Here is a 144,179-nt window from a genome sequence, read left to right as displayed (position 1 = left end):
CTGATGTATAGAACAGTCTTATGGACTCTGTGGGAGAGGGAGAGGGTGGGAATATTTGGGAGAATGGCACTGAAGCATGTATAATATCATGTATGAAACGAGTCGCCAGTCCAGGTTCGATGCACGATACTGGATGCTTGGGGCTGGTGCACTGGGACGACCCAGAGGGATGGTATGGGGAGGGAGGAGGGAGGAGGGTTCAGGATGGGGAACACATGTATACCTGTGGTGGATTCATTTAGATATTTGGCAAAACTAACACAATATTGTAAAGTTTAAAAATTAAAAAGAAAAGAAAGCTGTATAAAATATATAAAGAAAAGAAGTAAGGTGAGAGAAAAGATATGCAGGACATGGTAGTGTATTTAAATACATATTCATTGCAAAATAAAATAATAGTGATGACAAGAGAGTGAAACAATTTGAATGCATGTGAGTTCACAAACCATGTAGAAACAAGTAACAGAATCTGAGTTATATGAATTGATGATCAGGAGTCTGGAAAGTTTGGGGGGGAAATTATTACTAATTTTTGTCCTGTTTGGGAAGACAAGAGAGATTATCTATCTATCCATTATTTTCTCTTATCTTTATTATTTTCTTCCTTCTACTAACTTTGAGCTTTGTTTCTTCCCTTTCTAATTCTTTAGGTGGTAGGTTTCATTGCTTGAGATTTTTCTTGTTTTGTAAGGAAAGCCTGTATCAATAACAACTTCTGTCTTAGAATTGCATTTGTCACATTCTGCAGATTTTGGAAAGTTGTGTTTCCATTCTCATTTATCTTGAGGTATTTTCTGATTTCCTCTTTGATTTCATTACTTACCCACTTTGTTTTTTAGTAGCATGTTGTATATTTTCCACATGTACATTCTTTTCCTGTTTTTCTTTCCATGGTTGACTTCTAGCTTTATACTTCTGTAGTAAAAACAAAAGAAGATAATTTCTAGCCTCTTAAATTTGTTGAGGGTTATTTCATGGTCTAGTATGTGATGAATCCTGGAGAACATTCTGTCTGTGCTTGGAAAGAATGTGCTTTTGCTGTTTTTGGATGTAATGTTCTGTAGACATATATTATCCAACTGTTGTATTGTGTCATTTAAGGCCACAGTTGCCTTATTGACTTTCTATTTGGATGATCTGTGATTTCATTAGGGTATTAAAGTCCCCTACTGTTATTGTCTTATTGTCAAGTTCTCTATTTATGTCTGTTAGTATGTGCTTTATGTATTTAGGTGTTCCTCTATGGGGTGTACATGTGTTAATGAGTAATGAGTGTAATATCCTCATCTTATATCGATCTCTTTCTCCGTATGTAATGCTCTTCTTTGTCTTTCTTTATGGCCTTTGTTTTAAAGCCCATTCAGACTCATTTTGTCTGAAATGAGTATTGTTATTCCTGCTTTCTTATTGTTTCCATTTGCATGAAATATCTTTTTCCATCCTCTCACTTTCAGTCTTTGTTCCTCTTTAGCTCTGAAGTCAGCCTTTGGTAGGCAGCATTAATAACTATTAATGCATTATTATTAATAATTATCACATGTCTTTATAATGTATAGTATGCAATTGTATACCTATATAGTATATCCATTTTCTTGAGGACCTTTTATATGAGTTGGGAGGAATATATCTTCATTGTGTACATAAAGAATTTGGAGCTACAGATACAATAATGAAATATAAACCCGTTCCTTGGCTGGCACATTTTGAACATGGTTTGTACATTTCTTGTTTAAAATTTAACATGTATTTTTCCACAACAAAAATGTTAGAAAAGTGGTTGGGTTCCCAAGCTAACTCAAAGGCACTAATTAAATTATGAAGTTTTGGGGACTAAAGACTCATTAAATCAGACTAGAATGGACTATAGAACTGAAAGTACTAACAAACTGAATTACTGTTCACAACAGTGTTTTAAATTACTGCGGGTACCAGAAATTCATTTCTACTGACACATCTTCCTTTTTATTGGTCCCTGATGAAACTCAGAGAAGATCCTTTGGGGTGGATTTTCTTACTTTGAAAGGAAAGAACAAGACATTCTCAATGTGGCAGAGGGTTGGAACTCTGGCTGCAGGGCTAAGAAAGAAGTACATCTCATGGTCCGTGTGGTAATTTCTCATAACAGGAGTGACCAAGTGGAAAAAAGCTGTTGTGAGAATGGTGAAATAGGAAACACCAAAAGAATTAAAAAGCAGTGAAGTGGCTTAAAATATGAAGTGTGAGCAGTAAAAGATATGGAGGGAGTATCTGGAAGCAACCACTCATTTCCTTATGCAGTGGTAGAAATTGAAATAGAAAAGCTGCAGTAACACAGAGTAATAAGAACTCAGCTGGTAAAGAATCTGCTTGCAATGCAGGAGACCCCGGTTAGATTCCTGGGTTGGGAAGATCCGCTGGAGCAGGGTGTGTGCCCCAGAGTTTCCTAGTCTGTTCAACAGAATATCGTAATCACATCGCCATTTCTATTTTAGAATGCACAACTTGTAGAGTCATTAAATCTTATTAAATCAGTTTAAGACTCTCGGGAGTTGTAATTGTCAGTTTTTATGCACTGTGTAAAGTCTTATTAAACCATAGGCTTCTATAATTGTATTTGAGATGCTTTCTTCCAGAGCACACACAAATAATTACCAATACTAAGGTGCTCAGAGACTCCACTTCTTTTATGTTTAGGTCTTATAGGACCAAACATATGGCTGATTTAACCCTCCAGCAAAGTAATGAAGTGAATTAATTTCTGGATGATTAGCAACTTTTTATGGTAACTATGCTGGCTTAATAATACAAGAAGCCATATGTCTATGAGCTTTTGCATGGTTATAGATTAAGAAAACAGGGGAAAGCAAATGCTTTGTTATGAGACCAGAATGCTGAGTTTGTATTATCTTCATTCTACTCCAAGCAAGAGACTGGAGTTTGAATAACTCAGCTAATCAGCTTAGGTAATAAATGTCGTGAGTATTTATCTTGCATCTCATTTTTCCCAAACAGAAGTAAACAGCAACACTGCACCATATTATAATTGTCCACAAGAGCCTGAGAATCTGATAAAAATGAAAATGATGGGGAACACATGTACACCCGTGGCGGATTCATGTTGATGTATGGCAAAACCAACACAACATTGTAAAGTAATTAGCCTCCAATTAAAATAAATAAATTTAAATTAAAAAATGAAAATGAATTACTGAATTGAATAACAACATAATTTTCTATTTTCAGCTGACAGGTGGGGAAGACAGTGAGGTAAATTTTCTTACAAGTTTCTAGAATTATAAATGTTTTATTGACTCTTGACAAAGCCTGTTGTTACAGACCTTCCATCCTTCTGCTGTGCTGGCTACTTGTTTATTTATTGCCATGTTTTGCTGTGTGTATATCTCTTGTTTAATCTCATGAGCAGATGGGGAGTTAATTATAATTTAGTAATCTCTAAGATCTTAGAATGGAGTCGCTGGTGTTATATCTTTTCTTTCTTCTTTTTCCTTTTTTTTTTTAAATTGAGGTATAATTGACATGTAATGTTATGTAGGTTTAAAAAGTAAAATTATTATTGGTTACATTAATAAAAAAAATAAAGTACAACGCACTGATTTGATTCAATTATATACTGCAATATGACTGTCCTCTTAGTGTGAGCTGACACCTGTATAGGATCACGTAACTGTTAATTATTTGTTGTGAGCACAGTTACTATCTAGTCTTTCAGCAACTTTGAATCTATAATACAGTGTTGTTGCCTGTAGTCACGATGCTATGTTTTAGCTCTTGGGGGCTTATTTTCAAGAAACTTGCAACTAATAGATAATCAAGTCCTGTTTGTTTATCAAATACTACTTCTAGTTCTTTTTTTAAATAGTCTTTCTCCTAAACATTCTTATTTTGACATTTTTTGTGAGATAGACACTTGAAAGGAAACAGTAATTTAGTCAATGCTAAATACAGAATCTGCCTTCTGTTAACCTAAGAATTTTCTTAGAGTTTCTTCTGTATTTGAGTTCCCTTCTTGTTTAACGGGGCTCTAATTGTGCCAAAGCTTTAGAGGAAGCAAATTCTTCTGGTACGGATGGAAGAGTGTGTGTTTGTGTCAGGGCTGTGTCCCTAACTGGGCATTGATCTGTGTGTGTCCTGTCACACCCATGATGAAAGATTTATTTTTAATCTGTTAAATTGCCACCACATTTCTTTGTGACATATTGAATATTTTATATATATTTTGGGTTAAAATTTAAACTGTGGCCTGAGTTAGAATTAGATACACATTTCGGTAGGGGTAGGAATACACACAATCAGGTCAAGAAATATCTCCAGCCACCTACCTCGCACTATGGGCTTTTTACTAATCACCATACCTACTGACCCCTCTAGAGGTAACACTATCCTGAATTTCATGGTTATCTTTCCTTGCTTTTGCTTTTTTGAAAAAAATTATTTATTTATTTTATTTTTGGCTGTGCAGGGTCTTTGTTGTTGCATGGGCTTTCTATAATAGCTGCAGAGAGCAGGGGCTATTCTTTATTGTGGTGTATGGGCTTCTCACTGTGGTGACTTCTCTTGCTGTGGAGCATGGGCTCTGGGGCACATGAGCTTCAGGAGTTGTGGCTTGCAGGCTCTTGAGCACAGGCTCAGTATTGTGGATCACTGGTTTAGCTGCTCTGCAGCATGTGGAATCTTCCTGGACCAGAGATTAAACCTGAGTCTCCTGCATTGACAGGCGGATTCTTTACCACTGGGCCATCAGGAAAGTCCTTGCTTTTGCTTTTAACTGGATGAACTATATATAAACTTTAAACAGTTTATTTTGGAATTTTCTATAAGCAGACTCATGCTAGATGTATCTTGTGTATCTTGCTCCTTTTAATCGAAGTTTTATTTGCAAGTTTCATCTATTATTGCATAATTGTATTGCATGTAGCTGTGGCTCATTAACTTGTACTATTAGATAGAGTCCCATTCTGTGCCTTTACTGCAACTCAGTGGTCCTTTTGTGGGTGGGCATGGCCTTGTTCCCAGCTTTTGGCCTTTGTGAGCCCTGCAGCTGCGGACATTCCTGCTCAGCACTGGCCCTGGCTCCTCTCGGGTTGAAGAATTGACTCCTATGCATGCGTGCTTAGTCAGTTGTGTCCAACTTTTTGCAACCCCATGGGCTGTAGCCTGCTAGGCTCCTCTATCCGTAGGATTTCTCAGGCAAGAATATTGGAGTGGGTTGCCATTTCCTTCTCCAGGGAATTTTCCTGGCCCAGGGATAGAACTCACATCTCTTGTGTCTCCTGCACTGCGGGCGAGTTCTTTACCATTTGAGCCACAAGGGGAAGCCCTTGGCTCCAGTGACAACCACAGTTTTGAACCTTTGATTTCCCTCAGAGTTTTACCTTCAGTGTCTGCATTTCTAAAATAATATCTCACTACATTTTGAATATATTTCAGCTCTATCAGTGATGTGATATGTGTGTTTACCTCTGCTGCTTCTGTTTTCCTCTCACCTTTATGTTTGGGGGGTCATCTACGGTGTGTGCAGCTGTAGTTGTTTCCTTTCACTGAAATAAACTCTTCTGTGCAGATCCCATTTTTATGACTACATCAAAATTTTATTCTCCTGTCCGGGGGCATCTGAGTTATTTGCAGTATAATTTTACAAATAATTTTACTATGAACACTCCTGTACATGAAAACTTTGGCACCCGGGCATGGGTCCCTCACCATATAACTAAGAGAATGACAGTTTATTAATGATCTGCTTTGGGCTTCCCTGGTGGCTCAGAAGGTAAAGAATCTGCCTGCAATGCAGGAGACTCGGGTTCAGTCCCTGGGTTGGGAAGATCCCCTGGAGAAGGGAATGGCAACCCACTCCAGTATTCTTGCCTGGAGAATTCCATGGACAGAGGAACCTGGTGGGCTACAGTCCATGGGATTGAAAAGAGTTAGACACGACTGAGTGACTAACACTCTGGCATCAGCACAGGGTGAGTGTTTTCATTCCTCAATATCCTTTCTAATCCAGGTAGGAATAAAGTTGTATGTTATGTGGTTTTAATTTCTATTTCCTATTAATAAAGTCAAGCATCTTTTTACATATTTTTCTCTACTGATGGATCCTTTACTGTGAAGTGCCTGTTGAAGGATTTTTTTTCCATTTTTTCTATTGAATTTCTTCTTTGTTTACTGATATTTAGAAGTTCTTTTTATTTTTATTGGAGTACAGTTTCTTTACAATGTTATGTTAGTTTTTGCTGTACAACAAAGTGAATCAGCCACATGTATACATATGTCCCCTCCCCTTTGGACCTCCCTACATCCCACTCACCCCCATCTCACCCTGTAGGTCATCACAGAGCATCAAGCTGAGCTCCCTCTGCCGTATAGCAGCTTCCTACTAGCTAGCTATTTTACACGTGATAGTGTATATATGTCATCTATGTCAATGCTACTCTCTAGGTTCACGCCACCTTCCCCTTCCCCCTGAACTCCATGTTACATGTCAGTTCTCTTTGTCTGCATCTCTATTCCTGTCCTGAAAATAGGTTCATCTGTATAAGAACATTATGCTATGTCATCTTCTAAAATTTGACACATTTGCTTTACATGATTAATCTTTGCTCCACATGGAACTGATTTTTGTAATTGCTGTGAGATTTGAACTCAGTTTTATTTTTTCTCACGCCTTACAACCATACCTACTCTTCTAATTGATCCTTTTTCTCCAGTGACCTGCCTTTTATTTCTCTAGTTTCTAGATCCAGGCAAGTTTGTTTCCATTTTCTGTTATGTGGTGCTGATCCATTGTTCTGTCTCTAGGCTGACATGACACTGTTTTAACTATCACTTTAATAAATCTCGGTATTTGGCAAGTTCTCTGCTCTTGTTCTGTCTTTGGGTATGAGGGAGGATACAGCGTATTTTGCAGCTTATTACAACTGCTAGGATTCAGCTGAGGAATTGCATGCAGACCCCTCTGTGCTGCATCTTTCAGCGTGGACACACCTGACAGCAATTTGGGGTAGCTGGTACTGACTTGTACTGACGTGACCTCCTGAGAGGATGGTGCTCTGTGATCCACCAACCTCCAGCATTGCCCCATCCATGTGGCAGGCAAGATCTTAGTTCCCTGGCCAGGGATTGAACCTGTGTCTCCTGCAGGGGACGCTTGGAGTCTTAACCACCAGGCACCAGAGAAGTCCCAAAACTAAGGTTTAAAAAAAGTAAACCAGTCATAGGAAAGTAAAATAATGAGGCCTCAAAGCACAAATTTTACATACCCTTGGGTTTGGGGTGCCCCACATGGAGTGTGTGTCAATTTTCCTGCAGTTCAAAGAGCTTGTGTGAAACTGTTGAGTTTATTATTACAATAAATAATGGTTTTTTATTTTGTATTTCAGTTTGTATTTATAAAAAAACAATAATTGAGTTTTACTTCCTTTTTTCATATTAATACATTAATAAGGATAACCACTCTCAAAACAATTAATAGGTCGAAATTGCTTGCATTAATGGAAGCTATTAAGTGTTCTGAGTAATTAACTCTTATACACACACACACACACACACACATATATATACAGTAATTCTGCTTGCAATGCAAGTCACTACTATCTGACAATTTAATTTTGCACTTCAATTTTTCAAAAGTACGACCACTTAAAATTGCTGTTTATTATATAACAAATTAGAAAAAACACATAAAATGCGTCATATGATATGTCAAATGTGTTTTATGATTACTTATTGACTATATAAAAGGCAGAAGAACCAGAGATCAAATCGCCAACATCCATTGGATCATCGAAAAAGCAAGAGAGTTCTAGAAAAACATCTATTTCTGCTTTATTGACTTTGCCAAAGCCTTTGTGTGGATCACAACAAACTGTGGAAAATTCTTAGAGAGATGGGAATATCAGACCACCTGACCTGCCTCTTGAGAAACCTATATGCAGGTCAGGAAGAAACAGTTAGAACTGGACATGGAACAACAGACTGGTTCCAATTTGGGAAAGGAGTACGTCAAGGCTGTGTATTGTCACCCTGCTTATTTAACTTATATACAGAATACATCATGAGAAATGCTGGACTGGATGAAGCACAAACTGGAATCAAGATTGCTGGGAGAAATATCAATTATGTCAGATATGCAGATGACACCACCCTTGTGGCAGAAAGCAAAGAACTAAAGAGTCTCTTGATGAAAGTGAAAGAGGAGAGAGAAAAAGCTGACTTAAAACTCAACATTCAGAAAACTAAGATCATGGCATCTGGTCCCACCTGCTGCTGCTGCTAAGTTGCTTCAGTCACGTCCTACTCTGTGCGACCCCATAGACGGCAGCCCACCAGGCTCCCCTGTCCCTGGGATTCTCCAGGCAAGAACACTGGAGTGGGTTGCCATTTCCTTCTCCAATGCATGAAAGTGAAAAGTGAAAGAGAAGTCACTCAGTTGTGTCCGACTCTTAGCGACCCCATGGACTGCAGCCCACCAGGCTCCTTCGTCCATGGGATTTTCCAGGCAAGAGTGCTGGAGTGGGGTGCCATTGCCTTCTCCAACCACTTCATGGCAAATTTTTGGGGAAATAGTAAAAACAGTGACAGACTTTATCTTTTTGGGCTCCAAAATCACTGCAGATGGTGAGTGCAGCCATGAAATTAAAAGACACTTACTCCTTGGAAGGCAAGTTATGACCAACCTAGACAGCATATTCAAAAGCAGAGACATTACTTTGCCAACAAAGGTCCGTCTAGTCAAAGCTATGGTTTTTCCAGTAGTCATGTATGGATGTGAGAGTTGGACTACAAAGAAAGTTGAGCACTGAAGAATTGATGCTTTTGAACTGTGGTGTCGGAGAAGACTCTTGAGAGTCCCTTGGACTGCAAGGAGATCCAACCAGTTTATCCTAAAGGAAATCAGTCCTGAATATTCATTGAAAGGACTGATGTTGAAGCTGAAACTCCAATACTTTGGCCACCTGATTCGAAGAACTGACTCATTGGAAAAGACCTTGAGGCTGGGAAAGATTGAAGGCAAAGGAGAAAAGGGAGGACAGAGAATGAGATGGCTGGATGGCATCACCGACTCAGTGGACATGAGTTTGAGTAAATTCCAGGAGTTGGTGATGGACAGGGAAGCCTGGCATGCTGCAGTCCATGGGGTCACAAAGAGTCAAACACAACTGAGCGACTGAACTGAACTGATTGAAGGGAATTTACTAGAACAAAGTTTCCCAGAACCAAATAGAGCAAAGAGCTTGTACCCATATGCATTAAATATATTTTGTGCAACTTTTCTAACTTCTTTCAATTCAGTAAATAATTGTTGAGGACACACTCATGGACTTTGTTTGGATCTGTGCTCAGAAAGCTTTTTTAAGGAGGCTCCACACCAGTGATATTTAATAAAATTTCCGGTGATGATGAACATCTTTCTCATCTGTGATGTCCAACACAGTAGTTACATGTTGCTAGAGAACCTTGAAATGTGACCTGCTATGACTCAGATACTGGATTTAAAATTTTTATTTAGTTTTAATTAATCTATACTTAATTTTTGAAAGTTATACATGACCACGGCTGCCATACTGGTAGCGAAGAGTCCGGCACAACTGAGTGGAAGAAACAAAAACAAAAACCCAGAAATGCAAGGGCATTTCTGGTCAATTTGGGCTAACTGGAATAGCTGAGAAAGACATTTAAAATTCTCTGCCATTTCATTCTGCCTGACATAGTAGTTCAAAGTGGCTCAGTGAAGTGGGCCGACAGACCTGGTGCCTGAGATGAAAGCACCTGAATAAAAGACCAACATTTACATGCATTCCAGCTCTCATGCCCAGATATCAAAGCAAATTAGGGACACTTATGGAATCATTTCATGGCAATGGGGAATGAAGATGATGGATTTTGACTACAGAGGAACATCAAGAAACTACCTTTTATATACAGGTTTACAAATGCAGGGTGATTTCTGTTGGCAGTGACTCTTGCCTGTTTGTGCTTTTATTCACAGTGTTTCAACCCGAGCTTTGCAAATTGCATCTGTATGACCTTAGGCAAGAGCATTTGGGGCCTTGGTGAGGGTTTTTGAAACTTTTATTTTTGATTTTTCAACTGTATACAAAAGTACCCTAGCTTCCTAAGCAGAATACTGTGACCTCACAAAGAATAAGCAATAATCCTTCAATATCATTGTATATTCAGTCTGTTTTCACATTTCCCTAATTGGCTTTTTAAATTTTGTTTAAATCAGAATCCAAATGAGATCCCTGTTTTGATTTCTTGAGTTTCTTTTATTTTCCCCTATATTAATTTTGTATAATTTTTTTTTGATGTGGACCATTTTTAAAGCCTTTTTATTGAATTTTTTTAAAGCTTTTTTATTGAATTTTATTGAATATTTCTTCTGTTTTATGTCTTGGGTTTTTGGCCCTGAGGCATGTGGGATCTTGGCTCTCTGAGCAAGTATCAAACCATACCCCCTGCATTGGAAGGTGAAATGTTAACCACTGGACCACTAGAGAAGTCTCCCTTACCTTAATTCTTCTGTTGAAGAAACTGAGTAATTTGTAGAGTTTGCCACAGTCTGGATTTCATTTATTTCAATCTGATAGAATTTTTAACACATTCCTCTGTTCTATGTAGCTCTTATAAATTGGTGAAAAAAAAGTGAAGTTGCACAGTCGTGTCCGACTCTTTGCGACCCAGTGGACTGTAGCCTATCAGGCTCCCCCATCCACGGAATTTTTCAGGCAAGAATACTGGAATAGGTTGCCATTTCCTTCTCTATAAATTGGTAGATAGATCTAAATGTTTGATCAGATTCAGACTTGATTTTTTTTTCCTTTCTTTTCTTTTTCCTTTTTATGGACTGTTGTAGTTGCACAGTTGCTCTGTTGTATCTGACTCTTTGTGACCCCATGGACTGCAGCAAGCCAGGGTTCTCTACCCTTCACCATCTCCTGGAGTTTTTTGGACTAGACCACTTTTATCCATCAAGAAGCTTCTTTTATTGGTGATGTTTATCAGCCATTGATGATCTATGTTTAGATTTATTCATTCATTAATTCATTAGTATTGCAAAAAGTGGCTGTTCTCATTCAGTCATACTTCATTTACTTAAAGCTGGGAAAATTCAAGAAAGAAACTTACCCTCATTAACTATTGGGTTATTCCGGTGCAAGAATTTTATTGGAACTGTTGTTGTTCAGTCCCTAAGTTGTGTCTGACTCTTTGTGACTCCATGGACTGCAGCACTCCAGGCTTCCCTGTCCTTCACCATCTCCATCTCCCTGTGTTTGTTCAAACTCATGTCTGTGCAGTTGGTAATGCCATCCAACCATCTCATCCTCTCAGCTGGCTCCCTAACACATAGCCAAGGTTCGTGAGCTAAGGCCTTTTCCTTTTTTAAACATATTATAAATGTCTAGATATTTACTATCTCAATCCATTGCGGTCGATAATGTTTGTGGATATTTAAATCATTCTGTTTTCAGCCAGCAGAAGCCTATTCAAGTTAGTTCCTGAGTCCACTTGACAAGACCCTGATGGTCTTGACAGCTTCCTTGTTTCTGGTGGGATAAGATGTTCCAGGTTTATCTTTTACATTGGAACCAGCCATTTCTCAAGGAGCCCTACTTAATTTGAAGGCTGTAGTCCGAGATGTCATACTCCTAGCATGGTCTTTGTTTCTAGGCCTTTTCAGTGTATAGAACTAGGAAACATTTTTATTTTATTTTTTAACTTTACAATATTGTATTGGTTTTGCCGATGGGGAATGTAGTCAATTTGTCTTTTTTAAAGAAAAATCGGAAGATAATTGCTTTACAACATTGGTTGGTTTCTGTTGTACAGTTATGGGAATCAGTCATAACTATACTCTCCCTCTTGAGCCTCCCTCCCACCTCTGTATTTTTTTAATAGATAAGTCATGAGTTTACCCTCATATTTCCAACTCACACTGTGCCCTACCAGGCTTTTCCTCTCTCATTAATCTTGCTTCCTTCAGCTGTGCTGAAAATCTCAGCTCACAAACCAAATATTTATCTGATTTATCTGATGTATCTTTCAAAACACAGGACAAGACTGCCACTACCACCATCATGAAAATGTTTTTAGAATTTTTTAGGCTTTTCCTTTTTGTCCTTTAGGAACATCCTTCTATGGATGTATAGTTAAATTTTTGTGTTTTAAAGCTTAGTGTGATTCCCCTTTGAGTCATTATGCTACCAACTAGATGTGCCGGTTTATTTGTTTTATTTGTTTTTGATTTTTAGGGATGGCTTTTGAAAATAGATTTAAATTTATTTAGTAAATAATATAAAATAGTGACATCATCCCAAAGTCAAATATATTTAAAAAATCCAGCTGATATCTGTCAATTCTACCTTATTTTTTCTCTCTGTCAATAGATAATCTTGGGTGGGTAATAAGCTTTAAAAAGGCAATAAAGAGTAGTTATGAATCCACTTTTTAAGCAACACATTCTACCAGGTTTTACCAAGTGACCCCTTAACATGGTTTAGAATCACTTCATTTGGAAATAAAACGTAGAAGCTGATGGCAGGTCATCAAAAAAGGGTATTTTTTTGGATGCTTTCTGTTTTCTTTTTAGAGTAATTTGTGCTAGTTTTAAAATCTGGAAATTAAAATCAATAAAGAAGAAAATAAAGATCATTCATACTTTCATCACTTAGAAATCTCCAGTGCTAAAATTTAGTTTATTTTCTTCTAGCCTTCTTTTCTCTCCAACTGATTTTTTAAAATTGGAATTGCAAATTGCATTATGATTTTGTATTTTGCCTTTTTGTTTGTGTTTGAAATTACATCTTGAGCAATTATCCATGTCTTTTTACATTTGTCTTTTAAATATATATATTAAAAAATTATATATATATATATATATAATTTTTTATGTGAGCCATTTTTTTTTCAGTCTTTACTGAATTTTGTTGTAATAGTGCTTCTGTTTTTTGTTTTGTTGGGTGTGTTACATGACACGTGAGGTCTTAGTTCCCAGACCAGGCATTGAACCCATACCTCCTAAACTGGAAAGTGAAATCTTAACCACTGGACCTCCAGAGAAATCCCTAAATTTGTTTTTAAAGACAGCAAAGTAATCTATTATTTCCATTCATCTATTCAACACATATTTTTGGAACTACTTCTGCATAACAAGCACTAAGAAACCAGCAGGAAATGAAACAAAGCAACCCTGGACCTCATGGAGCTTACATGTCACACACACACATATAGACACACAGAGACAGACACACAGACACACACTTCATTCAGTCTACCCTGAGGTTTGCCTACTTAAATTGTATGTGATTACCTGCTGTTGTAAATATTGTTCTGATAAGCTTCCCAACACATATATCTTTGTACCTGCCAGAATCGGTCCTGGAAATGGAATTATGTGTATAAAACATCATGATATAGGTATTGATTTCTAATATGCTCTACCTAAGAATCTGTCAAATCTCTGATGGTGAATCTCTAAGATACTTTTGTCTCTGTTGGTCTCCACTGTTGGGAGGGTTGATGACCTGATACTTGTGTCTCTGCTGGTCTCCTGTGTTGGGAGGGTTGATGACATGATACTTGTGTCTCTGCTGGTCTCCTGTGTATGGGAGGGTTCAGGACCTGACTCCTCTGATCCTTTTCTCTGTGGTCCATCCTCTTCTGTGCAGGGATGGAGATTCAGATGGGGAGGGACTTGATTGCAGTTTTGGGAAAACCTGTGGAGTTGTAGTGACTCTCAAGGTGCTAGCAGAAGAGTAAGGAGGGAGATGGTTGAGTGCAGGACCTCCAGCTGGTGATCAGGCTGATGAGATACAGGCCCTGGACTTCACAAGTCTGTCTTCATTAAGTCTTTTATGTGAGAAACAATTGCTTAATTGTTGTGGATTTTAATAAATGAATGTTGTTAAGATGTGTGTTTTGTTCCTTCTATTAAATCTTTTTATAAAGAATGAATATGTACTTGTTTCTATCTATGGGTGTCCTTCCCTGATGGCTCAGATGGTAAAGAAAGTAAAAGTGAAAGTTGCTCAGTCGTGTCCAACTCTATACAGTCCATGGAATTCTCCAGGCCAGAATACTGGAGTGGGTAATCTTTCCCTTCTCCAGGGGATCTTCCCAACCCAGAGATCAAAGCCAGGTCTCCCGCATTGCAGGTGGATTCTTTACCAGCTGAGCTACCAGGGAAGCCCATTCCCTAAGGAGCCCCTGGGAACTTGTGGGCATTTTTTGTTACCTTGATGGTTTGGGGCACATACATATGGAGTTGACTGGGACCAGGGATACTGGGTAGGGGTGGGGCCAGGGAGCTGGATGTCAGAGTTTGCATCCATAGTTTCTTAAAAAGGAAAAGGCATGGTTAAGAATTTGCCAGCAATTCAGGAGACTCAGGTTCGATCCCTGGGTCAGGAAGATCCCCTGGAGAAAGAAATGGCTACCCACTCCAGTATTCTTCTTGGAAAATTTCATGGACAGAGGAGCCTGGTGGGCTACAGTCCATGGGGTTGCAAAGAGTCAGATATGACTGAGTGACTAACACTTTCACTTTACATGTGTAAGAAAGAAGAAAAACAAGAACTACAAACAAGCAAGAAACCCAAGAAAAAGATGGTACTGTTCCCTCAAACAGGAAGGAGTAGCTGACTTGTGATCACCTGCAAACAGGTGGCTCTGTGTTCAAAAAGACAGATTCTTTCAGCACCTGAGGAAGAGAGTCCTCCTTCAACCATGAAAGAACCCTCTCTGTGGTCCTCAGTCCAGCTCAGTTCACTTCAGTCCCTCAGTCATGTCTGACTCTTTGTGACCCCATGGACTGCAGCACTCCAGGCTTCCCTGTCCATCACCAACTCCCAGAGCTTGCTCAAACTCGTGTCCATCGAGTTGGTAATGCCATCCAAAGATCTCATCCTCTGTTGTCCCCTTCTCTGCCTGTCTTCAATCTTTCCCAGCATCAGGGTCTTTTCAAATGATTCAGTTCTTTGAATCAGGTGGCCAAAGTATTGGAGTTTCAGCTTCAACATCAGTCATTCCAATGAATATTCAGGACTGATTTCCTTTAGGATGAACTGGTTGGATCTCCTTGCTGTCCAAGGGACTCTCAAGAGTCTTCTCCAACACCACAGTTCAAAAGCATCAATTCTCCGTGGTCCTACTAACAGTAATAAAATACTGATGAGGAATACATGGTTTTTTTTTTTTTTTTTTTTTTTTTTAGTAATTTGAGCAGACTATGGATAGCAATGGGTTTCCCAAGTGGCTCAGTGGTAAAGAATCTGACTGCCAATGCAGAAAACAAAGGAGACTTGAGTTTGATCCCTGGGTTAGGAAGATCCCCTGGAGGAGGAAATATCAACACACTCCAGTATTCTTGCCTGGAGAATCCCATGGACAGAGGAAGCTGGTGGGCTACGATCCAGGGGGTCGCAAAGATTCAGATATGACTGAACACACACACACACACACACACACACACACACACACACACACACACAGATAGCAATGTATCCTAAAGACTGACTCTGGACTGTGTAAGACAGGCCAAGAAATATTTTAGAAGTAGAGTAGTAAGAGGTACAAACCTCCAGCTATAAATTCAGCATCATTAGGGTGTAATGCATACATAGGAAACATGGTCAATAATGTGATGACTTTGTATGGTTGTGGGTAGTAACTGGTTTTATTGCCATGATCATTTCATAATGTTTGATGGTATAAAATCACCACGTCAGACATCTGAAACTAATATAATAATTTTTAAAAGAATAAAAAAGGACTTCTCTGCTATTCCAGTGGTTAAGACTTCACCTTTCAAGGCAGAGGGTGTGGGGTTGATCCCTGGTTGGGGAGCTAAGAGCCCACATGCCTTGAGGCCACAAACCAAAAACATAAAAACAGAAGCAACATTGTAACAAATTCAATAAAGAGTTTAAAAATGATCCACATCAGAAAAAAATTTAAATATACAGAATATAAATAAATTTAAAAAGCACCTTTGTATTAGCTTCCTATGACTGCTGTAACAAACTCAGCACACACTTGGTGTGAAGCAGCAGACACAGGTCCTCTGCAGTGCTCTCAACCAGAAGCCTGAAATCTGGGTGTAGGTGGGCCCTGGTCCCTCTGAGGGTGCCTGGGAAGACTCTAGATCCACTTCTGGAGGCTCCGGGTGACCCTTGGCCGTGGCCACATCACTCCAGTCTCTGCCTCTGTGGTCACATTACCTCCTCCTCTTCTTTTTGTCAAGTATCTTCTGAGTGATGCTTGTAAGACACTTGTTCTCGAATTTAGCCCCCTGCCCCTCTTCCCCTGAATAATCCAGGATGGTCCCTTCATTTCAAGATCCTTAACTGAAAAGGATCTGAAAACACTCCCTTTCCAAATAAGGTCCAGCTCTCAGGTTCCAGGAGAGGAGTGTGGACATACCTTTTGGGGGCCACTGATCCACCTACCGCAAGGAGGAATGTGGCTAGTATTGATAAAAAAGCAAAACAAAAAACACCTAAAACCTAGGGAGAAAGTCTGGGATTGAAAGGTCCCATTGACTAGCCCCTCCTCATGTCCCTGCTTTCCGAGAGGCGTAACTTTCATTTACAAAAGATGAGTAGGTTCTGGAGATAAGCTGTACAGTATTGAGCCCGTAGTCATCAGTTCTGTACTGTATACATAACATTTTGTCAGGAAGGTAACGCATGAATGCATGCGTGCTCAGTCGTTCAGTTGTATCCACACTTTCTCGAACCCACGGACTGTAGTCTTCCAGGCTCCTCTGTCCATGGGATTCTCCAGGCAAGAATACTGGAGTGGTTTGCTATTTCCTACTCCAGGGGATCTTCCCTGACCCAGGGATCAAACCCACGTCTCTTGAGTCTTCCATGTTGAAGGTAGATTCTTTACCACTGAGCCATTGGGGAAGACTGTCATGAAGATAGAGCTCATGTTAAATATCCTTACCGCACACCAAAAGGCTTACTGAAATTTAATTATGCAAAGGTCACACAGGCTGATTTTTCGCAGCTTTTCTGGGGCAAGAAGCTGTGTCTGTTGCCCAGGCACCTTGGCTTCCTGTCCAGAGCTGGCCTGAAAAGGAATTCCTTGTCTCTGGGATCTGGCGGGACCAGTAAGCAATCAAAAATATTACTGCTTAGCCACAGGGAAAATAGCAAAATAAATATATCAGCAGCCTGAGGAATGTATACAAATAGTAACAGAAGTAATAAAGAAATGAAGTAGATCCACAGCATTGACAGTTTAAAATAGTTTTGAGTAGAAGTGAAGAAATAGTCATTTATAGTCACTATATTTATGTTTCTTTTTTCTGATGCTTCAGGCATTTGAGCCTCTGAAATAAACATGCCTTGCTAAATTGGTTATTATCACTTAACATGTTTTTAGACATATAATTAATCAGATTCATAGTCGATGTTGAAGTTCTCAAGAAACTGATTTTCTAAATTTTATCTTAATAAATATATGAATTTATCAAATTGAACACTAAGCAAATAGTAATAAATATTCTACTGCACACACTTCAAAGAATGTATTAATTGTTTGAGTGGCAAGCTGAGACCTTTTTTAAAGGGAGGGCCTGCTTAGTTTTCCCACTTCTTCCCTGGTAGACCCCTCCGTGAGCTGAGGAGGGAGGGCCCCAGCCTCCCTATTCAGTTTCTCTCTGGAAGGATTCAGGACTTCCAATTCTTAGCGCTGGAGGCCAGTGGGATTCTCCTTTTCTGACCTGAGGCTCCCAAGGTTATCCACATCAAATTACAGTTGACTCCAATATACACCAATTTATGATTTTATCAGATGTGCAGTCATATTTAAGAAACACTATTTTAATGAATTGATTTTTATGGAATAGATATTTCATTGCAATGCCTCATTCTCAGTTCATGTTTCTTCAACAAAATTCTATTTTCATGCAGAATAGGAATAAATACCTTTCCCCAGGAACGTGGTATTTGCTTTTGTTAGTAATAAATTTGTAGTTTTTCAGATACAGACTCACAGACTTAGAGAAAAAACTTATGGTTGCCATAGGGGAAGAATGGGATGAAGGGATAGTTAGGGAGTTTGGGACTGACATGTACTCATTGCTATATTTAAAATGGATAACCAACAAGTTCTGCTGTATAGCACAGTGAACTCTGCTCAATGTCATGTGGCAGCCTGGACTGGGGCGAGGGGGGGAAGTTTAATGGAGAATGGATACATCTATATGTATGGCTGAGTGCCTTTGCTGTCCACCTGAAACTATTATAAAATTGTTAACCAACTCTATTCCAATATAAAATAAAAAGTTAAAAAATAAATAAATGAATTTGTTGTTTTTTTTTCCTCTGAGAACTTTTCTAGGTTTTCTACCTAGCTACTTTTGATAAAATGATTACATCTGTGTTTTAAAACTTTACTCTCTGGTCATCTCAACCACCGTTCTGAAATACACCTGGCTTTAGTTGTTGAATGGATACAAAAGATGCTCCATCTGGAAATGGGTACCTGTAAAATGGCAGACCGCGTGATGGGTAGAAATATTTGTTTTCTTCTCCAGGAGGTTGATTCAGAATCTACTGAGAGCAACTTTAGAGAAAAGTTGGGCTCACTTTTTCATTTGTAGATTTTTATTGCTGCGAGAAGGATGAGAAGCGACTCCATGCTGTGTTTGCAACAAAGGGAAATTCAGGATAGAAATAGTGACTCTTTCCAAATTGGGCAGTAATTGGGCTCACGCTCATCAGGGGAGCTTGAGAGATTGCTTAGAGATCCTTGGGGGAAACAGGTCCAGGCCTGAAGTCCTAATGTGCTTTGTAATTGTGTTTCATCTTATTTGACAGCTGAGGAAACATCATGAACATTTTCTTTCGGGCTTTTTGAAATTTCTGAGTGCTGTCCTCCCATTTTATAAAAAGTGATGCATCAAGAAATAAGATGAAACCACTCTTTGGAGAAAAAACTGACTCATTCCTTGTATTTATCAAGCACATTTCATAAGCAGACAGGGGGCTGGGCTCTGGGGTCACAGAGGTGGAGAAGACCGGGAGGCTGACCATGTCCCTGTTAACCAGCGTCTAGACTTGGGAAGGTTGGAGAAGGCAATGGCAACCCCCTCCAGTATTCTTGCCTGGAGAATCCCAGGGACGGGGGAGCCTGGTGGGCTGCTGTCTATGGGGTCGCACAGAGTGGGACACGACTGAATTGACTTAGCAGCAGTAGCAGCAGCAGACTTGGGAAGGAGGCACTGCCTGCACGCACCTCCCTCAGTCCTGACCTTCAGGCTACCTCCCCAGCCCATGATGATCACCATGGAGGACCATTTCAGGACTCAATTTAGCGAGTGGAGTGCAAGACTAACTTTCCAAGGCTCGGTGTCTCAACATTGGATTTCTAGGATCACTGGCACACCTCACGTGATGTCTTTACCATCACATGCTAGTTGCTAACAGACTGATGTCCATATGATGGCTCACGCTGGTCCCAGGTGTGCCCAGGAGAGGGATCCAAGGACCTGAGTGGCTGGGTCATCTCTGGGGTGGATTACACAAAATTACAGCTTGCAGGTGCCTCAGTTTGGAACTGAAATTCACACTGTCAAATTGTTTTCATATTGCAAGGTGGAATCTTAATATTTAGCAAGTATTTACAATATGTACAGCATTTAAGCAAACATGTATATCTTCTCCAAAAAACAAAGTTACTGAAGAAATCAAACCCAGCAAAATCTGAGGCTAAGTCTTTGTGCAGGCCATTATTTACTGATTTGTGTTGTTAGCTGAGTCTCAGTCATTGACTACGACCACATAACTGATGGAGTAAGATCAAGACACTTTAGAGTTGAAATTGGAGATATGATCACCCGTGCAGGAAGCTTCATTTTGATACCTACAGTTCTCGGCTTCACTGTACCACAAAATGCCCTTATTTAAATTTCACCTAGCGTTTTCTCTTATCTAACATAAAATTTAAAATGTCAATGTACAAACATCCCAGTTAAATGTCATTTGTGTTGACTTTTTCTCAAAAATAAGTTTAAAACGAAAATATGAGAGTCAACCAATGTTAATATAAGAATCAGAAGCAATGTGCTTCAAACAAGCCCAGCAAATTCAAATTCAGTCCAGCATGGGAAATGCTAGTAGTTGCCTGTGTGTCATGTACATGGAAATGAGCATGTGTAAATATTTACTACATATTAAAATCCATCCAATCTTTAAGCTTACCTATGTGTGCTCAGTTGCTCAGTCATGTTTGACTTTGCAACCCCATTGAGTATAGCTTGCCAGGCTCCTCTGTCCGTGGGATTCTCCAGGCAAGAATACTGGAGTGAGTTGCTATGCCCTCCTCCAGGGGATCTTCCCAATCCAGGGATCGAATCTGCATCTGTTGTGTCTCCTCCATTGGCAGGTGGATTCTTTATCACTGAGCCACCTGGGAAGCCCTAAGCTTACCTATGTTCAGTTCAGTTCAGTTGCTCAGTTGTGTCTGACTCTTTATGACCTCATGAACCATGGCATGCCAGGCCTCCCTGTCCATCATCAACTCCAGAAGTCCACCCAAACACATGTCCATTGAGTTAGTGATGCCATCTAGCCATCTCATCCTCTGTCATCCCCTTCTCCTCCTGCCCTCAATCTTTCCCAGCATTAGGGTCTTTTCAAATGAGTCAGCTCTTCACATCAGGTGGCCAAAGTATTGGAGTTGCAGCTTCAACATCAGTCCTTCCAATGAATACCCAGGACTGATCTCCTTTAGGATGGACTGGTTGGATCTCCTTGCAGTCCAAGGGACTCTCAAGAGTCTTCTCCAACACCACAGTTCAAAAGCATCAATTCTTTGGTGCTCAGCTTTCTTTATAGTCCAACTCTCACATCCATACATGACCACTGGAAAAACCATAGCCTTGACTAGATGGAGCTTTGATGGCAAAGTAATGTCTCTGCTTTTTAATATGCTGTCTAGATTGGTCATAACTTTCCTTCCAAGGAGTAAGTGTCTTTTAATTTCATGGCTGCAATCACCATGTGCAGAAGTGCGGTGGCTGTGACAATGCAGGAGCGGCCGAGAGGAGCTACTCCACATCCAAAGTTGGGGCAGCGGCTGACAGGAGTTACCCCATGTCCAAGGTAAGGAGCAGCGGCTGTGCTTTGTTGGAGCAGCCGTGAAGAGACACTCCAAGTCCAAGGTAAGAGAAACCCAAGTAAGACAGTAGGCACTGAGGGAGGGCATCAGAGGGCAGACAGACTGAAACCACAATCACAGACAACTAGCCAATCTGATCACACTGACCACAGCCTTGTCTAACTCAATGAAACTAAACCATGCTGTGTGGGGCCACCCAAGACGAAAGGGTCATGGTGGAGAAGTCTGACAGAATGTGGTCCACTGGAGAAGGGTAGGGCAAACCACTTCATTATTCTTGCCTTGAGAACCCCATGAACAGTATGAAAAGGCAAAAGGATAGGATACTGAAAGATGAACTCCACAGGTCGATAGGTGCCCAGTATGCTACTGGATACCAGTGGAGAAATAACTTCAGAAAGAATGAAGGGATGGAGCCAAAGCAAAACCCAGTTGTGGATGGGACTGGTGACAGAAGCAAGGTTTGATGCTGTAAAGAGCAATATTGCATAGGAACCTGCAATGTTAGCTCCATTAATCAAGGCAAATTGGAAGTGGTCAAACAAGAGATGGCAAGAGTGAACATCGACATTCCAGGAATCAGAAAACTAAGATGGACCGGAATGGGTGAATTTAACTCAGATGACCATTATATCTACTACTGTGGGCAGGAATCCCTTAGAAGAAATGGAGTAGCCATCATAGTCAACAAAAGAGTCCAAAATGCAGTACTTGGATGCAGTCTCAAAAATGACAGAATGATTCAATATCATGGCAATCCAAGTCTATGCCCTGACCAGTAACGCTGAAGAAGCTGAATGGTTCTATGAAGACCTACAAGACCTCCTAGAACGAACACCCTCCCCTCCCCCCCACCCCAAAAGCTTACCTATGTAGAGTACATTGAAGTGAAGAAACTGTTTGTCATTGGAAAAGGAGCATAAAATGGCTTCTGAAATATCTATAAGGTTTATGGATCTTTAAAAAGTCTAGTGAAGATGTAAGATGCCAAGAAGGAGTGAAGTATTTTCAAATGCAAATTACTTTAAGTGCACTAATTTGTTTTTCACTTGCACGATTCCTTTGTCACAGTAAGACCTTGCCTGAAAAGCAGCAGAGTTGCAGAGGGGTGATGGGGCTTTCCACTGTCCCTGAGTGAGTGTGGTGAGTGTATAGCGACAGAAGGGCATCGCCCTGGCCTCTCTCCTTTTTATAACCATAGGCAAAATGGATGATTTCCTTTTAGTTACTATTTCTGTGCATTCTAAGCTAGATTTTTTTTTTTTTTTTTTTTTGAGCTGGAGGATATGATTAACCTGTCAATAGCCTTCATATATTTTTTATAAAATTACAGTAGTTGGTGCACATAAAATGATAAGTTGAATATTATACACTCTTTTTCAGAAATCTTCCAATTTGATGTGTGGAGCTGGGCTCTGAAGGTGAGGAGATGCTTCTGTCCTTTCCAGGAGCTCAGCTCTGATAACTGATGTGTGCTTCTTCTTCTTTTTTTTTCTGTTAAAGATTTTTTTTATGTGGACCATTTTTAAAGTCTTTATTGAATTTGTTACAATATTGCTTGTTTTATGCTTTGGTTTTTTGGCCTAAAGGCCTGTGGGATCTTAGCTCTCCGACCATGAATTGAACCCTCACCCCCCTGCATTGAAAGGCCAAGTCTTCACCCCTGGGCCTTCAGGGAAGTCCCCAACCTCTGCTTCTTTAACAGATGTTTTCAAGCATCCTTCCTTGTGGCATTTCTCCCTTAGGTACCAAGTCTTGGAAGTTTTGACTTTTGCAAGTTCAGTAAATTGAATAATTACCCTCCCTAAACCTAACATTCCTGTTTATGATTATTTCCTATTTGTCAGTGTTTTTCTAAAAAAATTTTATTTATTTATTTGATTGTGCCAGGTCTTAGTCGTAGTACATGGGATCTAGTTCCCCAGCCAGGGATCAAATCCTGGCCCCTGCATTGGAAGTATGGAATCTTAGCCACCAGCCTACCAGGGAAGCTCCTGTCAGTGTTTTAAAAATCAATGAAGTAAGTAATCATGCATCATAATGGTGGTGGGTGGGCAGAAGGGCCTTGAAGTGGGAAGTCTGGCTAATGTAAATTTCTCTTGGGTGGTGAAATTAAATTCACATTTTATGAAATTAAACATTTTTCTTTGCCTTTTTGGGTCTCCTCCCTCCCCTTTAGTATGCACTGTGCATCTGCATTCACGTACCTCCTTAGGGAATAGCATTCCTTTATCTCACAAGGGTCAGAACCTTTAAGAGACAATCTTCCTCCTTGAGGGCTTCCCTGTGGGCTCAGTGGTAAAGAATCTGCCTGCCAATGCAGGAGACCTGGGTTCGATCCCTGGTCGGGAAGATCCCCTGGAGAAGGGAATGGCAGCCCACTCCAGTGTTCTTGCCTGGAGAATCCCATGGACAGAGGAGCCTGGTGGGTCACAGTCCATGGGATCACAAGGAGTTGGACAGGACTGAGTGACTTAGCACACACATACAGTCCGTGGGATCACACAGAGTTGGACACAACTGAGCACCTACACACGTGTTACTCAGAATAAGTCCCACAGTTTGGAGACACAGATGTAGATGTTAGAAAAGCTGAGACGTGCGTTTTAATATTTTCTGAAGATTCAAGTACATCTGGCTAGAATATGCAGGAAGAGACTTTCATTTGAGCTATGATTTATCCAGTGATCTCTGGGCCTCTAGTGTTAATAATTGTTTTGAACACTGCTCTTCTCTTTCAAGTTGCCTTTTCAATCAGCATTTGTACAGCTGCATCATCATAGCCATTTGTCTGCTGCTCTTTCAAGTTGGAACATTTCAGACTCTCTCTCTTTTTATTTTGTTTTTTAGAGTCAGCTTTGTGTTTGCAGTGTCAAGATTTACATTTGAAAGAAACAAGCAGTGAAAGAAGACAAGATAAAAATCAGTTTCTCAGAGATCCCCCTCCTCCCTTTTTTTAATTGAAGTACAGTTGATTTACAATGTTGTGTTAATTTCTTTTGCACAGCACAGTGATTCAGTTACATTCAGATAAAGTTTTTTATATTCTTTTCCATTATGGTTTATCTCTGGATATTCAGTAAAGTTTCCTGGACTATACTCTAGGACCTTGTTGCCAAGGGGGAAGTGGTAGGGGAGGGATGGGCTGTGAGTCTGGAGTTAGTAGATGCAAACTATTACATACAGAATGGATAAATGATCTCTCATTTTCTTTGAGTTAAATTTCACATGAAAAGACTCCTTCCTCCCAGTGCAAAGGGCCCAGGCTTGATCCTATATACTGCAACTTAAGATCCCACCTGCCACAACTAAGACCCATGTGTGTGTGCATGCTTAGTCACTCAGTCGTGTCTGACTCTTGGCAGTCCTATGGACTGTAACCCTCCAGGCTTCTCTGTCCATGGGATTGTTAGGTAGTTAGAATAGGGAAAAGGAGTCCAAAATGGCGGTGGCTAAAAGACAAGGAAAGGAAAAGCCCGTGAAAATAGAACAAAGGAACATCTAAGGACCAGAATAAGGACCTCAGGTAGAACAAACAGCACTCCTGGCTAGCCCAATTTACATAGGGCAGGCCCAGCGGGGAGGAAAGAACATATAAAAAGAGGAGCCAAAGGGCCAGGGGTCTCTCTCCTGCGCTTGCATGCACTCTCTGTCTCTCTTTCTCCCTCTCTCTCTCACTTCTCTTTGTGTCTTTTGGGTTGGCATGCCCTCATGCCTCAAGGATGTATTTTCCTTTTATTTTCTAAGTAAAACTGAGCTGTAACACGGAGCTGTAACACAGACTGTCTGAGAGCTGTGATGCGCCGAGGGGTTTAACGTCCGTCGCTTCAAATTTTTGTTGTGACAAACAGAACTGAGGGAATTACATGCTCCCCTGACAGGATTCTCCAGGAAAGAATACTGGAGTAGGTTGCCGTGCCCTCCTCCAGTGGATTTTCCCAGCCCAGGAATCGAACTGGCATCTCTTATATCTCTCATATTGGCAGGCAAGTTCTTTACCACTAGCACCACCTGGGAAGCCCAACTAAGACCTGGGGCAGCCAAGTAAATAAGTAAATACTACTTATTTATTTAGGCTGTGCTGAGAAGTAGTTGCTCTTCAGGCTTTTCTCTAGTTCTGGGGAGTGGGAGATACTCTCTAGTTGCAGTGCCAGGGCTTCTCATTGTGGCAGCTTCTCTTGTTGCAGAGCAAAGGCTCTAGGGCACATGGGCTTCAGTAGTTGTGGCACACGGGCTTAGTTGCTCTGGGATCTTCCTGGACCAGGGATCAAACCCATGTCTTCTGCATTGGCAGGCAGATTCTTTACCACTGAGCCACCAGAAGTCCCAGAATAAAATAAATAATAATAATAAAAAAAGAATGTCAGGCACTCCTCCTGTTTACTTCTGGAAACTTTCAAGGGTATGATTTTAACAATGCTGTTTTTCTTATTTTCTTTTCCTTTTAAGAAAACATGAACATAGCTAATAGTGGGTTGGAGAAGGAAATGGTAACCCACTCTAGTATTCTTGCCTGGAGAATCCCATGGACGGAGATGCCTGGTAAGCTACAGTCCACAAGGTCGAAAAGAGTCAGATACGACTGACATCACTTTCACTTTTCAATTATTTCATTGTATCAAGTAAACATTCAGAACCAATGCCTGGGTGACGTGCTCCAGACGGTTTTAACAGGGAAGGCACCTGTATTTCAGCCCATCAGGGTGACCAGGTGTACTTTAGAGAATGGTGGTGTTACTTCTAAAGGCTGTCATTTATTCCCCTGACAGCACAGATTCCTATTTTTATAATAAGAGTTTCCAGCTGGTGGAGGCATTGTCTTGCCCAGATAAAATTAATGTATCATGAGAAAGTTCCAATGCTGGGAGTAGTGTCTAGTGGAAAGGGCACTTCTTAAATTTTTACAAAGTAGGGGATAACTCTGGTTACCGAGGTGAGGCTCATGATGGGTAGAACTCTTTGGGAAAAGAAAGATCTTGGGTTCCATGTTGATCTGTTAAAATAGTTCAGTGGCATAGTCAGAAGGAATTTAATAGATTCAACTAAAATTAAGTTAGAGATGAAGATAAAGGAAGAACAGCACCTAGACCATGGCAGTGATGTGATGTGGATGGAACCACCCAGGGACAGAGTATAGAGTCGTAGGAGAGGGCCAGCTTTGGAGGAGATCCAGAATTTTATACAGAACAGAGGAGGAGTCAACCAACAGAGTCAGGTTGCAGGTACAACCAGAGTCAGGAAGAAGAGTCCTAGAGGGCTTCATGGAGGAGGTGGGAATTGAGCTTGGTCTAGCGTGTATGTGTGTATAGTTGCTCAGTTGCATCTGACTCTTTGTGACCCCGTGGACTGTAGCCCGCCAGGCTCCTCTGTCCATGGGATTTTCCATGGAGTGAGTCGCCATTTCCTTCTCCAGGGGATCTTCCCAATCCAGGGATTGAACTTGTGTTTCTTATGTCTCCTGTTTGGCAGGTGAGTTCTTCACCCTGTGCCACCTGGGATGCTCTAAGCTTGGTCTTAGTGGATGGTTAGTATCTGAGCACCTGGAGAGGAGAACAGAGGGAAGGCACTGGAGACATGGAATGAGATGAATAAAGCATGGAGGTGAGCAGGGGTCTATGTGCTTGTTTCAGGCAATCCTGATGAACCCAAGTGATGAATTCAGAACTGCTCCCTGTGGAGGAGTCACCTCCACCCTCCAGGAGCCCAGGCCTGGAGGCAGAGGACAGACAACAGAGGAATGAGCTCAGCCCTGTTTCAGAGGAAAGGCTGATCCACAGCAGGAGATGCCGACGGGGAGGGCTCTGTGGATGGAGGGATGTTCAGGTGGGGACCATGCTGGGCAGATGAAGGCAGTGAAGGGTGGGGTATGGGAACAGTGGGATCAGAGGCGTGGAAGCCATCAGAGCTTAGCCCAGTGTGTGCATCACCCAGAGAAAGGCAGCTCTCCCCCAGTCCCTCCCCAGGAGGCAGGTGGGCAGAGGCCAAGCTGGAGACATAGGCTCAGCACTGGGCTCGCACCTATATTTCATTAATCCTTAAATAGGTCAAATCCCTTTCCCACTGTCCATGGGGCTCATCGATTTTTGTGGTACAGAATTTCGCTGTGTTACAAAAAATCCATTTCCAATTTATAAGAGCAAGAGATGAAACAGCTGTTACTCAGCTTTTCTTTATTGACTGAGGAAGTGGAGGAAAAAAAAAAAAAAAAAACGCTTCAGAAAACAGGAGAAGAGGAGGAAATTGCATGAATTCTTCAAACCATAGATCCCACAGACAAAATCCTTTCTCTATCTCCACTTTCCAAGTATTTGGTGGAGGGTCGGGGGGCGAGGTTTTGTCTGCTTCTATTTCATCTTTCCCAAGCCCATTTGACTCTGATGCTAGAGGTGGGCTGAATGGGTAATTTGTGCTTTTGGAAGAACATCAAACAGATGCAAGTAGCTTATTCCATCCATCTCTGAAAGACAGGGAGTTAATTAGGATGGGCCTGCGGCTTTGATGTGAGGCAGAAGAATCATAAGGAGTTCAGAACTTCTCAGTTCAGAGACATTTTCAGAAGGAGAGCTAGCTCACAGTTGTGCTGTGATTCCAAACAGCAAAAAGAGCTGGACCATCCAGTCACCAGATCTGAGAACCATGGCTTTAAGATGTGGGTAACTGCCTGAGTGCCCCTCCCTAAGGAAATGGTAACTCAGGCCAGTATTCTTGCCTGGAGAATCCCATGGACAGAGGAGCCTGGTGGGAGTCAATGGGGTTGCAAAGAGTTTGACATGACTGAAATGACTTAGCCCGCATGCACATAGCTGATTAACAACCTCGTGGTAGTTTCCAGTGAACAGCAAAGGGACTCGGCCACACATGTACAGACACAGGGATTTTTAATGATGTTGCAACTTTGCCATCAGCTTGTAGGTTGAGGAACCTTGATTCTGTAAGCCCATCTTACAGTTAATCCTAGCCCGAGAGGAAAAACCTTCATTATGATCCCTAGAGTCTGGAATGTTGGAGCCTGAAGGCATTTCTTTCCAAGAGCCCACAGTCCTGGAGGAGGGTTTGTCCTTTTTACTCACATACAGGACACCTGGCTGTTTGAGTTTTTCTGATTTCCTAGTTGGAGAAGGCGATGGCACCCCACTCCTGTATGAGTTTGAGTGCTGCCTTCTCCATTTCTACAGAAAAAGGCATTGATATTTCAGTAGAGGTGGCATTGAAGCTGTAGATTGCTTTAAGAAGTGTTATCATCTTGGAATTTTGCTTCTGGAACATGTTTTTTTCAAGGTGTGAATTATTGAATTACTTGAGTTTTAAATTTCATGTTTCCATAAATACAACCTCACACTGATGACTAATCTTTATCTACCAAGCAGCATGTTCAATGACGCGGTCGACGTGTCAAGCACATGTAATAAGCTTCATAAAGTTACTGCCGACATAAGTTATAGGGGAAAATCAACTCTCAAAACCTTCCGATAGAAGCAGAACATATTATGTCTTTAAAAGTAGATGTCTTTTCACAATGGTTCAGAAATTTTCAAATGGAGAGAAGAAACTCAAAAAATTGTTTACTGAGGTGTCAGATGTTCATTAAATGCTATGTAAAATTAGCAGGATGATAAATCTGATTCTGAAGCTCTGGAAAAAGTACAAGGAAATCTGTGTTTGGGAGGAAAGTATACAAGCACACACACACACACATACTTGTATATGTACATGTGTATGTAAATTATATACATAATTTATGTAGTTATTTGTATTGTATATGTAAATTATACTTGTATATGTAATTTATACCTTATCTCATTTCTGATTTTACAATAGCCAAAGTATTTTAGCTTTCCATCAGCCTACTCTGAAATTTTGAAGCAAATTGTAATTTATATTTATAATACTAACTTTAATAAATGTTCTAATTTTTCCATTTAAGTTAATTTCTTACTTACAAAAACTTTTCTAATGAACATGATGTCAAATGATGTTATCAAAATATTTCAATAGCTGTGATTAAAAGTGGTTGCTAGAAAGATACAGAAAAAAATCTTTGCTAGAAAATTGTCTCATTTTTGAGGAGCGCTTTTGATTGCTTGGGATACTAGTCAATCCTTGGTTGCAAGAGATAGAAACAGACTTCGGCAAGTTCATCAGAAGAGGAAGGATGTTGAGCTGTTGATGACAACAGTGAGAGGGCTGAGAATCAGTCTTTTTTTTTAAATTGGAGGATAATTGCTTTACAATGTTGTATCAGTTTCTGCTGTACAACAGAGTGAACCAGCTACATGTGTATGTATGCACCCCCTCCCACCTGGACCTCCCTTGCATCCTCTTCCATCCCACCCTCTAGGTCATCGCAGACCCGAGCTGAGCTCCCTGTGTTTTACAGCGGCTCCCCACTAGCTATCCGTTTTACACATGGTGGTGTATGTATGTCAATGCTACGCTCTTGATTCGTCGCACCTTCCCCTTCCCCTGCTGTGTCCACAAGTTCATTCTCTATACCTGCGTCTCCGTTTCTTCTCTGTAAATAGGTTCATCAGTACTATTTTTCTAGATTCCACATAAACGTATTAATCAATAATTGAAAATGAACCAACTGATGAAGGATTAATCTCCCATATATATGAAGCAGCTCAGAGAGCTCAGTATCAGGGATGTAGTCCTGAGAAGTAGGAGGTGGGGCTGTGGACAGAGCCCAGCTTGGGGCCACTAGTGACCTGGCCAAGATGCTGTCAGGCTCATGTCTCAGTGATCTTCGGGACTTTGTGCCACAAACGCAAACCTCAGAGTCCAGGGGGAGGACACGCAGTTGGTCAGTGCACGGCTGTGTGCCCACCCTCTTGGTCGTAGGCTGGGAGAGGAAGCACGTGGTGTTGCCAGTTTCCCTACTGCTTCCCGTGGAGACTTGTAAGGAGGCATTCCTCCCAACTCGAACGAATGTGTGAATCAGGTGGGCACATCCTCAAAACTGTGAGCTATTTCCTGCACTCACACCTTTGATTACTCAGCTCCTGCCTAAACCTTCCTTCTACCTTCACACTTTTGAAGTGACAGCTTCCACCTGAAATAACATGGCCCTTCTCCACAGGATCCAGTCCAAGCCACCATCATTCAATAAAACAGCTCCAGCCATCTCAGGAGACACAGGGGCTTCTGCAGCAGTTGTAATGCCCTTGAAATATTCTGCAACTTATAGTCACATTTTCAACATGAATATCACTAGGATACCCTTTATGCCAGGGCTCCCCAACCTCCAGAATCTAGTTCCTGATGATCTGAGATGGGGCTGTTGTAATAATAATAGAAATAAAGTGCACAATAAATGCCATGTGCTTGAATCGTCCCGAAACCATCCCTGTCCACGGAAAAATTGTCTTCCATGAAATTTGTCCCAGGGACCTCTGCCTCATACAAGGCGGGGAAGAAGGAAAGGGAAGAGAAAGGAGACCATTAAAATTATGAACAGATGTTCCTCCGGGCAGGGAAGGAAACATGCACAGAGGCCACACTCCCATTCCATTTTCCCGGGGATAACTCAGCTTTTCATTTGCATCTCAGCCTCAGTAAACCGGCCCATGTTCAGGTGTCACACAAGGCATGGCAGCCTAAAGACCAAGGGTTGTCTGGGCTCCATTCTCCTCTTCCTGCCCCCATAGTGTAACAGCTCCCACTGTCTCCTCCATGGCAGGACCATGGTACCCCAGCAGACTCTGCAACCTCTCTTCTCTGCTCACTTTTTTGGCCACATGACCCGAGAACACAAATGGCCAAGATGGTGGTGACATTGCTGTGTTCCCTGCTGGAAGCCTTCCTCTCTTGGTTAGGAAGCCTCCAAACAAGAAAAGCACTGGGACTTCCCTGGCAGGCCAGTTGCTAAGTCTCTGCACTTCCAGTGCAGGGGGCATGGGTATGATCCCTGGTCGAAGAACTAATTCCACATGCCTCATGGTGTGGTCAAAAATAATGAATAAATAAAAATTTTTAAATGAAAGGTTTAAAAAGAAACAAAAGAAAAGCACTGAATTGCAGCGACCAGCAATAAAAATATTTCACTGGGTCTGTCGAGAAGGCCAAGCTTTATCTTGACTGTCTTAGGGGTTCCAATTAGGCTGAGAATTAAGTTGACAAACAGTAGATTTACAGAAGGGTGTGCAGATACTTGGGCTTCCCTTATGGCTCAGACAGTAAAGAATACACCTGCAATGTGGGAGACCTGGGTTTGATCCCTGGGTTGGGAAAGTCCCCTGGAGGAAGGCATGGCAACCCACTCCAGTATTCTTTCCTGGAGAATTCAATGGACAGAGGAGCCTTGTGGGCTACAGTCCATGGGGTCACAAAGAGCTGGACACAACTGAGCAACTAAGCACAGCACACAGCACAGTGCAGATTCTTGCAGGCACGTGGGAGCCTCCGGAGGCCTTGGTGCTCGTATAGCACGTTGAACAGAGTTTCCGTCATAGGGAAGAAACTAAAATACTCAGAGGCTAAAGGAAGGTCAAGGTATTTCATCAGAGTTTGTACAGATTTCTCTCCACCTCGACTCCCCTTCTCAGGGAATGGGAATGCTTCTTTTCTCCTAGAACCGGAGGGTATCATTCATAGCGGAGCTTCATTTCCTGCCTCCAGGAGGAAAATAGGTGATCTGAGCACACTTCTTGCACCTGCTGTCTTTCAGGTGCCTTTAGATCAAAATAATCCTTAAGCCAAAGTGGTCTGTTTGAAATGGCCTATTCTGCTAGCCTCCGACATGAGGCGTGATCATACGATGGGTACCCTCGTTTTGACTTTAGATCTATTTATTTTGGCCAATGATGAGAAAGCACCACATACTGGTGGCTGGTTCACCACATACATCAAAACCCTGGACAGTATCCCAAACTTGTGCCAGCGCGAGTCTGTGCTCCCACACACAGTGAGGCCAAACAAATGGAAACATTGGAGTTTGGAGCAGAGGTTTGTTGCAGGGCCCTACAAGCAGAAGGGTGGTTCATGCCCTAAAAAGCCCCTAGCTCCCCCAAACTGCCTGAAGGGTATCAGCAAAACCCTTTTAAAAGCAGGTAAGGGAGGGTGCCTCAGGGTGTGTGATCAGCTCGCCTACAATCCTCTGATTGGCTGATGGGGAGGCTGCAGGTTGTGTCACAGGGTGAATAGCATCAGTCCTTAGGCTATAGGAGGCCTGGGCTGTGTGTTCAGGGTCTCAAGTCCACCACCTTCCGCTTGGTGGAGAGGGTGGTTTTCTTTATATCTGCAAAACAGCTCAGGAAATGTGCATCAAATACTGCCGTCTATGTATTTCAGAGAGGAGCTGCAGCAGAGAGTGTGGGGGAGGGGTTCTGTCCCCACCCCATCCCCAAGGCCCTATGAGTCCTGCTCAGTAACAGTACCTCCAGTCACTGCCTCTCATGTCCCCTGGACCATACTCAGACCTTAGACCACACACCCCTGCTGGGACACAAAGGGATTGAACCTGGGTCTCCTGCATTGCAGGCAGATTCTTTACCACTGAGTCACCAGGGTGTAAAGGCTCAAAGCAGAAGCTATGTGCTGTTCATCCCACTCTTCAGGTCCATCGGCCGGCTCCTCTGCTGGCTTCTCCTGGGTGGTTCCAGGGCTACATGCAGCCGTGGAGTCACCCAGAATGGATGGTTCACCTTATCCCCACGTCTGATGGATGGTGTCAGGCCAATAGGCCCTGATGTTTCTTGTAGGCCAGCGTGACTGAGCGACTGACACTTCTTCTTTCACTACTTTCAGCTTGCTTTGCAGCACTTGCTCTGCAGATAACTGCTGTACCAATAGTGCACATGTTCAAAGAGAGCGGAAAGCTGTAAAGAAGAGGAAATAAATAGGAACTGAGCTATTGACAACACTTCCCCGTTTGCCGATTTATTCTGTTTAGTGAGAGTTTGTGCAGATTCTGACCAGCATCGCTGAGAGGTGATTAGCTCCTTCCTGGGGGCAATACAATGCAGGCACGGATCCTCTGTAGGCGGGAAAAGGGTCAGAAAGAAGAAAAAAATTTTCTTTCATATTTACCTGGGCTTCCTTATTTCATGCAAGAGGAGGATTCCTGCTGCATTTTGTTTAGAGAGACTTGAAAACAAATCATCCCCACAAAGACATAGTTTCATTTTACTTTAAAATTTAAACGTCTGAAACGTCTGTGAAAAAGCAACCATCTGCTCTGTTTAGCATCCATGAATGTCCTCTTCTATTAATTATTTAGATATATTAGACTGAGGAGATCAAAATATAAAAATAATAACAAGACCAGCAACCATTCATTTTATTAGCTGTCAGACCCTGTGCTAAATAATTTACGCACACTGTGAGTAGGTGCTGTTATGACCTCTTTTTTCGCACATGAAGAAACAAATGTCAGAGAAAATAAATGCTGTACTCAAGGTTGCCTGGCTAGTGAGGAGGTAGGTACTGACCTGGCCTTTCTCATCAATAACATGATCCCGTGCTCTTGGTGGTGACATTACAGGGTGCTGGGTGCTGAACTTACTGTATAGCAGTGAGCATCTGGGGGTTCTGATCCCCACCACATCTGGATCAATTAAATAAATAAAGCAAAGCAGGAGAGGGGTTCTCTTCTCTGACCAGCCACACTGTTGAAACTCATCTCTTCCCACTAGACCACAAGATCTCCTGAATATTGTTAAAATTTGTTTTTTGTTTTTATGTTTATAGATCTTTCAAAAATATGTAAAGTATAAGGATAAGATAAGCTCCTCATTTTCTCACCATGCCGAGATAATCACTAGTTCTAATTATTTGGGCACTTAAAATTATTTTTAAGTCATGTATGTATTTATGTATGATATAAAGGTCTTCCCTAGTGGCTCAAATGGTAAAGAATCTGCTTGACAATGCAGGAGATGTGGTTTCTATCCCTGGGTCAGGAAGATCCCCTGGAGAAGGAAATGGCAACCCACTCCAGTGTTCTTGCCTGGAGAGGCAAGTATACTGAGGAGCCTGGTGGGCTACAGTCATGGGGTCACAAAGAATCGGACATGACTTAGTCACCAAACAATAACAACAGCAGCCGTCAGTGCAGCGGTCTAGCGGGCCTAGTAGCTCAGAGGTGGGTGCGGAGGCCAGTAACACTGAAGCAGCACAGCAAAGTGAACAAAGGCCGAGGGACTGGAAGCTTGGATTAGATCCTGCTCCTGCAGCATACCAGTTTTCTATTTTTTTTTTTAATTGCAGTATAGTTGCTTTACAATGTTGTGTTAGCTCCTGGTGTACAGTAAAGTGAATCAGCTGTACATATACATATATCCCTTCTCTCTTCAGCTTCCCTCTCAGTCCCAGCTTTCTCATTTTTGTTAAGTTATTTTGCCTTCCACTCTCTACAAATTCACCTTATATCCATTGATTTTTCTGTTCCTTTGACTTCTGTGATCATTTCACACGTAGTGTCTCATTCTTCAAAGTGGTTTCTCCAGCACAACACCGAGGAGTTAGGATGGGAGCTGGGTATGTGTTGGGGGGAGTTTATGGGGTGTTGGCTTTCTCTTTGCATATGAGACCTGCTCCTTCCACTGGGCTGTGACAAACACAGAGACGGGCTGCTAATCAGGAAGTAGAAATTGCACTTGACACATGCAGTTCAGGGGTTTAGGGAACAGCTCTCTCCATAAATTTCAAAGCACAATTTCTCAAAATATTCAAGCAAAATGAGGCTCCAGAGTTGAGCCCTCAGGGTATGTGGGGGGTTCGGGGGGTATTTGAGCAGCAGAGTAGTGTCTCAGGGAGAGGAGGCTCTAAAAAGCCTGACACAGGACTTCCCTGGTGGTCCAGTGGCTAAGACTCCGTGCTCCCAGTGCAGGGGGTCCAGTTTTGATCCCTATTCAAGGAACTAGATCCCACATGCCAGTAACTAAGACTTCACATTCTGTGAGCATGCCGCAACCAGGAACCAGGGCAACCAAATAAATATATAAATATTGAAAAGAAAAAGAAAGCCTGACCTAAGAGTTCTAAGCAGAGGCTTTAAGTCAGATGGGGACTGCAAGCTGGACTCCGTCACTTCCTGATTGTAGGGTTGCAGGCTGGTGAATTAACCTCTATAATCCCAATATTCCTGAAGCTAATATTATAACTACTTAGAAGGTCGTTTGGGAGGACCACCTGCCTGCCATTAACACAATGCTTGCCTAAACGAGCTCTTGTATTTTGTATCTGAAATTGAGACTCCACAGATCCTTTCTGTTGGAGAAGGCAATGGCACCCCACTCCAGTACTCTTGCCTGGAAAATCCATGGACGGAGGAGGCTGGTGGGCTGCAGTCCAAGGGGTCGCTAAGAGTTGGACACAACTGAGCAACTTCACTTTCACTTTTCACTTTCATGCATTGGAGAAGGAAATGGCAACCCACTCCAGTGTTCTTGCCTGGAGAATCCCAGGGACGGGGGAGCTAGGTGGGCTGCTGTCTATGGGGTCACACAGAGTTGGAAACGACTGAAGTGACTTAGCAGCAGCAGCAGATCCTTTCTGTAAAGAACCAGATAATACATATTTTAGGATCGGTGGCTATTAGGTCTCTGTAGCAACTACTCGATTCTGTATGGAGTAGCCATGGCTAAGACGTCAACACATGAGTGTGGTTGCAGTCCAATAAAACTTTACTGACAAAAGGAGGCTGTGGGCTGCAGTTTGCCAACCTCTGCTCAGATGAGGGGTCAGCGGAGGTTTGCTGCCAGAGGGCTTCCCTCCTGCCAGATTCTGTATACCTAGGGTTTTGTAAGCACAGCACGGAGCACCCAGGGCTGTCTCCCCTGGCACCTCTAGCCTGAGGCAGGTGGAGTTGGCCTCCTGCTCCCCGCTCTTTGGCCTCATCTTTGTCCCGGGGCCGCCTCATCTCAGCATCCTTGCAGGGCTCCAGCTCTAGTCTTCCCGAATCGGGCCTGCATTTCAATGACCTGGAAGCTGGCATCTTGCACCTTATGGGGAAAGAAAACTGATGGCAAGCTACAGTGTGGGTCCCCTGTGACTCAGCACATCACTCAGAGGGAATTCAGGGCCTCCAGGCTGCTCACGTCAGACCTCACAGTCAACCCTGGACACTTCCCCTCCAGGACTCCTTCACATTCTAACCAGAAAATCTCTGGGAATTTCCTTCCGGGGGCCTAACTAACTGATTTCCCTTCATGAGGAAAGGGCAGAGACACTAAGGATAATGTGACATAGTACTGGGTAAGGTGACTTCAGTGTCTCCAAGCCTCCCTCTAGTCATTCACTTATCGTGTGTGCAGGCATCCGAAGTTGCTTAGTGTGTCTAACTCTTTGCAACCCCATGGACTGTAGCCCACCAGGCTCCTGTGTCCATGGGATTCTCCAGGCAAGAATACTGGAGCGGGTTGCCATGCTCTCCTCCAGGGGATCTTCCCGACCCAGGGATCGAACCTGCGTCTCCTATGTTTCCTGTATTGGCAGACAGGTTCTTTACCACTGAGTCACCTGGGAAACCCTTATTTGTAGTCTCTAAGACTAAAAGCTCTGTCATGCTGGAGACAATAAATTAATCAATGTGCTGGCCTATAGGTAACGTTAGGACCTGTCTGCCTAATTTTGCCTTTTGTGCTGGAGGGCTTCTCTCCTGCCGGATTCTGTGCACTTGGGGTTTCCTGAGCATGGCACGGAGTGCCTAGGGCGGCCACTCCTCTGAATGTCCATGCCCTTTCTCCTGGTCTGGCAGGTAACCCTCTGGTGAGGACCGCTGGCCCCACCTCTGTTTCAGGCCGGCTGTGTCCAGGTTCAGAGTGGGAAGGCCTGCTGTTCTTACTCCTTTTACAATCTTGCAGTTAGATCTCGGCTCTGTGCCATTTTTTTTTTCTTGAGACGCCTCATGATTTTGCCCCTCATTCATTATTTTGTGCAATTTCTACAAATTAAAACAGAGATGCATCTAGACAAATGAAAACATGTTTTATTTACAGGAAAAAAGTCTGTACATTGTGTACACATAAAAATATACAAAACCAAACTAGAAAATATCAAAGTGTTAAACTGTGTACAAACACATTTAAAAGGTGACTCCTGGAAAACCTCAAGCCTTAATTCATGTTGAAGAGTACACATTTCATTTTAAAAAGTATCATACAAAAAAAATCCCCAAAGCTGTTAAAAAAGTTGACTGGTTTCCAAGGATTTTTTTTCCCAAGAAAAATTTCACAAGGATTTTTATATAGAGTCTAACACGATGTGTGGTGTCATAAATGTTAGGTTTTAACAGTTCTGACGCAGTTAATTTGTGTGAAACCTAAGCTAGGAGACTATTTTCCATAGATCCAAATAAGCATTTCTTCCCCTAATCTTGCAAAAACCATGAATTCTAGATCAACTTCTCGTCAAAGGTCAGAGTTCAGTTAGGTTTCTGATGAGGACACAACCTTTAGGTTGTAGTTCTACCCTCAGAGCACCTTGTAAATATTCCTGCCATACTTTTTAATGTAGCCAGAAGGTGTGAAATATGAGCGCATGGGAAAACTGGATTTTTTTATTTCATAGAAAGACATATAACATTTGCTTACTTCTCTTAAAAAACTGGTGCTTGCATAATTAAAAAATTTATTGTCAAGGTTTTAGAAATAAAGTTTGATGAAAAAAAATGTTTAAAAGCAACCATGTACGTAGATATGTATATATACAATTATATAACTATATCTACATGCACACTTGTTATAATAAGAGTCAGAACTATATCAGTGTCTTTCATTCCTTAAATTCCATTAGCCTGAGCTCATAGAGAAATTTTCTGGATTTCTTCTTACTAAAAGGCTTCAGTTACTTAATAAAGCAAGAATCAGAACTTATAATTTCTTCCCTCAACCAATTAATATCTTTCATTTACCAGTTGTATAAATAATGCCTGAGAGACAGATACATGCAGAATAATTTCATGATGGAAGTATCTGGAGTATAACACACAGGTGTGAACTCAGGCACACTTTCCCTAAGCACTGAATTTCAATATACAACTGCCCTCATTGGCTGTGGAACCTCTGGGTAAGAGTCCTAAACGATCAGAAAGTGAGAAGTCGACATACGCAATCTGGTTGAATATATTCAGACACTATGTGGCTTGCACACTCAGCCACGTGTTTCTTGGTCATCACCCTACCTCCTGGCTCTGCCTCTTGCCATAGTTAAGCAGCAGTGAGACTGGGTCACTTTGGCCACCAGCCTCAACCATGCACGGTGCCTTGATCTCTAAGAGAAAGGCTGGTCAGGGTGCTCTCATCATGACGTTATCTGTGCACACGAAATCCTCCATCACCTACCATCCCTCACGTGATCCTGATACCGCCAGACTGGACCTAATTAATTCTGTGGCTGTGAGTATTCCTGCCCCTAAGGGACAGCCCACAACATCAGGAATTAATCTGTTCCACCAGAAGGAACTGGCTCATGGTCATGTAACAGAGTGACCCTGGGTGGCTTTAAACACTTACTTTCATTTCCCAGCTTTGAGAAGGCTGATCATTATTTCAGCATGGCTTTGTCTAGATGCTATAGCTACTGTGATGACGATTACTAGGGAGCCCAGGGTTAATTAAAGGAGGGTGTGGGACATGTTGGGAGGACAGGGCTGGGGTTCCCTGAGCCCTGCATACTGTGGACAATGACAGACCCTGGGACCAAAGTTGAACCAAAGCCCCTCGCCAACCCTAACGGAGGAGGGTACTTATGTAATTCCTCCTGTCCACCTGTGAGCCCTTCGCCCTTAAGGTGATGTACAGGGCCAGCACTGGCATCCCAGGGGACAGCGTGGATGCTCTACCTATTAGACCCTCCCTTCATACCTAGGGAAGGGCTGGAGAGCCTCAAGGGGAGGACCTGAGACCTGGACGCGAGTGAGTTGTCATTTCTGGTCAACATTTCAGTGTGACAACAGCAACAGCAAAAGATGGAGTGAAGTTACCTCAAGAAGTGACGCAGTGTGACCTTCTTCAGTCCCGAGAGAGAAGGACCACCTAACGGCCTCGGTTTACAGAGCATCGCTTTATAGCAAGGGTGGAAGGTCTGGAAGGGGTGAAGCCTGAAAGAAATGCAGCGGGCACCATTTCCTTTAATTCCTTCATGGAAAGGCCGGCTGCTTACTGCAATGTGTGTATTTAGAGGGCTTAATCACTGTCTGCTGACGAGAAGAGTCAACACATCAACTATAACTGCCTAATAGATTCAAGGAGCTAAACTGAAACTCTTAAGCAGAAGAATGCCCAGCCTGCAATGTATGAATACTTGTACCGCGTTGTCTCAGTGTTTTTAACAGACCCTGGTTCCCAAGAGTCTTTAAGGCCATAATAAATCCAAAACCTTTAATTAAATGTTCTGTATCCTCTTCAGTCTTTCTTATAACCTCTGTGAGCTAAAGGTACATTTTAAAAGTGCATGGGTTACAACAAAATGTATTTGGAGGCCTTTGAAGTGTTTTCTGGGGCTTCTGAACTTGAATATCTATGCTGACCCACCAGCAAATTTCCTTCTGCCCAGTATCTCATGCCGGCAGAAGGGGCTGTTCTGGATACAAGGAGGCCCAGAGGGAAACCCAGTAGGAAGGTGAGTAAAGAAACTTCAGTGTCATGGGTATCTGAGGTCAGAGCCTGCACAGTCTGGGGAGGGCCCAGGGTGACTGGACCAGTCACCCTGCACCAGCCACTTCGCAGCGTCAGGACTCACTGAACACCGCACAGGGCTGTATCCCTTCAGGAAACGAGGGAGAAAAGCGGCCTGTTCATGTCTGCTTGGATATTAGTTGGCAGGCTGGACAGAACTATCCATCCCTTACCATAAATCTGGAAGCGAGGCTCTCACAGTAGGCTTGTAGTGGATATTGTCACAATCAAAGATTTTCAATGACCCCAAATTCACTGTGACAATAAGCCATAGGAGATGTCTGCGACTTGGCCCAGTTTCTGCTAAGTATACTGACCAGAGAGGCCAGTTTCTGTCAACCATTCTTGCTCAGGAAAAAAAAAAAAAAAAACAAACAATCCTGGAACAAAAAAACCTTCTGTACTAAACTTTCCTGATGTTCACACTCTTGTGGAGAAGAACACATTTAAAGAAGCTGTGACTGTTCCGGCCAATAAGTTGTAACTGGACCGTGGAGATAGGTGTTGGGTATGGATTGAAATTGTACGTTGAACTAAGGTATTCCATAATGTTTCTGTTTTACTACATTTATGGGAAAAAAATTTTTTTTGATGCTTTTGTGACAAAAATTGAGATTACAACCAAATGAGCTGCTATAGCTAACACACTGGACTGACTCCTCTCTCACTGTCTTTCCCTCTGAATCATATACTTTTATTTTTTATTTGCTAAAAATCAGTGCTTTCACGCAAATGTATTTAATTATATGGCTTTGTTATGTTACTGACGCACAACAGATCTGTGAAGATGATGATGGGATTCCTAAACATCTGACTGTAGGAAGAATCAGCGGAAGTCAGTGTATCACCGTTAGGATCCCAACAGATGATATGAACCTGTGAGGAAAACACATGGAAGAGACAGGTGTGCAGCTCTAGAAGCACAGGGGGACAGCTCTAGGCTGGAAGGACCCCCCCGCACCGCCACCATGGGGAGTCCTAATTGTCAGTGCCTGTAGACACGCAGGTTGTGTGGAGGGCTGGCGGGTGCTGAGGCCAGAAAAGCTGGGGCCTGGGGCCGTGCTGCCCACGGCCGCCTGCTGCCCCATTCTGTGCATACCTGCCGCGATGTTCCCGCGTGCCTGGGGATTCTAGTCAAGCAAGGAAACGCTGCAGGAGGGCAAAGTGCCTCCCCTGGGTGCTGCCTGGGGCTGGCTTCTTCCTGGACTATCCAGGAAGGGGGCTTCATGCTTTTAGAAACGTGTCCTGATACACAAAACTGCAAAGCCTTCGGTGGCAGCTGGGAGCAGAAGTGGAGAAGACACCTCACAGGATATCCTGTGGGGTCTGCTGTTCCTATAAACAGGTCCGGGTGATAATCAGGGTTCATCATCAACCCTGGGCTCTTTCACGACAAATGACATACAAATGACACAGCAGATGTGTCAGGTACTGTCCCGAAGCGAGGCTGCTTCCAGGTACAAACCACATCTCCATCAGGTGTGTCAGCTGAAAGCAAAGACCAACATTCTGGAGCTATTTATCCATTTCTTACACATTTTTTTTCCCCCTAGCTATCTTTGAAAATTTTTCTTTTGTATCTTTCTGGAGTTTCTTTGAATTCCATTTCTATGTTCTGAACGGTCGGACACACTCACTGGCTTAGAAAGGGAAGGATCCCCATGGTCAGCACAAAGTCACAGCTGCAGACACAAGGTCACGCTGCCTCCAGGGTGCCTTCCAGCATCTCCGGGATGCAGAGCCCGGCTGGCCCCTCAGGCACCTGGCGGGCAGCGCACGGCCTGCAACCCGGGCAGCACGACCTTGCCTTTGCGGTGCAGGTCACCATGGGTGCCCACGTTGAGCCGCTGCACCAGCAGCTTCTCGTAGAGCAGCGGGTGGTAGGCGCCCAGTGTGCAGGCCGCGTCATGGTAGGGCTCGTGGTAGTGACACAGGTCTGTCTGCCGCACTGACGGGACGTATTCGTACACGTGCACCTCGCCACACAGGTTCATCATCAGCAGGATGCCTGGTGGGGGAGGGGGAAGCAGAGCCGTGAGCAACTCGGGGAGGGGGAGGCATCAGTCCTCAAGGGTGGCGGATTCCACCGTCGTTTCTTCCTTGTCTACGTGTCTCCCTGTCCTAACCATGTGTCTGCTTACAGTCTCTTTCCCACCAGAGAGCAGAGGATTCGAGGGTGAGGGCTGGGTCACTTATCCATCTTCTTGTCATTAGTGGCATGCACAGTATTGGTGGAGAGTTAAGGATCCATGTTTGTTGAATGACTATATGACCTACTTTCCTTTTTAAAATTTTAAATTTATTTTTTAAATGAAGGATAATTTGCTTTACAGAATTGTGTTGGTTTCTGCTCAACATCAACATGAATCAGCCATAAATATATGTCCCCTCCCTCTTGAACTTCTCTCCCACCTTCCTTCCCATCCCACCCCTCTAGGTTGTCACAGAGTCTTGGTTTGACTTCCCCGAGTCCTATATGACCTACTTTCTTGAGGGGAAGTAATGGGGGGATGGACATCTTTAGATGGGATGGAGGGTCACAATTGGGGCAGGAGATGCCTGCTCTGTGTCCCCTACCTTGTTGGCTTCACCTTGCGACTCTAGCTTCCAGTGAGTGGCATGTGTGAGGTCTGGGGACTGGGGCCGTGCTAAGACACGATGCTATTACACATTCACCCATCCAGCTGACCACTGGGGACCCGGGAATGAGAGAAGAAAAGACCAAGCAGTCAAACTTAAGCAGAGGACAGTTGGGGCCAGATCTGCATCCCCAAGTCTGAATATACTATTTCATTCCACACCCAGGTCCACCTGATTTACAACAGGAGAACTGTGATGTAACAAAGAAATGAGTGTAATGTGAAAAAAAATTTATTATAAAATCGTTAAAAGGAAAGAGATGGAGACACAGAGTTTAAGACAGCAAAAGAGACACTGATGTATAGAACAGTCTTATGGACTCTGTGGGAGAGGGAGAGGGTGGGGAGATTTGGGAGAATGGCATTGAAACATGTTAAATATCATGTATGAAACGAGTTGCCAGTCCAGGTTTGATGCACGATACTGGATGCTTGGGGCTAGTGCACTGGGACGACCCAGAGGGATGGTATGGGGAGGGAGGAGGGAGGAGGGTTCAGGATGGGGAACACATGTATACCTGTGGCGGATTCATTTTGATATTTGGCAAAACTAATACAATTATGTAAAGTTTAAAAATAAAATAAAATTTAAAAAAAAGTGTTTTTCTCACTGAAACTATCCATATTAAAGTTTCTTTGATTTCTTTTTTATTTTTAATATTTCAAATAGCTATAAAACTGCGTCATCATAGAGGAAGTCTCATCTGGATCTGTGCTAAAGAGCGTTATTTTCCGAGCTCTGTTATTTTCCCCATCACCTCTGTTAACACTCTTTACACTTGATCTTAGAAAGGGCGAGAAGCGATGTAGTAACACCTTTTAAACTTAAAATTATGTATGTGTGTGTGCTAAGTCGCTCAGTCGTGTCTGATTCTGTGACCCTATGGACTGCAGCCTGCCAGGCTCCTTGGTCCATGGGATTCTCTAGGCAAGAATACTGGATTAGGTTGCCATTTCCTTCTCCCTTTTAGGAAAGGATAATCCTTGTTATGAAAAAGACATGAAATCACACAGTGAGTTCCTGTTACAGACAAGGCTGGTCTGCAGAGGACAAGCATATTTCTAAGTAATCAACTGTGTTTGCAGCATGAAAATGCTCACAACTGGGTAAAGTCCTGCACAAGGGCCTGGGGGAGTAGTGGGAAGGGCTTGGGGATGCAGAGAAAGGTTCCTGGGGGAGGTGAGGGTTGAATCTGTAGGCACCACCTGGGGGGAGGGGGAGGGGAGACAGGATGACAGAGAGGATCCGGTGTTCTGTTCAGAAGACATCAGGACGTGCCTTGACGGCCACAAAACTGCTTGCGGCTGCGAGTAACGCTGCTCCGTACAAGAGACACGGAGATTCTTCAGGTCAGCTTCTAGGAAGTCAAGCTGTTCCCAAGAGCTATGTGGAAACATCAAGTCCCAGCTCAGTCCCCCTCCTTCCTCCCAGCAGTGCTGGCTCCCTCCTCCTCTCCCCCTTCCATGAGCCCCACAGTGTGACCCAGATCCAGGTAGAGCCAGAGAGAACCAAGGACCAGTGCCTTCATATATAAATATATTTTAAAACAACTATAAGAGCTTCAGAAATTTGCTAGGTATTTCATGGCCATCCCAACTGAAGGCTGACAAAGGTTTAGGAAGTGGGGTCCTTATCTTGAGTTATCTGCATTCTTCCTCCTGGTTTTTGCATCTCATTTTGTGTTCTTGTATGAACTTGCTTCCCTGGTGGCTCAGGTGGTAAACAATCCTCCTCCAATGCAGGAGACCCAGGTTCAATCCCTGGGTCTGGAAGATCCCCTGGAGAAGGGAATAGCAAACCATCGCAGTATTCTTGCCTAAAGAATTCCATGGACAGGGGAGCCTGGCTGTAGTCCATGGGGTCACAAAAGAGTCGGCCATGACTGAACGACTAACACACACACACACACATATGAACTTGTGAGTTCCTGTAACCATGAGCCTTGGTCCAGAGCACTAAAATTTAAGTTAGAGCCGACTCTGCCCCAAGTGTTTAAATGACAGGCAGTTGTAGTGGTGATATCAAATCGTTAGGGCAACACCTTCAAAGGGAGGGAAAAATCAGTTTGCAACTTGTAGGGTACATGTGAAGTGTGGGCAAGATTTAGAAAACCAAGTGGAGAATATTTTTAATTATTCAAAAATTTTTCAGACATCATGGTCATTTCATTTAGCATATGTATACTCTGCTTTTTCATTTACCAACCATATATTACATATAAATTTGAGTTTAAATTTAAACTCTGCCATATAATAAATATTGAACATCATTATTAAATGTGGTTAAATCTGCACATCACTTTTCCTAGGAGTTTAGAGTACTTAGCCACACACAAAATCCTGAAATGAAACTTCTGCATGTGTTGCAAAGAGGAAGTGCATGGACCATGATGTCTGGAGTGTGTGCCAGCCCTGGCACAGCTTGGGGCTAGAGTTGGGAGATGGGGTGTGAGGAGGAAAGACCGCAGGAGGTGGGGTTGGGACCACACTGGGAGGGAGCAGGCTGTTAGGGACTGTTGGAAGCCTCTTCAGTTAAACTCACTCTGTATTCAACTGGGCACAGGCTGAGGACTGGGATTTATAAAACGTTTCTTTACGAAAAAAATGTAGGGTTTACCCTGGTGGTCCAGTGGTTAAGAATCTGCCTGCCAATGTAGGGGACACAGGTTCGATTCCTGGTCCAGGAAGATCCCACATACCGTGGGGCAACTAAGCCCGTGCGCCACAACTATTGAGCCTGTTCTCTAAAGCCTAAGAACTGCAACAAGAGAAGCCACTGCAATGAGAAGCCTGAGTGCCACAACTAGAGACTAGCCCCTGCTCGTTGCAACTAGAAAAAGCCTGAGTGCAGCAATGAAGAACCAACACAGCCAAAAAATAAATACATAAATTAAAAAAAAAGTAAACTAAACTAAAGAACGAATGTTTACATTTAAAAACAGGCGGCAGGCCCATGACCTACCATCCTGAGAATGACTGAAGAGAGTGTCTTCGCTATGGTCTGAGACAAATGCCTGCACTGCCGGCAGCATCTCTTCTGACCTGCGGTGATGCTGCTCTATCACCATGGTGACGTCAACACCAACAACACATGGGCTGCAGACATTTTCTCTGCACTATGCTGACGAGGGACCGGGTCTGAGTTCCCCAGCCTGCCTCTGGGTTTGATGACTTGCCAGAGGGACCTACAGGGCCCAGCAGAGAGTCAGTGATTTATTACAAACCTGGCTCACACTGTCCAGACTCCAGAAGGATGCAGGTGCTGGGAAGAGGCCCCACTGCTGCATGAGCATCTGGGCACAGTGACCCACTCTGTCAGAAGGGAGGGTCTCCCCAAACCCAGGCTCCCAGAAGCCAGCCAAGGGTCAACCCTGCAGGCAGGGGTCCCTGGTGATCAGCAGGCAGGCCAGCGGGGCTGCAGCCTGTCTGCACAGATGCCCTGTACGTATAAACTCACAGCATCACATTGTTCCTCATCATTCCCCCAAGCCAGACCCATATGGGGACTTCACATCTGGCTACACTAAAAATTTTTTTTTTCATTTCCTTTCTTAGGACTGCTCAGGATTACCCCCAGAGCAAAAATGAATACAAATCATCTCATGCTATCTTATTCAGTAAAGAATTTTTAGAAAAATCACTTAAGGAACTTTAATGTTACATAATTTCGTTTATGGACTATCCAAAAGGAACTGCTTTCAGCACTAATAAAATTTTACTGCTCTCAGTGTGCAGCCAGACTTTTTGATAAGTGGATCAATATTTAGACACTTTTTAATGTATTTTTCCAAACCAATCAAATGGGCATGCAGCCAGTTCCTAAAAATCTTTGAACATAATTCATGTTAAGTTTTTTGGCCAAGTTTTACAAATGAGTAGAGATTCATTTGAAGAAAAAAAAGTGCAAATTTTTCTGGGCAATTATGACTCAAGAGCCATTCATTTGCCAAATTACAGGTTTTAAAATATTGTATAATTCAATATAATTATCTAACCAATTAAAAAGCATTTCCACTGGTCTTAATAAAAAGTCAGTCTATGACTCAGCTTAACAAGCAGTATGTACACTTATTTATTTTTCTAAAACCTGGATAAAAAGCAAACTTCCACCTGCATCTTTGCATGTTATGTTCAGACGACCACAAATTCTGAATAAACAAGGTTCTCCTATAAAGACTCTACTTTTGGGGCTCCTCTGGTGTTCAGTGGTTGACAATCTGCCTTCCAATGCAGGTAACGCTGGTTCAGCACCTGTGTGGGGAACTAAGAGCCCACATAAGCAACTAAGCCCACTCGACAACTAGAGAGCGCACACCCTGCAACAAAGACCCAGCCCCGTGCAACCAAAAAAAAAAAAAAAAAGAAACCCAAACCTCTACTTTTCATATACATAGATATGATTGATGTGTTAGAGTCTAACAGAACTTAATCATTTAGATTTTAATTGTGATCACACCAAATTATCTTACTTTGCACCTGGCAAAATATTTAAAATGATACCCCAAATTGTTAACAATAATAGAATTTTCTCCTTGATGAATGTATCTTTTTAACATGGAGCAAAATAAGCTATGGACATAAATAGAACCTAATGCAAGTGATGGGAAAAATACAGGCTCTCATCAATTTCAGGTAATACTTGAACATAATTCAAATAAGGAATTTCTGAGAATATCCAATAAACCCTGCAAAACATGTTTCTGAATGAGGGGTGAGGGTGAAAAGTTAAGGGTATTGAATGTGCTGGTCTAATGGAAATGTAGTAGCTATTCTGTGGTTTCTCCATAAATTCATCATAAGATGGAAAATTATGAAAACTGTACTTAAGATTACTGAAGGAGCAAAAATGACATTTTAAGTGACATTTCCAGAAGATATCTGTAATTAAAATGTGGTTTCTATGGGGATGAGATGAATTGGGAAACTGGAATATATATACTATTGATACTATTTATAAAATAGATAACTAATGAGAACCTATTGTGTAACACAGGGAACTGTGGTGAATGGGAAGGAAATGGGAAGGAAATCCAAAAAAGAGGGGATATATGTATATGTATAGCTGATTCACTTTGTTGTATGGTAGAAACTAACAGGCTGTAAAGCAACTATACTTATATAAAAATTAATTTAAAAAATATCAAAGACAATATTCACAATAGCAGCTCAACAAAATGAGTTACTTAAATTGTAAAAAAAGAAGTGGTTTGGAAATTTGCATTTCATGTAATAAAATAATAATTTAACAAGCATGTACTATATTAAGTAAAATCATGTAATGCATGAATAATACTTGAAAATCAATTTTTTAGCCCATTTATATTGTATTATTTGATGGTAACATACATTCGGGATTCACTGTTTACAGGGAAATATAAAAAGTTGTTCCTCGTCAACATAATAATGATTGGTTTTACACAGTCATGTATGAGATGTTAAGCGGCTTATTATTTTGAGTTAACGTGTTATTATTTTGTGTTACCATCTGAGTTTGGATGATATATTGGAAAATTAGAGTCCTGAATGCAAAATAAAGTGGAAAAGAAATGAAGTCATGACTTGTTTTTAAGCATATTATTCTGCCTGTATATTCAATAGTCTGAAATTACAGCATTTGCATCTGTGAAGTCTAGAAATAGTACTTATGCTATAAACAATTGAGGCTGCCTTTTCAAAAGGTGTGAGCGGGTGCTGGTGGTTTGTACAGTGAAAGCAAGTCTCCTATCAGCGCTGGTCAGGTTGGTGCAGAGGCCAGTCTGCCTGACGATGCTCAGCCCGGAACCCCCTGGGGTGAAGCTGGAGGGCCTCCTACATCAGACGGCAGAACCACCCAGCCAGACTTCAGGACTTCGGATGAACTCACACACCTCCCACAAAACTATCAGTGTGTATGAAGGCAATGTGGAAACCATGGAATTCCTAGGAAATGACTCTCCATTCCCTAGGAAGGCCTCAGTGCTGTCAGAACCACCTCCCAGTACCAGGTAATGAGAGAAGGCCTCCAGCATCCAGACAGGGATGAAAAAGAGAGATGTTCTTGCCATGTGAACAAGTGGCTCCCAGTGGACTGAAGGGTCCTGACACTGTGGGACAAATGTTCCAAAGAAACGGGTCCTGTGGAGCATCCAAATTACCTGGATGTGTGCTGCTGCTGCTGCTGCTGCTAAGTCACTTTAGTCGTGTCCGGACTCTGCGACCCCGGATATGACAGCGCACCAGGCTCCCCCGTCCCTGGGATTCTCCAGGCAAGAACACTGGAGTGGGTTGCCATTTCCTTCTCCAATGCATGAAAGTGAAAAGTGAAACTGAGGTTGCTCAGTCGTGTCCGACTCCTAGCGACACCATGGACTGCAGCCCACCAGGCTCCTCCATCCATGGGATTTTCCAGGCAAGAGTACTGGAGTGGGGTGCCATTGCCTTCTCTGGGATGTATGCTATTTCTTTTTATAAAAAAAGAGTTTTTTTTTAATGTGGACCATTTTTAAAGTCCTTGTTGAATTTGTTACAGTATTGCTTCTGTTTTATGTTTTGTTTTGTTTTGTTTTTGCCACGTGGCATGTGGGATTGAAAGCGTACCCCCTACATTGGGAGGCAAAGTCTTCATCACTGGACCACCAGGGATGTCTTATGTTACTTCTTTTTAATTAAAAAAAATATAAAGCAGAAAAAACTCAGGTTGGTGCTCTGTGATGACCGAGAGCAGTGGGATGGAGAGCAGGTGGGAGGAAGAACCAAGAGGGAGAGGATACGTGTATGTTGTTGTTTTGTCCCTCAGTCGTGTCTGACTCTTTGTTACCCCATGGATTGTAGCCCACCAGGCTCCTCTGTCCATGGGCCACGGACAGGCATACTGGAGTGGGTTGCCATTTCCTTCTCCAGGGGATCTTCCTGACCCGGGGATCGAACCCAGGTCTCCTGCATTGACAGGCAGATTCTTTACCACTGAGCCACCAGGGAAGCCCAGATACACATATCAAATCAGATCAGATCACATCAGTCGCTCAGTCGTGTCCGACTCTTTGTGACCCCATGAATTGCAGCACGCCAGGCCTCTCTGTCCATCACCAACTCCCGGAATTCACTCAGACTCACATCCATCCAGTCAGTGATGCCATTCAGCCATCTCATCCTCTGTCGTCCCCTTCTCCTCTTGCCCCCAATCCCTCCCAGCATCAGAGTCTTTTCCAATGAGTCAACTCTTTGCATGAGGTGGCCAAAGTACTGGAGTTTTAGCTTCAGCATCATTCCTTCCAAAGAAATTCCAGGGCTGATCTCCTTCAGAATGGACTGGTTGGATCTCCTTGCAGTCCAAGGGACTCTCAAGAATCTTCTCCAACACCACAGTTCAAAAGCATCAATTCTTCGGTGCTCAGCCTTCTTCACAGTCCAACTCTCATATCTATACATGACCACAGGAAAAACCATAGCCTTGACTAGACGGACCTTTGTTGGCAAAGTAATGTCTCTGCTTTTGAATATGCTATCTAGGTTGGTCATAACTTTCCTTCCAAGGAGTAAGCATCTTTTAATTTCATGGTTGCAGTCACCATCTGCAGTGATTTTGGAGCCCAGAAAAATAAAGTCTGACACTGTTTCCACTGTTTCCCCATCTATTTCCCATGAAGTGATGGGACCGGATGCCATGATCTTCGTTTTCTGAATGTTGAGCTTTAAGCCAACTTTTTCACTCTCCACTTTCACTTTCATCAACAGGCTTTTTAGTTCCTCTTCACTTTCTGCCATAAGGGTGGTGCCATCTGCATATCTGAGGTTATTGATATTTCTCCCAGCAATCTTGATTCCAGCTTGTGTTTCTTCCAGTCCAGCATTTCTCATGATGTACTCCGCATATAAGTTAAATAAGCAGGGTGACAATATGCAGGCTTGACGTACTCCTTTTCCTATTTGGAACCAGTCTGTTGTTCCATGTCCAGTTCTAACTGTTGCTTCCTGACCTGCATATAAATTTCTTAAGAGGCAGATCAGGTGGTCTGGTATTCCCATCTCTTTCAGAATTTTCCACAGTTTATTGTGATCCACAGTCAAAGGCTTTGGCATAGTCAATAAAGCAGAAATAGATGTTTTTTCTGGAACTCTCTTGCTTTTTTGATGATCCAGCAGATGTTGGCAATTTTATCTCTGGTTCCTCTGCCTTTTCTAAAACCAGCTTGAACATCAGGAAGTTCACGGTTCACATATTGCTGAAGCCTGGCTTGGAGAATTTTGAGCATTACTTTACCAGCATGTGAGATGAGTGCAATTGTGCGGTAGTTTGAGCATTCTTTGGCATTGCCTTTCTTTGGGATTGGAATGAAAACTGACCTTTTCCAGTCCTGTGGCCACCACTGAGTTTTCCAAATTTGCTGGCATATTGAGTACAGCACTTTCACAGCATCATCTTTCAGGATTTGGAATAGCTCAACTGGAATTCTATCACCTCCACTAGCTTTGTTCGTAGTGATGCTTTCTAAGGCCCACTTGACTTCACATTCCAGGATGTCTGGCTCTAGGTCAGTGATCACACCATCGTGATTATCTGGGTTGTGAAGATCTTTTCTGTACAGTTCTTCTGTGTATTCTTGCCATCTCTTCTTAAAATCTTTTGCTTCTGTTAGGTCCATACCATTTCTGTCCTTTATCGAGCCCATCTTTGCATGAAATGTTCCTTAGGTATAGCTAAAACAAAATTCTACTCTTTTTTTAAAATAATACATGTGCCATGCACAAGGGGTAAGCATCTCTTTGCTGCTGCTCTGGACAAGGGGATGGTACACAGAGTACATCTCTGACACACATAAGGATGTCCTTCTGTGACCCGGAAGCACAAATACGGCCTTTGGTCAGAAGTCAGGGAAAAAGCAGTAAGTTGGTGCTTCCAACGTGATCAACATACCACACCCTCTCCTCAGCAGTCATATACACCTGGGAATTTATCTTAAGGAAATAGTTTAAAGGGAAGAAAAGTCTGCATGTTCACGTATAGAATAAATGACAGTATGTATTAGAATTGACATGTGGATATAGTAACAATTCATCAATATGATGGGTAACATCAAATGTCTTCCATCAGAGAGGTCCCTGCCCATAAGGCACAGCGTCCAGTAGGAACTGGTTGCTCCTCCAAAAGTTCCTTTTCTTCCTGCTGTCCTTCGTAACTTTCCCTGTGGTGAAGACGGTCTCCATCTACACCACCCAGGGCCATAGCCACTGGGAACACAGGACTTTAAGAGCCTGAAATGGGGCTCAAGCACCGAGGGAGAGATTTTCCTCCTGTTTAATCTTAATTAACTTACACTTGAGCAGCCACCGGTGTCTAAGAGCTGCCAGCCTGGACAGGACGGAGCTAGAAAATGACCACAAGTGTGAACTGGCCCCACAAAAAGGTGTTGCTATGACTCTCCTTTCTCCCAGGACCATGAGGACATTCACAGGAGCAAGTGACTCGCCTGCAATTGGAAAGCCAGTGACATCAGAGGACTGTCGTTCAGCCCAGCCCCCACTCCTGAAATGACCCCCAGCTGCAATCCCGTTGTCCTGGAAAAGAAACCACACAGGCAAGCAGTGTCCCTGAAAACTCTAAATGCTCAGCACATAGCTGTGAAAGGAAGCTGGCCACAAGTGGCAGGATTTCTTTCAACAGCAAAAACACACAGAAATGTTGTTCCCCAGCTATGACTATGTCAGAGGAAACTTTCAAACTTCATATCGGTAGTAAGTGTGTCTGAGAGCCCCCACTGTGCTCCCAAGCTCTTGCTGTGATCAGATTTCTGCCACAGGAATTCCCAGGGAGACTTGATTGGATGGCCACATCCCATTATGCTGTCTCAGCATCATTCCATCCTGTTCCACGTTCTTCCCTAGGTCAGCAGGATTCCATGACACCACACGAAAGACAAATCATAGTCCACCCTGGTTTTTCTGACCTATTCTAATCCCAGATGTCTGCGCCTAAGACTGACACTTTGTAGTTTGTTCCACTCGTACTGGAGCTCTAGAATCCTTATGTGGTAGCTTGGATTACTGTATCTAACCTGCCATTACTTTGCCAACAAAGGTCAGTCTAGTCAAGGCTATGGTTTTTCCTATGGTCATGTATGGATGTGAGAGTTGGACTGTGAAGAAGGCTGAGCGCCAAAAAATTGATGCTTTTGAACTGTGGTGTTGGAGAAGACTCTTGAGAGTCCCTTGGACTGCAAGGAGATCCAACCAGTCCATTCTGAAGGAGATCAGCCTTGGGATTTCTTTGGAAGGAATGATGCTAAAGTTGAAACTCCAGTACTTTGGCCACCTCATGCGAAGAGTTGACTGATTGGAAAAGACTCTGATGCTGGGAGGGATTGGGGGCAGGAGGAGAAGGGGATGACAGAGGATGAGATAGCTGGATGGCATCACTGACTGGATGGACGTGAGTCTGAGTGAACTCTGGGAGTTGGTGATGGACAGGGAGGCCTGGTGTGCTGCAATTCATGGGGTCACAAAGAGTCAGACACCACTGAGCGACTGAACTGAACTGAACTGAACCTGCCACTTGTGGTTATAATATAATTACGTATCTGTACCCTTTGCTCTGGGAATTTTGCAGTGTCTCCTAGGAGAATACCCAGAGTAATCTTTCACTCACAGAAAAAATAGAACACAACATGGACTTCCCTGGTGGCACAGTGGCTAAGAATCCACCTGCCAGTGCAGGAGACACAGGTTCGATCCCTGGTCCAGGAAGATCCCACATGTCGCAGGGCAACTAAGCCTGTGCGCCACAAGAGAAGCCACCAGAACGAGCAGCTTGCGCACCACAACCAGACAGTATCCCCTCTCTCCACAACTAGAGAAAACCTGCACACAGCAATGAAGACCCAGCTCAGCTAAAAATAAATAAATAAATATTAAAAAAAAAACAACCACCTTAGAATCTGACAAAGTGCCTTGGAAACAAAGTGTTTCAAAGGCATGACATAAAATGGGTGAGGGAGCTCTGCTTAAGGAAAATAACATGCAGTCATGAATTTTGTCTTGAATTCTGCATAAAATATTTCATATTTTTATAATACCTCAAAACTGCTCTAAACCCACAAGCCTCACTTTGCATGCTTCTTGGGCCTGCATCACTGACCAACTCACGTCACTTCCATAAACATTCCTTTAGTCATGGTTATCACCTGTGCAGCCCAGTGCAGGTTGTATATTCATTAATACTAGGGTAGAGACTGCTACAGTGTTTTATGGACAAAATTCCTATCCTGGGTTTCCACTGCAGCTTTCATATGCCAAGGGGAGCTAAGGTCTTTCTTAATATCACCCTATTCAGGTGCCACCAAGACAATAACAGGGCAAGAGGCTGAAACATGGGAAAAGAAATGGGTTAAGACCACATTTGAGGATAAAAACCTGAGTGCAAACAATACACTAGGCCAAGTGTGATGCCCTTGTTACACAAAGTCCACTATCCTGTGGAGAGAGTGGTGCTCAGCCTGAGAATCCTGCTACTCAAAGCCCAGACCCACTGGTGACCTTGCAACCCCTGGGAGGTGGTCCAGTGGCCATGAATTCCCATCCTCGACCTGGCCCCACATCAACAATGTGCATGCGAGTGGTGGTGGTCCTGAGCGGCCCTGAGGTCTCCACCCCTTGAGTCTGGGGGGCCTCTGACGGCTGTGACCCACAGAGTGTCCTCGGGCTTCTGCCCTGAGAAAGCCTGCTTCCACTTCCTGTCACTGGAACACCTGCCAGGAGCCCTGAGCTTCCATCAAGAGTCCAATTACCATGAGGCCACCATCTACAAGCACATGGTCACCAGGCCAGCTGAGCTGCAACCCCCCAGGCATCCAGCAGATGGGCCCAACAGGGGGAGCAAGGTCACCCCATGGGGCAGCTGAATGCCCGCAAGTGACTCCATGAGTCTGGAACAAAGGGGTCACCCAGCTGGGCCCTTCCTGACACACTCCATCATGAGAGAAAATGAAACAGTTCATTTCAGATCTTGGAATGTTGAGGTAGTTTCTTACTCGCCTGCAGAAACTGAAACAGAGTCTTTGCACTCTTTTTAGTGAATCTATCTTCCCTCTAAAGACACCCTCTAGATGCTCTTGTATAGCACGGATGTACAGTCACTTAGCATGAACCTACACCTGCTGCTACTCACCCAACCTGATAGCCACATACCGATAAAGCCAGAGGACGGCGGGTTGGGCTGGATCTTCTCCTTCGTGTTCTCCTGGATGATGTCCCAAAGCTGCCAGATAAACTTGGGGTGAAGAATGTAAAATGGCTGGTTCGGGTTTCTCTGACGATGCTGAACATACGGTGTGAACAGGTTGTAATCTGGCTTCTTGTACCACTAAGAGAAAAAAACACACAGTCAAGGCAGAGGTCCACACTGTGAAAAGGAAACTGGGCAGTGCTGGGGTTGTGGGTAGTTAGAGGCTGAGGACCAGACTGGGAGGGGGGTTAGGATGCCCCTTCTGTAGGCACTTCTACACTGGATGAGGGGTGAGTGAGTATAGGGGCTGAGGTCCAGCCTGGGGGACTGGTGCTTATTCTTTAGTAAAAGGAGGGAGAAGGGCTAGAGCAGAGTCAGCAGACTTTTCTAGAAGGGGCCAGGTAGTAAAAGAGGTTAGGCTTTGGGGCCATGGGGTCTCTGCTGCAACTCCTGGGCTCCACTGTATACTTACATGGAAAGCAGCCACAGATGGTACAATATGTGGCTGTGTTTCAATAAAACTTTATTTACAAAAACAAAGGCAAACAAACAAAAAAGAAGTAAAGAAAAACAAACAAACAAAAAAAAACAAAGGGAAAAAAAACAAAAACAAAAAACAGGGCCAGATGGCCCATGGCCATGGTTTCAATCACTGTATTTCAGAAATATGCTTTCCCAATCTAATCTCTAGTTCAAAAACATGTCAGCTGTTGCCTGGGGTTGGGGCCAGGTCTGGGAGGTGAATGAATGACACAAAGGACTCTGCAATGATGGGGAGATTCTGTTCCTTCATTGTGGTGCTGAATACAGGACTGTATACATTTGCTGCTGCTGCTGCTAAGTCACTTCAGTCATGTTTGACTCTGTGCGACCCCATAGATGGCAGCCCACCAGGCTCCCCCGTCCCTGGGATTCTCCAGGCAAGAACTCTGGAGTGGGTTGCCATTTCCTTCTCTAATGCATGAAAGTGAAAAGGGAAAGTGAAGTCGCTCAGTTGTGTCCGACTCCTAGCGACCCCATGGACTGCAGCCCACTGCCCAGCAACACACACATGTACAAAGATTACACATAAATGATTGCATGAAACCTCTTCATGGAGGGGTTTGATGGAGGGGCTTATGTAACTCAATGAAGCTATGAGCCATGCTGTGCAGGACCACCCAAGACCGATGGGTCATAGTAGAGACTTCTGACAAAACGTCCACTAGAGAAGAGAATGGCAATCTGCCCCAGTATTCCTGCCTCAAGAACCCCATGAAGGGCATGAAAAGTCGAAAAGATAAGACATCAGAAGATGAGCTCGGCCATGCACTCCATTGGGTGGCAATGAGTTGCACACAACTTAGCTATTGAACAACAACAATTATATGAAAACATATACACTAAGGTTGATTTTTAAAAAGTCTTCAGAAGCATCTCAGGTGCCACCAAGAAGTGGGGTTTGGAGAAGGTGTATGGGGAGGGGTTCATCCGGCTGACCGTCCCTTCAAATAGACGCCTCGGGCAAAGATACTGGTGTTTCTGCTCAGTGGTGTCTGACACTTTGCAACGCCATGGACCATGCCTGCCAGGTTCCTCTGTCCATGGGATTCTCTAGGCAAGAATCCTGGAGTGGGTAGCCAACCCCTCCTCCAGCAGATCATCCCAAGCCAGGGATCAAACTTGGGTCTCCTGCATTGCATGCAGATTTTTTATCTTCTGAGCCACCAAGGAAGCCTGGGCTTGTATTACGATCCTACATAACAGTCCCTGGTTGAATGTGGTCTGTGGCTTTAAACATTTTGAGAAGAATAATTTGAACTGTGGCCCCCAAACCCCGGGGGGCAGTTAGAGAGAAGCTCAGGGTCTTCGCCACCTCCTCCAGACCCTCATGGAGCAGAAGCAGAGCCTGGTTTCCCAAGAGTGGCACAGTCACTGCCCATGTCCATTGATCAGACAGCTCATGCCCTGAGCTGGGAAGCTTCTAAATCAGGAGGAAACAAGGCCCACAGCCAGAGACTCTCATGGGTCCAAAACAGCAAGAAAGCTGTCAGAACTTAAAACCACAGACCTCAGACTGGAAGGAAGCTGACAAGTGCAAACACCCACTTGATGCTGGTTCTCAGTAGAAGGTGTGTGTGGGAATTGATTAGAGAGCTCTCTCAAAATCACAGGTGGAGGCTGGATACGGCCGGATTCCTGGGAACAGGGCTTTGGAGATGTGCGGGATAAGCCTTTAGGAGATGCTGATGTGCACTCCTGGGTGAGAATAGTTAGAGTCATGCCAGGTGTGTGTCCAGCCTCTGTCTCAGAATGCATGGTGACAGAATGCTTCTTCCAGAGGGACAGTCCATCATGGGCAGCTCTTTTGGAAAGGTACCCCCCGATAGGGCTGAAATCTGTTCCCATCTTCATCAGAGGAAGCTGGCATCCTCTGGGGTCATGGAAAACAAGTCCACAGCCAGTGGCACAGCTTATAGCATTGCTCATGGGGATAAAGTGCAGCCCAATTTCCTAGCCCCCTTTCAGAACAAGTAGAATGGCTTTTCACGCCAGGCTTCCCCAAAGTACAGAGGTTGTGAATGTAATTCTCTTATATATATATTTTTTCAAATAAAGAGCTGACTCACTGGAAAAGACCCAACTCATTGGAAAAGACCCTGATGCTGGGAAAGACTGAGGGCAGGAGGAGAAGGGTGTGGCAAAGAATGAGATGGTTGGATGGCACCACTGACTCAATAGAAATGAGTCTGAGCAAACTCTGGGAAATGGTGAAGGACAGAGAAGCCTGGCGTGCCGCAGTTCATGGGGAAGCAAAGAGTTGGACGTGACCTAGTGATTGAGCAACAACAACTTACTTTTGGCTGTGCTGGGTCTCTGTTGTTATGCACAGGCTTTCTCTAGTTGCTGGGAGCAGGGGCTACTCTCTAGTTGTGGTGCTCAGGCTTCTCATCCAGGTGGCTTTTCTTGTGGTGGAGCACAGGCTCTAGGTCACTTGGGCTTCAGTAGCTGCAGCACATGGGCTCAGTAGTTGTGGCTCCCAGGCTCTAGAGCGCAAGTTCAGTAGTTGTGGTGCATGGGCGTAGTTGCTCCATGGCATGTGGGATCTTCTGGGATTAGGGATCAAATCCATGTCTTCTGCACTGGCAAGTGGATTCTTTACCCCTGAGCCACCTGGGAAGCCCACTCCCTTATATTTTGCTGGCTGGCAAGAATATTGTTTTTTTGCCTTTTTATACTGCTCATGGGGTTCTCAAGGCAAGAATACTAAAGTGGTTTGCCATTCCTTTCTCCAGTGGACCACATTTTGTCAGAATTCTCCGCCACAACCCGTCCATCTTGGGTGGCCCAACACAGCATGGCTCATAGTTTCATTCAGTTAGACAAGGCTGTGGTCCATGTGATCAGATTGGTTAGTTGACTGTGATTGTGGTTTTCATTCTGTCTGCCCTCTGACAGATAAGGATCAGAGGCTTATGGAAGCTTCCTGATAGGAGAGAAAGTCTGAGGGGGAAACGGGGTCTTGTTCTGATGGGTGGGGCCATGTTCAGTAAATCTTTAATCCAATTTTCTGTTGCTGGGTGGGGCTGTGTTCCCTCCCTGTTGCTTGACCTGAGGCCACACTATGGTGGAGGTAATGAAGATAATGGTGACCTCCTTCCAAAGGTTCCATGCATGCACTGCTGAACTCAGTGCCTCAGACCCTGCAGCAGGCCACTGCTGACCCACGCCTCCCCCGGATATTCATTGGAAGGACTGATGCTGAAGCTGAAACTCCGTTACTTTGGCCACCTGATGAGAAGAACCATCTCATTGGAAAAGACCCTGATGCTGGGACATATTGAAGGCGGGAGGAGAAGGGGACAAGAGAGGATGAGATGTTTGGATGGCATCGCAGACGCGATGGACATGAGTTTGAGTAGGCTCTGGGAGTTGGTGATGGACAGGGAAGCCTGCGTGCCCTAGGGGTCACAAAGGCAGAACTGAGTAACTGAACTGAACTGAATAATCTTGTTTATCCTCTATTCTATAAGATTAAGAAGGTTTGGAGACAGAAGCCAAAGAGCTGCACACTCAAGAAAAACCTGTGACAGGCTCCATTTCAATAATAATGAGTTGTGGAGTCACAAAGCTTAGCCTGTCCCACCAAGAACTTCCCATTTATTTCAAAATATCTTTTAAAAAATGGGAAGGTGATGTAATCATCCTACAATGGAAAAATTCAGCATGTAAGCAGTCCAATTTCCGGTATGACTAGGACTTTCCTAGCATCTAGATGTTGTACGTTTTGTTTTTTTAAGTCCTCCAGAACAAAAACACTTTATCATCAGAGGGTTGATGCTCACCATGGAGCTACTGCAACTGGGAGTCAAACAGTATGAGCATATGTGAATTTAATTAGCGCCTATGATCAGTTTCATTCCGCCTGTCCAAGTTCAGTCCCTGACTTCTTCCTGTTATGTATCAGTCAAAGGCACCATCTGACCTGCAAGGGTCAGGGCACCAAGGAAATACTCACCAGGTTAAGATTTGCAGAATAAGGAGCTGGGTCCCAGGCCACCAAGATGACATCTTTATACAATGCACTGTCCATGAAGTGGTAGCTGGGGTTGGTTAGAATCTGCAAATATATACAAAAATCACTGCAAAGCAAGGGCTTAGGTCTTCAGAATTAGTATTTTTTAAAAGGTGAAAACTTGTTTTTTATAATCTTATTTATTTTTGGCTGTGCTGGGTCTTGGTGTTGGGCAGGCTTTTCTCTAGTTGTGTTGTGCGGGCTTCTCAGTGAAGTGGCTTCTCTTGTTGCAGAGTACAGGCTCTAGGGCATGCAGGCTTCAGTAGTTGCGGCACTTGGGCTTGGTAATTGCAGTTCCCAGGCTCTAGAGCACAGCTCAGTAGTTGTGGCACACGGGCTTAGTTGCTCTGCAGCATGTGGGATCTTCCTGGACCAGGGATCGAACCTGTGTCTCCTGCATTGGCAGGTGGATTCTTTACCACGGAGTCACCACAGAAGCCCAAGAAGTGAAAATTTAAAAGAGGAATTGGAAAAAAATGTTCCTCAGATTTTCTAGGGGAGGGAGAAAGGCAGGCTTTACATACTAGAAATTTAGAAAATATCTGGAGAAAGGAGGGGGGAGCAGTTTCCTTTTTTAAGAAAAGAGCCCTCAATGGACCCATCTAAAGATACCAGCTCTGGATTGAATCCCCTGGCTCCTCGGCTACCCCAAAAGGCTCTTCTTCAGTGGCTTTCACAGGTCATTGAGGGTGAGCTGCAGACCTAGAAAAACCAGAATCTTCAGGTGCCTCCCTGAGACAAACAGCCTCAGGACAAATGGAGCCCAGAGATCTGGAGACTGGGGCCCTCTCTGGCCCTGGGTGAGTCCTTCAATTTCATCTGCCCATCACCTTTTTAAAACTAGAGTTTGGTGGTGGGGTGGGGAGGGGGGAATGATGCATTGATTTGTCTCAGTTTTAAGACACTCTTCTTCACATCTTAGTATTTCTGAAGTTAGGGTGTATCACAGTGACAGGTGTCTTAATTTGCTGGAGCTTATCTTCTCCTCTTTGAAAAGCTGTCGTCAGACAGAAGAGGAATCTTCAATCAGTGGCGTCTCTGCATTCAGGAAGCAGGGCCTGACTCTCACCTCTCTCTCAGGCTGCGAGCCCAGGGCCTGATGCAGAAAGCACACCTTTTGTTCGGTAAGAAACTCACTAAAAATTTCTCATCACTGCATTTTTTACATACAGTTTGAAATGCTAGAAATTGTTGTGGTTTGTTCTGAGAATAATTTTGTTACGAATTTTGGAAAACATTCTTCTTAAGAACATACAGAAAAGAATCTTCCTTTTTAAAATTTTCAAATGACAATGACAAAGTGAAATTTCTGAGGTGTTCTGCTGCCCCTTGAATTCTGTATCTTTGCCTTTCTGCCCTCCACCCCTGATTTATTCTGTTTAACTTCCTTTTTCACAGTTCCCAGAACTCAGTGTGCTACCTATATATATTTCTACCTCGATTCTGATTTTTCCTTTTGATCTTATTTACTTTTTTTCCCCTCTTCACAGCACACATGAATTCCCAAGTCTCTGCATTTTTTCTCAGTAATTTTTTATTATTACAAAACCCTGAGATCATGGTCATGGAAAGCTGGGTGATTTCTCTTCATTCATCCAGTTAAGCTATTTACTTGTAAAACATACATCCATGAAAAGTCTACCCAGCTTACCTGGGAATTAATGATGCGGACGGTGGTTTTATTTCCGACATCTTTCTCGTAGCCACGTGTAGGAGCAGAGTTAAACCTCAAAACCGCATCATGGGAATCTGAGGGACACATGTGACAAAATGACTCTTTTTTTTGCCTCTGCATAAAAATCAGCATTATCTAGGAAAATATCTTAAAGCAAATCTTTCAATACCTGAAACTGGACCCCAGTAAAGTTCAGACACTCCTCCCCCCTCTCCACACACATTGTTCGGTATACTGTTTATTTAGAATGAGATCCTGGCTGGGGGCAAATAAACATGAAACCGTATCAATCCATTACAAGTGGTCCTACAGCATCTAAGTTATATTTAGATGCTTGGTATGCATTCATAGTCTTTAAGGACATGCTTTACGTGTGCAGGAAATGTCAAGATGTGTGTGTGTATCTAGACTGCTCTGTGGAGTCTCATGTGTTTCCTAGAAACAGTGCTGAAACCACAGTTAATCAGCTATAGGGAATTTCTATGGGTTTTCTCCAGTTTCAAAACAGTATGGAAGTTCCTTAAAAAACTAAAGCCAGAGCTACCATATGACCCAGCAATCTCACTCCTGGGCATATGTCAGAGAAAACTCTAATTTGAAACACACGCACCCCAGTGTTCACAGAAGCACTATTTACAACAGCCAAGACATGGAAGCAACCTGAGTGCCCACCAACAGATGAACAGAAGAAGATGCGGTACATCTATACAATGGAACGCTACTCAGCCATAAAAAAGACTGAAAAATGCCATTTGCAGCAACATGGATGGACTGAGAGATCATACCAGGTGAAGAAAGTCAGACAGAAAAAGACAAATCTATGATATTTTTATGCGGAATCTCAAAAAATGGTGACAAATGAACTTATTTATAAAACACAAACAGACTCACAGATATGGAAAACAAGCTTATGGTTACCAAAGGGAAAATGAGTAGGGAAGGGACACATTAGGAGTTTGAGATTAACAGACAGACAGTACTGTATATAAAATAGATAACCAATAAGTACCTACTGCATAGCACAGGGAGCCATACTCAATACCTTGTAATAACCTATAATGGAAATGACTCTGAAAAAGAATATATGTATGTATAACTGAATCACTCTGATGTACACCAGAAACTAACACAAAATTGTACATCAACTATATTTCAAGTTTTAAAAAAAATGACTCACCCATGTATAGTTTGTAACACTGTATAAGGGTCATTTGGAAACTATCAGCTCATTAAGTCATGCAGATCTTTCAAATATCTATGTATTTCATTATAAGGTATCAAATATCATATATATCACCATGGATACCATCACTTTTTAAGTTTGGGAAGCTTCTAAGCTCATGGTTGAAAGCTTTGTCACTGGCAATGAATACCGTTGGTTATGTTTCTAAAAGTGACAGGCTTACTTACTTCCTTTTTGAGAAAATACCTGCCAAATGTCCAAGTCTAAATTAAGTATATCTGTCTATCAGTCGTCTGTCCCAAGTATAACTGTGTTTCGTGATAAAAAAGGGCTCGTTCCACTCACAGCTCAATCACAAGAGTGCTTTTCTACTGGGGGCTGGTTTGCAGAAATGCTTTCATTGTTATTTCCCATTTGGTCTTAAAAACACATGTACTTCAAAGACTGAAATATAATAAAACCAATCATTTTTACTGCTTCATCAAGGGCATCCATATTTGGAACTGGCACCCTTTCCTGTTACTGTTAAGCTTGGCAGCAAAGCATTCCATGAAGGCTAGTAACATTGGGTACCACTGCTTTGATCTGTTTTATCCACTGCTGCTCCTGCATCATCCTATTCAACTGCCAACAGCCAAAAGGACCTGTGAGTGCTATAATGGAAATAGTTCTCACCTTGTGAACCCCTGAAAGGGTCTCGGGGACTCCAAGTGCAAGGTCACACACTCTATGAACTGCTGACCTGGGGCAAAAGTGGGGTGGCCTCCAGGCACTGAGAGGTAATCAGGGTGGGCACCAGGGCCAGAGGTAGGATGCTAGCACTCCTGGACCATTTCTCTCTCTAATCCAAGCCGCCTCAACACAGCCTCCATCTAGAGGTAAGGTGAACAAATGGAGGAGGCCAGGCAGTGGGTGCATTTCTAATTGATTATGTAGAAACTTCAAATTAATCGATCACTGCAGCAAATGCCCCAGGTTTTAAAAGCTGGTGTTCTACACTGAAAGTGTTAGTTGCTCAGTCATGTCTGACTCTTTGCAACCCTATGGACTGTAACCCACCAGGCTTCTCTGTCCATGGGATTCTCCAGGCAAGAATACTGGAGTGGGTAGCCATTTCCTTCTCCAGGGGATTTTTCCCAACCCAGAGATCAAACTCTGGTCTCTTGTACTGTAGGTGGATTCTTTACCATCTAAGCCACCAGGGAAACCCTGTTCTACACTGAGGTGTGTTTTAAGCCTCAGAAGGACTTGACAAGGCACAGGGCACAGAAACGCAATCTAGCTTCACTCTTCTGGAAGTGGTATGAGTTTGAAGAGTTAAGAGGTCAATTTCGTGGAGGACATAGAGAGACAGGGACAGAGACTGAACCTCCTCCAGCTGTCAGGGAGCAGAAGGGACCAGGATGGGAGGGGGAGTGTGCAGAGGACGAGCAGAGTCCATCAGGCAGATCTTGCCTGGCTGTGCCTCTCCCAGATAATCGCCTTAAAAACTGAACTGTCCATTCACATTTAGAGGGAGAGGAACGGATCAGACAGGAGACAGGAGAAGAGAACATAGAGTCAGTCATTTCTGGAGGACACATTTCCAGGCAAGAGCCACTTCACGTTGACCTTGAGAACAGAGCCAGGCTCAGCACATCACTGAGGAAGATGAAAACCCTGCAGGGAGTGGCCGGCCAGAAGGCACAGCAGCATGAAATCCAGACCCAGCCCCGGTCGCTGCATTCCCAGAGCCCCCAACCCTTCCTGAGGGCAGGAATCTGTAGAGGGAGCCCACGCCCCAGTCTCCGGGGAACAGCCTGCCAGAGACAGTTCTTCTTCCTCCCAAACCCGCCACTCAGGTCTTTCTCACCTCACTGTGACTTTCACAATGTGCTCGCTCCAATCTTGGCTCTGGAGCAATCTTTCCCTAATGAGACCCTGATCCATCACTTCTCCGCTTTAAGATTTCAGAGCTTTGCACCAGGAAGCCAGGGATGGAGTTGGAGTTTCTGAGACCCAGACTGGAGTTCAAACCTGGCTCCATCCTCTGTGTCTCTAGGTGCATCAGTTTCCTTTATCTACAAAATGGGAATAATCTTGTCTGTCACTTGGCATCACAAGGCTGGTTAACACAAAAGCATGGAGGATGGGAACTTCCCTGCAGTAACAGGGAAGACCCTACACATTGCTGTTGTTCAGTCACTAAGTCGTGTCCAACTCTTTGTGGCCCCATGGACTGCAGCTCTCCAGGCTTCCCTGTCCTTCACTATCTCTCGGAGTTTGCTCAGACTCATATCCATTAAGCCCAATGATGCCACCCAACTATACGTGGTACCTACTATTATGATCATTATGTGAAGCCTAACTTCTGGAGAATGACATATGAGAGCATGGGGCGGACTTGCCACTAGTCCAGCTTATCTGTTGGCTCTCCACCCCCAGCCTCTTGTGCTCTCCCTCATCACCCACACACTGAACTGTTTTTCTCGTCCACCTGCTCAGCTGGCCTCAGACATCAGCCCTCGAGGGGTGGCCAGATTCCAAGTTCATCTCTTCCCTGTCTGTCTACGTGTCTCTCTGTCCTTCTAATTGTGAAGTGTCTCTTTATAGTCTGTCTTTCCCACCAGACAGCAGAAGATTTGAGGTTAGGGCTGGGCCTCATCCATCTTTCCATCACTAGTGGTGAGCACAGTGGCTTGTGAAGAGTTTGGGACCATGGTTGTTGAATGACTATATGACCTGCTCTCTTGCTTTTTAAAGCAATGGTAACAGGATGCCAAATTCCAAGTTCACCCAGGAAGACGTCCCCTCCCTGCAAGGCTTCTCTCCATCCTCCCATTTCCCACATGCTGGCCGGAATCTGAATTTCAAGGAACAGACTTGATCTCGCATTCCAGGCGATGCCTGTTAGCTTAGGGCAGACGTGTCTTGTCTAGAGCGTGCTTCCCCAGGATGGCTGCTAGTGAGCTCACAAATAATTATTATTTACAGAACAGGTGAAAAAAGATCATCTCATGACTCTAGCAATGAGTGTTCCATGTTTCCAAAACAGTTCACTTTGCTTTTCAGTAACATATTCAAAGTGGAGGTGTTTACAGCTGCTACACTGTTCTCAAAAACAATGACAAGGTATGCCTCAGTGCAACGGAATTGGGGAAACACTGTGGCACCGCAGCAGCCAGAAGAGGGAGCTGCTGAGGCAACCCCGGGGCATCCCTGGTTCCCTTGGGGAGGGGGCCCAGGGAGATTTTCTAGCTCTGCCCTCATAAGACCAGAACCTCCTGCAAGTCTTCTGATCTTCACTTAGCCAATTCACAAGTACAATAGATGCTTAGGGGTTAAGATGAGTTTAGTTAAACAGTACAGCATGCGCTATTGGTGGCTCAGATGGTAGAGAATCTGCCTGCAATGAGGGAGACGCGGGTTCAATCCCTGCGTCAGGAAGCTCCCCTGGAGAAGAGAACGGTTATCCACTCTTATATTCCTGCCTGGCGAATTCCATGGACAAGGAAGCCTGGTGGGCTACAGTCCATGGGGTTGCAGAGAGTCAGACACTACTGAGCCACTAACACAAAGCATGCCCAATTCCAAGCTTCCTGAAGAAACTGGCTCTGTGACTTTGTTCTCATCAAGAGAGGTGCTAACAACTGTGTATTTATAAGTGTGTGTACATTCAGTTCATGTCAGCACCTGGCATCATGAGGGCTGATGCTGAGATGCCAGCTTATGAAAATGAAAGGCTTCTTTCTTGTCTTTACAAATGGAATTGTGCTATATTATATACTCTTAAAAAGGCAGATACAAAACTGGATTCAAAGGAAACGAAGCAAAACAATAGAGAATTTTAAAAAATTTCCAAGTGTTGGTTCTTCACGTACCTTTCTACAATTCTAAACATGAACCTTTGTGTGAGCGCAGATGCTGTCAATTAAATCTGGTTGCCAGAAACTAAGAAAGATATAACTGACACATCGTGTTCCCCAGAAACATGGAATTCCCAGGGCCATTCACACTCTCTTCTGAATTCTGAACAGAAAAGAATTTATAAGACTCTGGTCAAATAGAAGAGAATTTATAAGACTCTGGTTGGGGATATTTACGCCCAAATAAAGAGTGAGGGAATTCTGCCTGATGGATGAAAGCAATGCAAACACACAGGTAGGAGGCAGTGGGGCTTAAAACAAAGCAAAAATAAAAAAAAACAAGAGCAAGTCGGCGCCTGCTTTAAAGCATGCTGGTTAAATTCCTCCTTCCGTGATTAATCATGTCCTGGGAACCAGAGGGAAGTGTGGCTTTACTTCACCCCAGGGGCCCCTGAGCCAGAGCTCCCTCCTAATTGGAAGCAGCCGCTCTGCTCAGCTTTGGCCGCAAGTTTCTGTGACACTCGGACAACGTGATTATGAGCCTGCTTAATGTCAGCACGGGGACACTGGGACTCCAGGCCGCAAGCCCAGGCTTGAGCTTTGTTTTTTTCCAACTTGTTAAGAATTTCAGATTCAGCCTCATTGCCGAGACCCTGTGGGAGTAGGTCTGGGCTGTGCAGCCTGGTGATGGGGCATCAGCCACTCCTAGAGGACATGGAAAATGCCCCGGCCCCAGAGATGGCGATGACTCCTTTCTGTCCAGTGGGCAGTGACCCCTGCAGATTGCGTCCAGGGGGGCTGAGCTAACACCGTCCACCGTGAGGAGTTACAGGGGCGTGGTTTTACATCTGGCCTCGAGGCCAAGGCTGCGTCCAGTAGGCACTTGATTTCTTAGCACCTAGTACAGAAACCTGCCCAGAGGAGGGGCCACGTGTCTGCCTAAGGAGTGGAGGAGCTACCGGATCACCGGTGCTGCAGCTGGCTGGGCTGGTCACAAGGGTGTCGAGGGCCTGAAACTAGACTGCAGTTTCTTGAGAAGGGACTCTGCATCTAGATGTGGGAACCCTCCTCACTTGCCTGCTGCCAGCATGCCCCACAAATCTGGGGCTCCAGGCTGCAACAACAACCCTTACATGTATTTCCAGACAGCCTACCTGCCTGTCCAGTGGCCTTCAGGTTTCCCAGTCCCCATAAGGGCGGGGAGGAGGCCTTAAAATTAACCTTTCTCTCTACAGCAATGCAGGAGACACAGGAGATGCAGTTCGATCCCTGGAGAAGGGAATGACTACCCATTCCAGTATTCCAGTATTCCAGTATTCCAGGAAGAATACCTATTCCAGTATTCTTGCTTGGGGAATCTGCTTGGGGACAGAGGAGCCTGGTGGCCTGCAGTCCATGGGGTCAGAAAGAGTCGGATATGACTTAGCGAATAAATAACAATAAAAGGAGACCTCTGCTGGATCCACCGGGGTTCATTCGGTCCCAGGGAAAGAAGACCCAAGACTCTCCAGAAACACAGTGTCAGACTGGCCGCCCTGGGGGTAGGGGTCGGGTGGCCTCGGGGACCCACCTATCTCCTCGCCCAGAGATGAGTTGAGGATGGCGCCTGCCGACGTGACCACGGCGCAGGTCCGGAGCCTGCGCGGGAGCAGCCGGCTGAGTGGCACCGGAGGGACCAGTGCGCGCCAGCCGAGTGCCGAGAAGGGCGGCTCAGTGCCGTCCAGGGTGCGCACCTGCACGCGGCCCCGCAACGCGCACAGCAGCTCGGTGCGGCTCCGCCCGGATGCGCGGCGCCCCCGGAAGCGCACGCCGTGCTTGTTGGCGCGCAGGTAGGCACCCATGGCCTTCTGCAGACGCGGGTGCAGCATGCGCGCCGACGCATCGCCCTTCCAGAGCCGTCGCAGCAGGGCCCGGGACATGGACGAGTACAGCCGCTCCCCGTCCTCGCCCCGCGCGCTCAGGCTTTGCCTCCGTGGCCCTCGCTTTGCCCGCCGTCCGGGGGCTGCGCGTGGCGGCCGAGCCCCCTCCGGGCCTGGGTCCCCAGGGAAGAGGCGCCCCGACGTGCCCGGAGCGGAGTCCTCCGGGGCAAAAGCGCTTAGGGACGTTCTCCCTGTCTGGACCGAAAGAAACTCTTGTTCACGTTCAAAGCCATCTCCGGCCCATGTCCGCAGGGGGCCAGATGGGAGTCCCCGGGGAGACCCCCGCCGCAAGTCCGCGCCCTCGGGCAGGCCCTCTGAGGCCCCCATAATGGCCCGCTGCCTCCCTTGTGCGGGCAGCAGCCTCCGGGTCTCCAGAAAGGAGAAGGAGCTGGGCGCAGGCTTGGCTGGGCTGCTGTCGGTGAAGTAGAGGAAGATCACCACAAAGAAGAGCCCCCATGCAAACACCCCGCAGAGCATTCCTTGTCTCCATTGCTTCAGGTGCGGTTTCATGGCAGGTCCACGGGGTTAGCGCCTGTGTCCTGAGATGGCGACCTGGACCTGAAAACAGAGGGTGTCACAGTGAGCCACGCACGAAAGCGCTGGGGACAGTCCATCCTAGAGGGTCTCTTGGGGCGGTTGGAAGGAGCATCAGAAACCAGGATGGCCTGGAGCTCCGGCTAAATTCAGCGCTCATACGCCCCCACTCTGAATGCCTACAGAACAAGAAGTCCCATCCCCTCAACCCAGGGTCTTGGGAGAAGGGAGGTGAGCTCGGTGTACCATGGAGAACTACCCAAGGCACCTTGGTGATGTGTCTGCCTGCCCACCATCACGACTGCTTAATTCTCCCCGCTGCCCCCTTCCCCGACCCCTCCCCACAGCTGGTTCCAGATTTCAGTTTAGTGAAGCTGGCAGCAGGGCTCAGTCCGGGTCGCCCTCTCTCGTCACAACACTGGCTCAGAGCTCAGATCCTGTACAACAAAGGGCCAAGCGCTTCTAAGGGAAGCTTCCCCACAGTGCCCCGATGGTCCCTAGTAAGTGATGACCCAGCCACTGAGGCTGCAGGGGAAGGTTATGTTAGGGTGTCTGTGGACCTCAAAACACCCCCAGATGTTCACCCTCACCACCAGCCTCTGATAGAGTAAGATGGACAAATGTCGAAATTTTAAATAAGGGAGCAGATGAGGAGATGGGAGCAGATGAGGTTTTCATGCGAGGGCAAGGGGTTTACTTAGATAAGAACTGAAACCAAGTGGGCGATCCCTAGGTCAGTGTGGTCACCTGAGGAAGCTACACAGAGTCTCTTGTGGAAAAAATGATGTGCTAGGGTGAGAAACCCACACGCCTTATGGCCCTGTAGCTGATTACAGATGGACATGGGTCCTTCGCTCTCTTCCCATGGAGAGGTGGGTCTGGGTCTCTCCCATTTGAGCAGGGGGAGTGCTCTGACCAGTTACCAGTCTCAGGTCCAGCAGCTTCCATGTCCTGCCTTTAAAATGCTCACGAGGGAGGAAGTAGTCACCAGCAGAAGCAGACATCTCTCCACGGACTGAGAGATGCCCAGCTGAGCCCTGGCTGTCCAGTTGTCCCAGCCCACTACCATCCTGGACTCCAGCCCAGTGGAACGTTCAGATGATTCCAGTTCTGTCCAGCCTCTGGCGGCAGCTGCATGTAAGACCCCAAGCGGGAACCCAGTGGAGCCAGTTAACCCTCAGAACCAGGCATGATAAAGACACTGGTTTAAAGTGATAGAGGTTGCTCTTCTGAGCCACAGGTCTGGAGCTGATTCGTTACATCAGAAATGATCATTGGAACAGGCTCTGCTAGAAAAGCCAGATGAGAAGTTCCCCAGATGCCTCAACAGTCATGCACCCTTGAGACAAGTCCAGCCTCTCAGAGGGATTATGTGAAGAGCAACATTCACTGAAGTGTTTTTTAAGTTGTGGCTTCTTAAAAGCTGCTGTCTGCTTGACACATCAAAGCAAGGCTGTAGATTTCCTTCGCAGCCACACATCAAACCCACACACAGAGCATGGTCTCACCAAGCCAGACACACTCATGCCAGCGAACAAATGTACAAGAAATAGTGCCAGCAGTTAACTTGCTCTCTGTCAGACTCTGTGCTCACTTAACATGCTTCCTTCGTTATCTTATTTGGTCTTCCCAGCACCTGGTCAGGCTTCCCAGGTGGCGCTAGTGGTAAAGAATCCACCTGCCAATGAAGGAGACATAAGAGATGCAGGTTCAATCCCTGGGTTGGGAAGAGCCCCTGGAGGAGGAAATGGCAGCCCACTCCAGTATTCTTGCCTGGAAAATTCCATGGACAGAAGAGGCTGGGGGGCTACAGTCCATGGGGTTGCACAGAGTTGGACATGACTGAAACGACTTAGCACAGTGCCTAGTTAAGTAGGAAACACTGCTGTGTCCATTTTATAGAGGAGGGGGTTGAAGCCCAGAGAGGTTAAGTAACTTGCCCAAAGCCACAGAGATAGCACGCAGTAGACAGCACCAAAAAAGCCACCTGCTTACACTTTTAATGCTAAGTTCTGACTCCATCTGATGGTACCAGATGAGGCTGTCTATTCTAAATACGCCAAACTGTGGGACTCTGAATACACATTTCCATTCCTGACCGTCTCGGCAATGTCCTGGTACTGGAAAAGCTTCTCAGGGACTCTTGAGGGACAGCCAACGAGCAGCGTCCCCAGACAGACACTGCCTGGGGACCACACTGAGCAGAAACTGCTAAATGATCTTCCCAAACCTGTCCACTCAGGAGCCCACGCTTCAAACTGTGATGCCCCAGACTGATGATCGAAAAGCTGTTTCCAGGATCTCAACATTTCTATTAGCAATCACAAAATTACCCTTAATAACAGTTATTCTGTGTTTCCTCCAGCTGAGCACCATGCCGCATTGCTCTGACACCAACCACCGCAGCTAGCAGGGCCCCCACGGGGAAAAGACTCAGTCCCACACGATGGCCCCACTTCAGACACCAGCCTGGAGCGGGCTCCCCAGGCCACTTGCACTTCTGGCAGTTTGGCTACTGATCTGGGGGCTCCCTTAAGTTTGAAGATTTGCTAAAGAGACTGGCAGAACTCAGGAAAGCACTAATATTAATACACACCAGTGATCACAGTCTCTGGGAAAGGGATACACAGAGTTTGAGGGGTGGGTGGGGGTAGTCCCAAGGGCAGAGGTTCCAGGCTCTCTATACCTGGGGTCTAGGAATGTCACATGAGCGACATGAATGTGTTGACCAATCACAAAGCTCCACTGAGCCCTGACCCGAGTTTAGTTGGGGTTTCACTAGGTGGACATCACTGACTGAATACTTGGCCATGTGACTGAATTCAAACTCCAGTTGCCTTCCCACCTCCAGAGGTCAGGCTGGCCCCAAACCCCCACCATCTCATCACTGGATTGGTCTTTCTGGTGATTGCCCCCATCCTGGAAGGTTCACCAAGACTGACCTCTTTAGCACAACAAAGACCCTCTTATAACTCAGGAGATTCCAACGGTTTTAGAAGCTCCATTTCTAGACCTGGGACAAAGACCAATTCTTTGTACTGCAGTAAGGCAGTAGTAGCTAATTTAAAAGGTAGTCTTTCTGCTCCTGGCTGGAAATCCTCATTACTGCCGGCTGCACTGGGAATAGCTTTGAGCTAATCCTGGCAGGTCACTAAAGAATAGGAAACAGAGGCTTCTTATTTCAGCATTCGCTTCAGAGTCAAAGTGAGGGGTGTGCACAGGGCTGGGGTTGGCAAAGCCTTGACTTCCTGAGGAGGAGCTGGGGGCCAGCACAACACCCAGCTGCCTCCATTCAGCAGGGTCAGGAGGCCATGGGAACTGAGCTGGCAGGGGACCTGCCACATCCCACGGCACACTCAGGGCATCACATGCACAGCCTGCTTTATATGGATATGCCTGACTCCCAGCAGAAGACTCGAGAAACCCTTTCCCTCATGGGGAGGTGAGAGATGTGAAAGGGAGGGATGTGATGAGAGGATGTCTCGGGACTCGAAAGGAGGAAAGGAGAAGCCCTGCAGGACGGACGGAGCTGCAAGGGGCCAGGACCCTGGGAGATGTGGGGTTCCCTCCACAGGTCTCTGGGAGGTGGAAGGGCAGGTCTGTGAGGCCTCGGACGTGGAGAAACGAACATCATCCCAAGGTACAGGATGACTTCTCATCAGGTGAGACTTCCGCGCCTGATGCTTGGTAATAACCTGAAGGCATGGGTTCGCTGCCTCCGCTCTGGGTGAGGCTTCAGCTGTTAATAAACTGCAGCTGTGCCTGCAGCCTCTGTCACTGCAAATCTCTGCTGCCAGTTAAGGAAACGTCCTCCAAAATGATGAAATCTCAAGGAGGTGCAGATCCTCTGCCAGCAACAGGCTGCAGAAATCATTACGTGTGTCATGGTCCCAGTTATTGGTACTTTTGCAAAGATCCAGGACATAGAGGTGGAGGATGCTGTCAGAGTCAGAGCCCGGATCAGTTTTTGCCTTAAAATAACCATACAGCCTAATAGGGTTTCCCAGGTGGCTCAGTGGTAAACAGTCTGCCTGCCAATGCAGGAGATGTGGGTTCGACCCCCTGGGTCAGGGGTCGAATAGAAAATGGAATAGAAAATGGCAACCCACCCCAATATTCCTGCCTGGAGAAACCCATGGACAGAGAAGCCTGGTGGGCTATAGTCCACAGGGGTCTCAAAGACTTAGACATGACCGAGTAACTGAGCACATGGCCTAATAGGAAGAAATGTTGGATAAATGATAGAAAAAACATTTTTCTCCCGTTAGTATAGTACACCTGAAATGCTATGATGATACAGCTCAAATGGATAGTGTCTGTAACTCACTGATCTATTTCATCAGCAGCAGGGGGACATGAATGGCGCCAGGGACATACAAATAGAGGCTCATCATACAAATCATCGGTCCCCAGGCGGTGATGAAAAGGGGCTCCTTGATGGAGCACATGCAGCCTTTTCTGGGATGGTGTCTTTGACTGAGGCTGTTGAGGTCCTGCTGGCCAGGTGAGAAGCATGGCCTGTGCTGTGTGGATTTCTCTCTTTTCCTTTTAGGATTCCAACATCAGCACCTGGCCGTGCTAGGGCATAAGTTCCAATTGGGTGCTCTCTGCCTATTTCAACCAATTTTCTTCGTTCTCACCTTTTGCCTACTTTCTGTCGCCTTTGTAGCCAAGCTTCTAGGAAACGTAACATACGGACAAGGATTAGAGACAAAACAAAAAAGTGACCCACCGCGAGAAATCATGTTGATGCTTCTACCTGCTATGGAATTCTGATGCCCAAATCTTATATGCTAATTCTCAGAGAAATGAGTCCCATTTCCACATGGATGTTTTTCAAGAGCACAGAGTATTCAAATGCTCCCTCAAGTCATTCAGAAAGAAATCACATTCTCAAAAAGGCACAATTTGTGATAAGTTGTCTGATGAAATTATGCAATGTAAGCACCGGCACAGACCAACACCACGATGCAGCTGAGGACTGCGTACATTTGTGCTCAGTCACTTCAGTCGTGCCCAGCTCTTTGTAACTCTATGGACTGTAGCCCACCAAGCTCCTCTGTCCATGGGATTCTCCAGCAGCTGAGGGAGCTGAGGGTTAATACCATCTTATTAAGGCTAAAGAGAAATTAGGGCTTCCCTGGTGGCTCAGTGGTAAAGAACCCACCTACAAATGTAGGAGATGTGGGTTTGATCCCTGGGTCAGGAAAATCTCCTGGAGAAGGAAATGGCAACTACTCCAGTATTCTTGCCTGGAGAATCCCATGGACAGAGGAGCCTGGCGGGCTACAGTCCATGGGGTTGCAAGAGGAGGACACAACTCAGTGATTAAACAATGACAACAATGAAAGAAAAGTTAGTTCTGGGCTTTGCTTCTTGAATACTGTCCTACCTACCCCCTGAGGTTGACAAGCTTGATTGCTGGTTTTCTTGAATGGAGAGTGTCTTTTCTTTTTCTTTTTTTTTTTAACACACACACTGATGGATGTGTCTGCCCCAACTGCCATTCGGCCAGGTTTTCTCTTGGCTTAAGAAACTCTTGTGCCCTTTTGTGTGTGTGTGTTGTTGTCTAAAACCTAAGTATTTGTTTTAACACTGAGATAATAATAAAGAAGATGTAGTGTATGAGCTACAGTGAGGCACTCGTGCATCTTAACAGCCTTCAGGAGTCATTTTCTTTCAAGAATCATTTTTCTAAAATTAGCTATCATCACATCTTCAAGGAAACACTCAGCCTGCCAAGCACAGGAGGGGGCTGCCCTGGAGGCAGTGCTGCTGTCTCTCCAGCACCTCAGGCCTTCCCTTCACAAAGGACCGCTTTCGTTTTTCATTGTTTATAAATGTGAGGAATCCTCAAGGCCAGTAACTGTCCACTCCTTAGGGCATCCTCTATCCATTTCAGCCCATTCGTAGGCTAATGTCCGAAGAATAGAAAGGAAAAGGTCAGCCAGGTCAAGCAGAACTGGTGGGAGGAGAGCCCCTTCTCTGTCTCCCTCTTAACCAGCAGGAGGGCAATTCATCCTCAGAAGGAAGGGCACCCCACTGCTGGCGGCTTCTGGTCAGTGACCCCAGGCCCTCAAAAGGGTGCGGCAGTCCCGGATGGGAGGAAGGATGCTACTGGGGCTGGACCACGGAGGGCGCTCGCTGGGCAAATGTGTAAGTTACAAACCTTAGCACCAGGCTTCCTCTCAGGGCAAAATGTGGCAGCTGGGGCAATGTCAGAGCGGAAAAGCGTGAGCCATTTGACGTCCTATGAGCAGCTCCCAGCAAAGGAGACCTGTGTTGTGGGGTCACGTTAGGTCAGGCGGGGGCAGGGTGGATTATGAACAGCAGATGTCAGGGGGGTGGACCAGACCAGCATCACTCGCTGCTATCAACAGGTGCCCCCACAAACCACTATATCTATACTGTCTCATTTTAATTCTTCATTCTCAGTTTTACCAACTCCAGTATTCTTACCTGGGAAATCCCACGGACAAAGGAGCCTGGCGGGCTACAGTCCATGGGGCTGCAAAGAATCGGACACAACTGAGTGACTGAACACACACAATGTTTATAACAAACTCCTCTTTGCTAAGTCACTTCAGTTGTGTCCAACTCTGTGCGACCCCATAGATGGCAGCCCACCAGGCTCCCCTGTCCCTGGGATTCTCCAGGCAAGAACGCTGGAGTGGGTTGCCATTTCCTTCTCCAATGTGTGAAAGGGAAGTCACTCAGTTGTGTCTGACCCTCAGTGACCCCATGGACTGCAGCCCACCAGGCTCCTCCATCCGTGGGATTTTCCAGGCAAGAGTACTGGAGTGGTAATGCCATCACCTTCTCCAACAAACTCCTTACAAACATTATTAATCTCATTTGGCTCTGAATGGTTCCCTTTCTCTACACCATTTCAGAGTCCCATCTTTTTCTATTATATCTCAAAGCTGGGGATGGTGCACCTTGCTTAAAATTTTAATGAAATTTTTTCCCCTCTCTGCCACAAATACCATGCTGAATTCTAGCCTAAGTCCCTGCACTGGTGGGATCATGTGGTCCCCTAAAATCCTGTTTCCCCTAACATCCTTTTTTATGTTCACAGAATCCACAGGGCTCTGAGCTGGCAGCCACTGGAGAGTCTCGCCTGGCTGGCCAACCACATGAATTCCGCCCATCAGAAGGGGAGGCCAGCTCTCAACACTTTCGGAGGAGCTCCAGGTGTAGAGGTCCCTGATCCCAGGGGGTTTGCTCTCTCAGTAGGAAGACAAAGTGATGATTCTGACTACCTTCGCTGTCCCAAGATGGGTGAGTGGACAGAGGAGAGACTGGGATTGAAGTCATCCTGGTTGCTTCCAAAAGGAGGGGACCAGAGGTGGACTGTGAGGGACAGAGTGGAGTTGGGGGCGGGGCTCAGTCCCTTCTGGCCAGGGTGGTGAGCCTGGCTGTCTGGTACACACATGGGCGACCAGGAGGGGTGGGATACCCAGATGGACGGGGACATGCCCTCTCATTGGGACCATCTCCCTCAGCAGTTCAAGGTCTGTCCTTTGGCAGCAGAGCAGATGGAAAATGGTTGAAAAGGCAGAGACTTGCTGGATTTAAAATAGATAAGCAACAAGGACCTACTGCACAGCAGAGGGAACTCTGCTCAATGTTATGTGACAGCCTGGATGGGAGGGGAGTTTAGGGGAGAATGGATACATATGTATAGCTGGCTGAATACCTGAAACTATCACAACATTGTTAATCAGTTATACCCAATAGAAAATAAAAAGTTCAAAAAAATAAGTAAGAGACAAAGGTTCACATGGGCAAGTGGCACTGGGCAGCTTTTAGCTCTCAGAACTTTCTGCAAGGGGGGTGGCAGGTGGTGGCAGGGCAGTGGGGTTGGGAAGCCTGTTTCTGGCTGTTCAGAGATGCACAAGCTGACTGCCAGCTGGGGTCTCTGGCTGCCTGAATCTGCTCTGGACAGAGTGGTCTGTTTGTTTTACGATAATCAGCATTCAGATATTTACACTTTATACCAGTAATGTGCCAAGGCTCACAGCTGAAGTAGCTCCAACACTCACGGTGATGGGAAGGATGGGAAGTGGCATACTGCCATGGGGATGTAAGGTTTCTCTCAGATTCGCGGTCAAAGTGTCAGTGGCCGGCAGGTGGTCCTTACGAGGGGGCCTCCAGCCAGCAGGAACCCTGCTTCCTCAAGAAGTGCAGGCCTCCCTTCCTCATCTGAGAGGGTCCGGAACATCACCAGCAGGAGACGGGAGTGGTGGGGGATGCTGGCACCACCCAGGGGCAGCTCAGGGACACCGCCCCCGAGTCCAGACTGCGGGTTGGACAGTGAGACCCACGACTCTACAGTGTGTAGCTGACCAGAAGGCCCTGAGGTCGGACAGCCTGTTCTGAGCCTTCTTGTCATGTTAGAAAAATCTGTTAAGCCTCAGCTTCTTCATTCAACATGCACCATACATGTCCTAACCCTCATTGGTCTACAAGACTCACCACAGTACCTGGCTCACAGTGAGAGTTCAAGACACAGTAGTTTTCAGTTCAGGTTTGGTATTGTGTAAAAGTAAAGAAGTGACACCGTGCAGACAGAGAGAATAGACTTGTGCACACAGTGGGAGGAAGGAGAGTGTGGGACAAACTGAGAGTCACATAGACATATATACGCTATTATGTGTAGATAGCTAGTGGGAAGCTGTTGGGAGCTCAGCTCGTGCTCTGATAACCTAGAAGGGTGGGTGGGGTTGAGAGAGAGATTCAGGAGGGAGGGGTTATATGTATACTGGTGGTTCATGTGATAAAGAATCCACCTGCAATGGGGGAGACCTGAGTTTGATCCCTGGGTTGGGAAGATTCCCCTGAAGAAGGGATTGGCCACCCACTCCAGTATTCTTGCCTGGGTAATCCCAAGGACAGAGGAACCTGGTGGGCTATGGTCCCTGGGGTTGCAAAGAGTCTGACACGACTGAGGATGCACACATTCCCCCAAGAGCCCAAAGAGGGCGCTTCGGAGACCCCTCTCAGGAGTCTTCGAACAACCCACGAGGCGTGTGCACTCCATCAGAGTGGAAGTGGGCAAAAGCCACTTCCTCAAACTCCAAGCTCACGGCTCTAGCTCTGTCTGCACAGAGGAGTGTGGATAAATGTCAGGGAAGCACTGAGGCGAAAAGGAAGCTGCAAAACAAACCCAGCACATCCTACTGTTTATGTAAAACCTGACAACTCCAATATAAATGGCAGATAGAAGCTCCTTTGAGGAGGGAGGGAAGGGCCTGGGTGAGAGGAGGAGGGGTGTTGAGTTTCACCGCTCAAGCGTGTCTGGAGTAAAATGGCAAAATATTCACAACCATGCAATCTGAGTTTGGAAACTCACTATTTCTGTTTTACACAGATTTCAAGTATTTACGATTTCAAACATAACAAAATTTGTCAACATAAAACTTGTCCTGAAAGTTGTAAAAACAAGAATAAGAACTCGTTAATTGTGTTTATATTTATGTTTCTGTTTCCCGATCTCTTTGGGTCATAATTCCTGCCAATACATCAGCACAAAATATAAATCTGACAGTGAATTCCAGCCTTGGTTGAGGACTTTCATGTGACAGCGTTATCAGTCTGGAAGAGAAAAGCTCAAAGCTAAAATGATTTATGGAAGCGTAAAAGAGCTCTGAGCTCACAGCAGGCTGTGAGAAAAACAATTTTTGTTTTAAAACACATATACACACTTATCATGGAGTCAAATAGGAAATCAACTTGAAGATTTAATATAAAACATGAGACTTTAAAGACACTTCTCTGTGTGGAGCTTTCAACTCTGCCCTGAGCTTCAAAGCCAAGTTTTCCATCTGCAGACCTCACCTCAGCAAAGGTGCGAGGGGCTAGGGTGGACTCAGTGGACCTCAGGAAAATCCAACGTGGTCTGGATGTTTTCGGTCTAGCCTGCTTTTCCAGATTTCAGTTTCAGAACCAGTAAAATGTTTCCAGGTTATGAAATAGTTTCTGAAGTTTCTCTGAGTTTCGGCCACCCGTGATAACGTACTCTAGTTCCTACCTGCCTCTGGTCGCTGCCAGTCACTGGGTCACTGTGCCCTGGCTGAGAGCTGCACAATTGTTCTTGCATCTGGTGTGTGTGCACACAAGCACAGTGCTGATTTTCCATTGCTTCATTCATTCCTAAACTCCACAGATACCTGCACACCTGACACATGCTGGATTCCAGGTATGCGATGTTAAACACATCAAACATACCCCCCGCCCCAGGCCTAAAGTAATGTGGGAAAGACAGAACCAAGTTCACAAGTCTGGCAGGATGCTAGGCATCCTGACTGATTTTTTTTTTTTTTTTTCCCTTTTGCTATACCTTCCTGAATTCACGGGGACAAAGAGCAGACCTTCTCTGACCCAGGATGACTGTCACAGAAGAACCAGCAGCCCTTTATGTTAATTCTCAGCTTTGAAGTTCAAAAGCTGCATTTCAAGGACTGTGGAGGGGAGGACACAAATTTGGAAGAATCCTTTTTGAGTCGGTTTTCCCTTGCCCAAAAGGAGGTAAAAACTATCCCTGGTGGCTCAGATGGTAAAGAATCTGCCTGCATGCAGGAAACCCTTTTCGATCCTTGGGTCAGGAAGATCGCCTGGAGAAGGGAATGGCAAAACATTCCAGTATTTTTGCCTGGGAAATCCCATGGACAGAAGAGGCTGGCAGGTACAGCCCATGGGGCCGCAAAGCGTCAGACACGACTGAGTGAGTAACACACAAAGGCTGATGGAAAGGAGAAGGGGAATTGAAATAGGAGAGTGAGACACTCAAAATACAGCTTCTGTGGAGTTTAGATAAAGCTGCATTTCTTGAACCCCGGGGATGTGGGTTGAAGATGCTGCATCAATGGGGGGTTGTGACGGTGGTACTGCCTGTATGATCTCTCTACCCCCACCCCTCACACACTCATCTCCTCAAGCGCTCTTCTTCCCAGTGACCATGGTCATCTGCTCCGGGGCCAACCTCAGACCCATCCTGCAGTGAACAAGGGAGCACCTGAGTTCCCCAAGATACCTTGAGCTCTGCAAGGATGACTCTATATAGACCCATGGTCTAGGGAAATGTGGCACGCTACCTGTGAATACAAAGCTGGATGTGGTCACAGTGAGAACACAGGTCCCAGGGCTGAAGTGCACGCCCTCGTTCTGTCTTCTCCTGTCATTAAGTGATGGAAAGAGATGGAAATATCTAAAAACCCACAAAAATCTCTTCTACTCGCAACACATTCCTTGTCATCTAATGATACTAAATAGATTGAACCATATTTTACATCCACAATCTTATAAAGTCCCACAGCTGAACAGAGTGCTGCAGGAATTAAACAGGAGGAAAATTAAGAATAGAATGACTATGCTGTAAAGTCTATAGAGTCATCCTCGCAGAGCTCAAGGTTTCTTGGGGAACTCAGGTGCAACTTGTTCATTGCAGGATGGGCCTGAGGTTGGCCCTGGAGCAGAAGACCACAAGGTGGCTCCCAGGGCTCACAGACAGGACCCCCAGGGTCCGTGTTCCTGAGAAAAACCCCCGGCAAGTGGAGAGAAGCATGGGTGCCCCACGTGCTACGGTGGGACCTGTGCTCCTCAGTCAACCTCTGCTGTCTTTGTTCTCTTAGCTGGAAAATTAGGAACAGCTGCTCTGAATGTCTCACAAAGTGATTGTGGGGACAGATTGAGACTGGGAGCCAGAGGGACGTGGAGCTGGAAAGAGCCTTATTATTATTGTGCATCGTCTTCTCTTGGTGGTGAAGACACAGAGGTTACAGAACAACACTTCTGTGTGTGGTGCGACACGTATGTGAAAAAAGAGAAATGGAGACAATGGATGACACATTGGAGACAATGAAGACGCATAGAACAATGGATGGACAGCAAGGGGGAAAGGGCCAGGGGGAGGATTAACTGGCAGACTGAGGTTGACATATATACACTATTGATACTAAATAGAAAATAGATAACTAATGAGAACCTACTGTAGAGCACAGGGAACTCTACTCAGTGCTCTCTGGTGACCTCAATGGGAAGGAAATCCCAAACAGCAGGGATCGATGTATACATACAGCTGATTCTCTTTGCTGTCGTTGCTCAGTGGTGTCCTACTCTTTGCAACCCCATGGACTGTGGCCCGCCCGGTTCTTCTGTCTGTGGGATTCTCCAGGCAAGAATACTGGAGTGGGTTGCCATTCCTTCCTCCAAAGGATCTTCCCGACCCAGAGATCAAACTCTAGTCTCCTGTGTTGCAGGCAGATTCTTTACCGTCTGACCCACCAAGGTAGCCCATAAAATAGAAAGCTAATGAGAGCCTACTGCATTGCGCACGAAACTCTACTCAGTGTTCTGTGGTGACCTAAATGGGAAGGAAATCTGAAAAAGACGGAACATATGTATATATATTCGCTTTGCTATACAGCAGAAATTGACACAACAGTGTGAAGCAACCATACTCCAACAAAAATTAATTAAAAAAATGAAACCTCCTGGCATCTGCTCCAGACTTGAACCAAAATCCCAGAGGCAGGGCCCATGTGCCTGCATTGCATGTTGGCCCTTGGATGGCTGCATGAGTGAGTAAAACCTCAGGGCAGGAGAGAGAACAGGTACTGTCCTCCCATGCAGTCAGGAGGTGGTTTGGCAGGAATCCCCAAACCACCCACAGAACCACCCACAGATGCTTGTCTGACCACAGCTTCCTAATCCCCATCACCTCTCCCCAAACCAGCTACACCCACCTTGACCCATATAGCCCTGTGCAGCCCTGGACCCCACAGGCGAGACTGGGCTCCCAGCTGAGTGCCTCTGCGAGGGCCATTTCCTCTGCAGGAAGATGGGGGCTGTCACCTCAGGAACCAGCTGGGGCACCCTTCCCTGGCTGCTTCCTGTGCTACCCAGCCCTGCGTCCGTGCCTGCTTCTCCCACTAGCAAGGGACTTTTAACACCCGAGGCACAGATACATGAATAAAAGAAACAGCAGAGTGTAATTATGCTTACAAAAACTTTCCCATAGCGTTGAACACTACTGCCTTTGCAAATCATACCCAGATTCCCATTTTACAGAAGCAAGATGTTAAGCAGCTGAGTCACAAACACCAGTTCTCTCTCCTCTGAAAGGCTGAGTGCCATCACACAGCTCAGCCAGTCTTCCAGAGGATTTTTATTAGATTCTACACAGTCCATGTGCTTCCAGGCACGGGTGCTCCCAGAATGGTCTCCCCTTCTTCCTTTTTTCCTTTTCCACACTTTCTACTTGATTCTGGAATGGTCTATGATAAACACAGCTTGTAACAAACCTTTCAAAAAGAACTTCTCTAAATGTCATCCCTGCTCAGCAATGTACAGATAAAAGTTTTAAAATTGGCTCTCAGGCAAGGGGAGTGGGGAGGAGACCTGATTTTTAGCATTTGCCTTTCTATGGTGTAAGTATTTCCACCACAGCCAATTTCAATCTACTTATGTGTCCTTATTGAACTCAGAGGTGGGAACAGACACAGAAGCTCATCTCAGTATTTTTACTACACAGATGCAATAGATGCAAAGGACTCCTGAAGGAGAAAAGGCAGAAGATGTGATGAAACTGTTAGGAATCGATGAGTTTTGAGAGCTGACCATCTTTGTTTTTAATATAATTTAATAATTGGCTCACAAAATTCCTGGGGGCTTCTCAGATGGCTCAGTGCTAAAGAACCCGCCTACCAGTGTAGGAGACACAGGACATGTGGATTCAATCCCTGGGTCAGGAAGATCCCCTGGAGGAGGAAACGGCAATCCACTCCAGTATTCTTGCCTGGAAAATCCCATAGACAGAGGAGCTGGGCAGGTACAGTTCATGGGGTCACAAAAGAGTCAGGCATGACTAAGCGACTGAGCACCAATGCACAGAGTTCCTGAACATTGGCAAGGGAGCTGCAGAAACTGGGGCACCTCACCCCTCCCAGAAGAAGTCTATTCTGCAAGGGTATTCATGCCAGGGTTCCTGGTTGTTCAGACACCTGGAGGGCTTCAGGGTCCTTTAAACAGATGCAGAAGCACAAGTTTAGACCTTCGAGGAGGGTGCCATGTGGCTACCAGACAGCAGGTGTCTGTATGGCAGAGACAGGTGCACATGGGTGTCAGTCCTGCTGGTGAAGGCTCGGCTTCGGGGAGAGGGTCTCCAGCGCTGCTGGCTTTCAATGCCCAGATGACAGGATGGTGATGATAAAGCTGGTTTGCTGTTTCTTCCCAGCATGTCCTGTTACACACATTCACATGTCTTGACTTTTATCTTAGGTCCCGCCTTCTTGTAAGACTCTACATCATGATGTCCAAGCTCTGGGATCCATCATCCTCAGAGGCTTTCGCTTCACAGGTGAGGGTGCTGAGGTTCAGGGGCGGGCACGAGCTCTCAGGGGAAAGTGACGGGGGCTGGCAGCCGGGTTTTGTCTTTTTATAAAATCACTTGCTATTCAAAGTGCTGAAGGCACTCTATTTTATTTGCTTGTTCATCTGTACAGGCACTGACTCATTTCCAGAGGGCTAATAAGATTCATCCTCCGTGACTTACGGAAACCTCTGTGCAGCCTGCTCAGTTCTGGAGGTGACACTGAGTGGCCTGGCTGCATCTGACCAGCTGCCTGTGTTTAAGCCTCACCCGGTGGTAGAAGGAGTAGAGCTCACAGGCTGCAAGTGTGCTGCTGTGTCAGTGATAAGCCTAAGAATGACCTGTGAGCTGGGCGCTATGAGTGCCTCAGTTTCATGATGAGAAACCGAGGTTGAGTCCATGGGACATCAGTCGGGCCGGCTTCACAGGCACACAACCGGGAGCCCTAAGGCAGCCCTACAGGAACCCGCGTGCAAAGGGCCAGCCTTGGTTTCCTGCTCCCCTGCTGCTGTCTTGGAGGTCTTCAGAGTTGTGTCTTTGATTCTGTGTATTCTAAGTGAAGCTAGAAGGGAGACCAGGACCATGGAGCGTGTGCTCCAGCAGAACAGAGGTGGAGTATTCTCTGTGCAACCACCAGTCCTTGCTACTCATCCATGTGCGGCAGCTGAGTTTTTGTGTGGACATAAGTTTTCAACTTCCCTGGCAGCTCAGATGCTAAGAAGTCTGCCTGCAGTGAAGGAGACTCATGTTTGATCCCGGGTTGGGAAGATGCCCTGGAGAAGGAAATGGCAATCCACTCCAGGATTCTTGCCTGGAGAATCCCATGGACAGGGGAGCCTGGTGGGCTACAGCCCATGGGGTCAAAAAAGAGTCAGGCACAGTTTAGCAACTACAACAAGAACATCAACAGCATAGAATGTATAAACCCAAGAGTGAACCCAAAGGTTAACTATGGACTTTGGGACATTATGATGCATCAATGTAGGTTCATCAGATTGCAACAAATATACCATTTGGGGGTATGCTGTTAATAGAGGATGCCGTGCATGTGTGAGGCAGGAAGTCTCCATATGTTCTGCTCAATTTTGCTGGGAACCTTAAGCTGCTCTAAAAGTCTGAATTTTTTGTTTTAAAAAAAAGTAGAACAGAAAGAAGAAAAGAAAAAAGAATAATGACCACAAATTCCTCCAAAGTAGAGGCCTGGAATCTGGAACTTAGTCTGTTGGCTCCAGAGTTCATGTCTCTCACAGCGACTGCCCTCTACAGTTTACAAAGGGTCTCCCCATATTGTCAAGTCAGTGCCATATGGGTTTCAAATTAAATGTCCAGTTCTGACCTCCGGTGTGCTGAAAAGAAACTTTTCACAGCTCATAAATCGTTAGCACCTGCTATAATAAAGTAAGCATCAGTGTTCAAGCCTCCAAGCAGAGGTCAGGGGCTGAAATCCCCTGCCACGCCCCCACAGTGCTCGTGTAGGTATGGATGCAATGAGGTGTGTGTCGGAGAAAGAGATGGAGACGGAGGCAGGAGCACGGAATCCAGCACAAGAAACGCCATCCGCCCTCCCTCAGGGGAGAGTCTGGGAGCTGCGGAGACCATGACAAGAAGCCAACTTAGTTCTCTTTTTAAGAAGGAGATGGCTGACCTCAGCACGTTCCTGTTCCCACACTTGTTAACTGTGGCCAAAGAGTGTAAACCAGGGAGCGAGTACAATAACAACCCTGTGAGATGCACGATTCATGGAAGGAGTGTCCTCGGCCCCTCTCCTTGACTCCCCAGCCCTGAGGATAAAGAGGCAGTGGGCGGAACTTCACTGCTTGATGGCAACAAGCCCAAGTCTGCCATGAAAGGAGCGACTTTTACTCAACAAATACCTACAGGATCTACTGGAGGAATGTTCGAGCTGGCGACACAAAGGCAGATTACATAAGTTTCCACGTCTCAGAGTCTTTTTTTTTTTTCAAGTAATTAATTTATTTGATGGGGGATACTTACCTTACAATACTGTGATAATCTTGCTATACATTGACCTGAATCAGCCACGGGTGCACATGTGTCCCCCCATCCTGAACCCCCCTCCCACCTCCCTCCGCACCTCATCCTTCTGGGTTGTCCCAGGGCTTTGGGTGCCCTGCTTCACGCATTGAACTTACACTGGTCATCTGTCTTACATATGGTAATATACATGTTTCAATGCTATTCTCTCAAATTATCCCAAATTATCTCGGCTTCTCCCACAGAGTCCAGTGTTCTTTATGTCTGTGTCTCCTTTGCTGCCCTACATGTAGGATCATTGTTCAGTTCAGTTCAGTTGCTCAGTCATGTCCAACTCTTTGCGACTCCATGGACTGCAGCATGCCAGGCTTCCCTGACCACCACCAACTCCCGGAGCTTGCTCAAACTCATGTCCATCAAGTCGATGGACATGAGTTGGATGGTGATGCCATCCAACCATCTCATCCTCTGTTGTCCTCTTCTCCTCCTGCCTTCATTTTTCCCAGCATCAGGGTCTTTTCCATTGAGTCAATTCTTCACATCAGGTGGCCAAGGTATTGAAGTTACAGCTGCAGCATCAGTCCTTCCGATGAATATTCAGGACTGATTTCCTTTAGGATTGACTGGTTTGATCTCCTTGCAGTCCAAGGGACTCTCAGGAGTCTTCTCCAACATCACAGTTCAAAACTATCAATTCTTTGGTGCCCAGCTTTCTTTATAGTCCAACTTTCACATCCATACATGACCACTAGAAAAACCATAGCTTTGACTAGACGGACCTTTGTTGGCAAAGTAATGTCTCTGCTTTTTAATATGCTGTCTAGGTTGGTCATAGCTTTTCTTCCAAGGAACAGATGTCTTTTAATTTCATGGCTACAGTCAGCATCTGCAGTGATTTTGGAGCCCAAGAAAATAAAGTCTGTCACTGTTTCCACTGTTTCCCCATCTATTTGCCATGAGGTGATGGGACCAGATATCATGATCTTAGTTTTTTGAATGTTGAGTTTTAACCTAGCTTTTTCACTCTCCTCTTTCACTTTCATCAAAAAGCTCTTCAGTTCCTCTTTGCTTCCTGCCTTAAAGGTGGTGTCATCTGCATCTCTCTCCCAGCAATCTTGATTACAGCTTGTGCTTCATCCAGCCTGGCATTTCACATGATGTACTCTGCATAGAAGTTAAATAAGCAAGGTGACAATATACAGCCTTGAGGTACTCCTTTCCCAATTTGGAACCAGTCCATTGTTCCATGTCCGGTTCTAACTGTTGCTTCTTGACCTGCATACAGATTTCTCAGGAGGCAGGTAAGGTGGTCTGGTATTCCCATCTCTTGAAGAATTTTCTACAGTTTGCTGTGATCCACATAGTCAAAGGCTTTGGTGTAGTCAATAAAGCAGAAGTAGATGTTTTTCTGGAACTCTCTTGCTTTTTCTATTATCCTCTCTATGAGGCTGAAGGTAAAGACCCCCCTGAACTCCGAGGGAACCCCCTCCCCTGACAGCTGCCCCTCACCCATCCTGATACACAGCTCAGCTGGACAGAGCAGGTGCCCGGCCTCTACACCTGGGAAACAGATCATCTTTATTTACCTGTTTGTCAGGGTTGCTTGTGTTTCAGACGGTAAGGAATCTGCCTACAGTGCAGGAGACCTGTTCAATCGCTGGGTCAGGAAGATCCCCTGGAGAAGGGAATGGCAACTCACTCCAGAATTCTTGCCTGGAGAATCCCATGGACAGAGGAGCCTGGAGGGCTACAGTTCATGGGGTTGCAAAGAGTCTGACATGACTGAGCACACACACAGCACAAACAAGGGAAAGGCAGGACCTCTTGTAAGATCTGAATTATTCATCATCAGTTTCTAGGAGGCCACAAAATTGTCTTGACTTTGAGGTTCCCTGCCTGAGAGTAAATCTTCTCAAGCAGTCTGAAACAGTTGGAAAGAAGAAAAAGAAACAAGCAAAACACTCAGCCTACTGCGAAGGTCAAGGCTGAGTTCACACTCTCCTGAAATGTTGGGGTCCACTGGAAACCAGCTTCAATAACCCATGGTTCTGAATTCCCAGAAGAACACAGCACCAGTTGGTGAGCTAGTTTGATCACAGGCTTAGGCCTTCCTGACTGGCATCAGGATTTCAGAACCCAGTAAGAGAATTTTCTACCCAGTTTCAGTTTTCAAAGACCTTGTCCAGGACAACAACATAATTAAAAAGTGCAGAGAAACCAACTGGTAATGCAAACCTCATTAAGTTGGCACAGCGTGACTCATGAGGAAAATTAAAAGGGCTCAAGGGTGTGCAGAGAGCTAAGGTCCTACCGTTTTCACAGATTTTCAATTTTAATATATTACCACAAATAGCAGTAGCACTGAATACTGTGGGAATCAACCCAGGCCTGTGACAGTGGATGGTGCAGTGCTAAGTCATATCTGACTCTTTGTGACCCCATGGACTATAGTCTGCCAGGCTCCTCTGTCTATGGGAATCTCCAGGCAAGAATACTGGAGTGATCTGCCATGCCCTCCTCCAGGGGATCTTCCCAAGCCAGGGATTGAACCCACGTCTCCTGCACTGGCAGGTGGGTTCTTTACCACTAGCGCCACCTGGGAAGCCCAACAGTGGATGGAGGTTCCTCCAAAGAGCTTCCTTTGCCAGGTGTGTATGTCCAGAACCGACCTGGGTCTGTGAGACTTCGTGGAGATTCCAAGTGTTGCTGGTGCTGGGGGTTGTCACGGGACAGAACTGCCGCAATGCCACAGGCAGCAACGTGGCGGCTAAGGACCAACACACATGTTGTCATTAAAATCCACTTAACTGGATTATGAAAGTGATTTAAAATGACTTCCTTGGGTGAGAGGAAAGCCACGCTTAGGTACCTCTCTGTTCATTTGCAAGTCATCCCTTGTATCTTAAGCATACTTAAATGGAGCAAGAACAGTTTATTCAAACGCTCCATGTATTTTTTTTTTTTTTAACTCTATGTGCTTTCATTAAACTCCTGCAATGTTCTATTTACTACAGAGAATCACTTGAAGTCCCTAACTTCAACCACTGGTGACAGTCTTTATTTTCATTCTAGTATGGGTTCAGAGTAATGGAAAGAGTTCCTTTAATTAACTGACTCACTCAGGGCTGCCCCGAGCCCTCACTTGACCTTTAGGGAAAGCAATGCAGAGTGCTTAGCACATAGAGGACGTAGTCTGGGAAGATGCTTGGAAAATACAGGAAGCACCATATAAACTCTCATGATTCCAAATGCAGCTGACCCTCTGTCCCTCCTGGGAAGATGCCCTTAGTCTGCATGGCTGTCTCCTGCAGGGAGTGCTGGCAGAACGTGTAATGGCCATGCGTGACATTCAGGCCAGGTGTGACACACCGCTGGGGACACAGCACAGTACCATCTCTGGCTTCCCACCAAAGGTGTGTGTTACCTTCTCCACCTGCACTGGGAGGGCCAGAACTCAAAGCACTGCACTTACAATTCTTTGTGGTCAGCTGAGATTTGATTTTCCTGCCCAGGGACCTTTCCCAAATTTTAATATCTGTTCACAGATGATTCATGGGCAAGCAGGAAAAAACTGCAGCCCAACCACAACCACCACCAGCCCATCCCTGGGGACCAGCCTTATTATCCCACCAGGGGCTGCTAATGTGTGTGGCTCTGATTGTTAGGATTTGATACGTTTATGGATCCGAGATGAGTGCTTTTGTAAACTCTCCCTGGGAAGGTCCTACCCAATTTATTTACTAATTACTGGCCAACTACACATGTCCCTCACTTCTGAATGCTCTGTTAAAGAAAGGAACAAAGATGCCCAACTACATCTGGGATCATTATGAAAAGAGAGGCGCTTTTCAGGTGTTCTCTGTGAGATTCAGGGAGGCATACAAATAATAGAGTTGAATGGTTTAAGTCTGACTTCCTAAAGTAGCTAACAAAATGTGAGAAAGGAAGGCCTGCTCCAGACCCGATATGTTCCATGATGTCACTGCCCTGGCACCTGGAGATCATCAGGTGCTCGAGGTTTTGCTCAATTGGTAAAGAATCATCTGCAATACAGGAGACCCAGCTTCAATCCCTGGGTGGGGAAGATCCCCTGGAGAAGGGAATGGCAACCCACTCCAGTTCTCTGGCCTGGACAATCCCATGGACAGAGGAGCCTGGCGGGCTGCAGTCCATGGGGTCGCAAAGAGTCAGAAAGTGAAATTCACTTTTGTGTATCTTGGTGTGAACTTTACCATCTGTCCTCTGTTCTCCCCACACAAGCAAGGGGGCCTGTGACAGCCCCTGTGTTCTGTTCACCCTACAAACTGCCAGACACTAAAGGAAGGACACTTGGTTTTGAGGTACTTAGGTGACCGGACTGGACTTTAAGCAAAAATGTCCTTGGCAAGCACACAGGATAAACAAGGGCAATGTCGAAATATCTAACTGCAACCCTCAGTCCTGCTTTCATCCACCATGTAAAAACACAGTATAAAGCAAGCACACACCTGTCCTTCCTCCTCTAGTCCTGCTCTGAATCTACCTCCCCCCACAGGGAACTTGAGTTGTGATACCAGGAGTCCAGTCACCTGGCCCAGCCCAGCACCCTAGGGGCACCCTAGATACCCTGCTGGAGATGCCACTGCAGGATCTGGTCCCGAGGATGAAACGCATCCTGCACCTACCCAGGTACCGGGAGATGCTGACGCTGTAAGAACCCTCACGCTGCACACAGAGAGAAAAAAGCGCGTGTTCCCACACGCAGTCTTTGTTGTTGTGCAGTCGCTCAGTCACAGCCAACTCTTCTGTGACCCCCTGGACTGTAGCCCGCCAGGCTCCTCTGTCCATGGGATTCTCCAGGCAAGAATACTGGGGTGAATTGCCATTTCGTTCTCTAACACACGGTCTACTTATAATAAACAAAGAGTGCAGTTTAAACCCTAAACATTTTTGAGATCTTCCTACTCCATTGACAATGTGGAATTCTCCAGAGATCTCTGATACAGGAAGAAGAGTGTTCTCTCGGTCAGAAGGCCAGGGTTCTGATCCTGAGTTTGTTTCTCAGCAGCTGTGAATCCCAGCCAGGAACGTTTACTTGTCACGATTCACATTCTCTCTCATATCTGACATAGAGTCACATCAGTCCCGGGATGTGTTCCTCCCCTATTTAAGTGTGAGTGTGTGTGAGGGTGTGCCAATGTGTGTGTGTGCTTGCGTGATCTTTTAAAAGATAGTCCTCTTTTTTTTTTTTTTTTGTCACTGGGACTTCTCAGGGGTATAGTTTTCCCAATTGTAAAATATAATTTACATAGTAAGACCCTTCTTCTAATAGGAAAAGCAAATTCATTCATTTAATCATGCACCTATAGGATTAACTATATCATTTATAAAACAAATTCCGTATTAATTGCACTTTTTCCTACCCATCTGTGGCCAGAGGTACAAATACAGGTTTTAACACACTGCAAAAGAGCCATCAATAGACTTTCAAGGAAGCTGCTTTTCACATTAATTTCTGATTCATGAAAGCTATTGGGGTATCTACAAGATTTACCTTTTCCCAAATATAATTTAAAGCCAAGCCATTCTACGCTCAGTCACTCAGTCATGGCCAACTCTTTTGTGACCCCATGGACTGTAGCCTTTCAGGCTCCTCTGTGCATAGGATTTCTGTGCAAGAATACCGGAGTGGTTTGCCATTTCCTACTCCAGAAAGTCATTCTAGAAGCCACAATAATTAGCAACATGCAAGAACCTGTACTTGAAAAATTTGTATAATTTGAACGCAGAAAACCAATGGTTCTAAAGTTAATATAGCATTCTTCTCTCAGGCTCAAATCCTAGAAGCAGCCTGGCATAGGACTAAGTATGTGAACTTTAAATTTCTGAAACAAAGGCTTCTGACCAAGACACTGCAGGATTTTTCTTGACGATGTATTCTCTAATGCTTTAGCCAATATATTTCTAAACATCCAAGAGGCTACTTTCTAGGCTTGCACTCTTTGATGACCCAGTAACTCAAAAGTGTGTTAGTTGCTCAGGCGTTTCTGACTCTTTGCGAGCCCGCGGACTGTAGCCTGGCAGGCTCTTCTGCCCATGGGATTTTCCAGGCAAGAATACTGGAGCTTGTTGCCATTCCCTTCTCCAGGAGATCTTTCCAACTCAGGGATCGAACCCAGGTCTCCTGCATTGCAGACAGATTCTTTACTGTCTGAGCCACTAGGGAAGCCTCAAAGCACAGGGGTAATTCTCTTGAATCTTAGCTTATATTTTTCTTTGAAAATGTCACTGCTGTCACACCCCGTGAGCCTGAATTTCACCCTACTACTGCATGACCGGATATCCCAAATGGCCTGGGCCACCTTTCAGCTGCAACTCAGGCTTCTATCTGCCTCCAGGTTCCAAAAGACACATACTCCAGGCCTTGTGCTTGCAGCCTGGACAACCTTCTGGAGCCAGCACGCCTGGGTGGGGCTGGGAGCTCTCAGTCAGTGCGCTTCCTCTTCAGAGTGGTATCTCATGTTGCTGCGTGGCCTTTGGAGACACCCAAGTTCAGTTCAGTTCAGTCACTCAGTCATGTCTGACTCTTTCCCACCCCCATGGACCGCAGCATACCAGACTTCCCTGTCCTTGACCAACTCCCAAAACCTGCTCAAACTCATGTCCATCAAGTCCATGATGCCATCCAACCATCTCATCCTGTCACCCCCTTTTCCTCCTGCCTTCAATCTTGCCCAGCATCAGGGTCTTTTCCAATGAGTCAGTTCTTCGCATCAGGTGGCCAAAGTATTGGAGCTTCAGCTTCAGCATCAGTCCTTCCAATGAATCTTCAGGACCGATTTCCTTTATGATTGACTGGTTTGATCTCCTTGAAGTCCCTTCTCAAGAGCCTTCTTCACCACAGTTCAAAAGCATCACTTCTTTGGTGCTCAGCTTTCTTTATGGTCCAACTCTCACATCCATACATGACTACTGTAAAAACCATAGCTTTGACTAGATGGACCTTTGTTGGCAAAGTAATGTCTCTGCTTTTTAATATGCTGTTTAGGTTGATCATATACAATCTTTTCTTCCAAGGAGCAAGTGTCTTTTAATTTCGTGGCTGCAGTCACCATCTGCAGTGATTTTGGAGCCCAAGAGAATAAACTCTGTCACTGTTTCCATTGTTTCCCCATTTATTTGCCATGAAGTGATGGGACCGGATGCCATGATCTTAGTTTTTTGAATGTTGAGTTTTAAGCCAACTTCTTCACTCTCCTCTTTCACTTTCATCAAGAGGTTCCTCAGTTCCTTTCTGCCATCAGGGTGGTGTCATCTGCATTTGGAGACATCCAAGCCCAAGTTCAGATCCCAGCTCTGTTCTCACTCTTGAGGCAGCCACTTCCTCCTTCTGAGCTCAGTCTCATAGCATGGCCCAGGTTATGGCCAAGGTGCCCCTTGATGCCCTGTGCAGACATAACAGCAGGGTGGGGCATGAAAAGTCTCAAAGCAGAGGCTCTGATTATTCTTGGCGTCACTGCTCTCCCCAGGACTATGGGCTGTTGGAAGGGATGTCCAGTATGGATAACTAAAGGTTCCTTCTCTTCTGAGCAGGGGAATTAGCTTTTCAATACGCCAGAAAACACAATTATCCATTCCATGCAATCCGCATGCTGGAAGACACCTTGGAGAGAGTTTAAGCAGAGTCTTCATCTGGCAGCCCTGAAAACCATGCAGGTCTGTGCAGAACTCGGGACCGAGAGGTCACCCTCCTGCTTCATTCTCTGAGAAAGTCCAGCGCAAAACTGCTACCCCAACCCTCACACTTGTTAGAAACAACATCTGCCTGGAACTGGGGATTCTTTCCTGGAGAAGACCACAGTGGGCAGCGGAAAGTGGGAGGGGTATGGACAGGTCTGTTCAGACAAGTCCCTGAGAGTGGGTGGCGGTGCTCTGATGTCAGTCCATCCAAAGGGCAATTCCATGTCAAAGCAGGAGGGACTTGATGCTGGGAGGCAGACCGGAACCTGCCTACGGCCAAGGGAAGACAGTAGGCAGACCACTGCGGGAAACCCAGCTTTTACCAAGTGGCAGGTCTAGGATGGATGTGAGGGCTGGACCAAACTACTGGCTGAGGACTGCTTGGGCCAGTCTCACACCCTTTACATTAGGGCCAGTCTCACACCCTTTACATTAGGGCCACCACTTCACCCACAGGCCAGGTGTGTTCCATGCATTTTGAATTGCATCTCTTCCCCATCAATTTAGGGGGGCTGGACGGGGCTTAGAATTTAAGATCAGGATGGGATTTTGTAAGAGCCATAATAAATCCATGCTTCTGCCCAAGCCCCATGTTTATACATAAATCGCTCAAAAGTAGAAAAATGGCAGATGTAGTAATCCACAGTCTGATGTTTATGCATAAGAGTAGCTGGTCACATCTTCCAGCACACTCAGGATTTGGACTTGACACCAACCTGTTAAGAACATTGAAAACTGCTGTGTAAATTACACCTGCACAGTCCTGATTCCAAAATTAGTATCTGATTCTATGTAATTATTTCTCTTACTGTCAGTTGTCAATTTAATCCCCTAGTTCTTTTTAAAGGAGTGTCCAATGATTAAAATTGCAAAGCTTGACATACCCCTACCTTGAAGGCACTATCTTTGCTAAGACATTCAAGCAAGAAAAGTAAAGTAGTTCACTTAATTTAAGCAATTACAAATTAAGATGATATAATAGAAGATCCAGGAGGGAGAAAAAACACTGTATACTTAGGTGAATATTAAAACAAAGGCTGTCCCAATTATTAATGCATAAAACATTTTTTATGCAAAAGCATCAAGAATGAGACAACAAATCTAGACATTAATTAAAAGTTTCTCAAAGGTCAAATATCTCCAAGTTTCTGGAAAGGAACTTGTCATTGGCTTACCTAAGTAATAGGTACAAAAGTATAGAAATAAACTGGTATTTATAGAAAGACTTAAGCACTGAGAAACACTTGGATAAACTGTAGACACAGAGGATAAAACTCCAGTTAGTATAAGCATGCACACACTTCATCATCTCAGGAAAAGGAGAATCTCAGAAAAAAAGAGCTCCAGAAACAAACATCTACAGGAATTTCTCAGCAACCACTTCACTGTTCAACTTATCTCACAGGCTGGCCACAAATCCTTCCCCAGACCCAACAGATGTGTTCACCTCATGAGTAAACTTTTCCGTCTTAATTATCCTCATCAGAGACTGAGCAGCGCTGCCTGCTCTTCTCTACATAATAATCCATTCACATATTTTCAGATGTGAAATTATCTCAGCTTTGAATCCTACAGTCTAAATGTCCTCAATTCTTTACTTCTCAGATCGCAGGTACCACTTACTACATTCAGCAAATGCTGGTTTCTGCTGAGCTCTCTCCCACCTTTGGCCCTTCTTGTCTGAACTTTGGGTTCAGAACCCCACTAAGAGCTGAGGTTCATTACACAGTCTCTACAGAGATTTAGCACAAAGCTTCAGAAGCTTCACCTGCACCAAGCAGAAAGGAATACCCCCAGTTTACCTCACTCACAACAAAAATTTTATCAAGAATTCCAACATGTTTGAGTGACTTTTCTTAAACTCAGCGGTAAAATTCAAGGCAATTCTTCCATTAGTTTCCAGCATTCCCCACTCCCTACTGCCAACAGTTTTCCTGATGTATGTGGGAAATGCGAGCCTTCAAGGGTTGGAAAAATTTTGGTTGCCAGTTTCAGAAAAATAGCAGGGTAAAAATAAGCTCAAGGCCACACATCATTTCTCCTTTTAAAAGAAAACGTCAACCCCAAGTTTGCAACAACAGCATTTCAATTTTTGAAAACCACGGGTCATGAATTTTATTTCAATATGGCAAAGTATGTCGACCAAAATTAAAAAAAAAAAAAGTAACTATCGAGTAACCCGCCCGAGGCGTTTAAAATGTGCAGAAAGTACTTAAAATGCTTTTCGAGTCCCCCAGCAATGTCCTCACCAAGCAAACAGCCAACCGAGCTGGGGATCAGCTGGCCCCTTCCCGGTCAGAACGCCAACCGCACACAAAGCAAAGATTCCGACCAAATATGGTTTGCCTCTCCTCAATTTTTCAGCCTGATCACTAAAAATACGTTCACAACCAATCCAGCCAAGCATTACTCTTCTCCCAAAGTGCTTCTCGGATTATAAAACAGCTTTGAAAGTTCAGCCTGACAAAACAAACACGGTACCAGGGGGAGAGACCTGGAAGGCGTTCGCAAAAAGTCTCATTTAAATTCCTGGAAAGCACGGCTTCTCAAACAGCTATTCGGATCGCTTTGGAAGGAGGCAGCAGCCGCTTAGCTCCAGCCAGGAGTTTCACTCCGCTCCATTCCCCTGCATCGCAAAATCCGAAGGAGATGGACGTTGCATTCCATATCCCCGAATGCATCAAATCTCCTTTCGGTACACGGTGGAAAGTGGGACAACTCCGAAGCCGCCCTCCTCGCGCCAGTGCGCAAGAACGAACACCCCACTGCTCAGGATTCACAAGATCCTTCTGCCCCAAACGTTTCAGCTACAGAAAACTAGAGATCAGTGCAACGCACTTTAGACTTTAAGAAGCGCAGTTGTGCCTGCGGGTGGGGTCGAGAAGACAATTAAAGACCTCGAAGCCCCTTCTAGAGCCAAAATTAAAGATCAGTGTCACTGAGGGGCACACTGTGTCCCCCTATCCCCAGAGCGCAAGTCTTCCGGTGGGCTCACCTCTCGAGGAATTTCCTGCTTCTCCCCCCAAAACTGTCCTCAGCGCTCCCCCTACACCCCACCACAGGTCTGGGAGCGGGTCGCCGAGTCTAACTCGGTGCGGAGTTGCGCCCGGCTCCGGCGACCCAGCGGCAGCCGTCTGGCACCGCCCGACCCCGAGCCCTCGGTCGCCCACCTTTTCCGTACGCCGCGCCTCCCTGCGCCCGACCCCGTGGCGTGGAGTCGGGGACGAGCGTGTCACATCTTCTTCTCCCGCGGCCGCTCGGGTGCGCGCCACGCGCTCCCACAATTGCACGGACTGGAGCAGAGAGCCGGGGCCCGGGCGCCAGACGCGCGCGCGGCTCAGCGGCTCCCGCAGCAGCAGCCCGCCTCCGCCGAGCAGCCTCCTGGCGCCGACCCAGAGACCCAGCGACCCGCGCTCGCGTCCCGGGCGGCCGGCGGGGTATTCTCTGGTCCTGTTCGCTCGGTGTTGAGCGGCGAAAACGAGCGCGGGGGACTCGGCCTCCGGGCCGGCGCGATGCGCCTCATTGTTCCAGGCGGCGGCTCCCTGCTCCCAGCCCCCGCGCAGAGCCTGCGCCGCGCCCCGCCCAGCGCTCCCCAGCGCCCACCCCTTGCCCCCCGCCCCTCCGCCTCCGAGGCTTCCTCCGGCCTCCCCTCGCTGCCGTGCTCACCTAGCGGGCGGCAGCTGGCCTCGGGAAGTTCCGCGACCACTCCCCACTGCCTGGCGGCGGCGGCGCAAACGGTACAAGGTGGGCGCTCCCCGGCTGCGAGCCGAGCCCCGCTGCTGGCACAAAGTGATCGTAGACTGGGGCGTCGCGGTAGCCTGTAAAGGCACGCCTGTCCGCGCCGCCGCTGCCAGCCAGCCCCGGTCCTCCGAGGGTCACCTGCACAGGCTCCGCCCGGCACCGCGCGCCGCAGCCGCTGGCACTCGGGCCTGGCCGACGGCGGGGATGCTGTGAGCTGCGGGGCCGGGGTCGGGGCACTAGGCCCCGCGGAAGTGAGTCTTTGTGCGGCCCCGCTGCGACACACCCTACCGCGGCGCCGAAGGCCGGGCTACCTGCGCGCGAGGCAGCGCCCGGGAGCGGGCCGGGTGGGGTGCAGGGGAGCGAGCGCAGCATCCTCCCGGCCCGCAGGCTCCCTTTGTTCCGCCCGCTCGGCCGGCCCCAGGCCGCCGCCCGGCCCTCGCTCCCGGAAACTCCTCGGAGGCGCAGGGGTCGGGGTTGTAGCGGGAGTGGCCACCTGCCCCTGGGAATTCCCTAATGCACCCTCTGCCCGGCCATCCCCGCCGGGCGGGCAAAGTTCTCCGGACCGCGGCCCCCAGGCTGCTGGCCCGGCGCGCGGAGAACAGGCGCTGGAGCCGGGGGTGGGGCGGCAGATCGGATGTCCCTCTGCCAGCGTGCGGAATGTCCATTTGTCGCCGCGGCCCTCGTCCCTTCTGAGGGGACCGCAGCTGGTCCCTGGGACCAAGACCACGACGCGCTTTGTTTGCTGGTAAACACGCGCCTTTGAACTTCAATGCGCTCCCCGCGTGCGCGAAGGAGGCGGTAGGCAGTTCCCCACCCTGTTGTCCTCCGGCGGCCCCAGAGGGCTGTTGGGGTGGGGGTGGGGGAGCCACCTGGTAGTGGTCGTCTCAGAGGGACAGAGGCCCTCCATCCTAGCTCCCAGCAGGAGCTGACAGTTTGGAGATACAAATCCTTCACTAAATACACTATTTTAAAATTCGTATGTACATTCGTTGACCTAATTCAGGATTTTTAGAAGAAAATAATGAATTGGATATCCAATCCATTCAATATTTACTGAGTGACTGCTGTGTTCCGGGACTCCGGGCTGGAGAAGGGGCAGTAGACAAGCAAGCTGAGTAGCACCTCTTTCCTGCCTTCAGGGAGTTTGCGGAAATTTAAACCATCACCAGGTGTTCAACTAAAACCGACTGGGCAAGACGCGCTGCCCTCAATCAACAGTGGGGGCCAAAAACGCTCCCCCTGTGTTTCCCCAGTTGTGGTGATGGTTTCTGACACCTGGAGTTGGGAGGAGCTGCAGTGAAGGGATCGTGTGTCACATGGGCTTAGAGAAGAGTGATAAATGTGAACCACCGACAATATGGCTACAAGAAAGTGACCTGATAGGGTCCTGGGCCTGGTGGGGACGGGAGTAATGCAGAAAAATCCACCCCTTGTTCCCTGACAGAGGGCTTCCCAACCTCCGGGGTCTCATGCCTGAGTATCTGAGGTGGAGCTGGTGTAAAGCAGTATAAATAAAGTGCTCAGTAAATGTAACACACTTGAATCATCATGAACCATCCCCCACTCCAATCCGTAGGAAAATTGCCTTTTAGGAAACCAGGAAACTAGTCCCTGGTGCTAGAAAGATTGGGGACCACTGCTCTGAGGGACCCTGGCAGGTCACAGACTCTATGGGCCTTGATTTTCTCTTCTGCATAATGCACTGGAGGGTACCTACCTTCCAGGTTTATCATTAAGAGTAGAGCTCAGGGACTTCCCTGGTGGCGCAGTGGATAACAATCTGCCTGGCAGTGCAGGGGACACGCTTTGATCCCTGGGCAGGGAAGACCCCACATGCCACAGGGCAACTAAGTGAGCAGAAACTACCTAGCCCGTGTGTGAAACTAAAACTACTGAAGCCTGCGAGACCTAGAGCCAGGAAGTTGCAGTTACTGAAGCCCACCTGCCCTAGAGCCTGTGCTCTGCAACAAGAAAAGCCACTGCAATGAGAAGCCCATGCACCCCAACTAGAGAATAGCCCCTGCTCCCACAACTAGAGGAAGCCCACATGCAGCAACCGAGACACAGACAGCCAAAAAAATAAAAGAGTAGAGATCAGGTATTGAAATGTCTCCCTAGTGCCTGAAATGTTATGTCTAATAATTATAGTAATTAATATATAATAGTAGCCATTATTAAAATCCCTTAACCATGAAATAGAAAATAATTTATATACTCTTCCTATAGTGTATACATATTTAAATGCTGCAGAAGTTAGTGCCTTGATTACCTTAAGGAAATTTTAATGAGAAGTTAAATAAGAGTAACCAAATAACAATTAACTTTATGCTTGTAGAAAAATTACCACCTGCAGGCAAATATGCAAATCATTGTAAAATTTTAAGTGCATTTATTATTTATGGTTGTGTTAATCAATGAAGTGGGGCTAAATTGACTTAATTATTGTTTCCTAAGGAAATCAGAAAGCTAGTTGACAGACATAAAGCTATCAACTGATGATCGTTTCTGTCCAAGTGTATGGTAAATAAAATATTTTGACATCCCTTAATTGCTAAGAGGCATCTCAAGTAGGAACAGATTATTTAGTTTTTTTTTTTTATTAGTCTACAGATTTGCAAAAAATTCACTTGCTCTTCTGGCATTTTAATATTCCATTCCTTAAAAAAATAAACCAGAATAAATTTATTCTTAAGCATCAGAAACCCATTTGGTAATACCCATTTCTTCCTAATAAGCTGAATGTCCTTTTCTGTTTTTAAACTCAGGGTCCCACTATCCTTTTTCTTATCCAGTGTTGTCAGATGACAGATGTGTTCACAGGAAACATTCCTTCCCTCTTTTGAAACTTGTCCTTGATTAGCAGTCACATCCAGAAGTTCCGTAAACTCCCATCTGAGAAGTATCTGGGTTTGGGTAGGAAATGGGTAAACATTTTCTAACTGTATCATTGTTGAATCTGGGGGACTTTTTTCCACTTAACTACTGTTTGTAGAAAAAATTGCGGCCCTATTATTATGCCATTCATTCTCACAATAAACCCACAGATTATTTGACAGATGTGGAAACTGAGGCTGACAGATTTCTTTTTCTTAGGATCATTTTCTTTAAGCATTATGTCTTCAGTTCTGAGATTTTCACTCTGTAAATGAAATTAGTACCTCAGGGAGGAAAATAACTTACAGACGTGTTCTTCATACTCAATCAGTGAGACAAATGTGTGTGGGCCATGCAAAAATGAGTTTTGGATACTCACTTGTTTGGAGTCCATTAAGTAGTGCTAGGACTTCCCAGGTAGCTCAGTGATAAAGAATTCTCCTGCCAATGCAGAAGACGTGGGTTTGATCCCTGGATTGGGACGATCCCCTGGAGAAGAAAATGGCTCCCTACTCCAGTATTCTTGCCTGGAGAATCCCTTGGACAGAGGAGCCTGGCAGGCTATAGTCTATGGGGTCGCAGAGTCAATGACTTAGTGACTACACAAACACTTAGCAAGCGTGCAAACCATGCTAGGATTAGGAACAAACATTCTTTTCCTAGCCAACCTATTTTTTTTGTTTTCTTCTAATTGCCATTTAGTCTTAGAAATATTAATAGGAAGACAACCACCATTAAGAAGAAGCAGGCTTAGGATTTTGGATGGATGTTGTGGTTAGAATCCCGGACATGCAGGCGGTAACATCAGTGACCCTTCCATATTTTCAGATGGGGAGAAAAAGATCTTTCTTTTCATCAGATGTGGGCTTCCCTAGTGGCTCAGATGTAAAGAATCCACCTGCAATGCAGAAGACCTGGATTCAGTCCCTGGGTTGGAAAGATCCCTTGGAGAAGGGAATGGCAACCCACTCCAGTATTCTTGCTTGGAGAATCCCATGGGCAGAGGAGCCTGGCAGACTACAGCCTATGGCGTCATAAAGAGTCAGACACAACTAAGTGACCAACACTTCACTTCAGTAGATAAGAAGCCTGTACCGGAAGACACTGAGGCATGACTATCTCTTGCCGCCATCTAGCTTGCATCTCCCTATCCTGGAACTCCAACTGGAAATGGAGCAGCCTCGGGCAGGGTCAGGGGGTCACAGCCACACCTGCAGAACTGACCTAGGTGAAAACAAGTCAGGCTGTGAAAGAAGTTTCCCTTTGGCAAACTTTTCCGTGTAATCCACGACCTAAATTTAAAAGGACAGGACTCAGAGCCCAGGGTTTGAGTCCCCTGCATCGTATAGCAAATTCCCACTGGCCGTCTATTTTACACGTGGTAACGTATATGTTTCTAGGCTATTCTTTCTATTCACTCCACCCTCTCCTTCCTTTCTCCCGCAACCCCATGTCCACAAGTCTGTTCTCTGTGTCTGCCTCTCCTTACAGATGGGTTCGTCAGTACTATCTTTCTGGATTCCACATATATGCATTTATATACGATATTTGCTTTTTTCGTTCTGTCTTACTTCACTGTGTGTAACAGGCTCTAGGTTCATCCACTGTGTTAGAACTAACTCAGAAGTGACAACTTAGAGTGGGATGGGGTGGGGGGTGGGAGGTGGAGGGAGGTTCAGGAGGGAGGGGACATATGTGTACCTATGGCTTATTCATGCTGATGTATGGCAGAAACCAACACAACATTGTAAAGCAATTATTCTTCAATTAAAAATAAATTTAAAAAAATTTTTTAAAAAGGACAAGACTCATCAGGGAGATCTGGGTTTTCCACCAACCCTGTCACCTTCATGAAGCTGTTTGAACCTTCTGAGCCTCCATGACCGTGTCAGTGATGCCAACTAAACCCACTTCACAATACCTGCAGGAGGGGGAGCTCACTGCACAAGCTCACAGACATCCACAAGTGCACCGCACTTCACAGTTTATGTAAAGGCTTCTCTCCCCTCCACTCTGAAGTAGGAGGTGAAGAAGTGGGGGATTAATAAGGCCATCTAGAGAACTGGGGGACCATAATCATTGCTAACACTGATGTTTTAAGCCCTACATACTAAGCCCTTTATAAATATTGACTCATTTAATATTAATAACAAGGATTTAAAAAAACTTTATTTTGGAATAATTTCAAACTTAAAGAAAAATTAGAGAACTAATACCTTACCCCAGATTCCCCAGACTCTGGCACTTGACTGGGGTTGTCACATCCCCCATCACTTCTGTTTTGTCCTGAAATGTTTTCTCCCTAGAGCAAGTTGCATCCACTGTGTCCTTTCCAACTCCCCCAAATGCAGGTACTCCAAAGTGGCTTTAAGCCACTTTGCTTTTAGAAAAAACCACAAGTATCTGTCTTTGCAAACAGAAAGAAATCCTAGGAGGATTTTTCACTTTTATGAAAAAGGGCAAAAAGTGAAAGTTGTGTCTGGCATGTGCTTTGCATGAGTGGCCTCCCCAGGCTCCTTCCTGGAACCATGCTGAGCATCTCAGCATCTGGTCCCCAGGGCTGTGAACCCTGTCTGGGAACATCTGTGTGCTTCTTCATTTATTTTGAGACCGCTAGCAAGACCCATCGTAAGTGACTTCCTCGCTTTACATTGTTTCCACTTGTGAAAGCGTCCCTGGGGATGAACTACTTTCGCATAGTTGGGGCAAATCTATATTTTATTTTCCTAACAACAGGGACATCGTCTTACATAATTAGGGAAGTGATATTATTATACTATGATCTCATCTCAGACTCTATTCACATTTCACTAATTGTCCTGAGGAAGTCCTTTATAATAATAATAAGCAATATAACAATATATTATTATATAGTATATATTTTATCATAATAAACAAAATAATAATAATGTCTTTTATAATAATAATAAACAACAGGGCCCAGGAACCCATCACGAATCATCTGTTGTATTTCATTGTATCTTTGGTCTCTTTAATCTGAAACAGTTTCCTTAACTTTCCCATTTTTTGTACAGTTCAGATCATTTCTCGTGTTAAGTGCCCTCCAGGTGGGCTTGTCTGATGCTTCCTCACAATCAAATTCAGATTAGCTTCAGATTATGCTTTTTTCCTTTTTGGCCAGAAACACCCCAGTGTGACAGAGCATCCGTTTGGAAACTACATACTGTGCTCATTCGTTCCAGTAACAATGAGCTTAACTTCTGTTACTTGCTTAAGGTGGGGTGTGCCAGTTTTCTCCACAGTGAAGTTACTATTCCTTCCTTTATCATTAAAAGTAATTTGTGTTGAGATGCTTTGAGGATATGTAAATATTCTGTTTCTCCTCAAACTTTTCCTCTCCTGTTTAGGCCTCTGATCTCGATTCTCCCCTGCAAGGACGACGCTTTCCTAATCCCATCCATACTTTACACGGTGTGGTTGGCATTTTGCCACACGGAAGAGCTTTTTCTCTTTTCCCCCATTTCTTGATTTTATAACAAGCTTATTATGCCAGTGTTTTTGTCTCCGTCTTTCGAAAGAGGAAACTGAAACGTCACAGACAGAGAGAGCAGACTGTCCTGGGTCACATGGCCAGTGATCAGCAGCAACTTGGGCAAGATGATAACTTGGAAACCATTTCCTCCTCTGTGAAATGAGAGCAGTTGGCCAAGTCAGAGGGCTGCTCCGTGTGACTTCCAAGTGCCTACTCTAATTGCACGTCCAGCAATTGTTCAATAAATGGCTGCTCTTAGAGGGTGGAAGTGTGCTGGTTTGTAGATATTAAAGCGCAGGTACAGGGAGTGAGAAGGATGCATGTTACAGGGAGCCTTCTGACCACGAGCCCTCTCGTTCAGCCATTGTTGAGTGCCAGCACTCTCCCAGGGTCCTGCAGACACAGATGCCAATGACAGGACAGGGGCTTCTGTATTTCCATGGAAACTGAAAGTACAGACCCACGACATCAGACCGCATCTGACAGTAACCCACCATTCGCAGCAGCTGGGCCACGAAGCCAAACCACAGCCTGTGGACACTCAGGCCCCACAGTCAGTGTTCATAACCACTGGCTTCTCAAGTGTTTGCCCCACTTCTGACACACACTGTCCTTAGGAAGCCAAATACGGTCCCCTAATCAGCCACATGGGCTTCCCTAGTGGCTCAGACGGTAAAGCGTCTGTCTGCAATGCAGGAGACCTGAGTTCAATCCCTGGGTTGGGAAGATCCCCTGGAGAAGGAAATGGTAGCCCACTCCAGTATTTCTTGCCTGGAAAATCCCATGGACCGCGGAGCCTGGTAGGCTACCGTCCATGGGGTCGCAAAGAGTCAGACACGACTGAGCGACTTCAATTTCACTTTCAATCAGCCACATAAGATGCCTGATTACTAGTTAGCCCAGGGTTGCAAGATAAATGGGCTCAGTCGCTCAGTAGTGTCCAACACTTTGCGACCCCATGGACTGTAGCCTACCAGGCTCCACGGTGAAATAGCGGCTGAAATAGCCTACCAGGCTGAAATAGCTGAATAGGCTGAAATAGGCTGAAATAGCCTACCAGGCTCCTCTATCCGTGAAATTTCCCAGGCAAGAATATTGGAGGGGTTTGCCATTTCCTTTTCTGGGGGATCATCCCAACCCATGGATCCATCCCATGTCTCTTGTATCTCCTGCGTTGGCAGGCAGTTTCTTTACTACTGAGCCATCAGGGCAGCCTGATGGTGGCTGACTCCCTTGCTATCACCAGCTCAGAAGAAATAACCTTAGCTGGTCCTCATTTGGGCGGTCTTCATCTGTTTCCACATAGGGAGAGGGGAGACCCATCAGAAAGTTGCGAAGGACATGTAATTCCATCCCCGATCCTTAGAAGTATTTGACAAAGGACTGAAAACTTAGTCAGGAAATTTCCTTTAAAAAAATAGTCCTCAGAGAACAAATGGCCCATATGTGATGTTTCTTTGATTACCTTTTCAGAGACCTTTCCAAACAAGCGAGCAGTATCATTAATTAAAACCTACTTCTGCTGCTGGCTAATTTTCCCATTGATTAGCTCTGCAATTTGTTATCTGTCTTTCACAAAAGACTCATCATTTTAGGTTGAAGCAGGCTGCACCAAACACAATTACCACTGAGTTAAAAACAGCATTCTATTTCAGAAGTCAAAATCCTACATTCATTTTTAACATTTTTTCAGTCAGTGATAGAAATGGTACAAAATAGCTTTAGTTATAGAAACTAATGGGTAATAATTGCATGAATTTAAGAGACAGCAGATGCTGAAAGATGTGGCTCAGATGGTTAAGAATCTGCCTGAGACGCTGGAGACCTGGGTTTGATCCCTGGGTAGGGAAGATCCCCTGGAGGAGGGCATAGTAACCCACTCCAGTATTCTTTCATGGAGAATCCCATGGACAGAGGAGCCTGGTGGGCTACAGTCCATGGGGTCACAAAGAGCCAGACACGACTGAACAACTTACTTTCAGGTTTTCAGGAGACAGAAGAAGCATGAATATGAAGTAGAAACTTTGGACCATTTTTTTTCAATCCAACCGTACTTTTTTAAAGAAGTACTAACTTGTCTGATACTTCTCTTGTCCAATTAAAGCTATTCTTTCCAACATATTTCTAGGTCTCCTTTAACACAGTTTAAGATCAATACTTACATTTATATTCGTCACTGGTATTTGTCTGTAATTTCCTTTTTCGGTGGTGTCTTTGGTTTTAGTATCAGAATGATGTTGGTTTCATAGACTGTCTTTGGGAGTATGGAAAACAATATGAAAAAGAATGCGTAGGTTAGGACTGAATCACTTTGCTTTACAGCAGAAATTAACACAACATTGTAAATCCACTAACTAAATTCCAATTTTGTTGTTGTTCTGTCACTAAGTGGTGTCTGACTCTTTCCCACCCCATGGACTGCAGCACACCAGGCTTCTTTCTCTTCCCAGAGTTTGCTCAAATTCATGTCCATTGAGTCAGTGATGTCATACAACCATCTCATCCTCTGTCACTCCCATCTCCTCCTGCCCTCAATATTTCCCAGCATCTGGGTCTTTTGTAATGAGTCAGCTCTTAGAATCAGGTGTCCAAAATATTGGTGCTTCAGCTTCAGCATCAGTCCTTCCAGTGAGTATTAAGGACTGAGTTCCTTTAGGTTTGCAAGGTTTGTTCTCCTTGCTGTCCAAGGGACTCTCAAGAGTCTTCTCCAGCACCACAATTCGAAAGCATCAATTTTTCAGGGCTCAGCCTTCTTTATGGTTCAACATTCACATCCACACATGACTACAGGCAAAACCATACCTTTTAGTTTTGTCATAGCTTTATGGACATTTAGGAACCAAGTAAAAGAGTTTTTCTCTCCGATTCATAAGTATTGTTTTATAGCTACAGTCAGTTTTCATTATTTGCAGTCGTAATGTCTTGGAGTGTTCTCAGGAACTGTGGATTAGCAATGCTGAATCACAGCTCCAGGTGAAGTACAGGATTAGTTCCTGTAGGCTCTTGATTGTAGCTTTTTCATGAGGTGATTGATAACCTTTTAAATGTGTTTCTCTTTAAAGACATCTGGTTTAATATGTACTGTCGACCCATTAACACTGAATCACAACCGAGTGCATCGGGACATGCCTGAAGGAAACAGTGTCTCACACGTGTGTTTGTAGTTTGCCCATAATATGTCTTAGCGTGTGTTTCTTTGTTTTTTATTCTGTTTGAAGATTGTTCATTGCTTGCTCTGTAGGTTTACACTTTTTGGCAAGTTTAAGAAGTGTTCAGTCTTAATTTTTAAATATTATTTGTTTATTTTTTATTTTTGGTCATGTTTTGGGGCATGCTTCCCTGACCAGGGATGGAACCCATGCCCCCTGAGTCAGGAGCACCAGGTCTTAAACACTGGCCCAGCAGGGAAGTCCCCAGTCTTTTTTTAGGTATCTTTAATTTCCATCCTCTTTTTTGATCTCCTGGGATTCTGACAACATGAAAGTTAAACATTTTGGTATAACCCCACTTGTCCCCGAGACTCTATTCAGTTATTTTTCCATCTATTTTCTGTATCATTTAGATTTGATCATTTTTATTCTTCTATCTTCAAGTTCACTGACTCTTTCTCTTTTCGTCTCCATTCTCTTGTTGATCTCATCACTGATGAGCATTTTATTTTGGCTAGTCTACTTTTCAGTTTTAAACTTTTTACTTGGTTCTTATTTGTATCTTCTCCATCTTTTCTGAGATTTTCTATTTTTAAAATTTGTCTTCCATATTTGGCCAGTGAAGCATGTCTGTGATGGCTGCTTTAAACTCGTGTCAGAGAATTCTAACATCTGAATGTCCTCTTGGTGTTGGTTGATGTCTACTGGCTGTCTTTTCTCATTTAGTTGGAGATATTCCTGATGTTTTGTATGATAAGTGATTTTTAAAATTAAAACCTGGATATTTGGGACAGTATATGATTCAGGGTCTTATTTAAATGTCTTAGTAGGGCTCCTCTGACCCCACACCAGTGGGAGAAAGGGGATGGCCCCTTGTGACTCTCAGGTGGTGGTCTAGAGTCTAGAGTCTCCATGTGACCTCCTTGGGGGCACTTTGGGACTCCTTGGATTTCTAGGTGGAGGTGGAGATTTAGGTAACTCCCTGGCACTCCGCTGGCACCACCTTGGCACCTGTTATATTGTTTTTTCTTAGTGTATTAAAAATAATAGATCTAAAAGGATTTCTCTGTCACCAATAAACTCACAAGCTGGGAGGGGAATGATGTATTTAGACCAAATAGCTATTCTGGCCAATTCTTTTCCTTCGAGAATAAAATAGTGCTATGAACGGAGACAGCCTTTGTGGATGCAGAGCCAGCAGCCATTAGACAGAGGAGAGGTTCTGCTTGCAGAGAACTCTGCCAGCTGTTGTAGTTTGGTTCCCCAGAAGCAGACTTTGAGACAAGTGCAAGTGGAGGTGACCCCAGGAAACATCAGTGCAGAGAGAGCCTGGGGAAGGAAGGCCCGTAACCATAGACAGCCGATAAAAAGAGCATTGTGAAGCAGATAACCAGAGTGGGTCCCCACGATCCATCTTGTGGGGTCCCTGGCAACAGCAGAGCACACTGAGCTCAGAGTGTGATGGAGCTGGGGTATCAGATGTGCCAGTCTCCCTTCAAGGACTGCGTTGGGGGGTGGGTGTGGGTTGGGGGCAGTGTTAGTTCCTTGATGCTGCCCAGAAGGACTCCAGCTGCCAGAGGAAGCCCCCAGGCAGAGATGGAGTGGCAGCAGCTGGAGGTCAGCCTGGCGAGCTGCATGGCCAGGTCTGATGGGGGATGGGCAGAGCACCATCATGATAGCATCAGCACCACCAGCCCAGCAGGCACAGAAAAGCACCTGGGCACATTTAGGCACAACCTGAAATACCCAATGAGAAAACTGGCCCTTTTAACTGGAGCCCTCCCTCCATGACCCTGTATTTGTTGCAAGAACAAATACAACAGGAGGGTTCTTATCTCCCTTAGGTCTCATTTTAGCACCTCCACTGCCCTTGGTGAGAATGCTCCCTGTTCCCATCTTCTTCAAGGACAGGCCCCCATGCTCTCAAGTGACCCAGGTCTCCTCTCTCCGAGGCACCTTCAGACAAAGCCACGATGGGGTGTTAGCACTCCATGCTGAGAGGGGACAGAGCCAGTGTCTGAGGGTGATGCCAGGCACTGGAGCCACTGCCAGGTGGGGTCGGGGTCTCTAGTCATCACAGAGGTCCTCCTCTACGATGAGGGGTCCATCTCCTCCTACGACTGTTCTTGAACTGGTCTCCTGGCTTCAGCTGAAGGACAAGCAGAGCCCCTCTGAAGATTTAACTTGACAAGGGAGAGGATTTGACCTAACGAGGGAGCCATGCGGATGAGTAAATTCACACCTGGACCTGGTGTTCTTTTTTATTTTTTAACAAATGCTTTTAATTTAATTAATTTATTTACTTTTGGTTGTATGGGGTCTTTGTTGCTGCTCAGGCTTTTCTGTAGTTGCGGTGAGCAGGCGCTACTCTCTACTTGTGCTTGGGCTTCTCGTTGTGATGGCTTCTTTTGTTGGGGAGCACGGGCTCTAGGGTTTGCTGGCTTCAGTAGTTGCAGTGTGTGGGCTCTCGAGCGCAGACTCAGTTGTGGCGCACCATCTTAGTTGCTCTGCTGCATGTGGGATCTTCTGGGACTAGGAATCAAACCCGTGTCCTCTGCATTGGCAGGCAGATTCTTTTCCACTCAACCACCAGGGAAGTGCAGGACCTGGTGTTCGAATGCAGAACCCTAGTCCGTCCTTTTCTGAGCCACTGAATGTTTTGGGGGAATGACATTGACTGCCACACTTTGGCGTTGTACGAATCAGCTGAAAATATAATTGTTTAATTTTCCCTATAATCACATAGGATGCTGTCTGAGCTGGGAAGCACATGATGCTTTATAAGAGGGAAGTGTCACTTCTGCTCTGTGGTTGCTGGAAGCCTTAGAAAAATGCAAACATATGAAGTGAATTTAAACGTGTGGAGGAGACTCTGTCCCCTGTTTCCTGAAAGATAATAGCAATTTCACCCTTTCTCCATGTTTTATCTTGGCCTGTAAGGTAAGAATATGAAAACCAAACAATGAAAATACTTTTAAATGCCTTAAGTTCATCTGTCAAAATACTCACATGGTTGGAAACCCTACATAAGAAATCTGAAATCCATTTGAAGATAAAAGTTCCTTTTGAAATGATCTTCCTCTGCCCCTTCTAGTGGCAGTCAAAAATGACATCGCTTTCGACTTAAAAAATAGGACTCGAAGCTAGTTTGGGAAACCGGGCCAATTCTTTCCCCAAATCTGGCTTCGCTTGAAAGAAAATATTTTTGGATGAGCACCAAGCCTTTTGCTGAATATTCTTTTAATGTCAGACCAAGCATTAATACAAACAAGAAATTGGGTTTAGGTATTAATATATACCTCCTATAGCCCAAATTTTGAATGATTCTGCAAACTATGTTTTTTATTTAGCTTTTATAGTAGTTTCCCAGAGCTGCTGTAAGAAATGACCACAAACATTGTGACTTTCACAATAGAAATTTATTCTTTGCCAGTTCTGGAAGCAGAACTCTGGGATCAAGATTGAGCAGGGCTTCCCTCTTTCTGAAGGCTCTGGTGGAGGGTCGCTCCTCACCTCTCTCGCAAACTGCAGGTAGTCTTTTCAGTGGCTGCGTCACTCTGATCTCTGCACTTCTCCTTTTTGACACTGGCCATCTCACACGCTAGTAAAGTAATGCTCAAAATTCTCCAAGCCAGGCTTCAGCAATATGTGAACCGTGAACTTTCTGATGTTCAAACTGGTTTCAGAAAAGGCAGAGGAACCAGAGATCAAATTGCCAACATCTGCTGGATCATGGAAAAAGCAAGAGAGTTCCAGAAAAACATCTATTTCTGCTTAATTGGCTATGCCAAAGCCTTTGACTGTGTGGATCACAATCAACTGTGGAAAATTCTGAAAGAGATGGGAATACCAGACCACCTGATCTGCCTCTTGAGAAATTTGTATGCAGGTCAGGAAGCAACAGTTAGAACTGGACATGGAACAACAGACTGGTTCCAAATAGGAAAAGGAGTATGTCAAGGCTGTATATTGTCACCCTGCTTATTTAACTTATATGCAGAGTACATCATGAGAAACACTGGACTGGAAGAAGCACAAGCTGGAATCAAGATTGTCGGGAGAAATATCAATAACCTCAGATATGCAGATGACACCACCCTTATGGCAGAAAGTGAAGAGGAACTCAAAAGCCTCTTGATGAAAGTGAAAGTGGAGAGTGAAAAAGTTGGCTTAAAGCTCAACATTCAGAAAACGAAGATCATGGCATCCGGCCCCATCATTTCATGGGAAATAGATGGGGAAACAGTGGAAACAGTGTCAGACTTAATTTTTTTTGGCTCCAAAATCACTGCAAATGGTGACTGCAGCCATAAAATTAAAAGATGCTTACTCCTTGGAAGGAAAGTTATGACCAACCTAGATAGCATATTCAAAAGCAGAGACATTACTTTGCCAACAAAGGTTCATCTGGTCAAGGCTATGGTTTTTCCTGTGGTCATGTATGGATGTGAGAGCTGGACTGTGAAGAAGGCTGAGCACCGAAGAATTGATGCTTTTGAAGTGTGGTGTTGGAGAAGACTCTTGAGAGTCCCTTGGACTGCAAGGAGATCCAACCAGTCCATTCTGAAGGAGATCAGCCCTGGGATTTCTTTGGAAGGAATGATGCTAAAGCTGAAACTCCAGTCCTTTGGCCACCTCATGAGAAGAGTTGACTCATTGGAAAAGACTCTGATGCTGGGGAGGGATTGGGGGCAGGAGGAGAAGGGGACGACAGAGGATGAGATGGCTGGATGGCATCACTGACTCGATGGACATGAGTCTGGGTGAACTCCGGGAGTTGGTGATGGACAGGGAGGCCGGGCATGCTGCGATTCATGGGGTCGCAGAGAGTCGGACACGACTGAGCGACTGAACTGAACTGAATTGAATGTAGGGCCCACCCAGATCATTCAGGATGACCTTGAGATCTTTAGCTTAATTATATATGCAAAGACCCTCTTCCCAAACAAGCCCACATTCATAGATTCCAGGTATTAGGACTTGGACATAACTTTTGAAGGACCACCGTTCAATCTACTGGGGCTTCCCTGGTGATTCAGATGGTAAAGAATCTGCCTGCAGTGTAGGAGGCCTGGGTTTGATCCCTGGGTCAGGAAAATTCCCTGGAAAAGGAAATGGTAACATACTCCAGTATTCTTGCCTGGAAAATCCCATGGACAGAGGAGCCTGGCAGGCTACAGTCCATGGGGTCCCAAAAGCATCAGACAGGACTTAGGAACTAAACCAGGAACCCTTCTCAAGGTTTCCCAACGTCTGCTGTTCTCAGCTAGTGCAGGAAACATCTTCCAGGAGGTGGGAGCAAGGTCTCAGTGCTGAGTCAGGACCTGGGGGGTGAGGCTTCAGCTAACTCCCCTCAATGCTGATTGGCTGCCCGGTGTCACATGACCATCCCACAAGCTCTGAGGACCCAGTGGAGCAAGTTGGGATGCTGAGCAAGGAGAAGATGGGTGTCCCCAGTTTCTGATCACAGTTCTCAGGTAGGGGGTCCAGGGGAAGGGACAGGTCAGTTACCAGAGGAAGAGTAAAGGAGAAGAATCTTTTTCAAGTGGACCCAAAGCCAAACTCCCAAAGTTGATCTACTCTTGTTTCCCGGGTGTCCAGACCCTGTTTCCTTGGCATGTCCACACAGCCTGATAGTACTTCCCTTCTGGGGCTGTAGGCACCCCAGGCCACCACTTCAGTCTCCAAGGAATAATGCTGATGCCACGTGCAAAACAGAATCTCATGACTGGGCTTCCCATGCTACTGGGCCCTGGAGAGGGAACTCAGCAATGGGGCTGACAGTTTTCTGGTCTGTGTAGCTGTGAAGGTGAGGGCTGGCCTTCCAGCTACAGTCTTCTTTGTCTTGTGCACTTTCTACGGGGGAACCAATGTCCCCAGTTCAAGTCAGATTTTCAGGATTCAGGCTTCTCACTTCCATTTACAATTCCTGGGGAGTCATTTAATTAGAGTCTTCTTGGTCCTGTCACACTCCACAGACACGGCTCCTTTGGATCAACTCCTGCCCCTGGTGACAGCAGAGAGGGGTCATTTATAATGGGGCAGACAAACACCTTAAAAGACATCTCTTTACCCCATTACCCCTGTTACTGATGCTTACAAATTTTATTATTTTTTAAAAGTATGTGTGTATGTGCCCAGTTGTGTCTGACTCTTTACGACCTCATAGACTGTAGCCTGCCGGGCTTATCTGTCTGTGGGATTCTCCAGGCAAGAATACTGGAATGGGTTGCCATTTCCTTCTCCAGGGGATCTTTCTGACCCAAGGATAGAACCAGAGATAGAACCTGCATCTCTGGCATCTCCTGCATTGGCAGGTGGATTCTTTACCGTTAGGGCCACCTCATATTCAACTGGAATCTTGCTGACTCCAATTTTGTTCTGGCATCAGGATGTCCTGTGTCTCCAGGGCTCTTCTCCAGCCCCAAGAATGCATGTCTTAATTGCTCTAATCTGGAGCTTCTTATCACTTGGGGGGCTTTTAAACATCTGGATACTGAGAGCACACGTTAGACCAGCAAAATAAAAATCTCAGGGGACGACGCTCTGGAATCAGTATTTTGTAAAGCTTAGTAGAAAAAACACTTGGTGGAAAATCTCTGCAAAACAAATATCTGATAAAGACCTGGCATTGTGAATATTCAATGACCTTTTAAAATATAATGATAAAAAAAGAAAGAATCCAGTTAAAAATGGGCCAAAGTTTTGAGCAAAATTCACCATTGGTGGTGGTGGTGGTGGTGGCAGAGGATCTGTAAAAAGGTTTTCTTCTTTATTAGAAAGTGGTGCAGAGGGGGACTGTTCTCTCCCCAGGTATTGGATGTTGCTCTGTGAAGACAGGTTGCTCAGATCTGCTCAGCCTTCCTGCAGCCACAAGGAGACAAATGTGAGAGTAAAGGCAACTGAATGGCAAACAGAAGGTGGAAAGAACAGGGGTCTCTGGGGACCTTGTTGTGACTCAGTTTTCCAGTTGTCAGACTACCTAGCACCTGATTTCTCACTGTGTGGCATCATGGGAAGAGAGGGGGTGACAGAGAATGAGATGGTTGCATGGCATCATTGACTCAATGGACATGAGTTTGCACAAGCTCTGGGAGATGGTGAAGGACAAGGAAGCCTTCAGTCTGTGGGGTCACAAAGAGTCCAACATGACTGAGCCACTGAACAACAACAAAAGTATATTCACTTATTGTTAAAAACAGTTCAAAACATTCTGATTGAACCATTTTTGAAACAATGGCTTGAGTGCCTTGGTTTTTAAAAATATCTATTTATTTATCTATTTGGATGCATTGGGTCTCGGTTGCAGCTTGTAGGATCTTTGTTGCATTCTGTGGGGCATTTTCCTTGCAGTCCACAGGCTCAGTTACTCCATGGGGATCTTTAGTTACAGGACCAGGGACCAAGCCCGAGTACTCTGCATTGCAGGGTGGATTCTTAAGCAGTGGCCCACCACAGAAGTCCTTGCTGTCTTGATTTTAACAATTAAGTTAGAAGAACATCGTCATCATATGTCATACCTGAACTAGCAGGTTCAGAGCTGTGCACCGCACCATCAGGGTAGCTGCTTGCCTGGGGTTTGCTTCCAGTCCCTTCTCCAGCTGAAAGGATGATTTTGTCCCAGGCTTTATAAACAGGGAGGGCGTATGCCAGCCTTAAACATAACTCTTTATTTTCATTGCTTTTGTTGTCTAATTGGTTCCGCTGAGCTGGAACTCTACCTTCTTCAGGTCAATGAGCTCCTGTTTCCAAGCTTTATAGTACTTGTGAAAATCTGAGGTTGATATAAATGCTTGAAAGGCATTTGCAGGAAAGATAGATAGTTATAGCATTATAATGAAATGTGGTTTTCTCTAAAAGGTCAAACCAGACAGTCTCATCCTTAGAATGAAGAAACTGGTATTAAAGTATTACATGATACAAATGCTAAATTTTAGAGCACTACATGCTACCATTTAAATAAAGATGTTTCAATGGGACCATTTACTGTACAGCACAGGGAATTCCGTTACTCTGTAATGAACTATCTGGGAAAAGAATCTAAAAAAGAATAGATACATGTATATGTATAACTGATTTGCCTTGATGTACACCTGACACTAACACAACATTGTAGATCAACTATCCTGTTGTTGTTCGGTCACTCAGTCATGTCTGACTCTTTAGGACCCCACTGACTACAGCATGCCAGGCTTCCCTGTCCTTCATTGGTCAAATTCATGTCTATTGAGTTGGTGATGCTTTCCAACCATCTCATCCTCTATTATCCCCTTCTCTTCCTGCCCTCAATCTTTCCCAGCATCAGAGTGTTTTCCAATGAATCAGATCTATACTAGAGATCAACTGTGAAAGTGAAAGTGAAGTCGCTCAGTCAGGTCCAGCTCTTTGCGACCCCATGGACTGTAGCCCGCCAGGCTCCTCTGTCCATGGGATTTTCCAGGCAATAGTACTGGAGTGGATTGCCATTTCTCTTCTCCAGAGATCAACTGTACTCCAATAAAAAATAAAAATTAAAAAAATGTTTTAGTTGCCAGGATCACGGTGAATAAAGGAAGTAGTAGAGTCTCTCTCTTTGCTGCATTTTTCCTGTGTCCTCAGTTTATTCTCTATTGCTAATAACTAATAACTGAGCAGTGGGACTATCACTTCTGAGATGCATGAAGACAGGGAACAGAGGCAAAGAACAGCTGAAAGTGTTCATGCTCATCAGATGGTTTGCATCCATGTTTATAAACAAGAGCCACGAGAAAACCAAGACCTGAAGGGCACGCACGAGACGCTGTCTGAGAGCAGTGAGCATCCTATAGAAGGTAGTCATTCATAACAGTCACATGTTTAGTGGATGGATGGGGGCTTCCCAAGTGACACTAGTGGTAAAGAACACGCCTGCCAATTCAGGAAATGTGAGACATGGGTTCAATCCTTGGGTTGAGAAGATCTCCTGCAGGTAGGCATGGCATCCCACTCCAGTATTCTTGCCTGGGAAATACCATGGACAGAAAAGCCTGGTGGGCTGTAGAGTCCATAGGGTCTATAGTTCACAGGACTATAGTCCATAGAGTTGAAAAGAGACACAATTGAAGCGACTTAGCACACAATGCACTAGTGGATGGATGCAATCCCTGGACAAAATGCTCCAGACTGAGATGTCCCTGATTTTCAGAGACTGGGTGGATGTGCTCCATGTTGTCGTCCTCTCCAGGATCACCCCCTTCCACGTGGACTCTGGCTTCCCATAGTATGCCCTTGGTTAAGAGGATGTCTGTGGGTCTCAGTGACCTCATCTAGTGAGTGGGACTGATTTCACAGGTTGTCATAGGACTAAATGCATAGATGTAAAGGAAGAACAGCTCTTGATACACAACAATCACTTGGTAGGTCACGTCTGCTCTCAGTGTCAGCCTGAGTAATATCATAGTAGCATTGTGGATTACAAGCTGGGGCTGTTTTGAGGCTTAAATGAGATGATGCACATGAATTACTTGGCCCAACACCTGGTGGAGTGAATCCTCAGGAGTGTTGGCTGTCAGTCTGTCTCAGAGGTGTGTCCCAGTCCATGTCCCATCTTCCTGCTAGAGGGCAGGCCAGCCCCCAGAGTGCCCACTCCACTGCTGTTCTGTTTCTCTCTAGCTCTGCATCATTCTGTCACATAAGACACTCTGATTGCTTTTTAAAATTTTACTGAAGTATATGGGCTTTCCTGGTGGCTCAGTGGTAAAGAATCCGCCTGCCAAACAGGAGACGTGAGTTTGATCCCTGGGTTGGCTTCCCCTGGCGAAGGAAATGGCAACCCACTCCAGCATTCTTGCCTGGAGAATCCCATGGACAGAGGAGCCTGGTGGGCTGCAGTCCCTTGTGAGTTGCACAAGACTCATTGGACACAACTTAGCAACTAACAACAGCAAGACTAGTTGATTTACAGTGTTATGTTAATTTCAGGTATAGAGCAAAAAGTTCAATTTATACATATAGATGCATTATTTTTAATAATCTTTTCCATTATGGTTTATCACAGGATATTGAATATAGTTCCTTGCATTGTACAGTAGGGCCTTGTTGTTTATCCATCTTAATATAACAGTTTGCACCTGCTAATCCCAACCTCCCACTCCATCTCTTCCCAAGCCAGTCCTCCTTGGCAACCACAAGTCTGCTCTCTGTGTCTGTAAGTCTCTTTCTATTTCATAGATAAGTTCATTTGAAGACACTCTTTTATGTAAGCAACACAAGGCAGTTTTCCTAGAATTTTAGCTATGAAGAAGGATCCACTCATCAAAAGGTTGTGTTTGATGTTCCTAAAGACCTGAGTGTTTCACTTCATGACAGTTCAATGAAGGTAATTTGCTTGATTCTTCTTTTTCAGTTTCCACCCAGGTGTTTGGCTCCGCTCCACAGACAGAGTGCCTGAATGTTGTTCCCTTGTCAGTGTTGAAAGCTATTTGAGAATATACTTGAAATCAAGTAACAAAGATGTATTATTCTGTAGCTCTTCCACTCGATACACAATCATATGAGTATTCTTGAGGAGTTTGTGTTTTACAAAACACATCCGGATGGTAACTTACATCACAAGTCCCAGGCAAGTTTGAGCCTCTGCCTTATCACCTTATCTCAAAGATACTTGAGAGCTATTATTTGTCATATTCTTTCCCTACTTTGTCTTTGTCCATTTGAGCCATGATATGAGATTGTGAAGAATAAAAATGAAAAAAAAATTATAGATTAGAAATGAGTGGTAGACTTGAAACAGAATAAATGTACACAAAAGGTAAAAAAAACAGAGAGACATTTTTTCCCCCTCATGCTCAAGCTGTCTATCTTCATTTGGAACAGGGAGGCAAAATCATGGTTAAACAGTGAATGCAAATGTCACGCTTGCTGACTTCATTTAGCCTCGCTGCATTTATTAAAGCTTATATTTAACATCTTGCCTATCCAAAATATAACATATGGACACGTGGGTGAGGGCGCTATAAGAACCTTTGCTTGTGCAATCTTTGGTTTGCAAAGGCTTTCAAAATAACCTGAATGTTAAATTACCATTTTTTAAAAATGACTTTTTAAAACCTTTGTAAGAGGAGAGGAAAAACACCCTAGCCAAGAATTTCTTTAAGTTTCCAAGATAGGCTAATGGGGCCAGGAGACTGCTAGGGAGCTGGTGGGGGGAAATTCTGAGATATCCCAGCACAGAAGGGCATCCTTGTGGCAGGGCAGGCAGAGAATCCGTGAAGTACTTTCTGAGCTGAAGCTATGGTGCCTTTGAACTCTGCTGCTGCTGCTGCTGCTGCTGCGTCACTTCAGTCATGTCTGACTCTGTGCTACTCCATAGATGGCAGCCTGCCAGGCTCCTCCATCCCTGGGATTCTCCAGGCAAGAACACTGGAGTGAGTTGCCATTTCCTTCTCCAATGCATGAAAGTGAAAAGTGAAAGGGAAGTCGCTCAGTCATGTCCAACTCTTCACGTCCCCACGGACTGCAGCCTACCAGGCTCCTCCATCCATGGGATTTTCCAGGCAAGAGTACTGGAGTGGGGTGCCATTGCCTTCTCTGCCTTTGAACTCTAACAGAAGTTAATTCAAGTCATTGGTGTGTGTGTGTTTGAAACTTAAGAAACAAACAAATAAAACAAAACAATCTCTTTATTTGCATCTCAAAAGGAAAATCTACATTGACACCCTTGGGAATCTAGCTATGGTTTCTGCAATGACTCTATAAAGCTTGCATCTTTTGACAGGAGACAGCTAATGAGTTTAGGTCAAAATCCACTGGAGAATAAGTGAACTTTTAAGTGCATGGTTGGAGCCAGTTATAAGTCTTGTGTGTGTGTGTGTGTGGTTTTGTTTCCCCAAATCCTTGTGTTTCTTCTTTTTTTCCCTGAAGAATGAAATCTTTATTCCTCCCCCGCTTTTTTGGCCACAACACATGGCATTTGGGGCCTTAGTTCCCTGACCAGGGATGGAACCCTCACCCCTTGTAGTGGAAGCGCTGTCTTAACCACTGGACCACTAGAGAAGACTCCCCTCCACCCCCCACACCCTCCCTCCCCCGGCTCATGTTTCGTTTTAATGAAACCCACATAAAGGAAGCCTTTATGAAGAAGAGGTGAGAAAGTCTGACAGAAACAAAGAACACAGCAAGTTGTATGAATGCTGTAGATCAACATTCCATTTTAAAAGTTCAATCTCATCCTAGTGAGAACTTGAAAACCAGAACTTCTATACACCTTTAAAATGTGTTTAAATAAAAAATAGTCTGTTTTAATTATAGAAAAACTATATTCTCTACTTTTGATATATAAATAGCTAGAACCTATAAATAGATAAGACTTCTTTCTTTATAAAAATGCACTTGGTTGCATTTTGCTTAGATCATGAATATGATTTCAGTGCAGTTATTGATCCAAGCTATTCAATTCCATCATACTAGATTGCTTCTCATCTTTGGGTGGCAGATTTCAAGAATTCAGAGAATGTCAAACCTCATGTCATGAATGGAGGCTCAGGTTGTTTGGTCTCTGGCGGCATTGTGGTAGATACCCACAGGACCCTCCTGAGGTGCTGACTCTAGTCCTGCGAACTGAGCACAGGGCTTCTGTAGGTGGGTAGACTTGGATTTGACTTTGTCTTTTCCTGCCAGGAGCCTTGTGTTCTCAAACAAGAAGCTATCTTGCATCACTGTTGCCTTAAGTGTAAAATAGAAGTGGTAATTCCTGCTTTGTAACGTTCTTTGAGCACTGAGTAAGGTTGTTGGGGTGAGTGATCCCTTTGAGAACAGTGTCGTCACAGAGACTGAGGGCCAAGGGACCTTCCGTTCCTCCCTGGGCAAGCTCTTCACCCATACTCCACCTTCTTCTTCTCTCACCAATGTGAAGGTCAGCGCTTCCTTCTGTAGAGAATGCAAGGAACAAATCACACTGCTTTTGAGACTGGTCCAGAGACGAGCCTTGGGCTGATAGGAAATATTGTTGGATTTGTTCGCTTTCTAACACCCATCTCCCTTTGAGGTGTTGAAATTTTATGTCAAAGGTAGGTCTATGGTTTGTCTCAAAATCCAGCCCTCTGTCTGTTCGGGGGAAGAAAGTGGTATTAATGCAGCCATGCTCATTTGTTTTCTGTTGCCTAGGGCTGCTTTGGCTGAAAAGGGCAGAGTTGAGTAGCTGCCCCAGAAACCCTATGTCCTGCAAGTGTAAAACTGACCGTCTGCCTCTTTAAGGAAAGCTATGTGACCCCTGGTATGGTTGTCAGCCAGGTCCCTGCTGACTCATGTAGCTCTTTCTCAGATGGGAGTCCACAGCCTAGCAAACACCAACATCAAGCCCTTCTAGAACCAGCTACTGGGCTACATTGTTTTCGTTTAGTCATTAAGTTGCCTGCCTCTTGGTGACCCCATGGACTGTAGCCTGCCAGGCTCCTCTGTCCATGGGATTCTCCAGGCAAGAATACTGGAGTGGGGTTGCCATTTCCTCCTCGATGGGATCTTCCTGACCCAGGGATAGAACCTGTGTCTCCTGCATTGGCATCCGGGTTCTTTACTACAAAAGATCTGGAACAGCTTCAAAAAGGATGGAGAATGTGAATTAGACTGATGCTCAAATATGTTTCTGCATCTTATTGTGGGCTTATTACATTTATATTACTTGGTTAAATTTTTTGATCATTGCAGCTTGGAAGAAACAAAGGCAACACTCTACATAGCAATACCAACTTTGCAAGTGATTTCCTAAGATGGGTTCCTCTGTGGTTACCTGATGTGTATTCTGTTAGATTGTCTCCGAGGGGACATTTCCTGACCTTGACTTTAAGTGTCAAGGACACTGAGTAACTTATAATGTCCTTCTCAAAGGACAGAAACGTGCTGATTCTCTGCTTGCTCTACACATATCCCATCTGATTTTATAGGTATTTGTCATCTTAACTCCTAAATTTTTTTTTTTTTTTTTTTTTACTCTCTGTGGTAATAAACAAAGGTCACCAAATGAAAACAAAGAGGCTTTTTATTTATAGCTGGGACTTAGGCACCATCACTTGCATCTTGGCAGAGACTCAAGACTCAAAGGCAGAGAGAAGAGTGGAGAAGATTTATGGTGGAATAAAATGCAGAGCTCAGGTGCCCTGAGAGAGGCTGCTGGCCATACATAGATGACATTTCCTTTATCAGTTCATCCCCCAGTAACACTTTCCATGTTAGAGAGTGGCTACTTTAAGTAATGCTGCAATGGACTTGGGGATACAGTTACCTCCTCAAGTTAATGATTTCATTTCCTTTGAACATATACCCAGTTTTTGGATTGCTGGATCATATGGGAATTCTATTTTTAATTTTTTTATGAACCTCTATACTGTTTTCTGGGCTTCCCTGGTGGCTTAGTCAGTAAAGAATCCACCTGCAATCCAGGAAACAAGACTTGATCCCTGGGTCAGGAAGATCCCCTGGAGAAGGAAATGGCAACACACTCCAGTATTCTTGTCTGGAGAATCCCATGGACAGAGGAGCCTGGTGGGCTACAGTTGATGGGGTCGCAAACAGTCAGACACGACTGAAGTGACTAAGCACACAAGCATGCACGTACTGTTTTCCATAGTGGCTGCACCAATTTACATTCACACCAGGAGTGCACAAGGGTTCCCTTTTCTCCATATCCTCAGCAACATTTTCTGTGTTGACTTTAATTTAATTTTAGTTTAATTTCTGTTAGTTAAGTGTTGTTTAATTTACATTAGTTCAGTTTGTCTTTGTAACATAAGGAGTTTATAGTGACTCCTCATCCTTATTTTGGATTTAATAGCTAAGAACTTGTGGGATAAATAGAGTGTGTATGTATTTTCCTTTAACACTTGTAAATAGCAAAATAACCATGAGCTGTGCTTCCTGCTTCTTCACAGAAATACCTGCACTCCCGATGCTTGTTAGGAAGCATCCCTCATCCATGTGTCTCAGGCCCTCAGTGAATGGGAGGGGAGGTACAGCCTCCAAATTTGCTTGGTCTGCATGCTTATGCCAAAGCACCCTGGACCAATCCGAATTTGTGTCTTGGGAAATATGGAGAAATATAGGTAATTGGAATCAGGCTATGAAACTAATAGGATGTTTCAAGAAAGGCCATGAGAGAATGTGAGCCTGGAGGAAGGTGACATTATGAACAACAAAAACTATGACTCACCAGAGTAGTGGGGGAGAGAAGGTGTTTGGGTGGAAGAGGGGGAAAACAAGCTGTTGGTGGAAGGACGAGCCAGAGACTCAACAGAAGAATGAAGGGGACAGTGCTGGCAAAGTGGAGGAAAACTCAAGCTTTTGAGGCTATATGATTTCCTAGGATCTTTGACATTTTATATTGTATATTTTATACAAAAATATATATTATTATCTGATTTCTTTATAATACTGCAAGGGAATGAGGTCAAAGATTTTGATTTGCCCCTGTAGCATCACTGATTCAATGGACACAAGTTTGATCAAACTCCGGGAGATAGTGGAGGACAGGGAAGCCTGGAGTGCTGCAGTCCATGGGGTTGCAAAGAGTCGGACATGACTGAACAACCCCAACAACCCCAAAGTAGAGCAGATGTCAAATACATGTCGAGTTAGTGAAAAAGAGTTTATAACTTTATGATTCTGTATGAGTCATTTTTATTGATTTGGAGCTTGTGTTTATCTACAGAGCAGACCTTAGATCTTAGGTGTGGACCAAGGGACTTTGCAACTTACAAATCATTAAAAAAAATAATAGATCAGATGGAGTTCAGTTCTATTGTTTAATGAACCCAATACTTTGCCTTTTTCATCCACAAAATCCATTTCTAGCAACTTGCTTGAGTTTGAGGAAATGTAGAACATTACACCGGAGAAGGCAATGGCACCCAACTCCAGTACTCTTGCCTGGAAAATCCCATGGACAGAGGAGCCTGGTAGCCTGCAGTCCATGGGGTTGCTAAGAGTCGGATATGACTGAGTGACTTCACTTTCACTTTTCACTTTCATGCACTGGAGAAGGAAATGGCAACACACTCCAGTGTTCTTGCCTAGAGAATCCCAGGGACGGAGAAGTCTGGTGGGCTGCCACCTATAGGGTCGCGCAGAGTTGGACACAACTGATGAGACTTAGCAGCAGCACAGAACATTACACAGGGACACATTTAGCCTTCCTGAAACATCCCTGTTAATGGATTAGCCCAGGTTTTTCCCAAAATGGATACTTTTAAATAAAATACTGAGAATGAAAGATGTGGTCATAGAAAAGATTGGAAAAACCCACTAATGATAACCAAAAGCATGCAATTTTATATATGAATGTGATAATTTTTTTTAAATTAAATTTTATGTTGAATAAAGTTGAAAATGCAAGTATAAATCGAAACATGAATATTAATAAAACATACAACCATAGTTAAGAAGAAACTCAAATTGTGCTCATGGGTACATAAGTGTGGACACTTAGTTATAAAATCTGTATTATCCCTTTCTGATGCTCCTTCTTTTCAGGATAGCAATGTAATCAAAGGTTGTAAAAATTGCCAGAAGTCTCTTAGTGGGAAGTTGGTAAGGTTGGCATAATTAATTCATATTTCTGTCACTCAGACAGTGAATATTTATATGTCCAAATGTGTGGCAAGAAGAACTGCTTAACTTTAAGCAAAATATGATTCAAGTTAGATGAAAATTAAGCTGTACATTTAATCATATGAAATTCAGGCAAAACCATAAGATTATAGGATGTGTTTCAAAATTATGCAGTTGATTCTAAAACTGCTATGGTGTCAAATGCACAAACAAGTATGGGTTTTGTAAGGCAGTGTGCCACCATCATCTTATCTATGGCTAGTGATTGTAAAGACTAGATTCATCTAGTCAAAGCTTTGGTTTTTCCAGTAGTCATGTATGGATATGAGAATTGGACCATAAAGAAAGATGAGCACTGAAGAACTGATGCTTTTGAACTGTGGTGTTGGAGAAGACTCTTGAGCGTCCCTTGGAATGCAAGAAGATCAAACCAGTCAATCCTAAAGGAAATCTGTTCTGAATATTCATTGGAAGGACTGATGCTGAAGCTAAAGTTCCAATACTTTGGCCACCTGATGTGAAGAATTGACTCATTGGAAAAGACGCTGATGCTGGGCAAGATTGAAGGCAAGAGGAGAAGGGGACAACAGAGGATGAGATGGTTGGATGGCATCACCAACTCGATGGACATGAGTTTGAGCAAGCTCTGGAAGTTGTTGATGGACAGGGAAGCCTGGCGTGCTGCAGTCCCGGGAGTTGCAAAGAGTCAGACATGACTGAACTAAACTGAACTGAATGATGGCCAAAAGTCTTCTAGAATAATCTTCAACTTCTGAAATTAGGACTTTTTCAATAACAGAAGGAAAGAAGAACTAATTAGCATGTGGCACATATGCTATTTTTGTTTAGCTAAAAATAAACACAAAACTCAAACATATATACATTTTTTCCTCCAAAAGTCTGTCATTAAATTGATGATGCAGCTTCTGTCTAAGGATGTCAGCAGATCAAGAAAGTGGCAAATGTCTATATTAAAGGAAGGAAGAGCAGACTCTTGCCATTGTCTTTATTTTCCACTATTTCATCTATAATTCTATTCTTCTGAACTCAGATCCCTGTTTTCTGACCTGTTGATGTCACTGACTGAGGGGCTTCCTTTGGTGGGTTAGCAGAGAGCATTTTGGCAATTAACAGCTTATGCTTCTCTCACTGGTATTGTGACTACATCTTTCAGAAATGTAGTTTGTGGTTTTAGATACAAATTCAATTCTGTGGGAGAGAAAACATTTGGAAAAATCTAGCCCTTCACTTTATGATTTTGCATATTGGAATGACTCGTGATCTGAATTTTGGATGCTGGATGACCACAGGTCTTATGATGTGCTCCAAGGATTTCATAATTAAAATGGATGACTTTTACCTCTGGGGTGTCACTGAGACTTTCAATACATCCAATTAACTTTTACCATGAAAGCCAAAATTGCAAGAGGCAAAACAGTACACAGCATACTAGGTCTGTGTTGTTTGAAAATATTTAGAGATTATCAAGGAAGATAAGTTTTTGTGTAATAATGCTGTTTCTAGATTTTGCTGAAGTTAGTACTCTGTAAGAATGTCTAGCAAAACAAAGTAATGCTCAAAATTCTCCAAGCCAGGCTTCAACAGTACGGTGAACCAAGAACTTCCAGATGTTCAAGCTGGATTTAAAAAAGGCAGAGGAACCAGAGATCAAATTACCAACATTCATTGGATCATAGAAAAAGCAAGAGAATTCCAGAAAAACATCTACTTCTGCTTCATTGACTATGCTAAAGCCTTTGACTGTGTGGATCACAACAAACTGTGGAAAATTTTTAAAGAGATGGGAATACCAGACCACATTACCTGCCTCCTGAGAATTCTGTATGCAAGTCAAGAAGCAACAGTTAGAACCAGACACAGAACAACAGACTGGTTTCAAATTGGGAAAGGAGTACGTCAAGGCTGTATATTGTCCCTCTGCTTATTTAACTTCTATGCAGAGTTCATCATGAGAAACGCTGGGCTGGAAGAAGCACAAGCTGAAATCAAGATTGCAGGGAGAAATATCAATTACATCAGATATGAAGAGGTACCACTCTTATGGCAGAAAGCAAAGAGGAACTTAAAATCCTCTTGATGAAAGTGAAAGAGGAGTGTGAAAAAGCTGGCTTAAAACTCAAGATTCAAAAAACTAAAATCATGGCATCTGGTCCCATCATTTCATGGCAAATAGATGGGGAAGCAGTGGAAACAGTGACAGATTTTATTTTCTTGGGCTCCAAAATCACTGCAACCATGAAATTAAAAGACATTTGTTCCTTGGAAGAAAAGCTATCACAAACCAGATAGCATATTAAAAAGCAGAGACATTACTTTACCAACAAAGGTCCATCTAGTCAAAGCTATGGTTTTTCCAGTAGTCATGTATGGATGTGAAAGTTGGACCATAAACAAACCTGATTGCCGAAGAATTGGTGCTTTTGAACTATGGTGTTGGAGAAGACTCTTGAGAGTCCCTTGGACTGCAAGGAGATCAAACCAGTCAATCCTAAAGGAAATCAGTCCTGAATATTCATTGGAAGGACTGATGCTGAAGCTGAAGCTCCAATATTTTGGTCACCTGATGGAATGAATGGACTCATTGGAAAAGACCCCGATGCTGGGATATAGAAGGCAGGAGGAGAAGGGGACGAAGGAGGATGAGATTGGATGGCATCACTGACTCGATGGACATGAGTTTGAGCAAATTCTGGGAGTTGGTGATGGACAGGGAAGCCTGGTATTACTGCCATCTATGGGGTTTCAAAGAGTCGGACACGACTAGGTGACTGAACTGAACTGAACAATGTCTAACTTACATGCATATTCTTGTAGTATTTTTTAACAGAGGCTTTTAAAATGTTTATTTTATAGGAGTATAGATGATTTACAATGTTGTGTTAGTTTCTGCTGTACAGCAAAGTGATTCAATTACACACATACACACATATACATTCTTTCTCATAATGTTATCCCAGATTATTGAATATGGTTCCCTGTGCTATATAGTAAGAGCTTGTTGTTTATCCATCTCCTCCTGCCAACATAGGAGACATGGGTTCCATCCCTGGTCCAAGAAGATCCTCTGTAGGAGGAAATGGCAACCCACTACAGTATTCTTGCCTGGGCAATCCCATGGACAAAGGAGCCTGGAGTGCTACAGTCCATGGGGACACAACTTATGGACTGAACAGCAATAACAACAGATATATACTAGTTTGCATGGAGCAGAGACATTATTGACCAGTTAATGAAACCACATCAATGTGTCACTGCTGCAATGATACTGACTGGTGGCAAGTGTCAGGCTGAATGTCACATTCCCCATTAATTCTTCAGGTAGTCTTGGATCTCTCATTTACATAAACCCGTCACCTTGTTTGGGGATGTCATGTAGATACCATACTATGCATTTGCCCTTTGACCTATATCTGAATATCAGCAGATAGATGCAGGCGAGAGTCAGTCTCCCAGAACATCAAGAACACCTCTGTGCAAAGGAGGAAGCCATCCTCATCCTTGTGGGGTGCATGACTGACCAGACAGCTCAACCTGAAGGTAGGAGATGTACAGAAACACAGCCCAGACCTGCCAGACTCACCTGTCTCCAGGGAGCTGGGCCTGCTTTGTTGCTCCTGGGCCAGTCATGCAACCATGTCATTTGTCATCCATCCCCAAATATTTTTTCAGTGAAAAGAGGTGCTTTTTAATAAGTACACTTTGACCAGAGACTCAAACTGGGGCAGCATCCAGGGCACCAAGAGGTACAGCTGAGCTAAGCCTGCTCAAAGATGGTGACTCCTCCCCACCCACGTGCGGCTGTCTTCAGGGCTGGCCTGTCCACTCTGATGTGTAAGCATCGTGGTCTTGGGACTTCTCTGGCAGTCCAGGGGTTAAGACTTTGCCTTCCTATGCAGGGGGTGCAGGTTCGATCCCTGTTTGGAGAGCTGGGATTCCACATGCCTCGTGGACAAAAACCCAAAACATAAAACAGGAGCAATGTTGCAACAAAATCAATAAAGACTTTAAATATGGCCCACATCAAAAAATCTTAAAATAAAAAGAATAGCCTTGTTGTTAGGCAACATACTGATATATTTATGATTGTTACTGTTGTTCGGCCACTAAGTTGTGTCCATTAGGGTAAAAGGGTGTAAATAAAAATATATGAGACAGAGAGAGAAAGAGAGAGAGGAAGAGTGAGAGAATGCACAAATCATAAGGCAAATGGGGAAAATATAAAACATTGGTGAATCAGGGTAAAAGGAAAATGAGAATACTGCTGAGTATTTTTGCTTGAAATTTTACCAGAATTAAAAAATTATAGAAGCTTTTAAGTTTAATTAGGTCCCATTTGTTTATTTTTGCTTTTATTTCCAATATTCTGGGAGGTGGGTCATAGAGGATCCTGCTGTGATGTATGTCGGAGAGTGTTTTGCCTATGTTCTCCTCTAGGAGTTTTATAGTTTCTAGTCTTACGTTTAGATCTTTAATCCATTTTGAGTTTATTTTTGTGTATGGTGTTAGAAAGTGCTCTAGTTTCATTCTTTTACATGTGGTTGACCAGTTTTCCCAGCACCACTTGTTAAAGAGATTGTCTTTAATCCATTGTGTATTCTTGCCTCCTTTGTCAAAGATAAGGTGTCCATATGTGCGTGGATTTATCTCTGGGCTTTCTATTTTGTTCCATTGATCTATTTTTCTGTCTTTGTGCCAGTACCATACTGTCTTGATGACTGTGGCTTTGTAGTAGAGCCTGAAGTCAGGTAGGTTGATTCCTCCAGTTCCATTCTTCTTTCTCAAGATAGCTTTGGCTATTCGAGGTTTTTTTGTATTTCCATACAAATTGTGAAATTATTTGTTCTAGCTCTGTGAAGAATACCGTTGATAGCTTGATAGGGATTGCATTGAATCTATAAATTGCTTTGGGTAGTATACTCATTTTCACTATATCGATTCTTCCAATCCATGAACATGGTATATTTCTCCATCTATTAGTGCCCTCTTTGATTTCTTTCACCAGTGTTTTATAGTTTTCTATATGTAGGTCTTTAGTTTCTTTAGGTAGATATATTCCTAAGTATTTTATTCTTTTCATTGCAATGGTGAATGGAATTGTTTCCTTAATTTCTCTTTCTATTTTCTCATTATTAGTGTATAGGAATGCAAGGGATTTCCGTGTGTTGATTTTATATCCTGCAACTTTACTATATTCATTGATTAGTTCTAGTAATTTTCTGGTGGAGTCTTTAGGGTTTAGCTTCTGCACAACAAAGGAAATTATAAGCAAGGTGAAAAGACAGCCTTCAGAATGGGAGAAAATAATAGCAAATGAAGCAACTGACAAACAACTAATCTCAAAAATATACAAGCAACTCCTACAGCTCAATTCCAGAAAAATAAATGACCCAATCAAAATATGGGCCAAAGAACTAAATAGACATTTCTCCAAAGAAGACATACAGATGGCTAACAAACACATGAAAAGATGCTCAACATCACTCATTATCAGAGAAATGCAAATCAAAACCACTATGAGGTACCATTTCACGCCAGTCAGAATGGCTGTGATCCAAAAGTCTACAAACAATAAATGCTGGAGAGGGTGTGGAGAAAAGGGAACCCTCTTACACTGTTGGTGGGAACGCAAACTAGTACAGTCACTATGGAGAACAGTGTGGAGATTCCTTAAAAAAATGGAAATAGAACTGCCTTATGATCCAGCAATCTCACTGCTGGGCATACACACTGAGGAAACCAGAATTGAAAGAGACACGTGTACCCCAGTGTTCATTGCAGCACTGTTTATAATAGCCAGGACATAGAAGCAACCTAGATGTCCATCAGCAGATGAATGGATAAGAAAGCTGTGGTACATATACACAATGAAGTATTACTCAGCCATTAAAAAGAATACATTTGAATCAGTTCTAATGAGGTGGATGAAACTGGAGCCTATTATACAGAGTGAAGTAAGCCAGAAAGAAAAACACCAATACAGTATCAGATCAGATCAGATCAGATCAGTCGCTCAGTCACTAACACATACATATGGAATTTAGAAAGATGGTAACAATAACCCTGTATACGAGACAGCAAAAGAGACACTAATGTATAGAATAGTCTTTTGGACTCTGTGGGAGAGGGAGAGGGTGGGATGATTTGGAAGAATGGCATTGAAATATGTATAATATCATATATGAAATGAGTCACCAGTCCAGTTTCGATGCACGATACTGGATGTTTGGGGCTGGTGCACTGGGACGACCCAGAGGGATGGTATGGGGAGGGAGGAGGGAGGAGGGTTCAGGATGGGGAACACATGTATACCTGTGGCAGATTCATTTTGATATATGGCAAAACCAATACAATATTGTAAAGTTAAAAACAAAATAAAATTTAAAAAAAATTATAGAGAGAAAAATAAATATAGATGATAAGTAAAAGAGAGCCAATGTATGAGTTGCTGAAAAGGAAACCAAAATAACAGAATTGAAAAATGTATTTAAAAACATGGCCTTGGGGTTAAAGAAAGCACTTGCAATGCAGCAGGAAAAACTAAGACGGGGTAAAATGAAGCTTTTTGTGTTCTTTTCTGCAGCAACTTTCACGGCAGGACAAAGACATCCAAAGAAATGAAGAGTGAGCTAAAGGTTTTATACTCATTTAAATGTCCTTCAGGTGTAAGGGCTACAGGCAAACGGTTTTGAACTTGTGCAAACTCAGAGAAACATTGTTCCTGAGTTCACCTAAGGGAGTTATTGGAATTGGAAGGCACTCTTAGCTGACCCAGAGATGCTAAGAGAAACCACAGTGAAAGATATCAGTAAGCATCAAATATAAAAGCGTGAAACCAAGCCTAACACAAGTGTCAGTGCCAAATACCTAGTAATGTGTCTATGAGGCAACGGATAAAATTAAAAGAGAGAAGGGGAAACAAATCGAGAAAAATATGTTTTATTTCTCATAACTGGAGTCAAAGGATCAATTTTATGTATTTATTCATCTTTAAACAGCTTGGTATTGCAGTTTAACTAGACAGACCAATAATTAACAAAGCCAATCAGAAAAATGTCCAGAAACTGACCCTAATTCAAATTTTGTGCATGATAAATGAAGAAAGACAAAATACTTAACAATTTGAGGTGATACTACTGGGAAGGCATCGTGGGGCCGGGGCGGGGGCGGGGAACAAAGGTAAATCCTACAACAGAAGTAGAATAAAAGCAACCTTAAAATCACAGGGGCTTAGTTTAATTTAATGGAACAAAGGTTTATGATTCATTCATGTTATTTGCTAGTTGTTAAGCTGAGTGGACAATTTGCAATTTTTAGGTAAATCTGAAACAATTCTAAATTTTTTTAGAGTTTATAAAAAAATTCCAAATCCCATATTCTTCCCTGAAACTGCTGCTTTCTCTGAAGTGGGTGGGGAGCCCCGTGATCTGGGGGTGCCCATCCCCTAACCTCACTCTCCCTCAGGCCGGATGCTGACTCCTGTATTGTCTCCCCCACCCGCCCTTGGTCAGCAGGAAATACAGAGGCGAGAGGATTAGGTCATTTCTGTGCATTATTGCTGTTCCTGAGGCCTTTCCGGAAACCTCTGGGCATCTAATCCTTTACTCCTCACTGGCTGCCAGCCCGCCAGGCCTCCAGGCTCTTCTCAACTTGATTGCCCAGCTCCTGACCTCTGCTTTGACCTCCTTCCTGCCTCTCATCATTTGATTTATTTCTGAAGAAGCATCAGAGCCTGTTAGTTCTGGAAGGAAACTTATACCCTATAGTCAAATCCTTTTGAGTTACAAAAAAATGAAATGGACTCAGGGAAAGCGAGAGCTCTCTGCTCATCTTGACCTCAGGGAGAGACTGCGCCCGGGCCCACCCCCAGCAGACCTGGATGTCAAGCCTGGTCTAGGCCCTTCTCAACCGACTAGACTCTCCTGAAAGCAGCTCTCTTTTAGATTTCATGTTATGTGTGTTGTGCACACACACAAAACTACAAGTGTGTGTGTGTGTTCATGTGAAGGTTGAGTCCGAAATCAATGTAGATCTTGCCTGTCTCTTGTACACAATGTTTTCTCTGAAGATATTAAACAGGAAAATTTGACCAGGAGTGGACAAACATCTATTGGCTGAAAAGGCACACCTCTGGTTTTTGAACATTCTAAACTATTTTTTTTCCCAAGTCTTTCGGAGTAAACTTAAGGCGAAATTGTTACCTGGTTTCTATCTTCTTGGCCACCAAAGCTCCTAAAACTCCATTCCAAAGAAATGATGGTTTGTGCTGGATTTGTTAGTTTATGTAGCAGATTGTAAAAAGTAGAATTCATTCTGACTTTTAAACCTTGATGCTGGGTTCCTTGGTGATCTTCCCTGGTGGCTCAGCTGGTAAAGAATCCACCTGAAATGTGTGAGACCTGGGTTCAATCCCTAGGTTGAGAAGATCCTCTGGAGAAAGGAATGGCTACCCACTCCATTATTCTGGCCTGGAGAATTCCATGGCCTGTATAGTCCATGGGGTCACAAAGAGTCAGACGTGACTAAGAAACTTGCACTTTAAGCCTTGATAGATATCTGCCTTTAGAAATAGAAGTTGTGTTTTTCTCCATGGAAGTGAGCTTGAGAAGACGGTGCACTTGAATGACTTGGGGACGATGTTCAGTTCTTGTCTGAAAGACACGGAGAAAAGTGTGGAAATATGTCCAAGAAAATAAACTGAATGCAGAGCTGTGCTTGGGGTCAGATGTGGCAGGTTCTCAATAGAATGTGCTTATTCCAAAGCCTGGGCAAACTGTCCCGGTACAACCCTGACCACAATAGTAAAAATGGGGGAATTTCTGAAAACACGCTACTAGTGCAGAGGCATGGAATTTTTGCCTCTTCCAACTGGCCTTATATTTGAAAATATACATGCTGGCAATGTGTTAATTTTTCCTTTCAAAAATCATTTTAGAAATTTTAGACTGAAAAAAAGAAGACAAAATAAATTAATACCTCCCTGAAATGATTCAACCAAATTTCAAGATATATTTCAGAAATGGAAGAAAAATATGTGGGATTTGAAAGTGTTGAATACAAAAAAAGGGACAGCGACTTTTGAAAATACTATTTCTCAATGCTTTTCATTGCTCAGAGGCAACTGATGTTTATTCTAATCGAATCAAAGCAACACAATAGGAGGATCATCACTCAGATTTCAAGGAAAAACACATTTGGGCCTCTCAACTCTGTTAGTCCTTTTGATTTTCAGCTTTGAGAAGAAGTTACTTTGAAAATTGTAACTATTTCCTAGAATGGACTGCCTTAAAGTAGATCCAGACTATCTTTTTAATGGAATCCATGGATCAAATACTATATACCAGGGTGAGAATGAACAAACTATTAATATCGTTACAAGCAACATCATGGATAAGCCTCATCAAGGAACAGCTAAGTTAAATGTGACAGACATAACACAGTGTGCGTCCATTTATGTAAAACTCAGCAACAGGCAGAGCTAATTTATGGGGTTGGGGTCTGGTTGCCATCAGAGGGCGGTGACAGGGAGGAGCACAGAGGTCGCTCTGCGTTCTTGTTTGGTCTTATATCCTGTTTCTTCTTCTAGGTGCTGGTTATAGAGGTGCATCATTTCAGTGAGAGTTAATTGAGTTGATTACACTTCAGATATGTGTACATCTCTGAGTATTTTGTTGTTGTTGTTCAGTCGCTAAGTTGTGTCCAATACTTTGCAATCCCATGGACTGCAGCAGGCCAGGCTTCCCTGTCCTTCACTATCTCCCAGAGTTTGCCCAAGTTCATGTCCATTGAATCAGTCATGCTGTCTAACCACCTCATCCTCTGCTGCTCTCTTCTTTTGCGTTCAATCTTTCCCAGAATCAGTCTTTTCCAATGAGTCGGCTCTTTGCATCAGGTGGCCAAAGTATTGGAGCTTCAGTTTGAGCATCAGTCTTTCCAGTGAATATTCAGGGTTGATTTCTTTCAGGATTGACTGAATTGATTTCCTTGCTGTCCAGGGGACTCTCAAGAGTCTTCTCCAGCACCACAATTCGAAAGCTCAGTTCTTTGGCACCCAGCCTTTTTTATGGTCCAACTCTCATATCCATACATGACTACTAGAAAGACCACAGCTTTGACTACATGGACCTTTGTCGGCAAAGTGACTGATGTCTTTTTAATATGCTGTCTAGATTTGTCATAGCTTTCCTTCCAAGAACCAACTGTCATCTAATTTCATGGCTACAGTCACCAATATACTTCAATAAAAAGGTTACTGAATATAATTAGTCTGATGTTTTTTTCCTCAAGATAGATGACTTTTAGCCTAAATTTTTTAGTAAAGACAATCCACATTTGATCAAAGAAATTTAAGTTGTAACTATAAACCCACTAAAAGGTTTGCCTGAATTTTGAGATGTTCTTTCAGACATTCACTGTGGGTTAACTGATTACCAGCATCTTCACTAGGCAGGGATCTGAGGAAGCCACTTGCTCCAAATTCCAGTAATTCTAAGCATCTCACTGCAGTTTTAAAATGTTGGGTGTCAAAAGTATTTTAGATGTATTAAAGTCAAGAGTATTTTGCATAAAACTCGGAAAACTCACTGTAGGTTGCCTGGAAATGCTACTGTGGTATGGGTTTTATTCATTTCTGGTTCAACCAAAGTGAAATTACTTTGTGGTGATAGTGTTTCCTTAAGGGAATATATATATATGTAAAACAGCAAATGAAGGTCAAAGGCATTTCATTGTGCTTTCACTGGTTTCCAGAAACCTTCCAGCTCCTGGCATTGGATTCACCTTGGAGAGAACTTCCTGTCATCCAGGGACACTGTACTTTTTCATGAATTCTGGCCAACTTTCCTGAAAGCAAATAAGCAGAGCTGGTGAAGAATGGGAGCTTTGACTTGAAAGTCAGAGTGTTAGTTGCTCAGTCGTGTCCAATTCTTTGTGACCTCCATAGACTAGCCCACCAGACTCCTCTGTCCATGGGATTCTCCATGCAAGAATAATGGAGTGGGTAGCCGTTTCCTTCTCCAGGGAGTTTTGACTTGGCATGTGAATAAAACTGGCATTAGTGTAAATGGTTATTTAAAACTAAAAGTAGTTCAGATTGTTGATCCTTTCAATTATGTAGAAAAAAGGCATTTAAAATCAATCTTGAAACAGCATTTAGTATCATTCCACAGTGTGCATGTATTAGCAGATCTGAAAACGCTTAGTGGACAGCTTGTGAGCTCTATCATGGTAGACTACTGCACATTCAAAAACCTGTCCATCATCTGGTGGTTGCTATAGCAACAGCCTGGTTTCAGCGGGAGAAACCAGATTTTTTGTGCCAGCTCAATGGACCTCTGAGTTCACATCCCCCTCCTCGTCCAGCTATAAACCATCATTTCTGGTCAGGGCAAAGCATGATACCAAGAGGCTCAATTCTGGCAGCTAGAATGTGGGGTACGTCCTTGCCGCTGCCTCTTTGTCTATTTGCTTCCAAATTTGTAATGATGTCTTAGCAGATGGATGTCTTGTAATTACTCCAGATGCCTTGGTTTTTGATCAAGATTCTGTATTAAGAAAAACAGTTTTATATAACTTAAATGTAGTTTTGTCTTTTCTCTGCAGCAGGAGATCTTGTTAGCATGTTCTGGTTGTCATCAGGCCCCTTCATGCCTGGAGGAGGTTGTGATGCTACCAGTGGAAGTTCCTGCTAATGTTCTCCAGATGGGCTGGGCTGACAGCGGTTTCCAGACCGGAAGCTTGCTCTGAGCGATTGGGAAGAGGCTGTGCTTGGCGTGTCTGATATGGGCCCACTGTCCTGCCCGGCTGCCACATGTGGATGTAATTCTGAGTCACCACACTGCAATGATGGCTGTCTAGGGCCCAGTGAGAGAGCTCAGGGTCAGATACTGGAGCGAGCCCAGGAGGCACTGTAAGTTTCTCTTTAGATCTATATAAGTGCCTTCAAAAGTATCCATTAAAGAGTACAGACAACAGAAATGTATGTTTGTCTAAAGAATCTATGAGTTGTGATATTTTTATCTCCTATTCCATTTTTCTACAACCACTGATGCATTAATTTAATAACATAAATAATTATACCTTCACTTCAGTTCAGTACACAGAGGCAAAGAATTATACCTACTATTCAAATAGCCCTAATTTTAAAATTCATGTTGTAATAATTTTAACTTTACAAGAAAGTTGCCAAATTAGAACAAAAAGTTCTTAACTTCATCAGACCACTTCAAATGTTAACTTTTTCTGTAACCACAGTGCAATTACTAAAATCTCACTTATTAACTGGTATCCTACAGTAAGGAGCACTTTCCTTCCCCATCATCTATATATATCTATTTATCTGTCTATTTATTTATCTATTTCATCTATCTTTATGTCTTCTATTTTATTTTTTTCACTTTTTCACTTTCACTATTTCATTTATCTTAATGTCAGTGTGGACTGACTATATGGACTCTCAGATATATTTCATTCAAAGATATTTTCCTTCTTCATGTACTGCTTATAAAATTAAGAATTTTTTTGTGCAAATAATTATGTGCAAAGTAAAAATGAAAAAAGTTAAAAGATATTCAGAGTTCTTCTTGAACTTTCCCTGCCTCAGGCCCTGGAATTCAGTCCATTAAAAAGTCTGGTTTCTGTCATTGGAGAATAGTACTTGGAAAACAAAATTAGAGTGCTAGGTGAATTTTACTTTATTTATTTTAAATATCAGAGAAATTTTTATTAGTTCATATTTTTCTTGCTGTTAATACAAATTGTGGTTTAGAATAATAATTTATTTAAAAACTATATTTCTAATATAGAATATTAAAAAATTTGAAAATGCTTATTATTTCTTTTCTGATTCCAAAAGTAGTATATGTGCAGTGGGGGAAATTTTTAAATAGAGAAAGGTACAAATTCTCATTCTAGTGCTAATCACAGTTAATATTTAAACATTTTTTCTTTTGGGTTTTTATACATTGAAATAAATAAGAAGCCATACCATATATAATGCCTTAACCTACATTTTTTTTTTTTAAAGGCTGTGCTGTGCAGCATGCAGGATCTTAGTTTTCTGACTGGTAATTGAACCTCACCTGTCATGTAGTGGAAGAGAGGCGTCCCAACCACTGAACTGCAAGGGAATTCGCAATATAACTTACTTTTAAAAACTGAATATAGTTTTGAACACTTTACCTTGATATTAAAACTTCTCTTGAAACACTCTTTTAATGAATGTATAATATTGCATTGTACTAACACAATTTCTTGAAAATTTATGAAGTTTTCTATTACTTAATTTTATATATAATCTGACAACAAATATTCTTATACATAAATCTTTGGCTCATCTCTGTAGATTATATTTTAAAATAAAAATAATCATTTTTTAATTTTTTCATACACTGGTTTACAAATATCATATTTTAATAACTTAATAACTTTTAAATTAGGGAAGACATCTTTCCAGAATGCGATATAAATTAGTTACCACTTCTCAGAAGGCTGTCAAACTCAGAACCTAATTAGTAGTCTATCTCTAGCCTAAGTTACCAGGATACTATATATATATATATATATATATATATATATATATATATATATATATATAAATTAAGCCATAGTAGATGTAGATAGGACCTCAACTGTATCTTTCTAAATCACACTAAAAGAATGGTTTTAGATAGGATGACAATTCATTTTGGATCAGTACTGAGAGAATTCATATCCATTATGACAGGAATTTTACATTTATTATTCATAAAAAAAGCTGATAGCATTGTGGATGGATTTGTCATCCTTGATACATTTGTGAATGATCAGAAATTTATTTTCAATCATTTAAATTGCCCTGAAGTGGAAATCCCAAAGCTGGGGTTCAGGTGGGCCCAACCCACCTGTTTAAGAAATAAACAGGTGGGTTGGGCCCAAGGTAGCTGTGCTTGAAGCCAAGTTTTATACAATTCAGTGTCTGAAAGAGTGCTATGAGCTCTGGGTGCTATAGGAATCATAGAGGAAGAGTGTGTGTGGATTGCACATTCCTGGGGATCTTCCTGGAGGCAGCTGAACATATATACAGCTCAACTTGCCTCTGGCAGTGTTGTCTGTACCTGGAGAAGAAAATGGCAACCCACTCCAGTACTCTTGCCTGGAAAATCCCATGGATGGAGGAACCTGGTGGGTTACTGTCCATGGGGTTGCAAATAGTCAGACACGACTGAGCGACTTCACTACTAAAGCATTACATTAGGGATTAAATGAGAAAAGGAATCAGGGAAAAGATTTCATAATGGGGAAGAGCTGAAGTTTCTTAAGTGACAAGCCTTGTGAGAATCATCTCGCATGTGCCATTCTCTAAACCATCTTCCTTATACCTGAAGAATTTTCTCCAAAAATGGGAAGGTCAGAACCACCTGTCAATTCCTGAGCCTATGGCAGAGTTTTTTCTTCTTCTCTAACAATGAGGAATCAACAAGACCTGGATTATTAGGAGACTAGACGGAGGCTAGACATCATCACCCGATATCATTGCTGACTCAATGGATGTGAGTTTGAGGAAACTCTGGGAGATGGTGAAGGACAGAGAAGCCTGGTGTGCTGCAGTCCATCGGGTCACAAAGAGTCGGATATACTTAGTGACTGAACAACATCTACACCTACTTCAATAGCTACTGTTCTTTCTCTTTCCATGTGAAGGATAGACTACTTCTAACATGGAGGATCTCCAAGTGAGGAATTGCAAGATACATATAGAAAACTATAGTTTATAAGTGATAGTAATCCATCTAGATTATTTCTACTTCTGCTGCTGCTGCCAAGTCGCTTCAGTCGTGTCCGACTCTGCGCGACCCCATAGACGGCAGCCCACCAGGCTCCCCCGTCCCTGGGATTCTCCAGGCAAGAACACTGGAGTGGGTTGCCATTTCCTTCTCCAATGCATGAAAGTGAAAAGTGAAAGTAAAGTCTCTCAGTCATGTCCGACTCTCAGCGACCCCATGGACTGCAGCCTACCAGGCTCCCCCATCCATGGGATTTTCCAGGCAAGAGTACTGGCCTTCATAAATCCTAAGATGAATCCATTTTCCATTTGCTAAAAGCACTTTCATCCCAGGGTCATGACACAGCTGAAGCAAAGGGGCAAGGATGTCCTTACTTAGTGATAACAGGTTAAATAGACTGAGATGCTTATGGATATGGATGAAGTCACAATGGATGCTATAGTAATAAATAGAAGCAGGGAATGGACTCGAGGGCACTTAGTCACTCCTTGACTTCAGAGTTCTCCAAGAGGATAGCCAGTCCTAAATCGGGAGAGAAGCACACACTTCATGCCCTTTCTGTGTATTCGTCAGCATTTCCATGGAGAGAAGGGACTGGCTGAACCTAGGAAGACTTCTCAGAAGCCATTTTAAACCAGACATCACAGGCTCAATCTTGAAACAGAAAAGTCTTTTAACTAAAACCACACAATTACCTTCCTTCTTTTATTTTGTAGTGATTAGTGAGAATTTGGAAAACCTCCCTGTGCTCTCATACGTCTGTATTAAAGAAGGGCTGTGAATGGTGAACATAATAGTCATAATCATATGATAACATCTTAACCACATAAAAGCGTGCTGAGGCTTAGCAAGTCCATAAAGAATATGTGTGTGTGTGTGTGTGTGTGTGTGTGTGTGTGTATGGAAATAATTACGTGTATCCACGCCGAGTTCTTTACAACAAATTTCTCCCTGTTCTTTATCCTTTAATCTATCTGCCTCCAAATGTGATTATAAGATAACATTCTTGGCCTCAGAGGAGTTTTGTACTTTTGTTAGGATATTTTAGGAGGATGGAGAGAGGAGAAAGACAGGCAAGCATATGACTATGATGCAGTGTTTTGTTATAATAAAAATATAGACAAAGACACTGGGAGACTAGAAATAGCTTTGCCTCTGTCAGGGGTTGCTCAGCAGGCTTCATAAGGAAGAAACTCCTTGTTGTTGTTGTGAGTCACTTAGTCATGTCTGACTCTTTCAGACCCCATGGACTGTAGCCCTCCAGGCTCCTCTGTCCATGGGATTTCCCAGGCAAACATACTGGAGTGGGTTGCCATTTCCTCCTCCAGGGGATCTTCCCAGTCCAGGGATCAAACTTGCATCTCCTGCATGGCAGGTAGATTCTTTACCACTGAACCACTTGGGAAGCTCAAGTAACTCCTAGACTTTGTCTAAAAGGACAAGGAAATTTCGACACATGCTACAATGTGAATTACCCTTGAAGACGTTTTACTAAATGAAATAAGACACTCACAGAAAGACAAATACTGTCATAAAAAGGAATGAAATTGGATCATTTGTAGAGAGGTGGATGAACCTAGAGTCTGTCATACAGAGTCAAGTAAGTCAGAAAGAGAACAACAAATATTGTATATTAACATGTGTATGTGAAATCTAGGAAAATGGTACAGATGAACCTGTTTGCAGGGCAGTAATAGAGATACAGACATGGAGAATGGACTTGTGGACACTTAAGGGGTAGGAGAGGGTGGGACAAATTGGGAGAGTAGCATTCATATATATATATACTATCATGTGTAAAATAGATAGCTAGTGAGAAGCTGCCATAGCCCAAGGAGCTCAGCTCAGTGCTTTGTGATGACTTAAAGGGATGGGAATTGGGGGTGGTGAAATCCAAGAGGGAGGGGATATAGGCAGAGTACATCATGTGAGAAATGCTGGACTGGATAAAGCACAAGCTGGAATCAAGGTTGCCTGGAGAAATATCAATAACCTCAGATATGCAGATGATATCACACTTATGGCAGAAAGTGAAGAACTAAAGAGCCACTTGATGAAAGTGAAAGAGGAGAGTGAAAAAGTTGGCTTAAAATTCAACATTCAGAAAACTACGATTTTGACATCTCATCCAATCACTTCATGGCAAATAGATGGGGAAACAGTGGAAACAGTGACAGACTTTATTTTTGGGGCTCCAGAATCACTGCAGATGATGACTACTGTGAAATTAAAAGATGCTTACTCCTTGGAAGAAAAGTTATGACCAACCTAGACAGCGTATTAAAAAAGCAGAGACATTACTTTACCAACAAAGGTCCATCTAGTCAAAGCTATATTTTTTCCAGTAGTCATGTATGGATGTGAGAGTTAGACTATAAAGAAAGCTGAGTACAGCAGAATTGATGCTTTTGAAATGTGGTGTTGGAGAAGACTCTTGAGAGTCCCTTGGACTTCAAGGAGATCTAACCAGTCCATCCTAAAGGAAATCAACCCTGAATATTCATTGGAAGGACATGAGGCTGAAGATGAAATGCCAATACTTTGGCCACCTGTTGTGAAGAAGTGACTCATTGGAAAAGACCCTGATGCTGGGAAAGATTGAAGATGAGGGAAGCGGATGACAGAGGATGAGACGATTGGATGACACCACTGACTCAATGGACATGAGTTTGAGTAAACTCTGGGAGTTGGTGATGGACAGGGAAGCCTGGCGTGCTGCAGTCAATGGGATCGCAAAGAGTTGGACACGACTGAGCGACTGAACTGAACTGATAGGGCTTCCCTGGTGGTCCAGTGGTAAAGAATCTGCCTGCAATGCAGGAGACTTGGATTAGATCCCTGGGTTGGGAAGACCCCCTGGAGAAGGAAATGGCAACCTTCTCCAGTATTCTTACCTGGGAAATCCCATGGACAGAGGAGCCAGGCGGGCTAGCCTGGTGGGAGTCTTTGCGACCACGGAGTTGCAGAGTTGGGCACAATTTAGAGACTAAACAACAATAATTAAAGTGTCCTAAAATGGAGCAGCTATAAATTTAATTTATTTTGTCATGTTGCATTATATGTAGCGGACACTGTAGACTTGACAAAGGACGCTCTACCATATAAGAAGCCTAGTGCCATTGTCTCTATCATCCTCCTATGGACCTGCTGAATGACTGTGTGGAAGACCTTTTCTATTCCTCTGTGTCAGATGGACTTGTGGGTGAACCTAAGTTTTGGTTAACTGCCTCAGAGATCAGTCACTGGGTCACATGGTGAGCACACGTTTATTTCATAAGAAATTGCCCTTCTTTTTCCCAAAAATGCCTTTACTATTTTATGTTTCCACTGAAAGATTTAGTTTCTCTATATTCTTGCTAGCATTTGGTGGTGTTACTATTTTCTACTTTGTGTGCTCAGTTGCTTCAGTTGTGTCTGACTCTGTGTGACCCCATGGACTTTGGCCTGCCAGGCTCCTCTGTCCATGGGATTCTCCAGGCATGAATACTGGAGTGGGTTGCCATTTCCTTTTCCAGAGGATCTTCCCAACCTAGGGATTGAACCTGTGTCTCTTATGTCTCCTTCATTGGCAGGGGGTTCTTTACCACTAGCGCCACCCAGGAAGCCTGTTTCTTACTTTAGTGTTTTATTAATAATAGTTGTGTAGAGGTAGTGCATTGTGGTTTTAATTTGCTTATCTCTAATAACTGTGGTGTTGGAGAAGACTCTTGAGAGTCCCATGGACTGCAAGGAGATCCAACCAGTCCATTCTGAAGGAGATCAGCCCTGGAATTTCTTTGGAAAGAATGATGCTAAAGCTGAAACTCCAGTACTTTGGCCACCTCATGGGAAGAGTTGACTCATTGGAAAAGACTCTGATGCTGGGAGGGATTGTGGGCAGGAGGAGAAGGGGACGACAGAGGATGAAATGGTTGGATGGCATCACTGACTCGATGGATGTGAGTCTGAGTGACTCCGGGAGTTGGTGGTGGACAAGGAGGCCTGGAGTGCTGTGATTCATGGGGTCGAAAAGAGTCGGACACAACTGAGCGACTGAACTGAACTGAACTGAGCTGAATGGCTGTTGACCTGAACATCACTTTATTTGCTGTCTGTATGTCATCCTCTTTGCTGACATATCTCTTCATGTCTTCTTTTGCCCATTTTCTAATTAGATTATTTGATTTTTTAATTGATGAGTTTTGAGAGTTCTTTATATTTTAGCCATGAATCCTCTGGTCCTATTTGCAGTTTTCAAATATTTCCTTTCAGGCTGTGGCTGTCTCTTTATCTTTTATAGGGTCTTTACAGATAAAAATTTAAACACAGTTTATCAGTTTATCAATTTTCCCTGTTATGTATCATGCTATCAACATGTATGGCTTGTTGTTGTTGTTTAGTTGCTCAGTTATGTCCAACTCTATTGTGACCCCATGGTCTGTAGCCCACCAAACTCCTCTGTCCATAGGATTCTTTAGGCAAGAATCCTGGAGTGGGTTGCCATTTTCTTCTCCAAAGGATCTTCCTGACCCAGGGACTGAACCTGCGTTTTCTGCATTTCCTGCTTTGGCACGTGGATTCTTTACCGCTGCAGCACCTGGGAAACCTATAGTGAATAATACCATGTTGTATTGTATATTTGAAAGTTGCTAAGAGAATAGATCTTAAAAGTTCTCATGACTGGAAAAATTTGTAATTCTGTATAAAAACAAACTAAAACAGTGGGTGTTCAACTTGAGACCAAACACATACAACTGGAGAATGCCTTCTCTCCAGAGAACAGCTCTTTTCGTCCAGAAAGCACGGCTGGTTTTGAGAGAATCAATTCCTAGGTTGGTTGATAATTCCAGGGTTCCAAGGAGGAGAGAGGGGCCTGGAGCCCCTGAGAAGGAGAAAAGGGTCTGGGACTCTCAAGGAGAAAAGGACAAATGTTCTCTTCTACATTGCTTTGTCTTAGTCAATATAACAACATATAGGATATGTTTCACTAAGAGTTGGACTTGACTGGGAGACTTCACGTTCACTTTTCAGTTTCATGCATTGGAGAAGGAAATGGCAACCCACTCCAGTGTTCTTGCCTGGAGAATCCCAGGGACGGGGGAGCCTGGTGGGAGGCTGTCTATGGCGTTGCACAGAGTCGTACACGACTGAAGCGACTTAGCAGGAGCAGCAGCAGGACATGTTTCTCCTTAATAAGAACCTTCTGACTAATCCTGCTATCTTAAAATGTATATTATGAGAGTGGGTCTGGTAAGATCTTTCTATTGCTCATTCTAATCTTGTTAATTTAAGATGTATGTTGTGGAAGTGGGTGTATGTTGTGCAAATGGGTCTGAAAAAAGTATATAAGGCCTTGATAAGACTAGCTAGGGGGACATTCTCTGATGTCCCCCTTCTGATGTCTATGTCAGAAGCTTTCTCTGTCCCTTTTCTTACTTTAATAAAACTCTGCCACACAAAAGCTCTTGAGTGATCAAGCCTTGTCCTTGGTACCGAAGTTAAATCTTCAGAGATCATGAATCTGACATCTTTAACTGCGAGCTATCAGTTTAACACAGCCATTGATCCTTTCAATGTAGGGTGCAATTTCCTGTCTGAAAAGTATTTAGTGACGTTCTCATCGCCTCTTTAAAAATTATACATGAGATTATGTTAATGGTCGTGTTCTTCATGCAGAACATCTGGCAATACTGGCAGACTGGATGGAAGATGGATCCTTGATAGATGTTCTACTTAGAGCAACACTTGGAGAGTGCCTTGGAATTTGTTTCATCCTATGAATCTTAATGCTATTTTAATGCCATTTTTGGTTCAAATTCTTTTTTTCTTAGGTAATAAAAATGAGGAGAGGTGGTCCTAAGATGGCAGAGGAATAGGACAGGGAGACCACTTTCTCCCCCAACAAATTCATCAAAAGATCATTTTAATGCTGAGTAAATTCCACAAAACAATTTCTGAATGCTGGTGGAACACCAGGCACCCAGAAAGGCAGCCCATTCTCTTCAAAAGGAGGTAGGGCAAAATATACAAGATAAAAAGAGAGATAATAGAATTAGGGACAGAGATCCATCCTGGGGAGGGAGTCGTGAAGGAGGAGAAGTTTCCAAACACCAGGAAACCCTCTCACCGGTGGGTCTGTGGGGGAGTTTTGGAATCTTGGAGGGCAACATAACTGGGAGAAAAAAAATAATAGAGCCCACAGATTACGGCCTAGCCATGACTCCCAGTGGAGAGGTAGCCCGGTCGCTTGCATCCACCAGCAGTGAGTTGGGGCTGAACAGGGAGATGTGGGCTGCATGCATAGAGTGGGGACTGGGCCTGAATGCCCTGAGGACAATCTGAGGGAGCTAACATGAGACAGAAACCCAAATTGTGGGATAGCCAGAGAGGAAAAAAAAAGAGAGAGAGAGAGAACTCCCCCCCCCCCCCACGCCCCCCCCCCCCCGCCGAAAAACTCTGAGGCACAGCCTGGTTTGCTCACAGAACAAAGGACTGAGCAAATACCAGAGGAAAGCTGCAGATACCAGAGGCTGCGGACCGGCCCCTCCCCCCACCGGAAGCAGAGAGGCAAGTGGGTGACAGCCAGAGCCAGAGGGCTAGGGGCAAGCTTGGCCCCAGAGACAGCATCCTCTACCAAACTGTGAACAGGCTCCTGATTGCTAACCAAGTCTTCCTGGGATCCTAGATGGTTGACATCTGCCAGGAGGGTTGCAGTCAGAGATCAGCTCCCCAGAGGAGACACATGGCACACCTGAGACGGTGCTCTCTCGGTGCACCCAGGAAACCGAGGGGCTGGGACCAGGGAGGTGATAAGATGCACCACCCAGCTGGGAGAGTGCACTCGCCAAGCACCTGGTCGCTTGAGCTGTTCAGACCTGGGAAGGGCACAAAACGCAGGCCCAACCTGGTCTGTGCTTTTGTGGAGTACCCGAGAACCTGAACCTGCTTAGACCTGGGAAGTGCATGCAACCAGGGCCCACTTTAGACAGTTCCCCTGCGGAGCAACTTGGAGCCTGAGCAGTGTAGACTGGGAAAGCACACACACCATGAATGGGGGCAAACCCAGAATGGCGCAGACACTGCAAGCACTCCCCACATATGCCAGTGATATTTGTTTGCAGTGTTCCTCCCTCCCCAAAGCACAACTGAACAAGTTAGCCTAAATAAGTGACCACCTTTGACCCCTTGTGTCACGGTGGAAATTAGACACTGAAGAGACTTGTAAACAGAGG

At 44.4% G+C, this 144,179-nt stretch overlaps 1 protein-coding gene across 2 annotated transcripts; it reads right to left on the bottom strand.

The window, feature by feature from the left end:
• Positions 1–37,034: 37,034 nt before the first annotated feature.
• On the bottom strand, positions 37,035–96,728 carry ST6GAL2 (ST6 beta-galactoside alpha-2,6-sialyltransferase 2). Of its 2 annotated transcripts, none has more exons than XM_070798764.1 (6): positions 96,041–96,728; positions 67,407–68,313; positions 60,785–60,882; positions 59,077–59,178; positions 54,542–54,716; positions 37,035–41,751 (listed from the first exon to the last, which is right to left on the bottom strand). In XM_070798764.1, exons 2-6 carry the CDS (start codon positions 68,263–68,265, stop codon positions 41,498–41,500), a joined length of 1,488 nt encoding a protein of 495 aa, XP_070654865.1. In that variant the 5' UTR covers positions 68,266–68,313; positions 96,041–96,728; the 3' UTR covers positions 37,035–41,497. The 2 variants fall into 2 exon arrangements, with proteins under 2 accessions (XP_070654865.1, XP_019825800.2); XM_019970241.2 differs by lacking the exon at positions 96,041–96,728 and adding an exon at positions 95,545–95,916.
• Positions 96,729–144,179: the final 47,451 nt, after the last annotated feature.

This window comes from Bos indicus, chromosome 11, assembly GCF_029378745.1.
Source record: "Bos indicus isolate NIAB-ARS_2022 breed Sahiwal x Tharparkar chromosome 11, NIAB-ARS_B.indTharparkar_mat_pri_1.0, whole genome shotgun sequence".
NCBI lineage: Eukaryota > Metazoa > Chordata > Mammalia > Artiodactyla > Bovidae > Bos > Bos indicus.
This window is presented reverse-complemented; position numbering and strand designations above follow the sequence as displayed.

Excerpts from the sequence above, each read along its gene's own strand:
- ST6GAL2 (XM_070798764.1), bottom strand. The coding sequence starts at position 68,265 with ATGAAACCGCACCTGAAGCAATGGAGACAAGGAATGCTCTGCGGGGTG. Across the intron at positions 60,883-67,406 it reads ATCTCTGGGCGAGGAGATAG|ATTCCCATGATGCGGTTTTG; the intron begins GTGGGTCCCCGA and ends TGTGTCCCTCAG. Across the intron at positions 41,752-54,541 it reads GCCGTCCTCTGGCTTTATCG|GCATCCTGCTGATGATGAAC; the intron begins GTATGTGGCTAT and ends CTCCCCCACCAG.